The sequence below is a fragment of the Amblyomma americanum genome, chromosome 1, assembly GCF_052857255.1.
Source record: "Amblyomma americanum isolate KBUSLIRL-KWMA chromosome 1, ASM5285725v1, whole genome shotgun sequence".
Classification (NCBI taxonomy): Eukaryota; Metazoa; Arthropoda; class Arachnida; order Ixodida; family Ixodidae; genus Amblyomma; species Amblyomma americanum.
The window spans coordinates 453990423-454134601 of NC_135497.1; the positions used below are offsets into that span (position 1 = coordinate 453990423).

General features: G+C 46.8%; 2 protein-coding genes, 1 long non-coding RNA gene and 1 pseudogene across 5 annotated transcripts in view; 3 read left to right on the plus strand and 1 right to left on the minus strand.

Moving 5' to 3' along the window:
• Nucleotides 1-11393: 11393 nt before the first annotated feature.
• Nucleotides 11394-49975, plus strand: LOC144125817 (uncharacterized; annotated as a pseudogene).
• A 46978-nt stretch (nucleotides 49976-96953) lies between these two features.
• LOC144116009 (peptidyl-prolyl cis-trans isomerase NIMA-interacting 1-like) lies at nucleotides 96954-122785 on the plus strand. 3 transcript variants are annotated; one of them, XR_013311675.1, is made up of 5 exons: nucleotides 96954-97209; nucleotides 102239-102448; nucleotides 106808-107069; nucleotides 109568-109661; nucleotides 122644-122785. XR_013311675.1 is itself a non-coding variant. In XM_077650669.1 (4 exons), exons 1-3 carry the CDS (start codon nucleotides 97158-97160, stop codon nucleotides 107026-107028), a joined length of 483 nt encoding a protein of 160 aa, XP_077506795.1. In that variant the 5' UTR covers nucleotides 96954-97157; the 3' UTR covers nucleotides 107029-107069; nucleotides 122644-122785. The 3 variants fall into 3 exon arrangements, 1 of the variants encoding a protein (XP_077506795.1); XR_013311674.1 differs by lacking the exon at nucleotides 109568-109661 and having other exon boundaries at nucleotides 106808-107137; XM_077650669.1 differs by lacking the exon at nucleotides 109568-109661.
• Nucleotides 122786-130419: 7634 nt separating this feature from the next.
• Nucleotides 130420-144179, plus strand: part of LOC144116011 (uncharacterized) — a 22753-nt gene continuing 8993 nt past the window's right edge. The window contains exon 1 of the long non-coding RNA XR_013311676.1: nucleotides 130420-134326. This is a non-coding gene — a long non-coding RNA (uncharacterized LOC144116011). The remainder of the gene's footprint in view (nucleotides 134327-144179) is intronic.
• The window catches only part of Hgsnat (Heparan-alpha-glucosaminide N-acetyltransferase), a gene marked incomplete in the record, with an annotated part of 126907 nt that continues 124970 nt past the window's right edge, over nucleotides 142243-144179 (minus strand). The window contains 1 exon segment of the mRNA XM_077650670.1: nucleotides 142243-142661. Coding sequence (XP_077506796.1) covers nucleotides 142486-142661 — 176 coding nt within the window.

Sequence of the window (144179 nt, forward strand, 5' to 3'; positions counted from 1 at the left end):
CTTTAAATGAAATGTTTTCCTTTGTTTTTATGGTGATTATCTCTTTTTCTTTCTTCCAGGTCGGACACGCCCTGGAGTATGCAGCATGTTCTCCTTCACAGTTTGCACAGTGCGGGGCTGCGTCACATCCATCAGACTGGTGATCATTCGAAGCACATTTTGCGCAAGTTTTGCGACCGTGGCAACTCTGTGAGCCATGGCCGAACCTTTGACAACTGAAACATCTGCGAGGGTTGGGAATGTATGGTCTTACATTAACCTTAAAATATCCCACGTCAATTGTGTCGGGCAATGTGCTGGTGTTGAACGTAAGGATCAAGTGTTTGGTGTCTATTTCCTTATTGTCCTTCTGGATTTTGATTCGGTGGACATCTATGACGTCTTGGTCGGTGGGCCCTTCGAGCATTTCTTTTTCGGTGATGTGAACAAAATCATTTTCGGATATTACGCCTTGGGCAGTGTTAAGTGAGCGATGAGAAGTCGCGGAGACAGGGATTTCCGCTATGGACGTTAGGTTGGAGAACTTGGAGTGTTGGACATTGTCGCACATGTCAAGCAATAAATCGCCGCTGGCCATTTTTGAGAGATTATAGCCAATGCCTAATGTTTCTGTCAAGCAGATTGACACAAGGAAGGGGGATATTATTCTTGCCTGCTTATCATCTTCACTGTGGATCACGTGATATTTTGGAAAAGTTACTTTACTTTTTTGAAAGAAGCCGTCTTCCTCGTTCTGCCCTCTTTTGAGAAAGCGATCTTGTTTTTAAAGTGGGGGAGCCATAAAAAATTAAGTTTTTCGGTCATGGTGCCAGCCACCCACCATGGAGCCCAACTAAGCGACGAGACAGGAATTTGCAAGGAAGGCCTGCCCATGCCACCAATACACCTTAATAAGTCCTCTAATAAGTCCTCTACAATTCCACTGGATTCAAAAAAGGCATGTTTGTGTTTTTATATGCGTTTGATTATAGTTAACTATAATCAAATATGGTGCAACGCACGGTGGTTGGTCACACAAGGTTAACCCTCGCTGCCAGGAAAAACGAAGAAGTGAGTAGGAGGAAGGATAGTTGTGCGAAAGGGGTAGGAAAGTGAAAGATAGAGGAGAGGATAGGAAAAGGCGACTACAGATTACCCCCAGTCGGGTCAGGCCGGAGGTGCCGTCTACAGGAAGCTGGGGACAAAGTGGTGTATTGCCTTCGCCGAGGGGCCTTACAGGTCCAAACACTCGGCATCGGCTCAACCACCAGGAACCCCTTTTCCCCGGACACGGCGAAGCGCGGGTGCTCGGGTCCATGGTGAAGCACTGTTCACCATCATCCCCCTGTGAGAATGTCCCTGCGGATTCTCGGGAACCCGTGGTGTCGCCGAGCTGTGAAGGGAGACAGCGCAGCGGAGGTCGGGTGATCCAATCATGGAGGTGGCAGCCATCGGACACTAGGTCCGTGCTGTCGTGGACCTCCCCCCTTGAACCAGTGATGCAAGCCTATTGCGCCCCATTCAATCGTGGAGGTGGCAGCCGCCGATGGACATAAATTATGGTGAGGAATGAAAAAGAATAAAAATGAAAGAGCCTCTGCCTGTGGACCGATGGGCAGAGGGATCGTGCTGCCGAGAGGCTCCCTTGGATTGGCTGCATTAAAAGGTTCCTGAAAAGGGTATTTGAGCTTCCTTATAATAGCGCCTTGCATTATGTAGAGTACAGGCCACCGAGTGTTCATGCCGCGCACAGTACTTCAAAAGCGGACCAATCATTTACAATATATTTAAAATTCGCGGCAACCTGCGGTGCCGCGTGTTCGCCTGAAACCCAAGCTCGTTACGTCAGCAGCAAAGGTCTTTTATTAGTTTGCCATGACGTCACGCACCTCCCATGGCCGCGGCCGGAATCTCCGCCCCCTCTCCCACCGAGTGGGTGGGACCGAAAGAGGCGTGCCAACATTTCAGCGCGCAAAAAAGTGACGAGAGAAAGGAGAAAGGTGCAAAGATGCGTAAATTCAAATTTTGTCTACAGATAACTCAGCTTCCACAAAACGCATTAAAAAAATTCTAGCCGGAGGATATTTGTGACCAGCGCCCTTTAACATCGTAGGCATGCCAAAACTTTATTCGGAGCCCCTTTAAGCCTACGGCGTTTCAGGATGTCGTCGACGGGTCCTGGCTATGACTTTTCCTGCTGCTGCCAAGTTTCTGGGGCTATTGACAGGAGTGCACTGGTGTCTTCCTGTGGTCCTCTCTGTTCCTACTACCACTTGCCTCCCTTACACCGATTCCTTCGACAAAATGCCAGCGACACGTCGCAGTTCATCCACCCGTGTCCGCCCTGTCCCTTGGACATCCAGCAAAATGGTGGCTCTTTGTTTTCGTCCCCCCCCCCCCCGCCCAGAATTCGGAGGATAAAAAATTAGGTCGTCATCATTATTTTACCCTTAAAGGCCTCTATTGAGGCATTACGTAAGTTTGAACATGGAATGTTAAAACTTAATGTTCAAACATAGGTACAGAGCAGGCTATTCAAGTTTTGTAGCTAGGAATGTTGTGTTGTTACCAACAATGATAAATTACCTCTATCTAGTGCATGTTTTTCTTTCCTAGCAACAAACGACAGGATGCACAGGACACTGCTTGCTTTTGTTTCGTTAAACCTTTATTCAATGCCGCAGGAAATGCAGCAGCCATGGAGACCCTGCTGGCCTTTCCTCTTTCTTTGGCTCCTCCTTTGTTCCAGCTTTTGGCTCAACATGTCATTAGCATTGGTAGTGGTCATACAATGACGCTGGACACTACCTTGTCTAGGCCTCTCGCTTTGAAAATGTACTGTTCGAACTTACCTTCAGGTTACACCAAGCGCTAAAAATGCAGTTCTGTAACAAGTACAAGGCATCCACTAATACCCGTGCAGTGCTCTTGGCGTTGTGTTGTGGCAAGTTATATTTTCCAGAAGCTGCAGTTTTGGGTAGAAATGAGGCTTAACCCGATTTCTGAGAAATCTGCTAGAACAGAGTTCCAACTGAAAACACATTGTGTTGAAAGAGTACAGAACTAAATTTGAGTTGTTTTCTCACTTTCGAATGATGCGCAGCACACTGAAAAATGGCCATGCAGACGGACTGCGCCAACAAGCGGTGAATAATTTATAACTGCCTTTTTTTCGCTGTTCTGGTTTCAAGTGCTAAACGACAGCTGTGATGTACACAAGGCGCTCAGGTTGCGCAAGGCATGAAAAAAAAACTGCAGTATGGTCACTGCTTTATTCGTTTCACCTCACATCAACTGTTATGCAAGCCTACCCAATAGTTGAACGATTATTTTTTGCAAGCCTTCTGTGAACTGGACACATCATGTATGTGCGTATGTCACTGCTGCCATGCAGCGTTCACATCGAAACGGCATGAGGATAAAATCGTAAATTATCAGCAGGCTTAAGCGAACGCCATGTCCTCATATATACAATTTTATTTACATAGCATCGTTCCAAATGAAAAAAACATGCGCCCAAAAATTTGTTGCCTCTATGCCAGTGTTTTGCTAAGCGGTCACAAAGTCTGATACACTATTGACAAGGTTTCACTGCAGCTTATTTTATTTCATGCGATTTTTAATGCGGAATTGAAATTGGACCCAAGATGTTTTCATTTCTACCATAGTCTTGACAAGTTTTGCTCATTGCCGATTTTTTCATTCATGGTAAAAATTTAACTTATGGACCATTCTGGCTTTTTTGGTGATGGTTCTGCAACAGACTCATCCACTGCTGCAAAATTTGCATTTCAAAGTTTTCCCAGCCACTCTATTCAAGCTCATAATTTGCACACATATAAAGAACCCTGTTGAAAGTGAATGGCGGTGTGGTCTAATCTCAAGAAACTTTTCAAACCCTGCAGTTTACTTGCAGAAATCAGCTGGTGATAGGAACATGTGCATTTCATTTTTGGCCTTAAAAGCTTATGTTATGAGGTTGCTTTGAAAACTGCATATTAATGCAATAGCCTTAAAGGTGCAATTTCTTCAGAAAAAGTGGCACCTCTCTGTGTCATAAAAATCCCTGGTTGGTAGAGACTGATCATGTGACCTTGTGACATCGCAATCTAATTACTGATTGGTCGAGTGAGATCACGTGAATTTGTTATCACAACTTGCGTACTGCGGGGGGGGGGGGGGCGAAAATTAATTGGCCATTAGAGGTCAAATGATCATGTGGCGTCCTCATAACCTGCCTACCATGGCAGGTGGCACTACGGAACTGCTTCTGCAACACTCCTGCATGTCACACAGTAACGTAACGCCATTTGGGCTTGTGAGCAAAAACCTAGGGAAAAAAAAGCACGAGAGGGATCTCTAATGCTATGGCATTGTAAACCTAAGGGTAGAAGCGCCCCATCACCTTTTTGGAAAAGAATTTTTCAAACTTTATTGCAATCTTAATTTTTTTTGCAAATCATTCAGAAATCATGCTCCCATTACACCGTTCCAAACATGAAGGCAAAGTTGGAGCATTAAAAGTGTCTCGCGAAACCAAAGCTAACTGTTTCAGTTTGACACACAGGAAAGTAAATGGAAGATTTTTGTGACATTTACTTTTTCAGTTTACATCCTACCAACACTGAGGTTTGGTTTCTATGGTGCCATGTGTCATCTCAACAATAGCAAGGGAAGGATGCTAGAATTCTTGAACCACAATGGGATCAAGTTATATGTGTAAACATTGAAGGCTTGCCTCACATGGGACTATAACTGGAAATCTTCCTGTCAGCGTATGAATTTGGCAGATAGTAACCCTCTCGACTGCTTTATGCATTCATAGATGCTTCAAATCATTTTAGCTGCTTTTTCTTGAAAAACCTTTTTTGCTACTTATTTTTCCTATATATTTGCTTGTGCAATGAACTAGAATAAGTAACTTTTTTATGCTGCAGTTCCAAAAAGATGCCTGCTTAAAGAGTTTTTTTTTTTACAGTCATTCCAACATACTTGACATTTGGTAATTACACACCTCACCTTTATCTACATGAACAGTTATTTCCCTCTTAGTGAACTATTTTAAACTTTCACTGCTGGCCTTGCATGTATATTTAGCAAAATTAAAAATTCAATCTGTTTTAACACTTTCATTAGGGCCCACTTTCAGGGCCATCACACGGAATTCCTACTCGATGAAAAAGTAGTCCGTTCTTCAAGCAATAAAAAGCTATATTGCGAGCCGAAATTACAATGTCACGAATTTTGCTGCCTGTGGTTTGTTTGAGATAGTGAGACTTTAAAAAGCTCATTTTCTTGACTGCTGATTCGTCAGCGGAGCAATGCAAGTTGCCGCAGACCATGGCCCATTGTTACTAATGGTGACTTCCAATCGCAGAGTTGGAGCACTTCTGGAGCAACGTTTCCTGCTCTTTTCGGAGCAACTGTATTCCAAACGCAGATCTGAGGCACGGATCGCGTCTTCCAATTCCAACCGTAGACAGGGAGCGGTTGCCGAGCCGAGATTGCTCCGCCGAAATCGGCGGATCCGACCGGAGGTTTGCGTGACGTTCTTATGCAGCGGCGATAGCGGCGCCCTACATGCTCTGGCCTGCATGCTCTGGCCAGAGCAAGTGTACTCCAATCGCAATTTCAGGTCGCGCGCTCTGCGCCGGATTGAGGCGCTCTGTCACAGAGCGTGCAGACAGCTCCGGGCCTGCAATTGGAATTCACCATAAGTGCGTTTTTTTTTAAGTTTTATCGTGCTGTAATATTCTATTCTTATCTGCTGTTTTTTCTGGAAAAGTTGTCTCTTGGGATGCAGAGGAGAATTTGAAGTTGGCTAGTATTGATAGAATGCCAGGTCCTAACGACAAAAAGACCAGTCTCGCTGAAAAAACACCTCTTGGAACGTATAAAAAAGCTAGAACTGAAATATAGGTATCGTTGCTACAGGCCAACTTCGCAAGTGCAGGTGAGATGACATCGCCAAAATAACACTATCTATGAAGCTGACAAATGCCCATGAAGGTTACGCATCTGAGTATTGAAGCAAGCGTCATTTCCAAATGCTAGTGCACTTTTATCATACAACGAAGAGTGAAAAAGGCAGTCTGAATTTTGCAAGTTAAAGACAGCTTTTACTTGGTGGCGCCAGAGGCAGGCAGATCGTTTCAGTATCCTTGGTCTGGCGATTCGTGTTTGTGTGGTTTCATTTTTGATGTGCCATGATTTACAAGTAAGGAGCAGCAGTTAACCCAAACGTTTTCCAAGTGTTCCTCGGACGAAGTTTGTCAGTACAGTAAAACCTCGTTGATACATTCCCGGTTCGTACACTCAAAATCATGGACATTATAATTGTCTTTAGAGTTCAACTATATTTTTTCCGGTTAATATGTTCCCAGAAACGCGATTTCCCGGCTACTACGCTTAAATTTTTTTTACAAATTGTGGTCGTATGATACGTTTATTGACCAAGCGCACATGTGCAAACATACAAGTGGGCCGAATGAGAGGGCACATGACGTGTTTTTGCGGCAGTCACCCACTGTGATGGCTTCTTTGCGGTGTCTCAATGCAACGAGGCGAAGCACCACCGCCGCCATCAAGAACAAAAAATAAAAACTGCGTGCTAACGTTCGCAATGGCCATTTCTGCAGGGTCCCAATATGAAGAGGAGAAACGCTGAGGTTTCTTCGCGGTGCATAAGGGAAACGAGGCGAAGCTTCTATCAACTACAGCGATGAACTTGTATATGAATTGGCCGGGTCTGGGAAGGGGCGCTCACATTAGCGGGAAAACGCGCAACGCAGGACGTTTTCCGCGTGCCGCTTCCCGCGCAAGCCGGTTTTTCTCCCGCGGACAGCCTGCTCTGCCGTCCCGCAGAGCGATGGGTTCTGTACCTATTTTTCCCGTGCCGCTGACGAGAACAGCCAATGGGCGCCGACCGTGAACCGTGACGTCGGTCCCAGTTCAGTGACCCCGTCGGCGGAGGCGGAGGCTGCGCGCGTCCGGCCGGCCGGCCGGCCGGGCACTCGGCGGCTGCTTTGCCAGGGTGACGGGAGGGGAGCTAGCAGACGATCAAGACGACGACGCGAGAAAAGGGCGCGCTTTCCAATCTTCTCTGGTGTCACGTGACTATCCCCTTCTCTTTCTGCTCGTTCGGGTCCTCCCTCAGCGCCTCCTCTCTCCACATTCCAAGACAACCGCAGCGAGAAAACGCGCGCAGTCTGAGCGTCATTCTGAGGAGCTGCGAGGCAGCGTCGACGTTGACGCTGTGCCGGTGCGGGAAGCTTCCCGCTAGTGTGAGCGCGCCTGGACATGCAGCTTAAAAAGCAGTACTGCGACAATTAGCTGCCGCAGTGGCTTTCCCACAGTACTGAAAAGCGAAGGGGTGAAGCATCCGAAAATTGCAAGGCAGAGATCTTAGTTACTTTCGTCACTGCCAGTGACGGACAGCACGCGTTACGAACTTCCTTCCGCGCTAAAGAAAGCACGAACGCAGACTAAATTCAGAGAGCACTGGAATAGGATCTGTTCAGCTCTTGTGCCAAGAAATGCCAATCGGCGTTTTTATAAAGTGAAATTGTCAACAAATGTTTTTTTCGCTCAATTCAGCAGTTACATTTCTCGAAAAATGAGGTGTTTTGAATAATGTTTCTTCCCGCAAGTAAAAAAAAAACGTACAACGAGATTTTACTGTATTCCTGTCATTCAACGGTGCAGACACATCACAGCCGCCACTTAACGCACCTGCGCAGTGCTCACAAGAAGCCTTCCTTCAGATTCTTTCCACGGAGCGCATGGTTAGCGGCGCTAGGAACGGCACATGCAACGACATCCATCTATCTAGTGAGCACAAGGGTTCCAAGGTTCGAGCGACGCTGTCGAGAGAGAGACTCGGCAGTAACATACGACCGCACCCTGCAGGTCAAGGCGATAGCTCGTTTGCTGCCAACTCGTCAGTGCCCAATACTCTTGGTATCCAGCTAGTCCAGTTTCATAAGTCCTCAAAAGCATTGTGTACTCTCTGGGGCTAAGTTTGGGGAAATGCAGGACGGAGTTAACAGAGTTTATTGCGAAAACTTTGTTATTGGGAACGGGATCCATACCAGCTGCTGGTGTCAACGAAGCGACAAAAGATGCCTTCAACGTCTGGCCGGCGGTTGCTTTCACTTCGGCTGCTGCTAACTCCGCTTGCAGTCAACAATCACAGAGTCCGCATTTACATCATGGTTCACGTCACTTTTTGGAGGTGACATCATCAGAGAGTCCAGAGTTTGAATCAGAGTGGTGGGAAAATCGTTCTGAACTCAGAATCCAAATCTCTGCAATAAATTAGTCTTTTGCTGCTGGACAAACAACTCTTTGAAATGCCCACATATTGGATTTTGGTAACAATAGAGTTGTTCGCGGTGTCCCTTTAAGCTGAGTCAGGTGAAAATAGTGATTCTGTCACTAAAATGCAGCTAGCAATACAGGCCAGCTTTGAAGGATAGAGATATAAAGGGCAGATACATAACCATTGCATTCGTCTTTGCACTGTGGTTTTGCAAGGAAAGGAACCTCTCTTACAGCTAAACTAATTATGCGTGTTTGCTTGGCTCTCTCTTACATGTGCGCACCAAAGACCTGCAGCATGGCACCACCAGTGGTTCGTCTGCTGCAAGGAAGCAACTTCTTTAATATTCAGCATTCAACGTTTTGCAAGTGCAATACATGAAAGCTGCTGTCCAACTGTGGATGAAAACAGCCTAAAAATTCCTGTGGGTGAACTGCTTCATTATGAGAGTTCATGGTACAGGAGGGCACTGGTCCATAGAATAAATTGCTGTTTCCTAGTACGTTTCTTTTGTCACTTTTATTGCAGTTTTATGTGTCGACCTATACTGTTGGGGAGAGAGTGCCTTCGTGTGCTCCTTAAATGACTGCATTACAAAAGCCTGAATATTGTCAAAGTAGACCTGTGCGCCTGGAGTGTGAAAACTTACCACAGCGCTTGAGTGTGCTTAATAAACCTGCAATTGTGGTCTCGCCGTCTTATTGACTGGGGCCTTCCTGTAGCATGCAACCTTGCAAAACTGCAGTCTGCCAAAAGAAAAAAAAGCATTAGGCATAAATCTACGACTTTGGGGATGACTCCATTTATTTCCATGGACTAGATTTACACATGTACAACTGCACCATACTACATTAATAGCAAAGGCAGCACCGTGCTTGCAACGAGCAGATTTGACAGATTTGAGGAAATAGAAGCAAACATAAAAAACAAGATCAACGCAACGCATTAGCAGAAAAGTAAAAGTACTTGCAAATGCAACCAACAAGCTACTACAGCAACATAGAGCCACAGCAGCTCAGCTGGACGCTAATTCGACCCTGGCTGCAGTGGTCACATTTCAACGCAGGTGAAATGGTAGAGGCCTGTGTACTGTGAATATTAACAAACCACTCCCCCTGCTTGGTCTCCTGCCTACTTCTTGCCTGCCCTGGTATTGAAGTTGCCCATCAGCTACTCAATTAGCCTTATGTCATCCCACAGCACAGCCCATATTCTTCCTTAAAACCAATTATGGAGCAGGGCTTGGTGGAGATATGGCAATGGAACTGTAGGAACTTTGCAGAAAACGGGAGAACCTACAGCTCCACATTGAAACCCTCTCAAAAGAAAAAAGCCTACAAGAAACAAAGGTAAAAAATGATTAGGATATAACACAGTGAAACCGATCAAGACGTGCGAAAGCGGGTCGACTCAATTCTCGATTTGGGCGAAGTTAATTTTGAGGGGTGGGCCAAGCATATAACCTGCCATTCCGACATACTGCGATATCCTAGATTATTACAGGGACTGATGGAAGTGCTACTCTGCCCTGCACAAAAAACTAACCAAAAGAGTTGGTAGATTAGAGAAGGCTGCAGACAGGCACGTGCTCACACCTGCATGAGCTTCAAAAGATCTGCCCTGTACAATACACTGACAAATGCCCGTGGTGCAAGCTAACCGAAAGTCATACATGTAATATGGACCTGCCCGCATGCAGAGTTGGATCTGAAAAAAGACAACCCAAGCGTGACACAGTGGGAACACCCGCTGCCCAGCGAGTAAGGAGATGTACAGAGGTTTCTCGTACGTCAAGCCAATACGGCAGCAACCAGGTGGGGCATCCTAAACCAAGGTTCAACCACAGCACGTGGCAGCCTGTAAGGGCTACCGACGTCTCTAAAAATGTAGAAATAGAATTTGTCTAATCCTTAACTCCAAGTCAATGTACATAATGCCCTAATCCGATTTTGGGTATGGGGCAAGCAAATTTTCACCTCACGGCAACTCTGACAATAAATGGCAGTTACCAGTATCTCTCGAGGGAAATAAGTTGTGGCTTTATAGTCCCCTCGGGTTTTTTGGGATTGCTCGTGCAGCAGTGCTTCCACGCTAAAAAGTAAAAGTTCACGACCGTAAAACATGAAAATGCTAAGGAACGAAGACCACTCACGGCTGTCTTGGTCCCCAGAAATATGACGACAATACAGCACGACACAGAATGAAATGGTGCACGCTACCCCCTGATTGAGCTCATTGCACAAAAAAAAGAAGCGAGGCCCCATACTCCATTCTAGATATATAGAGCAACCCCAAAAGCGGAGTCCTATATTAATGAAAGCCATGAATGAAGCCAGAAAAATAAGCAAAACGAATCCCCTGATAGTATCAACGCAAAACGCATGGCATGGGGTTACAGAACAATTTTAAATAAAGGAATGAGCCTCTGGCAACACATTCGAGGCAATGGCTACACATGTGATGGATCTGCTAGTGCCAACTAGGATAGGAAATAGTGCGCAAGCCAACACATGCCCAGACTTGACCCTATGCTAAAACATCACACATGCACAATGCAGAAACATAAATGAGAACCTAGGAAGCGACCATTACTTAGCAGCACACTCAAGAAGGGAGACACGAGTGGTAAACTGGGATAAGAAAGAAGGCAAGGCAATGCAGATGGCGAGAAGATTGAACAAAAAGAGTGCACTGACTCTTGAAGGATGCAGAGCACACCACAAAGACTATAGGGATAGAAGCAGAAAACAAAGCCACTGATAGTATGTTATTACACGTGTCAGACACATAACAGCTTACAAAAGAGATGGCTGAAACAAACACAACAAGAACTAACGGTTAGAACAGCCAAACTAGAGAGACAAATCGAAAGCCATGCTCGAGAAACAATAATGAGAACAAATCTAAGATACATTTTAGACCCAGATAACAGTAACACAAACAGTGCATAGAAGCCCGCCCAATGACGAAGAGATGATCAAGGAAATGCAGAAACGACACCTATGCAAAATTTTAAAAAAACTCTTCGCAACTACAGCAGCAACCCCAATCCTAAAATGATAAAGACAAAACAATACCATAGGTAATAGCATCCATGCAGATAACTACAACATCCTCTGCACCAGGAGCAGATGAGCTTACCAACAAAATACTCCGAAACCTAGACAAGGACTCTATTCAGGAGATCACAGAGTACAACAACTGCTGGAAAGATGGATGGCTGCCAGACACCCGGAAAAACACCAAGGTACTTCTCTTAGTCATACCCAAGCCTGGCAAGAAACTCACTAACCAGCCTCACGCCCATATTCCTAACCTCATGCTCACGGAAGGTTTTAGAGCGTGTGGTGCTATCTAGTTTACAGGACCACATGGACAAGCACAATCTCTTCCCGCACGTGATGACAGGCTTCCAAGCCAACCTATGTATGCAAGCTATAATGCTCAAGCTTTCTGAACATGTAATACGCACACTGACTAACGCCAACACTAAAGCTATACTGGCACTCGACCTCACGAAAGACTGATAATGTCACCCACACTGCCATCACGAATGCCCTAAAGGCAAAAATCACTTCTGTAAGCATCAAGTCAGATAGACTACAGCTAAGAATCAAAGGCACACTGGAAGGGTTGGTTTCTTTTCAACACAAACCTCATACCCACGGCTAAGCTTCTTGTCGCCATACCAAACCCATCGTTGCCACTCTACGCGGCAACATTGGCCTCTGGACAGCCCGTCAGACAAATCCTAAAAGAGCAATATCTTAACACAAAACCCATTAGAAACATATGGGTTCGAGCCCACACGTTGTACCCCGGGAATGAGGTGGCCTGCAACTTAGACCGACGTTTCGCTAACCTGGCAATGCAAGAGCCGGTCCTGCGGTTGGCCAGAGAGACCCTGACCACCTACTACGGAATTACACAATATAGAAACAACAGAAGGATGCTCCCGCCGACTGAAAAAAGCCTTAGCATACATCAACAGGTGGCATGGTGGAAACTGCAAATGGACACATTTCCAAACCACCATATTCCAGGGCTTCCCCAGGAGTCTACACCCCCTATTGTAAGCTCTGCGGGGCCACAAAAGCAGATTTAAAGCACATTTCATTCGAATGAAACAATTTGAAACTGAAGAAAGGTCGGAAACTCTTAAACGAGCAAGAGTGGGAGGATGCCGCGTCCAGCCTGGACCCACCGTCTTAACTGCAGGCCGTCAACTGGGCTTTGGAACTGGGAATGGAAAGACCGCACCCCACGACTAGAGCATGCACCGGAGGGCCTGATTGAACAGCCACCTCATGTACTCTGGAAGCCCACTAGAATAAACCAAATCCGTTCTGTCGACAAAATATAGTAACCACCACGTGCAAATGACACTCTACAGACAAAAGCACAGCTATAGTTTTTTCCCCAACCAATCCAACAAGTCATGCACACAATTGTCACAATTTTTACACACAAGCAACGATAGCGCGCACAGCGACAACCGACCGCAGCACGCGAGGAACAGATAGACGGAAGACCAACGCCAAGGACAAAAGATGCGTCATCTTGCTCCATTTTAGAAGGCAGACTCCTCACTGGTGAACAGCATAGCGCAGAGGTTTTCGGAACACAGAAATACGATAAAGCCCGACCGCTATGCAGTACAAGTAAGCGGTCACGAACTCAAGGATAAGCATTGTACTTCCCTGTGCCACCTGCAAAATGCACAGTCTGCGTCACCCCTGTGCAGAGCGCTCGAGCAATGTGCACCGTGCAATAAAAACAAGTTGGAAAGCACCCCAAGGTTTCTGGGAAAGGTGCTTGTGCCCATCTTGCTTGCAGGCTGTACTATCAATACCTGGCTGGGCCTCTGGGCGATGTGGAATTGCACGTTTTTCGTGTTTTTAGTGTTCCGAAAACTTTTAAGGCTCATGCACAGGAGCGGCCGAAATAGTAAGGTCCACGCTTCAACGTGTAACTTTTCTCGTGGCGACTGTAGAGAAGATAAGCTTTTTCTTGTGCTTGTATTTAGGCGATCGCACCACAAGCAATAGCTGGTCTGTGTATAACGCGTGCTCCATATTATGACCGCACCTGTACGAAAGCATAGCCCGCCTCGGGTAAGCAATGAAAACGAACACCACACATTGAGTACCGGCATGCTAATTAAGAAGAGTTATTTGCATTCTAAACAACTCACTTCAAAAACGCCGTCGCCATCAATCACTCGCATTCGATCCTCTTGGCACCCTAACTCTCTCGAATCGGTAGCTAAATGTCATTTATCGCTCTCGCTTACTATTCTACACGTTAGCGATGGCTTTACCTGTTAAGCAGCAGGCTCGTTTTGGCTACAGGCTCGTTTTGACTTGCAATGGATACGAACTCGTGAAGTATGAACTGATGCGGAAGTGTATTTTTGCTTACAAACTGACACAGAAGCAGCCTTATATTAATTAACAACACAAATTAAGACAAACTGCGCGTTCTTTCTCGCATAGCGAGGCCTAAATTTCTTCTGCACAGCCCCTTTCCAGATAAGTCCAAGGGCGCTGCCATAGTCAACACTGGGCTGTGGTGGTAGCGCAAGAAAGAGATGAGGTTAATGAGGATTAAACTCCCCCCATGCCCACTCCGCAACTGACCCCCCCACAAAAAAAAAAACATGGAGAGGACACTTAAGCCGCGCCTTACGGGTATGACGCAATAGCATTGTGGGTTAGTCTTCCCATTCTGAGCGGTTTGACAAGTTTGCAAGCATTTTTCATTGTTTAAACTGTTTCAATTCTTTAAATGAACAACTACACATTCTACATTTTCTTAATTATCATCATCAAGCAGTGCCTTTTCATTCAGAGCAATCTGACACCTATGAACCACCTTTTCCAATTTTTCCTTCCTTTAATTAATCAATTATAATGATTTCATCAACTCATCACCTGTCACACACTGATCACTCACTAGAACCACAAATTATCATGATAAACTTTTTTTTTACGCAGGCCCCCGGTAATAGGTCGTCTGTTCGAACCCCTGCCGCAAGCTAGGGTCTAACTTATATACCTAGAAAGTTTATGCTGCACGAAACGCTGAATTGCATGACACCATCCAAAGCACTGTGTGGCAATGTTACATTTTTTTTAACTCAACCGCCGATTATTTACGGCGCACGGTGCGGACATGTAGCTTTCCGACCGAACGAACTGCATACGCTGTCACGAAGAAGGTTTTGTTGAAAGTCGTGCAAAAGGTCTACGCAGTATACGCAAGTTCCACGGGTCTTAGCCCAGCGGGTGCTGTTGTGCAGCTTTGCTTCTGCAAGTAGTACCATTAGCGCTGACTGCGAGGGGGCTTGTTGGCTGGAGCCCCCCTTCTTTTTTTTCCTGTGTCCCCCTCGGAGGTTGCATGATGTGGTTAGGGGGGAGCATATCTTGTTTCGTACGGTTCTAAACAAATTAATTAAAGAATTACATTCTGAATTATTTAGGGCGCAAGGACCGGACGAAGGTAGAAAAACACAGGACGTCCTTGCGCCCTAAATAATTATGAATGGACCAAAACCAACTAGCCCAGCAACAAATTCTCTAAAGAATTACAGTTGCCTAACCACACTGCAAGAACAGCACGGCCTTAAACTGCCATGGGTACATATAGATTTTGTTTCCCACTTACGAAGGGCGACAATAGTAAGTTATAGATGCAGTTCACCATCAAGGATCTGACTGGCAACAGGAGCTCACCGAACGTCTCCTGTTCCAAGCCTCTATGCGGAATCAAATGACTGGCCACTTGATACGTGCAGCTTGTTGTGCTTGAACATAGTCTTTTTGAAGACTTCGAACTGTCCCCAAACATTAGGATCATGTTTTGATCCGAAATATCAGCTATGAGCGCACCTTTCAAAATAACTCTTCTTTAACTGTGCTTTTTCCTTTTCACATAGAGAGCGCACCACAAAACTAGTTTTGCTATATGGGCATGGATAACCTTTCTACGCAACAAGATAACAAGCGGATGCTTCCAAGAAGTGATGGAATTCAGAGGCAACAGAAACCTGAGAGTGTGTTGTAGATTTCATTAAATCACATTCACATAGCGCTTCTCCATGGGCGCACAGAGTTGACTTGCAAAATAAATCTCAGTGGCATCACGGACAACTTTATTTGGAGATCAACTGTGCAAAGAAACAATCTTGATTTTTTTTTGTTTATTTCTCCTTTGGGCAACATACAGGTATTGCCCACGAGGCAAGACAAAAGGAGGTGCTAAACCTCCTGACTGGGTTTTTGTCCTCGCTTGGGAACAGCAGCAGGAGCGGTATTGCATTACACAACAAAAAAAGGCTGTCCTTGCCATCACTTACACAACAGACACATCATAGACAGTTCTTGTAAATATATACAGATAATAAAATAATAATACACACTAAATCATATACAAAAATGGTACAGAAATGCAATACATTAGGGTTGTTCGAACCGACATAATATTACATCAAACGGAACCAGAAGTAAGCATTTGGTCGTCTAGGACACAACGTTAAACAAAAAGAAAGACGAACAGATGCGTTTAAAACCCCTGGGCGTGGAACTGTTTTTAGCTGCATCTATTACAAACGGATGAGAATTACACATCAACATGATTTGGTGCTCAATTGATTGTGTTCCGTAGTTAGTACGAGGCCTATTTACCACAACAGAAGTCTGACGCAAGCTGTAACCAGTAGATCTATTTAGGTACGTGTTAAAAAAATTAATGAAATTTGATTTTATTTCGTTATAAATAAACACACATATTTTGAGTTCATACATGGTTTTCACAGGGATCATTCGAGACTGTGTATTTGCCGAGCAACTATTTGTGTTGTTTCCTGCAGGTAAAAGAAACCGAGCTGCACGCGACTGCAGGGCTGATATTTTTTCTAAGTCAGTTTTGTTACAACTACCCCAGATAAGAAGACAATAACTGATGCGAGAATGGATAAGAGAGAAATACAACTGTCTTTTCAGCGAGCAAGGTATAAGATCTCGAAGCCGGGAAAGCATACCAATAGCTCTCGCTATCTTGACACGGGTGTGGTCTATGTGGTCGCTCCAGCCTAGGCTGTGATGGAATTTAACTCCTAGAAAGGAATGGGAGCTGACACGCTCAAGGTAGCAAGAGCCGTAACGAAGCTTAAAATCGTAATCAATTGGCTTGTTTTTTGCACAAAAAAGCATAAATTTAGTTTTTTTCTCGTTGAGTTCAAGACTATTTAAGTTTAGCCATACACTAAGATTTAATAGCCACGTGTTAGCAGTGTTTTCAAGTTCTTTAAGATTTGTGAACTTCATCAAAGTATGCCAGCTTTCTTCAAACTGTGACAGTTCAAATTACCCCTTCCCATAAAATCAGCATTCAATTCCTCGTGTTTCCGCTTGCCCATTACAACCTTTGCTCTTTGATTCCAATTTCTGTCTTTTGTTTTCTAGAGAGTTTGGCAGTTGGTTTACAGTTTTGATAAACAAGCAGTTTTTTAATCCATGTGTATATGTTGGATCGTTGCCATACTATGGCAATGTTTGTAGAGCCTTAGACATGAAGGGTTTAAAATCTTTTTTAGTTTTTGTATTGTTAGCTTATTGTGGAAATGTTTGCATTGCCCAGTGGTTTTTACAAATGAATAATTTGTAATGAGTCTGTGATATATGAATTGTTACCATATTGTGAAAATGCTTGTGTTGTCCAGTGTTTCCTTTCACTTCGACTATGGACATTATGGACGTCTACCTAGAGGTTAGTATTTTTCAGATATTTTTGTTAATTAATTTATTTAGTATTTTAAGAACCATGGGGTCATTCTGTATAGCATATTAGCTCAACTCAAGCCAAAACTGATGTTTACTGTATAGCCGCATATATATCGCTTGCCAAGGAGCATGCATGGGGGGGGGGGGGGGAGGTAGGGAGACAGAGAGAGAGAGGGGGGGAAACAATTAAAAACTTGCCGCCTATGAGTAGTACATTGACTCCCAAGTCATCTCAGTATAACGAAGCGAAACTGAACACTAAGATACAGTAGATACATAACCCAATGCAGTACATTTTATGCGTATGAAAACATTTTGCATGTAACAATATTTCTCAGGGCGAAGTATACTTGAGCAGCTTGAATGCGGTTTATGGGGGTTAAACGTCCCAAAGCGACTCAGGCTATGAGGGACGCCGCAGTGAAGGGCTCCAGAAATATCAACCACCTGGGGTTCTTTAACATGCACTGATATCACACAGTAGACGGGCCTCCAGAATTTTGCCTCCATCGATATTCGACCGCCGCGACCGGGATTGAATCCGAGTCTTTCGGGTCAGCAGCCGAGCGTCATAACCACTGCGCCACCGCGGCGGCCTAGGACAGCTTGAATGTGTGCACTGTCAATGCCAACCTGAAAGGCTGCAGCCAGAGAGCAACTACGAAAGGAAAGGAAATGGTATTCCAGCATAAATACTGGTTTCATTACAAATGTAGATTCAGAACAAGTGTTTAAGGACGACACATTGTTTTGCAACTATGGTCGTCACACAAGAAAGTGAGCAAGATAACTATGGAGTACCAGGCTAAGCACTGTGACCACAAGAAGAGTATGAAGCACCAGCGCTTGTCAGCCACTCAGGTGGAAGCCATAGAAGCAAAGCTGAGTGTACGAGTCTCTGTTAAGAGGATCATTGCAGATGCATATCCACCTGTGGAGATGGACTGGACATGCTCTGAGTGGAAAAGACATATGCAACATAAAGTACAAATTTCTTGTTGGAAACGCACATTCCCCCTGTAGTGATGGATTGGACACTACTTGACTGGAGCAGAGATCTGCAACATGAAGTACAAGATCCATGTTGAAAATAAGGGCCCTTCCAAATGCACAGTGAGACGCTGGAGATACGTTGACTGCAAAAAAGACAGGTGCAGTCAAACCTCACTATAACAAAATGGCTTCCGATAAAATAATGCTTATAATGAAGGAGTTGGCTATTCCCCTTGGAAGCTCGCATATAACTGACATCTCGTTTTTACAAAGTAAAATTTTTGTGCAGTGGCATATAACGAACATCCAATGAACCGCATTGGTCATTTGACGCTAAGTGTAATGCTTTTTAACAATGCCCAATGCTTCTATGCCAATTTTGTGCACAAAAGTGTAATCGCCGCGCATTACCTGCCTTGCCAAGCAGTGCATAAAATATGCGGAAAATTTATCCTGCCTCAAACAAGGACCCGCATGCAGCGTTTTTATGGACAATTTGTTAGCTTTCACGTGCAGTTTGATGCTGACACACCTTTCAAATGCCATCACCCTCCATGAACTGCTTCAGGATCTCGCGGCAGCACGCACAGCTGCCAGAGGTTTTTTTGCTTCGCTTTACAAGTGGGTGAATTTTATAACTAGGTGCTATAGAAGCGATTATAGATTTCTAGTGCTGTTGGCAGACCCCACTGTGTTTGTTGTGCTTGCTGAAACTAGTATTTGTTTGTTATCAGGGATTGCAAAAAGTTTGCTCCTTCTTTCTGGTGATGTTGAGGCTAACCCTGAACCACCCTTGAACATGATGTTGAGTCGGGATCAGAAAAAAATGTTGGGTGAATTACTGGCTAGTCAAGCCCACATTAGCCAAGAACTCGCTGCCCTCACTGCTAAGATTGCCCTGTTTGACGATCGTTTCACAAAACTAGAAGCGGTTTCTGCTGCTACAAATGACGCCGTCTTGCGTGTTGAAGAATTGGAAGAAACTCACACTGGCATAAAGGGCATTATGCATAGCATTGACCGAAACAACGATAATCTTGACAATCGGTCCCGCAAGAACAACTTAATCACACACGGCTTGGCGGAACTTCCAGATGAGACCCCTGGCACGCTACTTAAATCAGCTAACCACAATGGTAGGTGTGGCATGCAATAGCATCGAGCGTCGGCAACGATTAGGCGTTAAAAGAGGTGGAAAATTAAGGACTGTGATTTTTAAGGTGTTAGACTTTCGAACTAAGTCTGCTATATGCGCAACGTTAGCAAATTAAAGGGATCCAAGGAATACATAACTGAGGATTTTTCGGCGCACGTGCATTCTGTGCGTAAATTGCTAAGGAATAATTCCATAGGAAGAACGCCACCAAATCTCATCTACAGTTTGACCACCTATTCATAGACAATGTTCGGTAATCGTGGGACGATGTCAACAGGTTTTTTGTTAAAGCGCCCGCCAGTACAATTGCACAAAACGATCCTTGCCTCCCCTGAAACACAACCTAACACTTTTGATCGTGAATGCCTGCAGTTCAGTAAATGAGTATGTTAACTTCAACTGTCTTGTAGAAAGCCATGAGCCATCAGTAATATGTGTCACTGAAACTTGGTTGAATATATCAATTTCCGATAAAGAATTCTTGCCACCAGATTAGTCAGTTATTAGGAAAGATAGCCTCTCTGGTCGGGGTGGTGGTGTAGCACTTTTTATAAAAATTATACCGAATACGTGATGCTGCCTGATCTCTCTGAAACAGAGTCTGCCTGGCGCAGGATTAAGATATGGAATTTATTTGTAGGAATTGATGCTGTATATTGACTTCCAGATGACGGTGGCAACTCCATTTTGGCTATCACTGATTATACCGTAAAGCACAAACTTCATGACAGTAAACTGGTTGTCTGTGGGGATCTGAACAGACCTCAAGTCGACTGGAATTCCTCGATAGCAACTGGCCGCGACAAGGCTCTCTGTAATACACTGACTGACTTGGCCGTCTGATTTGATAACTCAGGTTGTTGATTGCACCACTAGAGAGTGCTCCATCCTGGATTTAGTCTTCGTCACAGCGAAGACAGGATAACTGCCCCCTGATCAGCCTGCCGTTCCTGCCACGGCAGACATATTTCCCCATAGCCCACCAGCTACTCACCACTCAGCCACGTCATATACTCCCTGTTGAAGTGTGTAAATGTGAGCAACCAGCGTGCCCATGTTGGACTCGAGCAAGCATTTTCTGAGCCCTGGGGCAAACAGGCAGCTGGACAGAAGATGGAACGCCATGCCCGTCTTCAGGCTGGGCCCTCGCCTAGTAGTCAGACATAGTGCAACATTACCACCTTGCTACCCAGAGGTTACAACCACTGAATAAGTGCCTCTCATGAGAGGAGGCCATCATGTGGTGGCAGCTACCAACGAGCACATATGACCACGTCCTTACCCGAATGCACAGACGGTACTGCATTACCCAATATTCAAATAAATGTCTCTTTTGTGATGCCTACCGTACTCTCTACCATATCTACTGGGAACAGAAGACTGGTCCAGCCTTTCTGGCATTCATGTGTATGCGGATGCCACATTTGGTGCAGGACGCGTTAATAGAGCAACGCAATCAATGCCCTAATGTGCATTGAAAGCTCTGAAGCTAGCCTGATAAATGCAAAATTAAGAGCTCAGAAGTGCGAAATTGCAGTTAAAGAGGAGGAGTTTTCCTGTAATAAATTTCTGACTTCCTTACGGCACTTACTGTGAATACATCAAGTACACAATAAAAATGCTGACTCATTCTGACATGTTTTGTGATATGACAATCTGCAATGTGAGCTGCACGTTTTCCACTCTGCATAGGGCAGGCCCTCTTTCTCTTTTCCATTTCCCGGCTATGCTGTCCTAGCTACATAAGGACACACCTAACAGAGCTCGATAGATCTGTTTTCTATGATGCCAGGCCATCAATACCTCATTCACACAACACCGATACAGTTCTGCAGTCCAAAGAAATCTTCACCTATGAATATTTCAGACTACATATAGCATGTAACACAGAATTCATGTTTATGCCGTGGAGCGACAACAGATGGAATTTAAACATTGACTGTTAGTGCCACAATGGCCTCTGGACCTGTTTAGAACTCTCTTGGCAAAACAGATTCAGAGAGCAGTCTCGCAAAAAGTACCGCAATTGCACACATACAGCACGAGTTTGTTCCTCACTTAAGTGGTTTCAGAATGCATATCGCGTTATATTCGAGAGCAAGGATAAATATAACGTGATTTTCTTTTCCTCGCTGCTCCTGAAGCTAGCTACAGCAAGCTTCACCGCAAGACTACCAAGCTCCTAGAAAAAGCGAGCTTTGCGACGACCTTGGGGCCATGCTGAGCGCATAGGGTGAAAATTTGAAGGTAGAAATAAAGCTGCGCAGGCCGCCAAGAAAGAGAGGGCACTGAAATAGATGGGTGGAGTAGCGAAAAGAAAGAAGGGCAAAAGGACACAGGACTGGGCGGCATAAAACATGCTGCAATGGTGGCACGGTGCTGATGGCGGCTGCTACTGTGTGGGGGACTGCATCTAACTCATAAGAGACATTGCTGCGCTCGACAATATTGCACGCTCTTCTGGAGTGTTGCCTCTGAAATAATGTTTATGTAATATTCATGTGAAGACAATACATCGCTTTCGTATTTTTGCGTGCCGTCTCCATTTTTCCAAGCTCTCGGTTGTAGTTGGCATGAGCAGGCTGGGACCGCATTATAATTAGAATTTTTTTTCATTTTCGTTAGGTCTCAAACTCCACACTCGCATTATAATTACAGTCGCTTTATTTATGTGTAAATACGGTACCTCCAGAAAGCACGGGCAGTGCCCAGGGCCGTTCTGCTGCAGTTGCACTGACAGGCACCATGTGATTTGAAAATGACTGCAATGAGAGCATGTCAGAATGTGGGCAGGTAAAAACAAGAGCAGTCATTGCCGTGGCATAATTAGTCATGATTGCAGTATAATTGCAAAAGCAATTGCAATGCAATACCAGCCACTTAAAAGGTGATTCACTGCAAAGCTGAAAGAAGCCTGCAGAAATACATAAGTGTATGAAAGTGTGACAATGATTAGCAGATGATGCCATGCTCCAGTCCCTTGTCCCCCAGTAACCAATGGCATTTCCCAGAAGTCAGCACAACCAGAATAGAGGATGGTACAAGAGGCACACCAAAGTTAACAGCATAGAAGCTTACTAGACTGTTTACATTGTAAGCAGAATTTTGTAATCCAGAGATGCAAGGAGGTAAGGCATCAAGAAATACCTCTGTGAGTCATGCAGTTACTCTAAATGCTTACCATAAGCATGCTCAGCTCTCTCCATATGGGGGGACATGTGCCCGCTCCATCATGCCACTTGGGGGTGCATACTACCTCTTTGTGCACAGATCTGCTGCTAATGCACAGCAATTAAGTATGTAAACATTCCAATGCAGTTTCCCTTTAAGAACGCACAGGCAGAGCTAGGAATGTGACAAGACTGTCCACTGGACAAAGAATGGTTGCATGTGATAACAACCTTTCTCAGCACTATCTTGTGATGGCACTCTGCAAGGAACGGGAGCAGAACAGAGACAGAACCAATATATACAGTAACCAATTAGAGTCGCTTCTTTCCATGAACAGACACGAGCATGCAGCCACAACAGGTAGGACCGTTAAACCAACACTACCCATATTGCCATTCCGTAAGCACCGCTTGTACCCAGCTAATTTACCGTTTCTATCTCTGCACTACAAAAAAAGACACGAGCGGAGGATAGGGAAACAAATGTGCAGAGCTGAAATGTTTTGTACAAATGGTAACAGCTGCATACCACAGCACTTGTACTATTTAGGCCTTATCTAAATATACAATGCACGCACAACACTAGGAAACTGTCAAAGAGAAAATTCAATTAGCACACAAATTCACTCAGTACACATCATATCATAATATGTCACATTAGCATGTCAGAATGAGTGAAGTGATCCACCTCTCCTTTCAACAAAGTGCAATCAACAGCTGCACAACCAGCCTCCTACAAGAGCAGCTCCAGCTTCATCCAGGCAGTGACATGCGAGTCACTACAGCAGAATGTGCACGTAACAATGCTTTTGAACTTGATTCACTTTGAGCTCTAGAAATTCTCCTATCTCGTCTCTCCATCCGAAGGGGGCCCATGTTTCACAGACACAGACCCCTAATTTCCCAACACAACTGGGTACCAAGGTAACAGTACTGACTATCCGGCAGCTTGACACCTAAAATATTCTGTGCACCAATTACTGTCAATTATGTCCCCGGAGCAGGTAGTAACCACAAATCCGGACTACGAAACTGAGGTAACTAGAGGAATAAGAATGGGATGGAGGGTATTTGGCAAGCATTTTCAGATCATGAAGGGCAGTTTGCCAGTATCCCTCAAGAGAAAAATATACAATAGTTGTATTCCAGCGGTACTAACCTATGGGGCAGAAACTTGGAGGTAGATGAAAGGGGTTCAACTTAAATTGAGGGTGATGCAGAGAGATATCCAAAGGAAAGTGATAAGTGTGACATTGAGAGATAAGAAAGTGGGTCACGGAACAATGCGAGTTAATGTCATCCTAGTCAAAATGAAGAAGAAATGGGCATGGCCTGGGAATATAATAACAAAGCAAGATAACCGATGGTCATTAAGGGTAACGGAATGGATTCTAAGAGAAGGTAAGCGTTGCAGGAGGCGACAGAGAGTAAGGTGGGCAGATGAGATTAGGAAGTTTGCAGGGATAACGTGACCGCGACTAGTCCAGGACTGGGTTAATAGGGGAAATTAGGGAGAGGCCTTTGTCATAAAGTGGGTATAGTGAGGCTGATGATGATGATGTACCTGGAAGGTCCTGGGTGGAGGTTTCAGACAAAAACTGCCTCATGTGGCCATGAAGGAGGAACCAGATATGTCACATGTCATCACTTGTTTCTGCAGGACAAACGAAACGAGATCCGGGTGCAACACAGTGAATGCTACTTTCGATTTCCAGTCCACAAGCAGCTGTGCACATAAAGACCCTGTTGCGTCAAAGACTTGCCGCATATTTCACCGGTATCCGACTGAGCTAGCTGATTTTTATCAGTGACTTTCCTGAGTGTGGACTGAGGTGTTTGGACCAAATCTGCAGCAACACCATTATGCAGGAAGGCGTGATGCAGTGGTCCATTGTGGTGCAGAAATATCTTCAAACCAGCAGTAAATGCTGTACCACAGTGAGAGGCAATGAATTCAGGCAAGCCATGACTAGAGAACATGAAATAGACTCAAAATTATGGCTTCTGATGAGCAAATGTGTGCTTGAAATATTTAAACCTTTTTGCAAAACCATTCACTATGACAATGTGATATCAACCTGTAAGAAGAGCTGAAAATTCTACAAGAAGGCACAAGTGCAGCTACTAAGGAAATGGCTAAGGGAACGTCGGCCTGCGATGGTCCTAACATATTAGCCAGTGATAGACTGTGACTGTGGTATGTTCATCGACAGAAGAGCACTCAATATGCCTTTGGCTGTAAGATTAATTTTAATGACACTACATTGTCTTTTGCGACTCAACTGCAGGATGGCATGCTGTACAAACGGAGCAATTTTGACTCTAGCACAAAGCAATATGCAGTTCTCATGAACACAGCTACGTTGCCCTTGCATGCTGTTTCAAAGCTGATTCAAATGAGTCACTGCATAGGCACAAATCATCCAAAAGCTTCACTAGGGTTTGCATGTTTACAGTTCTCTCAACCAGAGCACAGGCAGGCAACACCCTTGGGTAGGACTCCTCTAGCATGAACCCTTCTGCAGGACAGACTCCAGAGTTGGAGACGACGTCACCAGTAAATGACTGAGTACATCAGCGTTCACAATGCAAGCAGCAGGAATCTACTTCAGAATGTCTTTGTATGTTCAGAGCACCCACATGGCCAACACAGTAGAACATGTTTTCCGGGACCAGTCTGTCGTTGTGCAATGTTTCACTAGGCACCAAGATGCTAGGCAACCCTCTCCATGGCACCTGATGCAAACAGTCTCAGTCAATCAAGACTGGCCTGGACAAAATGCATGTGCACCATACACTGGGAAATGGTTAAGCAGCAAGCTTACTTCATAGCACGAGGCACATTCACTGTGCTGAGGTGATTTGGTGGACTAGAGAAGTGCAGCAGAGGTACATGTCTGCTATTTGCAGGGACGCAGCTTACAGAGGAGTCCACACACTGCATGTCCTTCACAATTGTTCTTCCCACCCAAGATTTCTAACTTGCCAGTGGTAAAAATTCTGAAGGAGGACAGCACAATATCAGTCAATGTGAATAATCCTTGTAACATGGGCTGTAACGTCCCAAAGGTCCACATGGGCTACATGCGATACCGAGTGGGGAGCTCTGGATTGATTTTGGCCACAAATGCCGACAGGTTCGCCGAATGCAAAAATGCCTGTGTGCTGTGTGATGCCACTGCATGTTAAAGAGCCCTTGGCAACACAGTGATGGCACTGCTAAAAGGACTGCCTAGCTGGCGAAGGTGCGAGAATGCCTGTTATGTACACCTTTGCCAGGCCTCTGATGAGGGTCTCGGCTGGTTCCTCAATTCCTTTGCCTGCCGATAGGTCGTACCCGTCAGCAGCAAAAAATTGCCTCTTCTGCGCTTTTGCTGCACCCAAGAAACGAAACTGAAAAGAAAATAGAATTTTGCTCAGAAATAGGCCAAATTCAGGGAACATGCAAATTATGATTTGGCCTATGGTGTCGTCGTCTTTCCTGTGTGTGTTGTTTTGGCGCAAAAAATCTTTTTAGTATGTATGATCACCAACTAGCCCAGCAGTTAACTCTTCTAATGATATGGCCATCAACGTTATCAGCCTATGTCCACTTCAAGACAAGGGCTTCTCCCACACCTCTCCAATTAACCCTGTCCTGTGCCAGCTGCAGCCACCGTTTCCCCGCAGACTTCCGAATCTCATCAGCATACCTAACTTTCTGCCACTCCTTGCTGTGCTTCCCTTCCCTTGGAATCCTATCTTTTACCCTTAAGGACCAGCGGTTATCTTGCCTTCACATTACATGCCCTGCCCAAGACCATTTCTTCTTGTTTTCAACTAGTATGCTGTTACCCTGTGTTTGCTCCCTGACCCACTCTACTTTCTTCTTGTCTCTTAATGTAACATTTATCACTTTCATTTCCATAGTTCACTGCGTTGTCCTGAATTTAAGTTGAACCCTTCTTGTTAGCCTCTATGTTTCTGGCCCATAGTAGCTATGTTGCTGAGTGCTATCATGGGTTGAAGTTTCTCATGTGTGTAGACTGTGGTATACTAAAGTCCTTCCTCGTGCAGCAATTAAGCAGTTAGCATGCTTGCAAGAGTAGCCACTCTGTTATGAAATGTTGAGTGTGAGTGCCGTCATGGTGAAAACTGGCCTCGAATGGCAACTGCATTGTATTACCTGTGGACGCACACTTAAATTCGTAGGTTGTTCCGCCCTCCGAAACAAATATGACCAGACGCAGGGAAGTATGGAAGCTGAGGTGTCTGCAGAAGAAGGCGAAGACTGTATCAACGAAAACCCGTCTGGTCAGCAAAATTCATGACGGAAAAGTATCGCGCGGCGACCAGCCCTTCAAACAAAAGACGTTCGGTTCCGCTTGGCAAGGCCGAGGTGGCCGAGAGCACACCAGTTCGCGCCAACAGGCCTAATAATCTACTCTTCCTCGACTGTTAATTGATTGCCATGCACAAATGTCGATTCCCAAATGTTGTTGTAAGCCAGTGCTGTGTTCTTCTGGTCTTCCTTTTAGAAGTGCTTGCTGCTGGGCTAGTTGGGACTTGCCTTTTTGTGCTCTGTTCACTCGAAAGGCGTACACAGAAAGACAAGCATGGGTCGGGTACTTACGCCCGGATCGTAGCCGTCAGCTTGAGGTTGAACAAGCGACAGCGGCCGAGCCAGCGACGGCTCGCCTCAACGTCTGCCGTGGCAAACCACCGAGAAAGTTGGCAAGATCCTGAAGACAAGCACCGCAGGGGGGCCGCGCAGCAGATGCAAGACGGCGGCCTGTGATTAAAAATTATAAATAAGAATTCATTACAGAAATTTGCCGAGGTTCAGCGCATTGTACCCACGTACCTTGATGTTGTCACTGGTAAACTGCGCACTCGCGTTGGACCTCGACAGGTCGTTGCCCCCACATACAAAATCGCGAAATCTGCAGGGTGCAGGCTGATGCGCACGACGTCGTAGCCACCAAAGCTGAATCTGCACGTCTCCACCGACGGGAAACACCGCAGACGGCACCTGCACAGTCGCTTCAGTTGGATGTCGCTGACGCGTGCCCCGCGCAACGCCGAAGAAACGCTGGAAGCGACAGCTAGCACAGCAAGAGGAAAAGAACCGCCAATTTGGTCGCACGGTCGAAGTTCGCGGGGTTACCTCGCGTGAAAAGAAAGCGAGATGACCAGGTACTCTTTGACACGTAAATATCGCAACCTAGGGATTTCTGAAACGCCTAAAATGCCTAGGGGCCATAAGGCGCTAGGTTCCTGCGCTACAGGGCTGGTGTCCCTATCGGTTCCTGCTCCATTTAGACGTGTTTTCCAGTCTTCTCTGGTGTCACGTGACTATTCCCTTCTCTTCCTGCTCGTTCGGGTCCTCCCTCAGTGCCTCCTCTCTCTACATTCCAAGACAACCGCAGCGAGAAAACGCGCGCAGTTTGAGCGTCATTCCGTTCCCCCTCCCCACGTCCCCTTTCCCCATCCCCGCTCCAAGCTGTGCCCCCGCGATATGGGTGGCAGAAATCGAGCACATTCCCCCCAAATAGCCACAAGAAGAAGTCATTCATTGGAGCTGCGAGGCAGCGTCGACGTTGACGCTGTGCCGCTGCTGGAAGCTTCCCGCTAGTGTGAGCGCGCCTTTCCTCCGGCAGCGGAAGAGAGCAGCTGCTCGGGGAGCCAGTCTGTCTCTTCCAAGGGCCTGGGGCCCTGTTTTCTTCTTTTGGGTCAAAATCTCTTAATAAAGACCCAATTCCTAACCTTCACCGAGTCCGCAGCCCGTACCTCGCAATACAGCATTAGTATATGTTTGCTATTAAAGACACCCTGGTAATGAACATGATTTACCAACTTAGGTAGTGTTGGTTCTGGCGTAACGCACGAATAATTTATAGGCATGCCTTTGTGTATAGACCTCCTGCATGTTTGTAAACAAACGAGGTGGCGCTGCAGTCGCTAGCGAGCTCGTGGTAGGCAAAAGGTCGGTGAGTGGCGTCGCGGATAGGTGTTGTGCGCGGGTTTTCAAGGCTTGTAGGCGCGTTTACAGTTTCTGCGAATCATAGCAATGGTCGATGCTTCCAACTTAGTAATTTGTTGAAGTACACGAGCTCATGTTGGCCACGTGCGGCCTATAAAGAGAAATAGTTTGCCACTGTATTGTATATATGGTTAGTAGTAAACATGTAGAAAGCGTTCCTGCCGTTTATTTATGCGCTAGGCATTGAATAAAACAAGTTTTGACACTCTGCACTAGCCGGAATGATTTTACTTCGGGACAATAGTGAGGGGAAGTGCTGGCCTTGTTTCGTCGGAGCAGACATGCGCTCATCGTCTGCTGACATACGTACGTGTCGCGCTGTGCGAAAAGTGGGGACAGCGTCGTGTCCCTGATCTGTCTCGCTTAGCGCTGTTTTAGCCGCATGACCACGCACCAGCCAGGGCGACTTGTCCTCTTGTTAAGCTGGTCAATTTGGTGAAAATCTTTGATTTCTAGAATTATTTTCTTTCCTAGCCCTGTAGTCTAGTTTCGTGCCGAAAAATTATAGCAAAATATTGAGTACAAATTTATAAATTACGCTTTTTAGAAGTGTGGTCGTCAAAAATTGTGAGGTAACTTCTTTGATTTCAGTGCCGCATTTCTTTGACCAAAGCGAAAGCGAAGATGCATAAACGAGGGAATAAACTTTAAGGTTCGTTTTCTGACCTCTCGCATTTTCTGCGACTGGATCACTCACCTCCGTAATTCGCATGAAAATCAAATGATTCCATTTGTCGCAAACTATTCCTGAGACATTGAGGAGCGTAATAAATCTCTCGATTTTTTTCCCTACTCGATTTTTCCCTGTGTTAGTTATTTCTTGTAAGAAACGTTTTCATGTAACTATGCATGCATAAGTACTGATCATATAGAAAAAGAACTAATCGCGTCATCGTACAGAACAGGGCCTTATGTACATGCTGGCATAAAAAAACTGCGCACTATCTACTCAATTATTTGAGAAAAGCTTGGGGGGACTTGACAACGGTGTTAAGTATAATTACCCAGAACTGCACCAGGTATAGCTATAAATAAAAGGAATTACTGAAACTAGCGTAGGAATTTCATATTTGCACCAAGTTTAGTTACATATCGCATGCATGAATAACGAAAACACTTTTCATTGCCGCGTCCCCTCTCAATCTCGCCACGTGTCTGTTAGTAGCACGCCTGCGGCTGATTCTTTCCAAACAAGCTTCGCGATCATGTACTACCTCATGAAACATGACACATGCATGATGCAATGAAAAAGCATATGGCGTTTAGCACACTTAAGGTACGCTATTCTAAGCACACCAACGCGACCGCGCAAGATTGACACAACGTACCAGACTTCTTTCTACTCGAATGAAATAATTACGTCGTCATATCAAGAAACAGTTTCAAGTAAATATTAAATGTCATAAAACGCGCCATTAAAACATGGTGTGCTATTAACAAAAAAAACGCATTCCTTGGGGGCGAGTGAACCTGTCGGCGCCCCGTGCACTCCGGCTCAAGGTGATAAGTACGTGTGCAGCTGCATATGTCTTTTTTTTCCTTGAGCAATTATCAGCCTACTATCCTGAAGTTCAGGTGAATGAACGCAGTAACTTGCATGCTATTAAGTGCATTGAGTGGCAGTGCCTATCGACTCCCAGACTTCGCGCTTTACTACCATGGCCCAATGCCTGTTAGCCAGTTTCCGAATGCGGAATTCATGCGCGAGAAACCTATCGAGGCTAATTTAAAATTTTTATGCTACTACGCGGATCCAGCAGTGACGAAGCTGGTCAATACATGCTTCTTCTGCAGTGCACAAGCTTGAAGCAGCCGCCGGTAGCTGCGGCAGCTGCGGTAGGCACGGGCAAGCGGAACCTGTTTTGCCTACCATGCGAAAGTCGCTGCTAACATCAGCGCCACCGCATCTTCGTGACGTCGCGGGGTGAAGGAGGTCCATACGTCAGAAAATAAATTGTGAAACAAGCCTTGAAACTGCCTGAGCATTTCTCATAAAAAAGGAAAAAATTATCTTGCTTTCATAGCATGCGTGTCATCTATATCAGATGTGACTGCAATCTTCAGCTATAACTTGAAATGACCCGTACTAGCTGCCATCAAAAATCACTTTAATTATTCAACAAACCTCATAACTCATTTCTGTCACGAAAGGAATGAAATGCTTCACTTATATCTCAGTGCTTTGGTACAGTCATGGTTCAATATGCAATGTAAAATCTGATTCAGGAATATTTTTGTTACTTGTTGCACGGTTTGTTCCTGAAATTCAGCACATCCACCAGTGTTGCGTTCCCCCGTGGTTTTCTATTTTATTAATTGAGTACAGATGAATAGCTACCGGATTCTTGGCCGATCGCCCAGTGTGGGTATGTGCCATCTTTTGATAGGCTAACAATATCAACAACATTCGTCTTTCACTTTCAATCATATATGTGCTGCACTATACTTTCTCTTCTACTTTGTATTGATTCCATCCATAATGATGTCAGAGTTTAAAGACAAATCCTCAATGCTTGCAGATCTTTACTATGTGCCCAATTTTCGTTATTGCGACAATGATGGCACAATATGTAATGAAGAAGTTAATATATATTACACCACTTCAGTTCGCAAAACGATTATAAGAGAGAAAGGGCAAATCACTCACAGCCAAAGTACCTTTCACATACTTCTAAACTGTGCAGATAAAACGACTGAAAAGGTAATTTTCCCTAAACTCATTCCATGCTACGGCCGGCTTTCAGGCTAATTGTGAGAAATGTCTGTGTAAGCATGGAGAAAGGGTTGAGCCGGAATGCCGTTATGATACATGGGAGAAAAAGACAGTAGGCATGGGAGGCACTGGCCACGCTATCAGCTTCCGCAAGTTAGGCTGACGCAAGCTCCGCTCCAGGTTGATCTGATCTCCTTGCAACGAGTTGCTGATACGCAGACTGACCCCGTCTTCCATTACGACCATATTTGCCTGTCCCATGCGAAACATATGCCCGCAAATATCCTAAACGGTCTTCTTTCTGAACACCTACAGAATTTTCCTCGTCATACTGTTCTCTCCACTGATGCCTCCGGCATCTGTGAGTAGGCGGCGATTGGGATATATTCGCAAGATACGGCTTGGAGCTATTCCGTTCGTATCCCTGGTTATACTCCTATATTCTTCGTAGAGTTTTTGGCTATTGGTTTGGCTTTTCTCAAACTTCCCAGGCATGTAGCACGGGTTCTTATTCTTGCAGACTGCCTTTCAGTGCTAGTCTCTCTCCAAAATTCCGGAAAATCTTTATTGAATCGGTCGCATAGGTTTTTTGTTCCGTGCACAGTGCGCGAGATCCGCTTTGTCCGGGTACCTGCAGGCATGCGGGTCTCTATTTCAACGAGGTGGCTGATTTATTGGCAAGGTTAGCTCTCAGCGCTCCTGTAATCTATCCCGTCCCTCACCTCATTCTGTTGGAAACTTCATGTTTCCAGCTTTTCCAAAATATTTCAGCCAGCTTGAATGATCCGTTGTTCAATACCGTGGATTTTCACCGCCTAAAGTACCCATGGAATGTCCGGTGGTGTAAATCAAGGCGTTGTGAAGTGTCCATAACACTTCTGCGATGCAGAATCCCTCACTTAAATTTGTACTTATGCAAATGCGGGTTCGCTGCGACAAACCTTTGTGTCTCATGTGGGCAAGTTGAAACATTAGATCATTTTCTCCTCACTTGCCGGCGGTTCGCAGTTCAAGGAAAGCAGTATTTGGAGGTCCCACTTTCGAGGTTAGGACTCCCTCTGTCTCTTCCAGTTCTTCTCTCGTTCGGTGCGAGCGCCAAGGAATTCCTGTTAAGCTGTGTTTGTGGCTACCTTCATGATTACATAAGTGCAACTGATCGGTTACCTTGTTAGCTGTATAGAAAATTCTGTCTCATGTCCAAAATGCTTTATTCTATTCCTGGTAATTCATATGTCTTAAATTTAATTGTATTTCCCTATTTTTATCTTGATTCAGTCTTCTACGCCGCCACCTCAAGTCTTTTTTCCCCCGTGCAAATACTTCATTGGCAATCTCCACTGTACCTTGGCCAATCCCCCCGCGTAGGTATGTGCCATATTTGCTGAGGTTAAGAAGAAGAGTGTGGACTACAAACACTATCTGTACTTGTGCTCTGTTTTTTTGTCTGTTTGCATTGTAAGCCATTAATAGGTAGAAAGGCATGCACGTAATGGGCATACCCTGTGCACATGAATGCGGAAAGCTGGTCATGGCTGTCAAAGCATTGCCAACAAAGCAACGGTACCTTCAAGAAACAGGATGTGGTTGTGACTCCTCACATGGGATGATTTTCACACAATTTGAAAATGTGGCAAGTTACAGCAGTCCCGTGGGTATGTGCTGCAAACCAAGCTAGCCCATTTATGCGGAAACATTTTTAGAGGCTGCCATAAAGGAACATGTCAAAAAGTTACACATAGCATCCTGTTTCATTGATGATGTTTATATGCGTGGTAAACAATATGAACAAGAATCTCTTTGTTGGTTAACTGCTCTGCAATCCACGCAATGTCATGCAGTACATACACAATCACAGTCCAGTGACTGCAGAGCGGTCTGCAACCAGTAACTTGCAACTATACTATGCAGCAAGCTTCTTTGCACGGTATTTGTTACATTTATCGAACGATGACATGGAATTGGTATGGCTATTTCTACACGGTGCATTTCCTAAAGACTACTTTCTGCCATACTGTACTTTTTACCCAAAAATCTTGCTACAGAGGCATTTAAATTGCTACGTATAAAGATGTTTTTAGCAGATGTGTGAGCCCGAACAAAAAAAATGTTTTTATTTTCCTTAATTCTTTGGTATTCCTGATTATCACGACATGGGCATTTATATGTTGGTACAACTTTTTTCAGGCATCACAACTGATGCACCGATGTGTATGGTACAGATTCACGTTCAGACCTTTCATATCTGTTGGGTAAAAAAAATATACGAAATAATAGTTAACTGCATTAGTTTTGACTGAGACAACTAGCATCACACAGCATGCTCTTGAAATTCCTCTAGCTGTCTGTGATTGGCTTCATTGTATAGCTTCATACTTGTTTCATTTAAACTCTGCACACTGCTCTTTTCACCGCGCAATGGTATGGTACAGATTCACGTTCAGACATTTCATATCTGTTGGGTAAAAAAAATATACGAAATAATAGTTAACTGCATTAGTTTTGACTGAGACAACTAGCATCACACAGCATGCTCTTGAAATTCCTCTAGCTGTCTGTAATTGGCTTCATTGTATAGCTTCATACTTGTTTCATTTAAACTCTGCACACTGCTCTTTTCACCGCACATGGCGACATGGCACGCGGTGCCCCGTGGGAATGGGCGAGGAGGATTCAGAGGTCGGCTGCTACTTCCCTGGAATCCAAACACAGCTATAGGCACCTGGAAGTGACGGTTAATTTCGGAAAGGCAGCTTTGCCTGCGCTTCCTTTCGTCGTCTTGCCCATCGTGCATCGAGCCTCGCGGCGAACCCGACAATGGGGAGGCCATCAACCCCTCCCCCCTCTCCTCCTTAAGCGGGGGAAAGGTCCCGCAAATAGTTTGAATTCCAATGGCAGATCCGGATCAAGTTTTTCTGCTCTGCTGGGAGCAATCGTATTCCAATGGCAAGATGGGAGTGCGAGTTGTCTGTTCCAATAGAAGATCGGGATCAGACGTCGATCACGGATCGCTCCGTGGAGCAGCGATATTTGCTCCGCCGAAATCGGCAGATTTGACCGGAACCCTGCGCGACGTTTCACTTTCCCGCGACCGCTTCCGGTCATGACCGGCTGCATCCGTCCTGTCGCGTACGCGAACTTCCTGTCGTCGCTACGCGGTGATCCGGGCAACGTACAAGTAGTATTTTTGACTTTTTTTTAAATTGAATTCTCCCAAATGTAATTATTTTTCGTTTTGTTCGCGTCCGCACAAGTTAAAACAAATAATTTTCTTAACAGGATGTCAATTCCATCGCGGTCAATTCTTTGTGACCGCTTTTTAGACCAAAATCGTTGACTTGTTTGAACCTCCCGCGCTTTCTGACGTCACCGGACGCGTACTCTCTAAGCCTAGCAGCTCTGTGAATAAGGAAGCAATCTGAAAATTTTGCGCGTTTCATCACTAGAATTTTGTGGTGCGAGCATCATCACACAAAGCGAAAGCTTCGTGCGCCTTTTGTTTGCCATGAACGCGAGAGACAGAGTGGCGGCAAGGACGAATCGCTGTGAAGCGAGAGGCCGCGCTTCGAAGGGCGCCGCCATGTTGCTTGAACTTGGAGCTATTCTTGCGCTGAAGTGCCCCCGCGGGAGCGCATGCATTCCATTGGCAAAATGGGAGGGAGTGATCTCCGCCTGAACTACGCGCTCCGTTTGTGATCCGGCAGAGCGCTCTCGATCTGCCATTGGAATTCATGAGACGTCCTTTTTTTTCCGTGGGGTCAACGAGGGGTCAAACGACAAGCCCAAGCGGTGCGAGGCAACATTCTCTTTTCATCCTAGAGACGCAAGCTTACACTGCAAAATGAAACCTCTTTCTCTTCCAAATGCAATTTCATTTCATTTCATTTCACTTTATTTTTCCAGAATACAAGTTACATCCTAGAGAGATGCAAGGGCTAAAAGCTGCTAAAAAGCAGCTTGACTTGGCCCTAGCACCTCTGAAATGGCAGTACATGACAAACGCACTTCAAGCAAGAAAGATGCACACTCACACTATATATATATATATATATATATATATATATATATATATATATATATATATATATATATATATATATATATATATATATATATATATATATATATATATACACGAGCCCCTCATTTCATTTGCCTTGTCTGCTTATATATATATATATATATATATATATATATATATATATATATATATATATATATATATATATATATATATATATATATATATATATATATATATATATATAATCACAAACACAAAAACAACGAAGCAAGTGACATATATTCAATGCAATGAAAACAATGAGCATGTATGTTCACTAACAATAGTTTACAGACGCATGAAAACAGAGAGGATCCAAGAAAAATAGAGAGAAAAAAACACTTAATAGGCATACACGGCACCGGCAGACAACAGAGGCACATAAAATGCAACCTGGCTATATATTAATGAAATACACTTTTAACTCGCTTGGTTTAACACTAGCCAAAACAGTACTTATTAAGAGTGGTCAGTAAATTGTGTTCAAGAGTTTGTAGTTTATAATTATTTCGAAAATATGGAATATACCAGAGATCGGTGTTTCGGGTGTAGAGTCGATTCGAAGCGGTCCTTAAATGTGCAGTACGTATTACGAAAAATCTATAAGCAGAAGAACAATGGTACAAGAACCTCAATATGCGAAAAACATAAGTTCAAAACGAATTATGTTATAATTTCTAAAAGCAGTTTGCGTTGGAGAGAGATAAGGAAGGTTTGTAATGTAGCGGATCATTTTCTTCTGCAGAACCTGTATTTTTATCACGTTTGTTTTTGTAGCGGTTGCCCAAACGGTGTTACAATAATTCAAAACGGAACCGAAAAGAGAATGATAAATTTGAATTTTCGCGTGAGTGGGAAGGAGCCATAGACATCGTGATAGAACACCTGCTACTGAAGAGAGCTTTTTACAAATATTTTCCACATGCCGATCCCAGCTGAGATGCGAGGAGAAAGTAACTCCAAGGATTTTGTGGCTGTCAACAATTTGAATATCTTGACCTGCGCATTTAGGAGCGCGTTGTAGTTCGACTGGCTTGTTCCTTGCACGGAAAATTATTACCTTAGTCTTTGTAGGGTTTATTTGGACGCAATTAGAAGAGGACCAGTTCTCTAGTTTCGTAAGGATTACGTTGCACTCTTCAATTAACTTGTTTATGTCGTGACCAGAGATAAGTATACTGCTCTCATCGGCGTATGTAATTTCGCTTTGCCATAAATATGCACAATGTCATTTATATAAATGTTAAAAAGCATCGGGCCCAGAATGCTGCCATGAGGCACACCATTTCGCATCGCCGAAAAGAACACTGATGGTTGAGGGTAAAGACAGAATGTTTTCGATTTTGCAGGTATGATTTCATGAGGTCTAATGGTGTTCCACGAACTCCGTTTTGAGAAAGTTTATGAGTTAAAATTTGATGGTTTAGGGAATCTAAAACCTTACTAAAAACAAATAAGATTCCGACAGTGAGAATACCTGCTTCAATGTTTTGCAGGATACATTCCTTAAGTGATAACAAAGCTGTTTCCGTCGACTTGCCACTTCGGAAGCCAAATTGAGCCTCAGACAGGATTTGTTTTGCATTAAAAAGTTCACTAGACGGGAAAAGATTACTTTTTCCAAGGCCTTTGAAAAGACTGAAATCACAGATATTGGTCTATAATTGGACACTACATCTTTATCCCCCCCCCCCTTTAAACAGAACTGTCCCTCTTGCTTTCTTCATTTCTTCCGGGTAAACTCCTGTTTCAATTACCTAATTGAAGATGTATGCAAGCACAGGTGCAATAAAAGACAGTATATGTTTGACTGGTTTTATCTGAATATTGTCAACATCTAAGGCTTTGCTATTATTCAAATTCATAAAGGTTGTACATACTTCGGTCTCATTGGTGGGCTCAAGGAAAAGGCTTTCGAAAGGGCTACAAGATGAAGGAACTTCAGGTAGATGCACCATAGGTAAAAGTGTAGTAAAAAAAATGCTGTTTAAATGGCCAGCAAGAGCCTGACCGGATAATTAGAGCCCTTATAGATTATTCGTTGAGTTGGCGCATTTTTCGTATTGCGACGTAAAAAGTTATTCACAACTTTCCAGACAGCGTCTGAATTTCATTCTAACATCCGAGAACAGTTTTTGATGATACACAATCTTAGCACGCCTAAGCTCAGTATTTAGTTTATTTCTTGTTTTTTTTAAACAAGATTACAGTCTAGAGAGCGATTATTTAAAAAGTCATGGTACTTGTTTTTGCACTTTATCATTCTTTTGAGCTTTGGCATGATCCATGGTTTTCTTATTCGTTTAGACTGCTTAATGTTCTTGAAGGGAAGGTGGTTAGAGTATATTTCTATAAAAACCTTGATAAACGCCGAATATGCATTATTTGAGTCTTTTATATCGAATAACTAGGAGTCCAGTCCAAAACCATTTCAGCTTATCTGGGTACCTCCAACCTTTTTTATTTGCGTGTAACTCCAGCCCTTCTTCATGTTTGTAATTGTAGCCGCTATTGTTTCTCAAGTACCATACACCATCTTGATATTAGCAGTTCCTAATTCAAGCCTTTTGCAGTGTTTGAAGGACCTATTTAATTGGAAATGAGGAGAACACGTGCACAGGGTGGAAAGCGTGTGACCTGCCAGGAAACACTGAGGCGGCCCCGAGAAGGGCCTTTATTAAGGTTGACAGCCGTTTTGTGCCTCTTTACTTGGCAGCGACGACACAGCGTGTGCTGTCCCCGTGGTTTTGCCCCAGCTGTCGAAGCAATCCTCGGGCACGACCTTCGACATCTGATGTTTTTATTTAAAAAACACATGGACCAAAGTCGTGCTGTATGCAGTGCGATCGCCATGTGGTTCCACTGACGGCGAACAATCATCCACTTAGCCCGGCTCTTTGGACAGATTCAGGAAACGACTGAAAAGAACAAAAGTAAAGAGCAAACAAAGGTGTGCTGCAAACAAGTTAGAACGCAAAGAAACGAAGGCGCGCTGCGCTAATGCTGTAGCGAGGTCTAATATGTAAATTTTCTCGGCTGCCGTCGATTTCTACAAAGCGCGAGTAGTCGCTACGGAAATAAACAAAGGCGCACCGGAGCTGGGTAAGTCTGCAAGCTACAAGCACGAGTTTTTTGTCTCTACCGCCGATCTGCACACGGCGCGATCGTCGTAACTTTTCTTGAACTTGCTGTTGAAGCTGACAGCTATCATAAAAATTAAGGCCGCCGACTGTAGTGACAGAGGCTTGCCATTGAAAGAAACAAAGCCGTGCACTTTGTCAACCAGGCAACGAGGCCTAGCGCGAGTTTTAGAGCCGACTTGGACAAAGCGCGAGACGGCGCGCGCTTCTGACGCTTGCCAACGCAAAGAAACAAAGACGCGCTGCGCTGGGATAATGCTGTAGCGAGGTCTAATATGTAAATTTTCAGGGCTGCCGTCGATTTCGACAAAGCGCGAGAAGTCTCTAAGGAATTAAACAAAGCTGCACTGCACTGGGTGAATGCTGGACACTTAGGCTAGGCGCGATTTCCCCAATGCGCGAGTCGGAACTTCTGGACTTCCCGTTACAGCTGATAGCGATCCTAAAAGGCAGATTGTAGTGGCACAATTATCGTGGCCACTTTTACCCTGGGCTTGCCACTGCAAAGGAACAAAGGCGCACTGGGGTCGATGCCCCGGCTTCTCGCCACATGGTATCGGTCCGCGGCAAATAAGGACAGCATCGGCTTGCCAGAAGCATCTAGGAAATGATGGTGCAAAAAAGTTACGTTACAAGCGCCGCAATTTGGTGAGTTCTGCACGAGAAAACGTGCGAAAACGTTGTTCAACCCTTACCTCGGGGTTGAGAACGTGCACGCCCGACAAGCGCTTCATCGTGGCTGTCAGACGGCGGTTCAGCTGGCGACGCCTGCGGTCCTCAAACCGCACCTTATGTGGGTCCCCGTAATGGCGTTGCAAAATTTTGAACACCAGCACGACACTAGCCACGTGCTCCTGCAGCAGCAAAACGAGGTCCTGGAATGCGCAAGGCATGTAGTAAGCGGTACAGCACTTCATGAAGCGAAATTTGAGATAAAATGCGTACCTTTATGTCGCTGGCGATTTCTCGCGGGTCAGCGCCTTTTCGGGGTCGTCGCAATGTCGTGGAAGCAAGAACTGTACAGAAATTTCAGCTGGCTGTCGCCGACGAGCGCACCACGCAAAAAAAAGCCATACCTGGACAGCTCCCGAAACGCGCGCGTCGCCGCCTAGGCTCACGAAGAGAATACCCACGGACCACGCACGCCCGGCGGCCGGTCGGCTGGTTCTAGCGATTCCCTAGGCCCTCTAGGGACAGGCCGAGAGGGGCGCGGCGACCCCACATCCGGTTGAGAACGAGGGTGAAGCGAAAAAACGTCACGCAGACACGCATCCCACCGACCAATCGGCGTTTCCAGCCTACCGACCCGCAAACGCTTCTCATCCAGCCCCTAGTGGAGATCAGTGGTACTTAAAGGTCACGTGAGACACGAAAAGACTGCAATATGATCGCTGCTTCCTCCTTCGGCGTCATTCTGGGTATTGAGAAAGGCTGGTTTCAGCACTGCAGTAAATTAAAACGACAAAGCAGCGATTATATGGACGTTTTTTCATGCCTTACGTGACGTAAAAGTACTTTTTGACGTCACAGCCAGCGTTCAACTTTTCAAACCGAAACAGCACGGCAGAAAAAATTTGATTTTAAATTATTTAGTGGTCGCAGGCGAATATCACATGGTGATTCATGCGTAGAAGCGTCTCCTTCATCATTACAGAGAAGAAAACATGACACCAAGATTAGGTGTCTATACTCTAATCTGTATTGTATGATTAGTAGAATTATTATCAATATAACTGAGAACAAACAACTTACCACCCTTTCCATTACGTCTGTTACAATATCTGCGTTGACAGCTGTTTGCAGTGACAAGTCAACCAAGACGTGATTATCGTGACTGCATGCAACTTCGTGGCTTAAAAGCAGGGTTACCAGCAGTTTCAGCAGTTTCATCGCGCCGCTGTTTAATCTTCATCCTGCTGACTAGTCGCTGGTGAAAAGGAGCCGCAGCCGTACGTTATGGCAACCAGCCACAGCAAAAAGCGGCGCAAGGAATATTTGCACTGCAGTAATGACTGCGAACAGTTCGATGTACCGAAGACTACTTTTTACAGGCGTGAGAAAAAGGCAACGCAAGCTACGCCACAGGGTCAGCTCAGTCCGTCGTGGGCCGCTACATTGCCGCGGACCTAGCAACGCTTCAGATACTGGCGGCACTCCCGCGTATACTGCGACGGGCGATACTCTCACTGACTGCACTGACCCGGCCACTGGCGCAGCCAACGATCCGTTTGGCGATGACGACGTCGAAGCGCCCCCCTTTTCGGACTATGAGACCAACAACAACAATTATGCAGCAGGCAGCGCCGCGGATGATGGTGATGGTCCAGTTTTGGACAACTTCGATGAAGAAGGTCGGCAGGAAGCAGCGTTCGCCGCATTTAACTCTGAGAAGCTGCCCAATCTCGGCACATCAAAGGCAGGGCAGTTGCAATGGCCATGTCCTTTGCTATTGCTCATGGCCTCACCTGGATGGCACTGGGCGAACTCTGCGTGTTGATAAACAGTATTGCAGGAACAGATGTGTTGCCCCGCAACAAATACGCTTTCAGAAAGCTATGGTCAACACAGAAATCCAACCTAGTTCACACATGGTATCTTTGCGAAATATGCAAAGCCGTTTTAACCAAAATCGCTAGTGAAATGCTGTGTTCTAACTGTGGGAAAAAAGAACAGATTTACAAAGCGCAGGCGCGGGGTTCATACTTCTCGACATTAAACCAAAGAAAGCAGTTAAGTCTGCTAATTAAAAGAACGAAGCAGTCTTGAAGAAGGACTGTGTACAAGAAGAAATCAGCATGACTTTGTGAGGGATATCACAAATGGGGCCTGCTTTGAAGAGCTGTGTGATGTTAAAGACTTGTCACATGATGACTTGACACTAACTATAAACACAGATGGCCGCCCTGTGTTCAAGTATTCTAAAACATCAGTGTGGCCTGTACAATTTGTGCTCTACGAATTACCGCCAGCAGTGCGTTTTCACAACCGTGTATTAGCAGGGTTGTGGGTTGGCAGCACCCACCCTGATATGCAGCAGTTCTTTAAAAAATTTGTCAGTGAGTTTAATTCGATGAGCCCGATCACTTGTTGAAATGGAACCTCGGTGCATCACTCCAGAGCCTTTGTACTGTGCTGCACAGTGGATGCACCAGGGCGTGCTGCGGTTTTGAACATGGTTCAATTCAACGGTATCTATGGCTGCCCCTGGTGCCTTACCACTGCAACGCACCAGGAAGTCAAGTGCCAACTGTTTCACTGCAATGATATGACAGAAATACTAGTACGTATCTATTTGATTTAACCTTTATTGGAACAGTCATTATCTGAGTGTCATGTATGCATCAGATTCAGAGACCAAGCATATTCAGTAGCATGAGTCTTATGCAATTGCATGATTTATATGTATGAAGGTTGAAAACAGTGTATCCACCTCCGCCAAGACAATTTGCATGCAAAGGCACATTTACTGCGCACAAAACCTAGGAGTCTTGTAGGAAAGTGGTGAATGTAAAGGCTGTTTCACACTTAGAGGGAAGCTGGGAGCGCGTGGCCACCGCGCTTCGCGAAGCACTGCCGCCGACAGCGGGGGAGAATCGGCTGCAAAGATGCATGCGCAAAACAAGCAGGGCCGATTGCTCTTTCCGTGCATGCGCATTGAGGCACCAATTCTCGCTGCCTCTTGCCCGCAGCATTACTCGAAGCGCGGCCGCCGGCCACACTCTCCCAGTTTCCCTTTAAGTGTGAAAGAGCCTGTACACTGAAGTACCTAAAATAGGCCGCCTAGATACCTAGGAAGCACCGCCATCAACTTATGCCCATTACTTTCTTTTAATTCCACGACAGCCTCGTTGATTATTTTAACATTGGTATGGAAGTTCACTTCTAATGACATGAACCTGAAGGTGCATTGCAGTCCATTACCAATATGGACTGTCATATGTGGAGTGACACATAACCACACATGTCATGTGTATACTTTCTTTGCACAGAATTTAGTTCATTAATACGTTGTCACTGGTGGAAGTTTGGGTCTTTGGAAAACAAAATGAGGCAGTTTTCAATGCCATTCTTCTGATGGTCGGCAAGACAGCATTCTTAGCACGTGTTTTGCATGCTGACCCTTCATTACTATGTCTTTTGCAGTCTGTGTGAGAAGCTTTGCAGCCATTGTTTTCTGCTTTTTCTTTGTTCAACCCTCAGGAAGCATGCGGTACACCAGTCTGGCAGGCGAACCAAGAACGCACAATCAAGTGCTGAGGGATATGTCTCTCGCATATGGTTCTCACAACATTGTGAACGGTTTTAAAGGACCATCTGCACTGATGAACCTACGAGGTAAGTTGTGCTAAGCTGTTCTAGTAATGTAGCATTTAGTCACCTATATACTTCACTCTGCCTGTCATAGAACTCTGATAGCTTTCCTTTCTGATAATCAATTTGTTGATTCTTTTTTCTGCATTTGAAAGGGCTGTAAGCTCGTTGCTATCATAGGCACACAGCAGCCTATTAGGACCATAAATATCTACTCATTGTTAAGCTACTTTCTTAAAGTTGTTTTCATTTGCAGTATCCACCATATTAATTTAGGACTGAAGCAAGAGCTAGCTTTCAATCTTTTTACTAAGAAAAGGCAAAACAGTGGCTGCTTCCAGCATCATTAGAGATAAACACTGTGATGTTCCCTGTGAATTGATGCTGCAGATTGATGTTGATTATGTGGTTGCATTTCGTGCAGTGCTATCTGGCCAAGCCTTGTTTGCATCCTAAAACCACAGCCACTTTTTCACATATCTCTCTGTGGTATCCAGTCTTACTTCTGTGTAAATTGAACTCTTTATTTTACATTATGTCAAGGACTATAAAGTTATAAGGATGATCACGATAGTCCCTAATGCAAAATTTGTGCACAACTCTGTAGGTGTTTTGAATTCGCGATATATTGAAGTAAAGAATTTGAGAGATATGTGTACGTATGCAGTTACAAAGGACTCTTTATTTTCTATACACATTCTTTATTCGAACAACACTCCTCTCCTAGTTTTTGATTTTCACTAAGGTGGCTTTGTGTTCAGAGAAATGAATGGAGATGTGGTTCCACCTGCTGCACCAATGCCTGGTTCTCGAAGACGAAGTTGTCATAGTAGTGGGAGGAGTTATGAGGGAGAGCAACAGGATATTCTCGCGCACATGAGTGGATGTTTTATACTAGGAAGACAACGCAGTGAGTGGCTTGGTCGATGCGGACAATTTATTGCATGCAGCACATTTCACAGCACCGCCCGCCAACTCAGTGAAGCAGAGGCCGCGAGTGGGTGTGCATGGACACGTGCCGCTGCATACAGACCTCCCTTACCCTAGCTACCCTATCTATGCTCATGCAGTGATGATGCACAATGGCGCACATGGCGTGCACCACTCTGGCACTATCTATGAGTGAGCGGTGGTATCTTGTTCACTCGGTTATGCTGACAGCGACATGGCTCAACCCACGAACAGGCGCTTAAGTGCTCCGCTCTAAAACAGTGGAATTGAAAGTCTTTGTGTTTGAACCCAGAATGAGCATATACAAGTCTACGAATGACATCACCTATGGATCCTTTTAGTTGTCAGGTATATGGACATCATTTTTTAATGATAGGTTATAGAGCATTGCTTTCACTCTGCCAATAATGTGAATGTTAACTTTTGTACGAGTAAGCAATGTTGAACGTGACATCACCTTATGTTTACTTCTGTTGTAATTTACATTTCAGGTTTCAACCTGGTGGCAGGTGTGAGCGTGGAATACATGCACTGAGTGCTGCAAGGCGTCTGCAGGCAAATAACTGAGGCGTTGTTCAACACAGCAAACTGCTCTGAAAAGTTTTATGTTGGTAAGTGCTTAAATTTGGACAGTATGCATTCTGTCACTCTCCTTGGGTTATCTTCTTTCTACACCGTCTTCAAGAACTGCAGATATTAAAAACGAGTATGGGTTTTCAAGCTAAAAACAGAAATTTCAAAGAAATGCAATGACAAAAGTGATTCAGAAATGCAGGAACAGTACATAAACTCAACAGCTGCTTCTTTTAAATATTGACGGGTCTGTTGCAACATTGATTGCAGCCAGCAGATGCCTTTTTTCATTACTAATCTTCAGTTCATTTTGTTCAATCATACTTTTCTTTTCACAAAGAAGGAGACCAGGAATAAAAGCCCAAAGAACAGCTTGACAAGAGCCCTGGCGCCTAGTAAACATGGCAGTATAGAAGGTTGCAAGCAGCGGTAGTGTGTCCAAAAAGATCAATGCATGGAAATGAACCATACAAAGCAAGAAACAAACAAATATGGCAGCGCATTGTCTAAAACGGTGTGGAAGAAACTTTTTTTGGCCGTGCACAACACAACTGACATATCACAAGAGACAAAAGAGGCACGAAAATGTTTTCTCGACTGTACCTTAAGCATTGTGTTTGAAATCCCTTGGTCATGTGGCAAATCAGTTGTGAACATTAGGAAAGAGAACCTGGGAGTGTGTGGTAGACAACCCTGAACCGTGCTAGTAGTGATATGTGGTGATCACTCAGACACAAAAGGATATAGAGAGATGCGGTCGAGGCGGCAGAGCCTATTTCGTTACATTTCAAAACGAGCTAACTGTGCGCTGCTTCAAGTAGAATTCGAGGTTATGTGCCATACACTCCCGTGTTTCCTTTCATGAAGTTTTTACTCTACATTATACAGACAAGGCAATAGGTAATGAACGACTCAAGGAGCTTGCAAAAAATTTTAACAATGGTTAAATCTAAATTTTGGACTTTGAATCTAAATTGTGGAAGTTGCCTGGTAAAATGGTAGTTTTTGGCAGGACAAGTGGCTGCAGCTAACGAAGGAGGGGACTTATTAGAGATCAGAGGAGAAAGCTTTAGCCCTTCTGCTGGCACAGGCTGCTGGTGCTGCTCACAATCTTGATGAAATCATTGTTCTCTAAGAAAGATGGCCTAGAACAGTACCCTGTGGTTGTGACTTAGTGAGACAGCAAACAAATGAAACCACCCCTCATGAGATCTGCAATATTGATCTTCATGTGACATCAAAAATTACTCAAAGAAAAAGCAGGTCTCAGAAACTGGTGATCCAGAATATTTTATAAAGTGAAGTTATTTAAAAATTAACTCAGTAATTAAAAGGGTAGTGTACATCATATGATTCAAGCAGTAATGATGACTTACTTATATAGGCCTATGGGGGGAGAGCAAGAAGCAAAGACTCAGTAAAGTATTCCCGCAAAAATATGGACGAGTACAAATGATCTTACGCTTAGCTATTTCTCACGAGTGGTAATATTTCTGTTTAACAGCACTTTAGGCAGAGTAAACTCAGAAAAAGGTAAATAAGCGCATGCCCACTGTGTATGCAGCTGGGAGCATTGTCTGCTAAGCAGTTTCTTGTCCCGGATTCCATGCTCCTATACCTATTTCATGTTCATGTGAATAGTTTTGCGTGTATTTTAAGTACTGAAGGCTTTACATGAAAGGAATTGATCAAGATTTAAAATGTAAACAAGGCCAAGCACACTTACACATGAGATAACCCAACGCTTGGACCTTTCGGTTCTTCTTCACTTTATTGTTCGCCAAAAAAAAACACTGTAGAGTGGCTGCTTGGCATCCGAGATTTAACAACCACCCCTCCAGCCTCCCAGTGCCTCTGCTGCTAGGAAATAAGATTACATTGTGACATAGATTGTGTTGATAACAGCCCTTTGTACTGAAGAACAAAGCTCTTATGCCAGGAGCTAAGGAACAGACGATCAATGTCTTGGTTTATTTCATGTTTAATTGGGCTGGGCCTATTTATAAGTTTTATTCCCTTGGTTGGTTGCTATAATGTAAATCTACGGCTAATAATGTACTGGTAAAAACATCCTCCATGCACATGCTCCCAATTTGAGCACTGATAGGGGGTAATATTTGCAAGAATGATCAGCCCAGCAGGTGACATTCCCAGCTGTATGCTCTTTGGAACCATTTTCTCAGTCTTGACCTTTCCACAATTTCACTTGATCTTAAGGTGCTGGTGAACAGAAAAGTCGACTTGTGTGTAATAGCTAGAGATATGAAGAACCTGCAGGTTTTTTTAATATTTCTAAGTAATACCATTTACCTATATAAGTACTGAAGCTTTAAAATTCCTGGTTAAATGCGTCACACTAGCCCATTCCTTTGAAACCATATTCACTGGCAAAAAAATATAGCACGCACGAGCATCAGGTAAACAGTATAGGCTGTGGCCTCAGTATTAGTAGAGTTGAAATGCAGAAATGGCCCGAGTGCTGCACAGTGCCAATGCACAATAAATAACCTTAAGTAGTCAAAATTAGAATAGTCCTTTGTTGGGTTAGTTGGTAATCCATTGAAGCACTGTGTTTGTCACTTCCTTGTCTGTCCTTGTCTGTGTGTGCTACTAGTACCTGCTTCAATGGTCAAAATTAATTCAGAGTCTGCCAGGATGGCTTCTTTCATGTTGTGTAACTTTGAACATGAAACTGCCCATACCACTTCATACCATATCGTATTAAACTATTGATGTTGCTATGGTACCATTCATCCAATTCATAAGAAACTATGCATCTCATATGGAAACTGATTTATGACAGAAACTTCTGCTCTCTCTGTTTAGGAGCATCATTTGATTTCATCAACACTCAAAATTTATTGTCCAGTTCTAATTTATTTAGAATTGGTTCCTTTGAATATTGAATGGGAATAAATGTGGCAATTCATAATAAGTGTGCCTTTATTTTGTGTCAGCGTCATTCGTAGTGTGGTATCTTGGGGCCACAGTTCTGTATTTGGCAGGCCTTTGAAAGTTGTTCAAACACTGCATGCAGCTCTTCTAATCATTTTCACTCACTGCTCCAGCTGCCACAGTTTTCTGTGGTGGAAACTAAGTGCACTTAATCGGCTATACATTGGGTTGTATTCTTGCTGGAGCCGATCAGGATTGATCCTAGATGTTAACTATTAAGGAGCCATGTACTAATGCTCTGTCATTTTTGCACTTGAGTTGAAGAAGCTCTGCATCTCTATATGATAACCAGTGACATCGCTCATTACTTCATTGCTTGGCCATCTTAAAACCTCGTTTAGTGCGGAATTAAATATTTGAAAAAAGGATGCACTGTATTATAGTGGCATCTTAGAGGTATTTATTTCTTGTGTAAAGTTGTAGTAATTGTATAGTGAGGTGACTCAAACCATATTAGCACAATTAGGTGTAGTGCGGAAGAACATGTCTATCTAATTAAAACTATTGTGATCAGAATTTAGAATGCCTATTGGATTTCATTCATCATCATCATCAGCCTGACTGCAACCACTGCAGGGCAAAGGCCTCTCCCAGGTCTCTCCAATTTATCCCGTCCTTTGCCAGCTGCGGCCACTGTATCCCTGCAAACTTCCTAATCTCATCCGCCCACCTAACTTTCTGCCGCCACCTGCTACACTTGCCTTCTCGTGGAATCCACTCCGTTACCCTTAAGGACCAGCGGTTATCTTGCCTTTGCATTACATGCCCTGCCCAAGCCCATTTCTTCCTCTCGATTTCGACTAGGATGTCATTAACCCACGCTTGTTCCCTCACCCACTCTACCCGCTTCTGGTCTCTTAACGTTACACCTACCATTTTTATTTCCATAGCTCGTTGCGTTGTCCCTAACTCATGCTGAAACTTTTCGTTAGCCTCCTCGTTTGTGCCCCGTAGCTGAGTACCGGTAAGATACAGCTGCTGTACACGTTTCTCTTGAGGGATACTGGTAAACTGTCATTCAAGATCTGAGAGAAACTGCCATATGCGCTCCACCCCATTCTTATCCATCTAAATAATTCCCTTTCATGATCCAGATTTCGTTATGATTAGGTTAATCTGAGTTGTGAATACAGCTGTTTTTAAGCTATCTCGTGGAAACTATGGTGCATTTTTATGTATGCAGGCAGCCTATCATGCATGAGGGAGGTTAACAAGCGGTTACTGAGCATCCAGCCACCCCATTGCATTACTCGCCTACCTCACCAGATTGAGGACCGGCTGCATTGGAAAGCATCGGAATGGAAGCACTGGATTCTGTTCTATGCCCTTCCTTGCCTTGAGGGCCTCATTCCGCAGGAGTACTGGAGACTTCTTGTTAAGCTGTCGGAGGGTGTACATATTCTCCTCAGAGAGGTGCTCTCTGCTCAACAGATAGACCATGCAGGTAATATACTGGGTCGCTCTGCCTTTCTGGGTCTGTGTTCCTGTCTTTTTTGCGCTACGTTTTCTACCCTTGAAATGAACCAACAAGCCCAAATGTCTACCCTTCCATACTGGGTATGTTGTCAACATCTTAATCATCATAAACATGAATTATTAGTTTGTAATTTTTTTACTTATGCCTCGCTGCTCACATCTTGTTGCAGCCATTTTAGTGCTATGCACCAACAGGTGCACCAAAACAAGCAGTTTGTGTCACTTTATTTATAGACTGACAGAAGTCTTTGAAACAAAAAAGGCAAGGCAATCTGGTCGACACAGTGCATCAATGTTTCATGCTCTGTTACACACAGTAGGACAAAACACAGAGTTTTCATGGCTTCCTTCCTTCAAAAACCTCTGGGAAGTAACTCCTGTGGCCCACACAAATGTGAGCAGTATGACTGGTTTCATTAAAATGTTCCACAAGCTCTGTCGGTAGTTCTGTTTGCTCAGGAAGGACCCAGATAGATACCACATAACGTTGTTTGGCCTCCATCTTAACAGTAATCTGCTGTGTTGTGACATGTGCGCACCAGAGTGTGCGCACGACCCTATTTGTTAGGTAGAAGCCGGAACTGTGTAAATGCAGTGTAAAAATAATGATATGCTAACAGCTACTTACACAAACTATTTTCTTAGCAAGGGTTTTTTTTAGACACTACAGCATTAATAAGTGTTGCATTCAAACTTTTGGCGTTTCAAAGTTGTGGCTTAGTCTCATACAGTGCACGTTTCTTGAAAATAAAGCCGTGAAAATGGCTGGTTTTCTAGCTGTGAAAAAGGCGAGAAAAACTTGACTGAAACTGCCTTCAACCACTCAAATAGGTCGCCAATTTCAGGTGGTCTTTTCTGTAAAACAAGCTTTACTTGTATGCAGCAATACACATTACAGTGGTTCTTCTAAGAGTGCATTGAAGATGATAATGCTTTGGAAACCGATAAGGCATAAGCCTGCAGAAACCAGACTCACACCTCAACAGTCTTTCTTGGTACTAGTAATCAGTTACTGCTGCAGACTTGCTTGTGTTTGTGTGTGTCGCAGTGAAACTCATTTCTATATTGCATTTATTTTTATTTCAGAGTCCCTCTTGTCTACATTTGTGGCACGTTGCCAGCCATTGTATGGCATAACGGCTGCAACATTTAATGTGCATTAGCTCCTGCATTTGGCTAACAGCGTTCGAAGCTTGGGACCTTTATAGGCCCATTCTGCCTTTGTATTTGAAGGTGGCAACGGTAAACTGGTAAAATCCGTGACAGCTGCACGGGGCCTTCCTCGTCAAATCATGGAGCGTGTGGTGATGGCGCAGCAGCTGGAAAACTGTTGTCATTGGAGGCATCACCGAAGAAGAAAAAGCAATCTGTAATCAGTTTCTTGGTCATCCCCATGTTACAAATGCAGCACAGGAGGATGGGGCAACACTTCTCAAGTATGCAACCTTGACTGAGTATGAAAAAGCAGCTCCGAATCAGGTTGTCTGTGACCCCACACAAGCAGAGTGCTATGAAAGGTTAATTCATGCTAAGCAACTTTCTCACAGCACTTTGTACCAAAAACCAACAAAAAGCGACAGTACCTTTCTGAACACATCCGATGGCTACTTTAGAATTGAAAAGGTGGTTCATGCACCATTTGGGCTAGGGCATGGTTGCTTCTTGTTGTGCCGAGAAGTAGTTGTTTTAGACTGCACGTACTACCCTGACCACATTAAACCATGTTTTTTATCTGGAAGGCCTGAACTGAAAGTGTTAAAACCATAGGAAATCAAAAGCAGCTGCATATACATAGAGTTGTGTAGATTGCAGAAAGCGTTTGTGTGCTGCCTGCCTAATATGATCGAGAAAGATTAGACCAATAATATAACGCTGTCATATAGGCATTTTTGATCATAATCTAACTAAACAGAGATTTAGCATTGCTGCAAAACCATTTCAATCACGATTTAGCCTGATTCTGCATGGCACAGGTCCAGTTCCTGAAGCATCCCAAGGCTTCCAATTGTAATCATGGGCTGCTGCCCTCGTGGTCGGAAAACATCCTAAGTAAACTGAAAAGAAAACTGGCAGGAATATATCATATAGCAGTAGCTATATTTAAATTTCTAGAATAACTTAGTACTTAATTTAGTGCAACTTGATTTCCAAAATTACATTAACACTAAACAAAACGGGCCTGATTGGGTATTAGGGAACTAATGCAACACAAGAGTGCACAGGCCAGTATTGCAGCATTTTTCATGTGTTTGTGATGAAACGGTACATATTATTCATGGGCTATTTGAGCTGAAGTGTATTTATCTTTGTACTGCTTCAACATAATGGAATCATTTTGTCTTGGTCCTATGCAATTTCGTGCTTCTCGTGATATTTATAAGTTTTCCCTGACTTTTACCGTTTTAAGTTTTTGATGCAAGTTTTGAATTCCCTTTTGGCACGTAATCATGTTGACAATGTTTTAAGGCAAAGCGAGGGATGAAAGTGATTATGTCATACTGTATTGCCCTCACTGATTACCCATGCACTAGGTGACCTTCAGCTGTTTGCTCAAAATGGCTCTTGCCATGTGAAGCTCTGTGAGCCGACTTTGTCACCTATGCCTAATTGGGTACTCCTGTTTTCACTTGATGGAACGAAACAAACATTCAATGCACAGTTTTTAGGCATGGCACTTTCTCATTATGACTGCAACCTCTCATGAACTATTTTACAGTTTGCATGTTGTGAGTCATATGAAATCGCAATATATTTCCATTGTTAGAGGGCATCAGCAGTGAGACCACGATTTTATGTGTAGCCTATATGTTGTCCCATTGTACATCTTGGTGACTGTGTTCTGTGAAGACTTATATGCTTCTTTTTCCATAAGGAATGTAGTTCTTGTGAAACTGTATATATCTGCCATGTTGTTCTCTGAATATACTTTTACCTTCATAACAAAACTGACATGTTCTGCTTTACTACTTAAGTTCGAATAGTTCATGCTAGCACCAGTGACCAATTTCCATGGCAGTTTGTGTAAGCTTATGTGCTACAGCACAATATTGTAGTGGAAATTCATTTTAGTGTTTAGGTATTGCTTCTGAAGCACATAAGCAGATTAGGGCAAATAACAAGAATGAAGGGATCTTAACAGTGTCCTGATCTGTCCTCCTACCCCACAGATACATAAGATCTGTACAAATTAAAAGTGATTTTACTAGCTGGTCGTGGAAGGTAACCTTGTGACTTTGGACTGCTTCCGTTCATTGAGTGAGCTTGGTAGCCGTGGCTGGCTAGCTGCTGGAACGTTTGGGTCTGCACATATGTTGACTTTATCCTCTTCATTGGTGCCAATGGGTGCGCTGCTACAGATGCTCCCCGCCGTAGTGTTTTTGTGTGGTGAAAAATTATTTACAAGCTTTGCAAAGAACGTAGGTAAGCTGGTCGAGAGAGATGTTGAAAGGTCCATGCAATGCCATACAGTGTGTGTGAGAAACTCAAGTGGCCTGGCTTAGCTGCTATACGCAGCATGATTGGCTTGCGCAGAGCAAGACACAGCAGCAGGGTGAGAAGGCACATCAATGTCTTAAAGCCACGCGTGGTGCGGGCATGAACGTTGTGGGGTTGAATGGGGAGATAAGTACGTTCTCGCCACTCAATCGCGGCTGACACGGTTCAAAGCCGCCCGGACCCCACCCCGTGATCGCGTACGCTACCGAGCGCTCGCCGACCACGGCGGGCCTTGCTCTGAGGGAACAAAGGAACGACACATTGTCTGACACAAACAGGCATTTATTGCTACAGAAACAATTACGCCAGCTAGCGACAAGGTACGCTAATGAATCGAGGTCGTCCGACTCACCAGCAAGGTTCCGAGCGAATGTTCACCCGCGCTAGGGCAAGGGATGCTCCGAAGGCCGGACGGGACGAGTACGGGAGCCTGTCTCCCCGTCGCTTCCTCGCCCCTCCGGCGAAGAGCGGAGCCGCGAGCGACACGTCCGCCCGCGCCGACGATCCCAGCCGAAACCCCCCGTGCCCCCTCTCCCGCGCGCGGGCTTTGGCAGTCTCCCGCGCAGCGATGCTGGCGCCCTCTCTTACCAGTTAATGTAACTGACAAGGGAATGCGCTCAGCCTCGAGGTGAGACTGCCGGCTGGACGGTGCCTCGCGGGAAAGCAAACTCAGGGGGCTGCAGGGCGGGTCCCCACAACGTGATAGAAATCAGAAGCAAAAACAAAGCAGATAACTGCAAAGGAGGAGGCGGTGAGATGACTCGCCTGCCACGTCAGACTCTCTCAACTTCAAGGAGGGTAGCGCAACGGCACTGATGGGCTGAATGTTTAAGCTGTGTGTTGAGGTCTGTGGCAGTTGAATTTCCTGCGGTGGAGGTGGTTGGAGAGCATGCCATGTCAAAGCTGTTGCTGGCATATGTACCTTGTTGCTATGTGCAGGAAAGCATGCGCAACGCTTTTTTCGTCAAAAGCTCCATTCTAACAGTGGGGCTGTTGCATCTGTCTCGTGTGAAAGCTGATTGGCATCCATAGGAATCCATCAAAAAGAAAAAAACGCTCAGCTAATTACAATAATGATGACTACAAAAGAAAAGATCTTTCTACCCTATTTGAGACAAGATCGTAAAAATTCTTTAATGAAGCAAGCACGAAGTACAAAAATGAGTAAACTGAAAATTGCAAGAAAAGCCAAATACAGTGTTCCATTACTGTGTGACATAGTATTCACCATATTTACTACATATATTCTAGTAACACAGATGTTGATACAAAGCATGTGCAAGGAGAATACTACACACACTGCTTACAGCTGAAACAACATAAAAAAATATTATGCAGCAGCTCAGCAGTCTATACGCTGCTATAAATAAGCATTATTAGCATCAGCACTACATTTTTATGTGAGTGGCATATTATAAATCATAAGAATAGAGCTATACGTGACGGTGACTTTCTTTTTGGCCGCTTGTACTTTTGGTGTGAGCTGGAATAGCTTTTTTTTAAGCTGCGACCACAATTCGCTGTGGTTTTGTCATAAATATCGAAGTAATTTCGTTGACGCTAAGTGGCGCCCGATGAACCAAGATGAGGGCTAACCGGTTACGGCGCTCTTGAGCTGTTTGCTTTCGAAAGTGCGTATTAACCCTCTTCAATGTCGAGGAACTGCGTTCTGTAGCAGCGGTTGTCACTGGAGCAACATGAGGGCTAACCCGTTATGGCGCTCTAGAGCTGTTTGTTTTCGAAAGTGTCTTAACCCTCTCCAATGTCGAGAAACTGCGTTCTGCAGCAGCGGTTGTCACTGGAGCAACATGAGGGCTAACTCGTTACGGTGCTCTTCAGCTGTTTGCTTTCGAAAGTGCGTCTTAACCCTCTTCAGTGTTGAGAAACTGCGTTCTGCAGCAGCGGTTGTCACTGGAGCAATATGAGGGCCAACCCGTTATGGCGCTCTTGAGCTGTTTGTTTTCGAAAGTGTCTTAACCCTCTTAAATGTCGAGAAACTGCGTTCTGCAGCAGCGGTTGTCATTGGAGCAACATGAGGGCTAACTCGTTACGGTGCTCTTCAGCTGTTTGCTTTCGAAAGTGCGGCTTAACCCTCTTAAATGTTGAGAAACTGCGTTCTGCTGCAGCGGTTGTCACTGGCAGCATTTCTAAAACCTTGAGGAGTGTGTGAACGTTCTTAAACAGGCTCTCGTCGCATTCCAGTAATGCACCAGTGGCATAGCGCGGCGTTTGCTCTATTTCTATAGCCTCCCATTTCGCTTTCCATGCTTCCCACTCTCCCCTGACTCCTTTGCTTTAAAGAACCATGTTTCTGTCTCTACTTCAGCATGCGGCTCTGACCTCTGCTTAAGAAATACTGCTGGCCCGATTAGTGATCACAATATCATAACAGCAGCCCAGCGTTCACCAGCGAATATCTGTCAAGTCTCAGGATTAATGTGGCGGCGCTTAATAAGTGTGTGCGTGGGGCGAGCGGACCCTCGCCTATGTGCCTGCTCATCAACATCTGTGCATAGCTTCGGCTAATAACACCATCTGTGGAGGTGTTAACTCGTGATGTGCCCCAGTGGTTTTCAGGGAGTCAGACTGACCGGATTACCCCTAGTGCCTTTAGTTTCAGCTCATAACAGTGCAGCAGTGACCAATATCATGTTCCTGCAACATTTCAGTTCATTTGGGCACAACAAAATTGCTGCTACCCAGCCAACCTATAAACAATTAAGGGATTGAGGGAATGTTTCAAGATATATATGCTTCAGATGAAGTTTGCACTGGATAGCTAGGGTCAGAAAGAAGTTGACGACCCTCTTTAGAATCATTAAGTATACCTGTGCGAATTTTGCCAGATTTTTGGCGACTGGCGCATGGTGTCGACAGAAAGTCGGTCACTTAACTTCCCCAAAGGTTCTGAAGAAGCTCAAGTCGGCTACAAAACGCTGGTCGTGTGCTCTGAATTCTGAAGATCGTCTGTCAGCGTTTTTCCTTTCTTTCCAACCCTCATAAGGGAGGCAGACGCTTTCGTGATATGCGATATTGTTATTCTGCAATGTGCGACCATTCCAAACAGCAAGCATGCTGTTTCTTCCAACACGCAGAGAGTTCAAAAAGCAGTGATTAAGTTCATTCTGCTGGTTGGTAACGAGTTTCAGCCCAATGACCCGTCTTTTAATCAGCGACGTACTCTGTAGTTGACGCCACGTCACCGTGTCGTCAATGCATTCCTATTCGGAGTTTTGTTCATGCTACCAACGTAGCCTATTACAGCTGCATGAAAGCAGTGCAGTGCTTAAATACTTAGCTGATATGAAGTATATTGGTTATATTTTAAGACAAGCGTTTGCAGCAAACATTTTTCATCACGTTTCAGTTCAATCTGGTTTAGATTAAGCACGGCTTTCTGGCCACGACATGATTGCTAAAGAGCGATATGAATGGCAAGAACTTCGCAATTGTACCTTCATTCCTCGGATATAATGCGCGCAGTGGATGAATAATTGCAAACGCTTCTTGGCAACTGTCGTCTGCTTACTCGATCACAGCGTTTTCCTCGCTAGTCAAAAACATTTCTAGCGCTAATTTCGACTGTATTATAAAGCCCGAATGAACCCCTGGCTGCCGCTTCAAACGATAGCTACGCTGCCTCTTCAATTCAGGAGTGCATGTTGCTGGGCGAGTCGGTCGTACATCGTTGAGTAAAGGTACTGCGCAAAAATAATACAAACATGGACGAGAAAGGCACAAGGAGGGGCGCAGACTCGCGACTGGATTTATTCAGAACACCACATGCTTATAACTTCCACACCACCATGTCAGTCACTGAGCGCAAGCCAGAAATCTGCATTCTATTTGATAAAGTCTTATCGAGGTATCACTCACGCAATCATCTCTTTTGTTCCTAATGAAAAAAGCCTCAGCAAGTTCACGCGTCATCTGGTCACGGCTACGCCTCAAAATCCTCGTTTTCGGCAGCAAAGGCAAGCATGGGTTATCACGCGTAGCCGAAGGGCATGCGCTACAGTGTAAGTGCAGATTAGATCCTTTTCCGGTCTTAATTGAAAGCTGGTGTTCCCTCAGCCGGTCGTTTACACATCGGCCCGTTTGACCGATGTAAGCTTTTCCACATGCATGTCAGGGGGATCTCGTAAACAACCCCCTCCGAGCACTTGACGAACTCAGTGGCGTGACGCTTCTTGCAACCTCGCACGCTCCTTTCTCGGGCAGCAATCCGAGGGCAGAGTGAGGCCAATTTCCGCGGGGCAGAAAATACCAGTGCCGGCACGCCGTAGCGATTAGCTACGTTCTTCAAGTTGTGTGATACCCTGTGTATGTAGGGAACAACCGTCGGCCTGATTTTTTCTCGGACGGGATCTTCCTGGGGTGCTCTCACTTTCAATCTCCGTAGTAGCTTTTCCGCCACAGCGACGACAACTGGAAAAGGGAACCCAGCCCTCAGCAATCTACCAACCTGATTGTTGAGGCTGTCATGCACCAGATGAACACACGACCTCTCCAAGGCTCCCTTCAGGCAGAATGTAGCAATGGCCCGTTTTACGGTCTTGGAATGTGCGGATTCGTATGGCAACAGGTCTTTTCGGGCTCGTGGCGAGTACATCCAGCAAGTGTGATCTGGCTTTAAAAACAGGTTGATATTTAAAAACTGCAATCTATTATCGTCAGGTAATTCGTAGGTGAAGGTTAGACCCCTCCCGTGTCGTTTAAAAACCGATAAAATCTCTTGCACGGAGTTCGTGTGTGTCAAACCAGGTTGCTCTTTAAGAAAAAAACAGATAGTCGTCCATGTATCTAAAAACCTTAAAAACATACTTGTGCAAATAACAAGCCAGATCACAATCAATACCGCCCAAGAAAATGTCAGCCAACACAGGTGCCACACAAGAGCCAATACAAATACCCTCGCGTTGAACCAGGACCTGGTTCTCAAAGGTTGCAAAGGTTGACTCGAGATAGAATTCAAGTAGTGACACGAAGTTGCCCTGGGACAAACCACTGGCGTTTTGAAAACCCACGACCCCATTATCTTCAATGCAAGAACTAACAGCACGAAACAGAGCATCATGTGGTATAGAAAAAAAACAGGTTTTCTACGTCAAACGAAACAGCGTATAGACCTCCTTCACCCCGCGACGTCACGAAGATGCGGTGGCGCTGATGTCAGCAGCGACTTTCGCATGGTAGGCAAAACAGCTACGGCCAGCCGGTGCCTACCGCAGCTGCTGCAGCTACCGGCGGCTGCATATCATGCCTGCTTACTGCAGACGCAGCATGTATTGATTAGCTGCGTCACTGTTCGATCCACGTAGTAGCATAAAAGGAAATTTAAATTAGCCCCGATAGGCTTCTCGCGATAAATACCGCATTAGTAAACTGGCTAACGGGGAATGGGCCGCGGTACTAAAGCGCGAAGTCGTCGAAGGCACTGCCACTCAATGTACATAATAGCATGTAAGTTACTGCGTTCATTCACCTGAAAATTAGCATAGTACGCTTATAACTGCGCAAGGAAAAAAAGCACGTATGTAGCTGCGCACGCATTTATCACCTTGAGCCGGTGTGCACGGGGCCCTCGCCGACAGGTTCACTCGCCCCCAAGGAATGCGTTCTTTTGTTAAAAGCACAGCATGTTTTAATGGCACGTTTTATGGCATTTGATATTTACTAGAAAGTGTTTGTTAATATGACAGACGTAATTATTTGATTCCAGTAGAAAGAAGTCTGGTAAGTTCATGCGCGGTCACGTTGGCGTGCTTAGAATAGCGTACCTTAAGTGTGCTAAAAGCCACATCCTTTTTCATTGCATCATGCACGTGTCATCTTTCATGATGCAGTCCATGACCGCGAAGCTTGTTTGGAAAGAAGCAGCCGCAGGCGTGCTGCGAGATTGAGAGGGGGCGCGGCAATGAAAAGTATTTTCGTTATTTATGCACGCGATATCAAACTAAATTTGGTGCAAATATGAAATTTCTACGCTAGTTTCAGTAATGCCTTTTATTTTTAGCTATACCTGGTGCAGTTCTTGGGTAATTGTAATTAACACCCTCGTAAAGTCACCTCAAGGTCTTAACTAATTGAGTAGAAAGTGCGCAAACTTTTTATTCCAGCATGTTCACAAAGCCCTGTTCTGTATATGACGCTATTACTTCTTTTTTTAGATGATCATGTACTTATGCATGCATAGTTACGTGAAAACGTTTCTTACAAAAATAACGAACATAATACTGCGCGTGTAGGAAAAAAAAATCGAGAGATAAATTACACTCCTCAACGTCTCAGGAATCGTTTTCGACAAATAGAATCATTCCATTTTCATGCGTTACGAAATTACGAAGGTGTGAGTGATGCCAATCGCAGAAAATGCGAGAGGTCAGAAAACGAACCGTATAATTAACGTTCATTTCCTCGTTTTAGGCCTCTTCGCTTGCGCTTTGGTCCAAGAAATGCGGCCCTGAACTCAAAGAAAGCCTCAAAGGCATTACCTCACAATTTTCGACGACACCGCATCTCGAAAGCGTACTTTATAAATTTATACTGAATATTTTGCTATAATTTTTCGTCACGAAACAACACCCAAGGGCTAAGAAAGAAAATAATTCCAGAAATCAAAAACGTTCACCAAATCGACCAGTTTAACAAGGGGAGAAGTCGGTCTGGCTGGTGCGTGATCCTGCGGATAAAAACAGCGCTTAAGTGGGACAGCTAGAGGAGAGTAAGGACATGACGCTGTCCCCACTTTTCGCACAGCACGACACCTACGTATGTCAGCAGACGGTGAACGCACGTCTGCTCCGCCGAAAGATCGCCAGCACATATATACTGTCCCGGAGCAAGATCATTCTGGCTAGAGCAGAGTGTCAAAAACTTCCTATTTTATTCAATGCCTAGCTCATAATTCAACGGCAGAAACGCTTTCTGTTTACTACTAACCATATATACAATACACAGTGGCGAACTATTTCTCTGAATACGCCGCACGTGGCCAACCCGAGCTCGTGTACTTCAAGAAATTACTAAGCTGTAAACATCAACCACTGCTGTGATTCGCAGAAACTCAAAACGCGCCTACAAGCCTTGAAAACCCGCGCTCAACACCTCTCCGCGACGCCACTCCCTGGCCTCTTGCCTACCACGAGCCCGCTAGCGACTGCAGCGCCACTTCGTTTGTTTACAAACATGCAGGAGGTCCATACCCCACTGATGGTGAACCCTGTAAGAAAGATACTACATCACCCGAGTTCTTTACCATGAAAGGGTCTTGAACCTTTAAATACTTCAAACGCTTCAGGAGAAAAGAGCATATGTTATTACCGCATATGTTACCAACGTACGCTACATACAGACTATATAGTCGGATACAATTAAATCTGCCGTAAAGCTCCGCCCACATTCAGGACCACCGAACAGAATTCCTCCGTGAGAAAATGTAGACCACTTGCGAAGCTTTTCTGTTTACCTAAACAAGCAGTGAATCACGCGTCGAAATTTTAGGCTCAAGGATTTTGATGTTTCTGGATTGTTTGATGCAGTCCAACATCAAAAAAGTTCATTTTGATCACTGTTGTAATTAGTAAGTGTATTACGCTGCAGACCATGACCAGTGTTACCAACTGCTGATATTTTTTTTTCAATTGCGTCCTTATAAGATCAGCACGCCGTAAATACACATACCGTATTTACGCGGGCAAAGGCCGAACCCGTGTAGGCACGAAATATAGCGTCAGACTGGCTGGGTTATTAAAGTAGTTTATTCCTGCTTTCGGGTGAGTGCCGAGAGAACAAGAAAGTGAACGCGCAAAAAATTAGTTTAAAGTGTTCGTCGCACTTCACCATGCTGAGTTCGCGAATTCAACGCCGTTGGGGTTTTTGCGCGCGCGGCACTTGCGAACTGGCGATTCCATGCTCATATCGGTAAAAATTTATTTCGAGCCTGTAATGCAGCCAAAATCAAGCATAGGATCTTATTAATAACCAAGAATCATTCACTGCTGCTTATTTATAGACTAAAAATCACACCAAAGGTGCAAAAACGTCAAGAAGCCGCTTTGCTTCTATAGAGACGCACGCTATGGCATCGGCGCCCTCACCACCTCGTCCGCCATGTCGCACTGCCGCCACGCCAACTACGGAAGGTGGAATGACCGAATATATGTCGTGCGGGGTGGGCTCGAGCGCCGATGTCTCGATCGATCGTCAGTGTTGCACTTAATTCTGTGCTCGGCCTATGCAGAATCACTCGCGGTGCTCCTCTTCTGCATATAACACAAACGTTTACAAAGCCTAGTGCAGGCGCCGAACGAAGCGCGATGGCCTGCATTCGTACGTTTGCTCACATCAGCAACGGAGCGATCGAACGACGGCAGTCCTCGCCGCGGTAGCATAACAACAACAAAAAAAGCTGACTTCAAACACCTATTCTTTATGCTGTTTATAACTGAAGGAAATCTTCGAGCTCAGATATGATCTGGATCGATGCATTCATATGAAACAAAAGATGATTTCAAATGTGCGCCTACCCGTGTTTTTAGCAACACATACATACATACATACATACATACATACATACATACATACATACATACATACATACATACATACATACATACATACATACATACATACATACATACATACATACATACATACATACATACATACATACATACATACATACATACATACATACATACATACATACATACATACATACATACATACATACATACATACATACATACATACATACATACATACATACATACATACATACATACATACATACGCAGTGCTACATACCTAGCGCTTTAACGACCCAAGAATTCTAGCAATCCATTTTGCTGTATACGCTCTGTGTCAGTGTGGAGCGCGATATTCAACGCGAACAGTTCAGCACCTAGTCCCAGCGTTTCGGAGCACACGCAGAAAAAGGGATGGCACAATTGGCACTGGTCACTGCCCATGCAATCGCCAGTGAGCCAGCGCCAGCCCCCTCGGTAGAGATTTCCCAGCGCTCCTAGTGCTGTGCGAGTGAACTACCCAGTGCGACTCTGCGGCGTCGGCTACGCCGCAAAGCTGCCAGCATGCTTTCCTAGCGCGCAGCACTGATTTCGTACTGGGACAAGTGAAATCCGAACGTTGTCAGTGCCAGCACAGTGAGACCAAGTAGGCCCAGTGGGCTCCCAGCTCTACTGGCAGCTGCACCAGCGTTGCTGAGCGCACTACCAGCGTCACAAGTGTGAAAAACACGCTGGAAATAAACCGCTAATCACTCGGAAACGCTGGTTTTTGAAATAGGGATATATATTGGGCACCCTTCCTTCTAATTTTCTCATTAATCAAATAGGATGCATTCCCTTCTACACTTTTTGAAGGTATCCCATTTTCTGTCTACTTCAGCTTCTGGTTCCCCCCTCTTCTGGGAATATCTGTTCTCAGGACGCTTCCTGACGTTTCTCTATGGCCTTCTTGACTTCTTCGTCCCACCAACTCTTGGGTTTGCGTCTTTTTTTTCCTTTTGGCTTGACTTGCACCTTAGCCTGCTCTAGCTCAAGTAATCGAGGTTATTTGGCAAAAGTCCATTGTATTTCATTATCCTCAAAGATTACTTTCTCAATTTGTTTGGCTGCTGCTTCCAATTGCTTCTTTGAGTAAAAATTCCTCTCTGATTGTTCATCTTGTCTTGGTCCTACATTGGTTTCTCTTCTGAAACTCAACTTGATACCTTTGTGGTCACTACGTAGAATTCTGGAACCATGTCCATCTATGCTGATTACGGCTAATCTATAATACATCATATGTGACATAAGTGGATAATCTATCGTCGAGTGCAGACTCCCTGCCTCCCATGTTATGAGCCCATCACACTTCTCGGTACTGCTGCACACAACTAAATCATGCCTGTCACACATATCATGCAGCATCCTTCCTGTCGAATCTGTGTACCCATCCAGGTCTTCTATATGTGTGTTCATACTGCCTAATATAATTATCTCGCCCTGTCCTCCTAGCTCATCAATGTCGCTTACAATACATTCTAACATTTTCCTGTTTTCCTCTTTGGCATTAGCTCCTGTCTCCAGGCATACAAAGCCGAGGGGCGTGTATTCCCCTGCCACTTTTCCTTTTAGCCATAAATGTTCCCTGCATCCCAGTTTAACCCTTTGAAAATTCATACTTTTATGAATGAATGCCCCAATTCCACCTCCCTTTCTGCTTCACTCTGTTCTATTGCAATATTCCGATGCGTAGCCTGGGTTACAGGGTGGTTGCTCCATGTCTCTAAGATATGCTTCCACTAAACCATACACCATCAATTCCTCCTCCCTTAACTGATCTTCCATTTCCTCCCATTTCAGTCTATTCCTGGCACCTTGCATGTTAATGTTAGCTATATCTGAATTAACTTCGCCCTGGCGCTTGTGTCTATTTCTTCTCCCATGGTTCCATCGTTTCTTTGACCTTGGTTCTTCCTTGTCTACACTAGTTCCCGCAGAGCTCTGGGTCCCCCCAAAAAAGCTGTTGCGCACACATTGCGCAGCACACGAGCGCCATCTTCGTTTCGCCGCCATCAAAATGGGGCCGCCGCGGCTGGTTTCGACTCCGGGTATTCCGGGCAGTATGAAAAACGCAAAAGGCGCTCGTCTGCTGCGTGACTTCAGTGCATTCGAAAGATACCCACGTGATCGAAATTATTCTGGAGACCTCCACTATGGCACTTCTTTCTCATTTAATTCATCCACTCCCACCTTCATCCCTTCGCGACGGGCTCATTTGCATGCTCCCCTCTAGGCACAGTTGAAGTTTCCGCCGGGAGTGGGACTTTAGGGTAGTTTCCCTTTCTTCTCAACTTGCTTCCACGTTCAATGAGCTAAGTACAGTTGGCCTCACGTGCTCGGCGACAAAGTCCGAGTATATCATCATTCCTTCCCCGGGACGACGCCCTTCAAAGATACTTCCGGACATCAACCTCCAGGTGCAAGGAAACCCGATTCCTCGAACAGACAACATCAGGATCCTGGGCTTGCATCTACAGGCCAACGGCAGCAACAACATCACGATCCAACGCATCGACCAGTCGGTTGTGCAGATCGGACGCCTCCTTAAGCGAATCTCCAACAAGCATCATGGCATGCGAGAGTCCAACCTCCTGCGCCTCGTTCAAGCTTTCGTCTGCTCCCGCATCACCTACTCTGGACCCTACTTACGTCTCACTCGTGCCGAAAGCGAACGGCTAGACGCGTCCCTTCGAAAGGCATACAAGACGGCCCTAGGTCTTCCCATGTCCACAGCTACCCATAAGCTCATGGCTCTCGGAATCTCCAATACCGTGAGCGAACTGATCGAAGCAACCCTCACCGCCCAGTATGAGCGGCTCTCACTCACACACGCTGGCCGAGCGGTACTGCAGCAAGTTGGGATCTCCCCGCCGAGATCGGCCCCAAGTTACGCTGAACTTACATCGGAATATCGCCTAAATCTCCGCATTCCTCCCATTCCCAAACGGATGCACCCGGAACACCACGCCGAGAGACGGGCCGACCGGGCTCGTCAGTTCGAGAAACGCTTCAGCGGACGTCCGGACGTCACGTATACGGACGCCTCTTACCATCCATCGAGGCCAGCGATGGTGGCGGTAGCTCTCGCCCCTCACCGCAGCTGGTACACAGCCTGCAGCATTCGCAATGCAGAAACAGTCACCGCAGCTGAGGAGGTTGCCATTGCGCTCGCGCTAGCCGACCCTAATACCAAAGTCGTCATCAGTGACTCTCAACAGGCTATTCGCAATTACGATGCTGGCCGTATCTCTTGCCAGGCGTTACACATTCTACGTTCTACAGCACCCTCTTCCACATCTCGCTTACTTCTTTGGGCTCCAGCCCACGAGTCGCTCAGCGGAAACGCCCAGGCACACACTCTCGCTCGAGATCTCAGCTGCCGAGCCGAGAGTATGATCAGCCACCCTGCTTCCGCTGACACTAATATCCCACGCGCTTCACTATCTCTACTCACCACTTACACGGACATACTCCAGCACTACAGACTCCAAAGGTGCACATATCCTCCCGCACACCGCGATCTAACAAGGCGCGAGGCCGTCCAATGGCGCAAACTACAAACTGGCAGCTTCCCACACCCCCTCTTATACAGCAGGATCTTTCCGGAACAGATAGCCCCCATGTGTAAACACTGCTCAACTCCGGCCACACTCATACACATGGTGTGGACTTGTCCACATTACAACAGAGACAACGCAAACACCCCAGAGACGTGGGAGTCTCTCCTGTGTACTTCCAAGCCAGCAGACCAACGCTGGCTTATCCAGCGCGCGGTGGAGGCCGCGGCATCCCAAAGGATCCCCGCCGACCTCCTCTAAGTCAGCGCAACCGGTCCTTTGACTGGTCCCCTGTTTTTGGGCGCAATAAAAGAGTTTACCTACCTACCTGCACGAGGCGACGGGTTTTCAGCAGTGTGTGGTTGCATCGATATCGCCTTCGAAGAGGACAGATGTGGAAACAGGTTTTGCGTGGCTATAGGTCCAGAGCGCTCGTGGTCGAGACCGGGAGCCGCAACTGCGGCTACGCAATGCAGATTCTCGTGTGGGCGACACTTTCACGCCAGCTCTCTGCGCCGACTTGGTTCCAGAAGACCGGTAGTCTCGCCAATCCTACAAGAAATGCGTGACATTCGTATCGCCGGTTGCGGGTTCTCACGTCCGTGATATCCCAGCGCAAAGAAGAAAAAAAAACGTTTCTGTGCTTTCAAACGTGTTCATTCAGCACAAATTCAAAGAATGCATGAGGCATTACATATTCATACATGAAGAACACACCATGCCTAAAAAATTTATGGGGGCACTTTGCTGACCTTTAGAGTGTGGTGAGGCGAAAGCCTTTAGAGCGGTAGTTGAGTTTTCCCCTTCAGGTGGTGATGAGAGGAAACACCTTGTTGATGATGAAATCTGGGTTTCTTGATGACACAGTGGTTCTAACTCGCAAACATTCACGTTACTCGAAGAAAGGAGAAGGTTAACTATTTATTTACAACATAAATAAAACAAGAAGAAACAAAGCAAGGAGAAAACTATTTACATGACTAAACCGTTGATCAGACCAATTCAGCCCCCGTTCAACCCAGAGCGCTTGTTTTTAAACCCTCTGTCTCCGCCCTTAGCGGGGACAGCAACCAATAAGCTTACAAGAGACTCACCTCACCAATCAGTGGTTAGGGAAGGAAAATAAGGTTTCCACCAACTAATCACAGATAGGGGAAAGAGTTCTGATTAAACATTTGGGAAAGGAGATGTTACAATCAAATACACAAACAGCACATACGCGACCACCCTCTCCCACGGCACCCACTGTCCAGCCGTTACCACTTTCCTATCTCTTTCGCACACGCGACAAACATATGCCGACGAGACGATCCCTAAAGTTGTTTACAGAACACACCGCAAGAGAAGGAGACAGTCGTCATGGGAATAATAGGTTTCCGGTCACTCGGCTCATACTCAGCCCTATCTCGTGCGCCCCCGAAACCTCGTCAACTCCTTGACAACGAACACATGTCGACACCTGTACATGGTTAGGCTTTTTAAGACGGGCTATGTCCGTGACGGCGCGGAATAAACATGGACGTCCACCGCACGAAGGGGAGGCCAGGACGGGACGGGTATCTTTGTCGGCGACTTCCGACCCCACTGGAGTGGCCTTCCATGCGAACACAAGACCAACGAGTTCGCGGAAAGGTCAGCGAACTCTACAGCGGTGTTGCTTCTTGTCTCGCTGCTGATGTGTGGTTAAGATGTTAATTAGGTGCACAATTGTTTGTGCAACTTAAATGCTAGAGACACTGGAGGGTGGTCGCCATTTGATTGAAAGCGACAGTGCGACAGATTTCGCGGATAGACGGACGGTCAATGATGAGCCATTGTTTAAGAGAATTTTATTTTTCCGAAAATATGTATTTTATTTTTCCGAAAATATGTACCCCGAAAATATGTATTTTATTTTTCCGAAAATATGTACCCCGCCGCGGTGGCTCAGTGGTTAGGGCGCTCGACTACTGATCCGGAGTTCCCGGGTTCGAACCCGACCGCGGCGGCTGCGTTTTTATGGAGGAAAAACGCTAAGGCGCCCGTGTGCTGTGCGATGTCAGTGCACGTTAAAGATCCCCAGGTGGTCGAAATTATTCCGGAGCCCTCCACTACGGCACCTCTTCTTCCTTTCTTCTTTCACTCCCTCCTTTATCCCTTCCCTTACGGCGCGGTTCAGGTGTCCAAAGACATATGAGACAGATACTGCGCCATTTCCTTTCCCCAAAAACCAATTATTATTATTATTAAATATGTACAGTGCTAACGACTCTTTACAGAAGTGGTCTGGTTTGCCAAGGACATCACAATGAGCCATCATTGTACAGGTATCACATATATGCAAATGGAATTTCAGTGAACAATTCTTGGTTTCTACACGAGCTGGCTTAAAGCAGCTTCATTATGCGCCTAAGTGGAATACAAGGATGGAAAAAAATAAGCAACACTCGCCAAACTTCATAATACGGAAGGATGGGCATGGACACACCTCTATCGCTAACAACAATGAACCATGTTGACCAGCGGAGGAGGAAGGCCTCCTCACCCAACACGACGAGTTCTTCATTCAAGTGTTTCAGCGTCAAAGTTCTAAGGCGGTACAGTAAAGGGAACATTGCTTTCTGCAGTCGTCCCCGCAAGATAGCAAGTCCCCTCCTTTTCCAGAGTACATATATAAGCACCCACACACATTATTAATTCAACAAAGAAATCGCGACTGCGACCCTGCCACCGCATGCGCACCTGGAACATGCGCGCTACAATGCGTCAGAAATTGCGCGTGACTGGGCATTCAAAAACGGCATGGTTCATAGATTTAGTTCGACCGCGTTGCGGACATGAGGCGGAGGGCGCCACGTCCCACGCCGCAAGGCGGTCAGCCGTGGGTAACGCTTCGCATTCGCGAAGCCAGGTAAAAGTGGATACATCAGCGAGGAGAGAGGCAAATATTCTGTGCTTCCACCTTTTGCGCACTTTCCTGCGCTGGTCTACATTCAGGGTGCGAAAAGCAACATATTCGCAAGTTTCACTCACGGACAATTCTTTCAAATCACAATCAGGAAGTGTACCTCCCAGAAAATGTAAGGACCTCTCGACATATGTATAGAAAGCTGGCGACTTTTCAGCCGCAGGGCCTTTCCAATTTGATAACTAAAAGAAGCGACGCGATGTTCCTATCAAATATGCGGTGAGTGCTCTTCCTCGGTACGCTGTGTCTGAGACAAGGTCCCACATAGCCCTTAAGGCCAATACGCGACACATAACTTTAAGATCCGGGATGTTGAAGCCACCCATGTCGGTGGGCAAGCGGACAAAAACTCTTGAACGCACTCTGCGTGTCCACCACAGAAGAAAGATCCACACGCTGTGGCCAGTCTCTGGAGGACGCGGCGAGGTAGTAGTAGTAGAAAACATTTATTCAAAAAAGATAGGGTAGAGAGGCGAAAATACAGATATTGGGTGGAGTCCTTATTTCAGGACCCCAATGTCCACCGCAGTTGCTCTTGCTTGGGATATCAGCTTTCGCTGTGTCGCCAAGTCAGAGCTGAGCAGGGCAGACTCCCACTGTTCCTCGGAGTGATGTTTGTGTAGTTCGGGGCTTGGGACCGGAGCAGCCCCATTTTACATGATATGTTGTTGAATTCCGCCATACCAGGGGCAGATTCTGTCATATCTGTCGGGGAAGATGATGTGGTACTTGTTAAGGTTAGCAAAGGTGTTCGTCTGTTGTTGTCGCCATTCCCTCGCCTCTGCCGCCGTTTGCTTACGGTGTGGAAGGGGATAGACTTGTCTTTGTGTTCGGAGAAGGAGGAGCGGCTCGCCGTACGTAGAGGGGAGAGGGGTGAGGTCGGGGAGGTTAGTCGCTGGGTTAGTATATCCTCGAACTAGACTGTCCGCGGCCTCGTTTCCCTCGAGCCCCTCGTGCCCAGGAGTCCAAGTGATTTGGTGCTTGCACGTGGAATTTTGAACTTGTGGGGTAGTCAGAATGGGAGCGACGGAGTGTGGAAGTCTGCCAGAGAGGAAGAGGCGACACGCGGACTGGGAGTCGGTAATAATTTTTAGCTCATTTCCCGTAGCATCGCCGTGCTGGATTGCGAGGGCAATTGCAGCAGTTTCTGCTACTGTGGGAGAGCAGTTTCGTAGGGAGGCGCTGGCGATTTCCTTGAAATTGGTGTCCAAGACGACCGCCACCGCGTTTGTTGAATCGGGGTACATGGCTACGTCGACGTATACAGCATTTTCTGCCTGTCGATGTGCGCGGTGCAGATAGACAACTCGCGCCTTTCGTCGTCCCTTTTGTGAGTACGAGTGCATGTTCTTCGGGGGTGGAGCTGCATACACGCGAGTTCGCAGAGTTGAGGATAGGTCTCGGTTGTCCTGGACGGCGCGTATGCCAGCCGGGGAACCCACTCTTTCCAAGATTGCGCGTCCAGCTTTGGTGGTCAGGAGGCGTTCTTTTTGCGATGCTAGGACGGCTTCTCGAATTTCTTGTATTGTGTTGGTCAGTCCCAGGTCCTCGAGGTGGCAGCTGGCCGTGTACATCGGGAAGCCTAACGCATGTTTGTAGGCGGTACGTATGATGGCGTCTGCTTTGTCTCGCTCATTCCCCAGAAGTGGCAGGAATGGGAGACCGTATGACAGGCGGCTCATAACTAGAGCCTGTATCAGTCGAATTGTATCCTCCTCTCTCATGCCTTTTCGGTTGCGGGAGATCTGGAGGGCAGTTGTCCGGGAGGCGCTGTAAAGGCGCGCTCACATTAGCGGGAAAACGCGCAGCGCAGGACGTTTTCCGCGCGCCGCTTCCCGCACAAGCCGGTTTTTCTCCCGCAGACAGCCTCCTGTGCCGTCCCGCAGAGCGATGGGTCCTATTTTTCCCGTGCCGCTGACTAGAACAGCCAATGGGCGCCGACCGTGAACCGTGACGTCGGTCCCACTTCAGTGACCCCGTCGGCAGAGGCGGAGGCTGCGCGCGTCCGGCCGGCCGGCCGGGCACTCGGCGGCTGCTTTGCCAGCATGGACATGCGACTTGAGACGGTGCAGAAGCGACGGTGCAGAAGCAGCGAACAAACAAGTATAAGTACGGTTACCGTAGCCAACAGCTCATCGTTCGAACCAGTCATCCTCGAGACAAAAAGGGCGACGGGAGGAGAGCTAGCAGACGATCAAGACGACGACGCGAGAAAGGGGCGCGCTTTCCAGTCTTCTCTGGTGTCACGTGACTATCCCCTTCTCTTTCTGTTCGTTCGGGTCCTCCCTCAGCGCCTCTTCTCTCTACATTCCAAGACAACCGCAGCGAGAAAACGCGAGGAGCTGCGAGGCAGCGTTCCGAGGAGCTGCGAGACACCGTCGACGTTGACGCTGTGCCGCTGCGGGAAGCTTCTCGCTAGTGTGAGCGTGCCTTAACGTGTGGTTGGCTTTCCTTTCGCTCTGAAGCCAAAGGCCCAGGATGCGGATAAGAGGGACTTCCTTTATTCTCGTGCCTTCGAGGTAAACCTCGATATCGCCGGGAGATTTCTAGGCATATCCCTGAATGCTGATAATTTCGAACGCGGCAAGAGGGCGCGCTATTTTTTCAACGTAAAATAAAGAAGTATTACGCTTGTTCTGATAAGGTAAGCTCATTCGGAGCAAGGTAGGTCGAAGGGTTTTGCGACTTCGATACCCTTATCAGCCTTGTGTTTTATAAAGCCATTAAAGCATTTCGTCTTAACTGCTGAGTGACAGAATAGCCTCCGCGAAGCGTGAGAATTGAACGCCATTGCGCTGAACCACCAAAGAAGCTCAAGTTACTTCGCCTAAGCAGTTCAAATGGCCTTCTAGCTTTTCCTCCGCAAAACCGTTTTCTCCACTCATTCGGTGCTTCCTTCCTTCTTACATAATATTGAAAGTAAAAAAATGGCAGCCAGCACGGACAAGGATAGGTAGGAGCACAGACGGGGCCGAAATGAACATGCTGCCTTGTCACGATAGGAGGAGGATTCTGGAAAGAAAGGAAAGGCAGGTTACTGTCTCTCCCTGCGTGGACACCTCTTAAAAGAAGGGAAAAAAAGCTGAGACAAGTTCACGTGCTCAGGAACGTGGCCTCCAAACCTCTCGCGGCGCTGAAGTTTCGCATGCGGCATTGTTCAGAAATGCAGAATGCTTCACCTCATAGCGTTATACTATACAAGAAACATGCCCGCTACTAAGCTTTTATATATATGCTTTCCGGGACAAAAAGATGACTTTTGCGGAAAAGTAATACAGTGAATCCTTCCTATAACGAAATGAATTACAACGAAATAATGGATATAAGAAAGAAATAGCTATTCACCTTCCCAGCTCCCGTGGAAGACCATGCATCTGATGTCTTGTTTTTACGAAGTAAAACGTACCTGTGGAGATATATAACGAACCGCAAATAAACTTCACTAGTCATTTCGGGCTGAGCAGATCGATTTGTAACGGTACACAACAGTTACGTTGCATTCGAAACGGCAAAATTAAATTACCGCGCATAACAAGCTACGTCGACCGCCGCGCAAAAGCACATTCAAGACTTCTCAAGCCTCAAGCGCGGCCTCCTCGGAGCATTTCTCCGCAAGACTAGTCGCCTTGGGTGGGAAAAATTAACTGCGGTTAAACTACTCCTTAACCTGGTTAGAGAGCGAAAGCTGTGGTGTATCGGGCAAGTAAACGCGGCTGGGCCTCTGTAACGTTAATTGAGTGCGTTGCGCACACTGGAAAGGCAACGCGTCCACCTTACCAGGTGGCGGTTAAATTAATTGTTGATTGTGAGAGGTTGGTAACCCAATGAACGCTGCGGCCTATTTCTGCTGTGCCGCTTGAAAATGAAAATTAGTAGTAGTGGTGGTTTATTAAAATAATAATAAAAAGGAAGGAAAAGATTTTTGCTAGCCCCGGCATCTGCCATCGATACTGAAGCACCGGAGCTGGGGCAGCGGAAATAAAGGATAGCAGGCAGAATGGAGAAATGAAATGAAAGAGGTAAGGGGATAGGAAGAGCGGATAGAGGGAGAGGTAATATACAGAAATTATTTACACAATAGGAAATGTAAATTTGTTTTTTTTTTGGGGGGGGGGGGATGAAAAGGCGCCGTATCTGTCTCCCATATCGGCGGACACCTGAGCCGCGCCGTAAGGGAAGAGAGAAAGGAGGGAGTGAAAGAAGAAAGAAAGAGGTACCGTAGTGGAGGGCTCCGGAATAATTTCGACAACCTAGGGATCTTTAACGTGCACTGATATCACACAGCACACGGGCGTCTTTGCGATTCACCTCTATCGGAACGCGGAAAAAAAAATAATAATAATTGGTTTTTTGGGGAAAGGAAATGGCGCTGTATGTGTCTCATATATCGTTAGGACACCTGAACTGCGCCGTAAGGGAAGGGATAAAGGAGGGAGTGAAAGAAGAAAGGAAGAAAGAGGTACTGTAGTGGAGGGCTCCGGAATAATTTCGAAAACCTGGGGATCTTTAACGTGCACTGATATCACACAACACACGGCCGCCTTAGCGTTTTGCCTCCATAAAAACGCAGCTGCCGCTGTCGAGTTCGAACCCGTGAACTCCGGACCAGTAGCCTAGCACCCTAACCACTGAGCTACCGCGGCGGGTAAAGCGCGGAAAAAATGAAAATTGTTTTTTGGGGAATGGAAACGGCGCAGTGTCTGTTTCACATTTCGGCGGGTGGATGCCAATGAGTAATCACTCTCTTATTACAAATTTATTTCACCTTGGGGGCTTCCCCTAAACATTTGACAAACACTGTTCCCACTTCGAGTTGTTGATCAATTCGCCCTCGCCCTACCATAAGCTTGCTGTCCCGGTTATCTCAGTTGGTAGAGCGACTGCTCCGTTGAAGCGGTGGTCCCGGGTTCGAACCCCGGACCAGGACAAGTTTTTTTTAATTGCGAAGTTTCTGAGAAACCTGTATAGATTTCCTTTGTCGCCATATGGCTGCACTTGGGTGGATGCCAGTGAGTAATTACTCTCTTATTAAAAATTACTTTCTCAATTTGTTTGGCTACTGCTTCCAATTGCTTTTCTGAGTAAAAATTCCCTACTGATTGTTCATCTCGTTTCAGTCCTACACTGGTTTCTCTTCTGACACTCAGCTTGATACGTTTGTGGTCACTACCTAGACTTCTGGAACCATGCTCATCTACACTCACTACTGCTAATTTATTATACATTCTATGAGGCACAAGTGCATAATCTATCGTCGAGTGCAGACTCTCTGCCTCCCATGCTATGAACCCTTCACACTTCTCGGTACTGTTGCATACAGCTAAATCATGCCTGTCACACATGTCCTGCAGCATGCTTCCTGTCGAATTTGTGTACCGATCCAGGTCTTCTATATGTGTGTTCATACTGCCTAATATAATTATCTCGCCCTGTCCTCAGAGCTCATCAATGTCGCTTGCAATACATCCTACCATTTTCCTGTTTTCCTCTTTGGCATTAGCTCCTGCCCACAGGTATACAAAGCCAAGGAGTGTTTGCTCCCCTGACATTTTCCTTTTAGCCACAAATGTTCCTTGCATCCCAATTTAACCCTTTTAAATTTCATATTTTTATGAATGAATGCCCCAATTCCACCCCCCTTTCTGCTGCCCTCTGTTCTATTGCAATATTCCCATGCGTAGTCTGGGTTACAGGGTGGTTGCTCCATGCCTCTAAGATGTGTTTCCACTAAACCATATACCATTAATTAAAATTAATTAATTAATAATGATTATACCATATACGATCAATGCGGTGAGCGATGCGGAGCCGAGGTATAGTGAGCACCGCTCGTACACGTCTGCTGTCTGTAAAGGCTGAGGCGCAGAGGTGGGCAACCTCATGAGGTTTCGACCTCAACCTCAAAATGACCTGAACCTCACGTCGTGAGGTGAGGTTGAGGTGAGGTCAGCGACGGGTGGCAATTTTGTGAGGTCAGAAACTCAGAACTAAACCTCACGCGTGACTTTGAGGTTGAGTGAGGTCGTCATTCAGTGAGGTCGAGACTTTTTGGAGTTGCCGCGGCTTACTCCGACGAGTGCCGCTTCCGAAGCGGAGTCGGAGCGCACCACCGCAGTGTTCATGCAATGACGCTTCGTGTTCGGTTTCCCTTATTTGGACAAACAGATGCCGCAGTCCGCTCTTAGCTTTTGGTGCTGCGCCGTAATGTCCGTTCAGCCCGAGCCTACAGGAAGACGCATCCCTCTGGTCTTCTTGGAAGGAGTGCTGCTGTCACGGCATGCCACTCTCCCTCCCCCTTCCCCCATTGGCGTAGCAGCCGTAGCTGCCTGCCGGTTGGCTCAAACTCCCCAGAGCATGCAAAGCACATAGCTCACGTTGACCAGTGGCAGCTTTGTCTGATGCCGCAAACAAATAAGTTCAGTCCAACAAGCACGCTATAAATTCGTCGCAGTGCAGATGGCCCAAAGCAAGACTACTTCGTGTTAATGCTCGTTGCCGGCGCTGGCGTCACGGATCTTGCCTTGCAGTCGAATAAAGGGGACCCTGCTGTGCAATGTACAGTGACTTAACAGAAACTGGAGCAGTCGGCACAGACGAGAGAATGGGATTCAGGCGGTTACTAACAAGGACACCTCCTGATTTGATGAAAAATCACGAAGCCAGAAAAACGTGCATAACATCGTCGAAGCTTTTGATCGGTGTCTTCCTCTTTCGAATCTCGCACTACTTCTGTATATTCCCGTTTCGTAATGCAAGCAGATGAAAATATAAGCTCATCTTATGTCCTTCCGAATAACTTCTCTTTGGCCTCCTGTACCTTGTTCCTTCTCGAAAATTCACATATTATGCCGACAACCCCAGCACGGAATGAACGTACCAGCATAGCGGTGTCATAGCGGTAAAAAAAAAATGGAAAACTACACTGAATGTATGATGATGTGGTATCTGATTCCTTTTACATTCTTTTTTTAATGAAGATGTGTGGATATAACTGATTACGTGCTGACGCTGTGCTGCCCAGTCGATGTTTCAAACCTTCTAATATGACGTTTAATGGGGCACTGTTGTTCGCTTGTTTTAGTGCGCGATTTGTTTGTGTGTTTGTAACCATTCCTTTGTTTTTTCTCGTATGGGATCAGTTATGTTGGCGGTCTGCCTTGCAGACGACCGGGCGCTGCTCGCACCATTATCTTTCACTTAATTATTTTGCAGAGACCCATCGTTGACCTTAAACGGCTTCGCGGAATGCTCGCGCTGTGCTCGCGGGTAAAAAACGACGAAAATTCCGGTGTACAATTGATTATTTCAGTTTTGAAGAAAAACAAGTGATTGACTCAAAACAGCTTATCTCAAACTGGCCGACGAAACGGTGCCCAGAATTCCAGTTCAGACGTGTGAGTATTTAGGCGTTTTTTTTTTGTCCAGTTGGGGGGGGGGGGGGGGGGGGCTCGGAAAAGATTGCGCTACGGCGAAATTTGACGGAGAGAAGTGGCGTGGTGCTGTTGACCGAGAGAGCGGTTCACGCTGCCCACTCTAGGCCAGTTGATTGGTCCGTGTCACTTCAACAGTTGGCACAGTGTTCGAAGATGTAATCTAGCCCGTTCTTGCAAAGTGCCACAAGATCACTGAGTCACCGGAGAATTCCCAGGACTTCCAAACCATTACCATCGCCACCTGAAGGGAAGTGGCGGAAACGGAGCAGGGTCTTGACCTCCCAAGGTCATCAACATCATCATACTTAATTATTAGCTGCAGGCATTCCTGTTTTCCCGCAGAATTATTGTCTTTGGTTGCTGGGTAATGTACAATATTTAATCAATATTCTGACAACGTTTAATCTGGTAGCGGTATATCAGATTTCCCTGGGCTCCTAAAGATGTACTATTATCATCATTGTCATCACCGCCATCATCTCGAGGGTCAACGTCACGTGTCGTTGCATGCCCGTCGCAGAATGCCATAATTGGAACTGCCACGTTTACCTGCTTGGCAATCCGAATGTCATTTATGTGGACCGGGTTGTGGGCACTCTTTGTAATGCGTCATGCACGCATGTGTAGTAATGTGGGTGAAGGGGGTGGTTGGGAACCTGGTATGACGTGACATTACATCGTTGTCACATGGCTAGGTGTGACGTGCCATTACATCGTTATCACGTGATCTGGTATGACGTCACACTCATATGACGTCATCAACAAATACGTTAATTAGTCAGCGTTACCAAATTCCATTGCGCACTGTCAATTATACTTGTTAATTAGTGTATGTTAATCATTATTAATTATTGATGTGACATCATCAACTTCGTGGCGTGACTCTCGGCTCGTGACGTCAAATGGTGCCGTTTCTTGCGGACACTTTTTTGCGGATATGCCCTTGGAACTGAGCCATCTAATGCTTTCGCATTAATAAAAGAAGCCGCTCGCTTCTATTACATAGACATAAATGCAACGCGCCTCTGTTGTACTGCAGTCGCAGCTTGTTAAGTGCTTTCGAAGGCAGCATACAAAGGACTGGAAAGAGCGTTTTCTGCATGGGTGGCAAAATTTTCAATTGCGCTGAGTCCTCTCGCTATGCCGGATAGAGTTAGAAAATCTAAATACACTGATATGCGTCTGCGTAGCCGTCAATTTGCAAAGTATACCAGCGACCAGTTTTTTTACATTCGCCACCATGTGTGTGAATACCTCCCCTTCCTCCCAATTTCTCGTAGATGGCGTAGAAGGTATGCGTTTGTCAATTGCCGGTTGGTGCGTGAATGAGAGAGAGGCTTCCAATACGAACAAGTATATGGGAAGCAGGCTGCCGAATATTGGCACTCAAGTGCCTAAAAACAGCTTGTGCAGCAGACTTAATGAAAAAGTACCCTCGGACGGTCTGGTGGTAAACGCGTAAGGGACACCGCTGTCCGCAGGCCGTAATCTCTCCGATGGTTGATCCCAGATTATAAGCTTCTCCTATTGCGTGCACATCAATAGTGTCTGTACACACCCTATAAAATAATTACAGACTGCTTAGTGCCGCTAGTTTATACCATCATCATTTTGGCTTTCCTGTCTCACAGGATTCTCAGAATTGAATCTTAACTGGAAAACTTCATAATCGTTTTTTGTTTTTTGTTTTTTTTTTCTGAGGTCGAGCAGCCGACCTCCAAATATGAGGTTGAGGTGAGGTTGAGTGAGGTCGCCAGTGGCCTCAGGAAAAGTGAGGTGAGGGCGTCTCAGGAGACCTTTGAGGTTGACTGAGGTCGGCAAATTTTTTTTGAGGTTGAGGTGAGGTCGAGATTTTGAGGTCAAATTCCCACCTCTGCTGAGGAGTGACAGAGGCCGAAGTTGAGGGCGCGCGAGCGACAGTACGGAGTAACACGCGCTGGTACAACACTGCCCGGTGACGGCCGCAACGGACCTCTCCCTGTTTGCAAACAATGTGACGTCAAGGGATCAGGTGGCAAGGGGGCGCGTCGAAAAAACAGGCTTGGTTGGCAAAAGCAGCATTTCCGGACCGGTCTGCTAGCTGTGCTGAGCGTCGCGAGCTGTTGGCGTGTATTTTCTGCCTGAAATTGTGCATTAACTATATTTAAATGAGGCCTAGCTAAGTACGCGAAACTTCAGTACTCTAACCTATGAGCGGCTGACAACTGGAAAAATGATTCAAGTGTACGGCAGTCGTGCACTTCAGAGGTATTTATGTGCGTCAAGTAATTAGAACAAGCCCGGCCTTTGCAGTGCATGCGCAGACACTGAAAACCTACCAAGCGCCCAAAAAGTATATACGGCCTCGCAAAAGAAACGCCATGTTGGCGACGGGGTTACTTCAGGCACCAGTTAGTGCATCCTAAGCGCCCTTCACACAGCCCTACGGAGCGCAGGTGGGTGCTCGTGAGCGAAGACCGCAGCGTACGCACGAGCACCGGCAGGCCGATTTTTCTCTCTAGTATGTGAGTTCCTAATTTGTCTCGCTTAGATTACGTTCCGACTGATGACCACACGACGTCACTGCTACAACGTATACCATCTAGGCTAAGTGCTTGTCGGAGCCAATGCGTCGCCATAACCAGCTGCACGCTTACTAGCGGGGTAATTAAGCGCGTTTTTCACAACAACGCATAATATTCATGTAGAATGCACTAATATTCAAAATCGCACTGCGCACTTAAATATGTGCAAGGGTGGTCGAACGCGTTAGTTGGTAATTCATATCTGGAAAAAAAGAGCGCACCCTTATGACACGGATTGAGAAAAATGTGTCGTCGCGTTTCTCGTCCGTATCTTAAATATGCGCTGCTTTTTCCAAATATGAAGCACTGAAATACGCAAGTGAAACCCCTTTTCGACTCGGACACAACGCTTGTTCGAGCGCCGTGCTTACGATTCCTGGTTGAAATGCGGCTGTACCTAACGGCAGAGGTGCTGGAATTCCAATGCGAGCAGTCTCGTGATAGGAGCTATAGTTTCTTGAACACGATCTGTCGCACTATTGTAATAAACTAGAAATGCTTATCCAGATGTTCTTAGAGTAGACCCAGCGGTCACATGCCATCCGGGCCTTTGAGCACTCGATTGGTCATTATTTCAGTACAATGCGTTCGGGACGGCAATAAATTAAACTAAGTGCTTGCTTCTTCACACAAAAATACAATTCGATGGGCGGTGCTCACACTGTGGGGAGGTGTCTGACACTTACCACATGGTGTGGTCCTGCCCGCAGAACACATCCCTACCCCCTATCCCAAACTCCACCCGAGAGGACTGGGAGGCGACCCTGTCCGGCTGCTGCCCCCTCGAGGCCCAAAGGGCCTTAACGCAGCGCGCCCGGGCTGCAGCAACCGCCAATGGGGTGCCTGACTAGGCATCCCACCTAGTTGTTATAAGGGCGTGACCCTGCAGGTCACGACCCCCAACACCTCTCTCTATAATTAATGTTTTCACCACCACCATCAGCGCACGAGTGCCTCTGCTTACAATCAAATGCTCGGCGCAAATCCTGACAGCGCTTGACGTCGGTCACTTTTGCACTTTGCACGGTTACAAAACACATTTTGAAGCGAAAAGCTTCACTACGCTAGGTAAAGTAGTCGTCGCGTAGGCCGGAGAATGACCTTGGGCGACCTTCAGCCCAACCACGTTAGCCGTGTATGACCATATGTGGTACAGTTATGGTGTCGAACCCCTGATCCCTGACCTTGACCCATGACCATTAGTTGACCTTCGGCTCCTAATTATTGACCTCTGACTTTAGACATTGGGTGACCTTTTGGTTGACATTTAAGAATATCCGATGGGGTGATGTGAAGCCACGTGATGACATCCGATAGGGGTGCCTTAAGACCACGTGATACCACGTCATAGCCACGTGGTCGTGCGGGTATATAAAAACGGCTGCCGCGAGCGTGTAGCGGAGCTGCCATGGACGGGCCTTATACACTTAGCAAGCGTGCTTTCTTTTTGCTGATTCCAGGGTTAGCCAAGTCTCCGAACTGCCATATTCGGAGAAAATTTGGTTTTTGGGGAAAGGAAATGGCGCAGTGTCTGTCTCACATCTCGGCGGACACCTGAACCGAACACCTGAATTCGTTTTTTTTCGCGTTTTAAAATTGTGGTTGCTTTTAGTGGCTATTTATCAATAAAGTAACAACGGAAAGAAAAGATGTTGCTAGCCGCGGCACCTGCTATCGAAACCTGAAGCACCTGAGCTGCGACTAGCGGGAATAAAAGGACAGGGAGAGGGAAAGAAAGGGGGAGCGATAGTAAAAAAGGATATGGGGTAATATACACTATGTACAAATACAGAATAAGAAAAATAAATGGAGGGTGCTGCGCCGCGCATGGTAGAAAAAGCTTTCGAAGCAGCAGTGAGGCCGTTTGGTCAAGAAATGGCCGGAACACTCCGAAGTGCCACCTGCCGCGGTGGCTCAGTGGTTAGCGTGCTCGGCTACTGGTCCGGAGTATCTGGGTTCGAACCAGACCGCGGCGGCCGCGTTTCGATGGAGGCGAAACGCTAAGGCGCCCGTGCGCTGTGCGATGTCAGTGCACGTTAAAGATCACCAGGAGGTCGAAATTATTCATGAGCCCTCCACTACGGCACCTCTTTCTTCTTTCACGCCCTCCTTTATACCTTCCCTTACGGTGCGATTCAGGTGACCGCCGATATATGAGACAGATATTGCGCCATTTCCTTTCCCCAAAAACCAATTTTCATTTTTCAAACGCAAAGGCGCCCGTGTGCTGTGCGATGTCAATGCACGTTAAAGATGCCGTGGTCGAAATTATTCCGGAGCCCTTTACTACGGCATCTCTTCCTTTCTTCTATCAGTCCATTCTTTATTCCTTCCCTTTTCCGGCTCTGCCTTTCGTTTTGCTGGCTTCCTGGAAGGAGCAATGCCTCTGACCTTTAGGGTCCTGCGTGTTTCCTACGCACTGGGTGCTTGGTAAGAAGGATACCCTTCGAATACAGTTGGAACCACACCGGGAACCAGTTTTCCTATTTTAGAATCACTTAAGTAGTCACTCGTCAAGAAATGCTTGCTGCATACTGTAGTCGATGGTCATTTGTTATTAAGGACGACATTGTCCTGAGAAATGTCTTTTTTTGTCATATGGTGCACAGTTCCTGGTCAACTGGAAACTTGTGAGACGGCACACCTGTAGTCTTTCCGGACCGCGATTGACAAAACGGCACACAAAAGTATACCATGGCCACAATATAGCGAAGCTTCACTTCACAAGTTTGTGAGACGAGTATCCATGAGAGGTCCGACGCAGAAACTTACTGGGGAAGGTGACCTTTTCAGCATGGCGGGCGAAGCATAAGGCAGGCGTATTGATGACTTCACGTGGCAAGACTTTCGTTCACACGTTTAAGCACCGGGACAAAACCAGCGCGTGAAAAAAATGTGCCCGCGCGCGTGGCGACTTGCTGCTCAAAACCGGCTCCGGTGCCCCCGCAACAAGGGTTGGCTCGCTGCTCCCTCACGCGGAGATCAGCGGTGGAGCAGCGCAGAAAAAAATGCATTGTCCCCTTGGTGCCTGCTCAGGCCATAAGGAGAGAGCGAAAGCGCGCGTCAAGACCGGCCGTGGTTTACAGCGCGCTGTTAGCTATATCTGAATGTTAGCCATATCTGAATTAACTTCGCCCTGGCGCTTGCGTCTATTTCTTCCCCTATGCTTCCATCGTTTCTTTGACCTTGGTTCTTCCTTCTCTACACTTGTTCCCTCAGAGCTCTGGGTCCCCCAAAAAAAGCTGTTGCCTGGCGACCTATCCTATACTACCCACTCTCTTGCCAGTGGCACCACCGTAGTGAATGCCATCCTGTGCAAAAAGGGTGGGGCCTGACCTCGTACACGTCGCTGTTAACTTCCACTACCCCGTATCCTAGTGGTCGACTCATTAACCTAGTTGCACGGTTAGCCTCAACGACCCTCCTTTCCGTACCGCTAGACTGCCTCTGGACCTCTGGAATTGTGCATATGGTCACATGCACACTCTCAGAGGCCTCTCTAAGCCTACGCATCCCTAGTTCTAACTGCTTCTCGAGATTCTGGTTCCTCCCCTGCAGCACATCGTTGAGACCAGCATGGATAACGACAAGGTGTTCGCCATCCATGCTGACCCCCACCACCACCCGGGCTTTGGCCATTGCATACACCATGCACTTCCCCGACTGGGCCTCTACCTGCACCTGCCTGTTCGGCTTCACTGTCGTAAAAACGCCTCCCTCAACCATCGCTACGTTCGAGTCACGGACTACCAGAACCCTCCTACGCTCTAACCGTTCGCTTCCTGACCGCGACTGTTGCCCTCCGAATCCACCGACTGGCGCGCCGCGATGCGGGCGTTTCAATGGGGACTGCGGCAGCTCCGCGGCCGTGCCTCATACAGCCTTGAATTACTGTCTTGCGGGCGCTAAAGGAACGTTGTCCAGCATACTTACACAGCGTGGTCGTAATGCAGGAAGTCTTTGCGTTATCAAAATGACGAAATTGAAGTGTTAATCGTGACATATAGTTCGGCATTCACGTTAATTTTGCCGGCGCTTAGCAGGCACTCGCGCTTATATCACTACCGCCTTGGTGCTCTGTGGAGTTCGCTGACCTTTCCGCGAACTCGTTGATCTTGTGTTCGCAAGGAAAGCCGCTTCAGCGGGGTCGGAAGTCCCCAACAAAGGGGCCCGTCCCGCCCCTGCCTCCCCTTTGTGCAGTGGACGTCCTCGTTTACGCCGCGCCGTCACGGGGATGACCCGCCGGGAAAAACGCGAACCAAGTACAGCTGACGACATGTGGTTGTTAAGGGGTTGACGAGGTTTCGGGGGCGCACGAGATATTAGCCGAGTGACCGGAAGCCCACTATTCCTGTAACGACTGTCTACTTCCCTTAACGACTGTGTTCTCTTTGTTGCTGTCAACAACCTGAGTCATCGCCTCGTCGGCACATGTTTCTAGCGTCTGTGGTGCCGTGGGTGGCGTGGGAACGGAAGTCGCATTTGTGTTGTTTGTGTAGTTATTTGAAACCTCCTTCCCAAATGTTTTAATCAGACCTTTTTCCCCAATCTCTGATCAGTGGGCGGACCTTATTTTCCTTTCCCTAACCACTGATTGGCGAGATGGGTCGTTGGTTATCTTATTGGTTGCTGTCCCCGCTAAGGGCGGAGACAGAGTGTTTAAAACCAAGCGCTCTGGGTTGAGCGGGGGCTGGATTCGTCTGATCCACGATTTAGTCATGTAAATAGTTTTCTCCTTGCTTTGTTTCTTCTCGTTTTTTTACCTATGTTGTAAATAAATAGTTAACCTTCTCCTTTCCTTGAGTAATGTGAATGTTTGCGAGTAGAACCACCGGGTCATCAAGAAACTCCGATTTCATCTTCAAGTAGTTTCCTCACATCGCCACCGGAAGGGGAAACTCAACTGGCGCAGTCGACAGGATCTCAACTGGCGCAGCACATAGGAAACTCAACTTGCTCCATCACAGAGAAAACTTTTTTGGTCAGTATCAAGCATTATGTGCACATATAGCATGCAATTTTAATTCCCGTGCGCTCTTAATCCTTCCTGCCGGCCATAAAACACCCATCACAATCAGGGCTTTCTTGTCGACAGCTACGTGGTCTTGGTTGATGCTATCTGGCGCATAAAAACGTATTTTCGCTTAATTTGCCAAAGATAAAATCAATATATCAGCAGAGAGGCCACCTTTCACGAATTCTGCAGCCCGAAGTCGCGTTTATTTTATTCGGACTCTCTCGATGCGTGTGGCAACGTCGCGTAGCCGCTTGGCCAAGTGTCATAGAATGCAATGAAATCGTGCATATATTGCTGTGATTCAGGCAGGTACCAACAACAGAGAGATACTACGGTCAGCCCTTTGCACTGCCAATCCCTCTGAGATACATGCGGAATAGCAACTTCAATTGGTAGCGGTCGTGCTTACATCCCCGTGCACGAAATGTGTTTAACAGGAACAATAGCAAGCTCAGCGCACGTACTTCGAAGACATACTGGTGATTGAAAACACGCGCTTCGCCTGGACAACTTTCGGTCGGCAGCTGGCCGATCCGGTTACCGCTTGCACATAACTGCTCCATCGAGTCAAATCAATAAATATACATTCTGATGCATAAAATTATTATAGATGGTATCGTACGTAAAAGACGGCAACAAACGTCACGCCAGAGCAGAAATGTGCTTGTAAGTACCTGTTTCCAGTCCCCACCGTCCCTGGTCGGATATGTGTGTAACAATATGTGTCAGGTAATTGTAGAACGGCCTGAGGAAATGTGAGCAGTGATGCACAGCACACACCCACATATGCTAGGCGATAGAGCGCATCAGCGACGGAAGCAAAGAAACGTAAATACGCATTCTACGCGCCGACGGCGCTACCCGCCTGCAGTCAAATTAACGTGCCGCGCGTCGTCGACAGATGGCGGCTGGTGTAGAGTCTAAGTAGGAGCGCTCCGGCAGCCTTCGTGCGAGGGTAAAAGAATGTGATATATATATATATATATATATATATATATATATATATATATATATATATATAGTGTCAAGGCGTTTATTTGAAGCACAGGTCGGTTGGTCTTGGTTGACCGGCGACACGACGGGCACACTCACAGGCGTCGTTCGAAAAACCCAGCTGCACTTCGTCTGCTTCTTCGTTGTCCCGCTTGAACCCGTCCGCTTCTTCGCTGCGCTGCGCCTGTCGGTCCCATTACAATTACTCTCCCTCCGAAAAAGGAGCCATCCTGGCGACTTACGGAGAGGAGAGGATGGGCGGGTCATAGTAAGGCTTGAGGCGCTCAACGTGCACAGTTTCGCGCCCCCGGCGACGGTGGTCCGAAGAGGGAACGAGCGGCTCAACGATATAAGTCACCGGAGAAGTTTGGTGGACAACCCGGAAAGGTCCGTGAAAGCGAGACAGTAGTTTCGTGGCGAGGCCGGGAGTGGAGGAAGGCACCCAGAGCCAAACGAGGGCGCCAGATGGGTATGACGCTGGAGGGTCCGGGGAATCCCGACGGTGCTTCTGATCCCATTGTTGCTGTGTGGTGAAAGAGCGGGCAAGTTGCCGGCATTCTTCGGCATACAGGTGAGCTTCGGAGAGTAAGGTGGTCTCGGAAGGGTCAGGGTGATAAGGAAGGATGGTGTCCATGGTGGATGTAGGCTCCCGGCCATATAAGAGGAAGAAAGGAGAAAACCCCGTTGTTGTCTGAGTAGCTGTGTTATACGCGTACGTGACGAACGGGAGCACTTGATCCCAGTTGGAGTGGGCGGTGTCAACGTACATGGCGAGCATGTCACTCAGAGTGCGGTTGAACCGCTCAGTCATGCCGTTGGTCTGGGGGTGATAGGCGCTGGTGTAGCGATGAACGATTTGGCATTGCTTGAGCAGGGCCTCGACGGCGTCCGAGAGAAAAACACGGCCGCGGTCACTTAGAAGTTCTTTCGGGGCGCCGTGACGAAGAACAAGACTGTGTAGGATGAAGTGAGCGACATCGTTTGCGGTAGCAGATTTGAGAGCCGACGTTTCGACGTAACGGGTGAGATGGTCAACGGCAACGATGATCCACCGATTATTAGCCGAAGTAGTTGGAAGCGGGCCATAAAGATCAATGCCCACGCGGTCAAAGGGACGGCCAGGGCAAGGTAACGGCTGCAAAGGAGCGGCGGCGGAGTGGGGAGGTTTCTTGCGACGTTGGCAGGCGGTGCATGACCGAATGTATTGACGTATGTAGCGGTACATACCTCGCCAGTAGAATCGCTGACGAAGGCGAGCATATGTTTTCAGTACACCGGCGTGGCCGCATTGTGGAGCGGCGTGAAAAGATGCACAGATTGTAGCACGGAGGTGTCGAGGTATGACCAACAGCCACTTCCGGCCGTCGGGGAGGTAATTACGGCGGTATAAGAGGCCATCACGAACGGCGAAGTGGTGGGCTTGGCGGCGAAGGGCCCGGGTCGAATGATGCCGCGAGGGAGTGTTCAGGAAGTTTAGCAGCGAGGTGATCCAAGGATCCTTCAGTTGTTCGGAGAGCATATCAGGGATGTTGAACGAAGAGAATTCGTAGGCACAGACGAGGGCAGAGGTTGACTCGCATGGGAGTGGTGAACGAGAAAGGGCGTCGGCGTCCGAGTGCTTGCGGCCGGAGCGATAAATGACGTGTATATCAAACTCCTGGAGACGTAAAGCCCAGCGGGCGAGTCGGCCAGAAGGATCTTTGAGGGAGGATAGCCAGCATAGGGCGTGGTGGTCTGTGACTACATAGAAGGGCCGGCCGTAAAGGTAAGGGCGGAACTTGGCAATTGCCCAAATGATGGCGAGACATTCTTTTTCTGTGACAGAATAGTTTGATTCCGCCTTGGTGAGGGCGCGGCTGGCGTAAGCGACGACGTATTCCGGATACCCAGGCTTTCGCTGGGCAAGAACTGCGCCCAAGACCACACCGCTCGCGTCAGTGTGAACTTCTGTCGGACAGGCGGGATCAAAATGGCGAAGGATGGGGGGAGAGACCAGTAGGCGGCGTAAAGTTCTGAACGCGGTTTCGCAGGCTGGGGACCAAGACGAAAGGTTCGGGCTGCCGGCAAGAAGCTGCGTTAAAGGGGCGATGATACTGGCGAAATTTCGGATGAAGCGGCGAAAATATGAGCATAAGCCTATAAAACTGCGAAGTTCTTTTAAGGTGGTTGGTTTGGGGAAGTCAGCGACGGCGCGAAGTTTGGCAGGGTCAGGAAGAACGCCGTCTTTGGAGATGACATGGCCTAATATTGTGAGCTGCGTTGCACCGAAGTAACATTTTTTCAAGTTTAGTTGGAGGCCGGCGTCAGTAAGGCTAGTGAGTACGCGCTGAAGGCGGTGCAGATGGGAAGGAAAATCTTTGGAAAAAACGACAATGTCATCTAGGTAACACAGACAAGTTTCCCATTTGAGGCCACTGAGAATAGTGTCCATCATCCTTTCGAATGTGGCTGGAGCATTGCAGAGGCCGAATGGCATCACATTGAACTCATACAAGCCGTCTGGGGTGACGAAAGCGGTTTTCGGCCTGTCGTTCGCTGCCATCGGGACCTGCCAGTAGCCGGAGCGTAAGTCGAGGGATGAAAAATACTCCGCTCCCTGCAAGCAATCCAGTGCGTCGTCGATTCGGGGTAGAGGATAAACATCCTTGCGTGTGATCTTGTTGAGACGGCGGTAGTCCACACAGAACCTGATGGAGCCATCTTTTTTCGTGACCAAGACAACAGGAGAGGCCCAAGGGCTGTGAGAAGGCTGTATTATGCCGCGTCGAAGCATGTCAACATTGTCACGGATGACGCGGCGCTCGCTCGGCGAGACTCGGTACGGTCGCTGACGCAAGGGAACGTGGGTACCAGTGTCAATTGTGTGAGAGACGGCCAATGCGCGCCCCAAGGAGGGCTGGGAAAGGTCGAAAGAGTTGCGGAAGCGGCAGAGAAGTTCCAAGATTTGGTCACGGTAAGCGGACGGAAGGTCGGGAGCGATGTTACGACGAAAGACGTCGATGGAAATCGGATCGGGCGCTGTCGCACAACAGGCTAAGGCAGTAACTGGGGAGCAGGCACGGGTATCGGAGAACTCGGAAGCAAGAGCAGGGTCCAGTTCTTCAATAGAGCCGAGGCATTCGCCGCGAAGAACAAACGACGGGGAAGAAAATGGGTTGGTGACATAGATGGCGCAGTGGCCATCGGAAATCGAGACAACGGCGAATGGAATGAGGAGGCGCTGATGGCGAGTGGCTGCTGCGGTAGGTGTGAAAAGAACAGGGCCGCTGAGGAAAAAGTCGGGGCGGAGCGGAACGAGGGCTGAAGAGGAGGGAGGTATGTCGGTGTCGGCAGCTACAAGAAGCTTAGCGGAGCGCACAGGTAGGTCACACAACGAAACATCACACAGGGGAGAAAGCTCAAGTTCCGCACGGGCACAATCAGTCACTGCACGGTGGGTCGAGAGGAAATCGCAGCCGAGGATGACATCGTGAGAGCAGGCGGTCAGCACAACAAACTCGATGGTATAGGCGACGTCGTTGATAGAAACGCGGACCGTGCAGGCTGCGATGGGGTGGATGCGCTGAGAGGTGGCCGTACGTAGTGAAAAGTCAGACAGCGGCGTTGTAACCTTACGAAGTTTGCGGCGAAGAGCATCACTAATTACTGACACTGCAGCACCCGTGTCGACGAGCGCGAGAACGGGGACGCCTTCAACAGACACCTAAATCACGTTAGCAGGAGAACACGGAGGACTTAAAAAGTTGGCAAAACACGCAGTTCTTGCCTCCTGAACTGCGGCAGTCAGTTTTCCTCTGGGAGAGGGTCCGGGCGGCGGAGCATCGGAGAAATGGAACGTCGACGAGGGGAAGGCGAGCGGCGAGTAGGGTACTGGGAGCGATGTGTAGAGGAGGCAGAAGAGACATTAGGCAAGGGCGGCCCGGAATCGTAGCGGAAATTGCGCATGAAATCGCCAGAACGAGGAGATCGCTGACGGCAAAAGCGTGCGACATGGCCCGGAAGACCGCAGGAATAGCATATCGGTCGATTGTCCTCGGTACGCCAGGGGTTCGTAGGGTTTCGGCGGGGTCGACGAACCGGGATCTGCGGCGGGGGTATAGACGGCGGTGGAGCATAAAAGGCCGGGCTGCTAGGGTAGGCGGCAGAGGTGGGCGAGCGCCGTGTACCGGTGACTGCTTCAGCATAGGTGAGCGGCGCTGCCACAGGAGGAGGTGGGGGACTGGATGGCAGAACTGCAGCGACCTGCTCCTGAATAGCACGACGGATAGTGGGCGTGAGAGATGGCGCCAGGTCGTGCGGAGGGCAGACGGGGTCGGGAATGTGTTGCAGCAGAGAAAGCTGGCGAGCGATCTCTTCGCGGATGAAGTCTTTAACCTGCTGCATGAACAGGGACTGCTCAGCAGAGGAGCCACCAAGGGCCAAGCCAGCAAGACCCCCCGCAGGCGCGCCGGACTGCCGCGTAGATGCGCGTTGCTTGCGGAGTTCGTCGAAGCTTTTGCACAGCTGGATGACGGTAGCGACGGAGGTGGGGTTCTTCGCCAGCAGCATCTGGAAAGCGTCATCGGCTATGCCTTTAACTATGTGGTTGACTTTATCCCCTTCGGACATAGAGGGGTTGACACGTTTGCACAGGTCAACGATGTCCTCGATGTAGCTTGTGAACGTCTCGGAAGGGAGCTGAGATCGAGCACGAAGACGTTGCTCGGCGCGAAGCTTCCGGACGGCGGGGCGGCCGAAAACGTCGGCGAAGCTCGTTTTAAAGGACGACCAGGTGGGAAGATCGGCCTCATGGTTGCGAAACCATAGGTTGGCAACGTCCGTTAGATAGAAGAGGACGTTGCTAAGTTTCACGGAATCGTCCCACCGATTGTAAGTGCTGATGCGCTCATAGGAGGCCAGCCAATCGTCGACATCTTGGTCATCGGTGCCACTAAATGGAGAAGGGTCACGCTGGCGCTGCACCCTGTTACGTTTCGCCTACGACGCGCGGTATAGCCGGCGCGGATGCAACGGACGCCGCGGCTTCGTTCATCGCGGCCGCAACGCCTCCCGCCAAGCGCGTCCAGGCAGGTTTCAGTGCCACGTGTCGTCGTGCGTGCGTGTGTGTGTGTGTGCATGTTGGTGCTCACGCTTGTCAAAGCGCGGCAGCCGGGGAGAGGAGCTCCCCAACTGGGAGGCGAGGAGGTCTGACCGGCGCCGGCCTGGCGGACGCGCCCGTCACGTCTGGACATGTTCAAGCGTCGCCGTATCGGACGCCTCTCCCCAAGCCGTTCCCTCTTGCCCTCGACTCCGAGGGTATAAAAACGCCGCTGCCCCGGACGCCGAGGGAGAGACTTCGATTCCTTCCTTCGAGTAACGTGGTCGCCCTGACCGGCTGCTCTTTTGCGATGCCAGAATAAACAAGTTGTTCTGTTGCCAGTCGACTCATCCTTTGCCGGGACCTTCGGATGTTTCCAGCTTTGCCCCAGGCCGCCAGGCCAACGCTACCCTTGGGGCTTGCAACCCATTTGCAACAACTGGTTGCCAGCGGTGAGATCCCGACAACGGAGGCCAGCAGCGAAGATATGCGGTCAACTGTATGCTTAGCAGCACAACGACCATCCGGGAGCAGTGCAACGAGCCCTGTGTGATGACTGGTTGCCTGCAGCGGAACGACTGCGCTGAATTCTTGGCTGCAAGGTTTGGTGAGTGCGGGACTTTCTTCTTCTGAGTTTTGCCAGGCTTTTGTTAGTGTCAGAAACAGAGCTGGTAATTGTGGTTGTCGTTGCTGCCGGGTTAGTTTGCGGCAAGACAATAGTAGGCAGTAGAGAAAGCAGCATTCGGAGCAGCCATGGATTTGAAGTCGTTGCGCAAACCGAAATTGCTGGAGCTTGCAAGAGAGTTGGGTCTGGATGTCTCAGACAAACTCAGAAAACCAGAACTGCTAAGGGCTATTCTTGAGTTGGAGGCTGAGGATGACGAGCTGTCGGAATGCCTTGAGACCATTGAGGAGAGGGAGCAAAAAGAGAAAGACGAGCGCGAACGTAAAGAACAAAAAGAGAAAGACGAGCGCGAACGTAAAGAACAAAAAGAAAAAGAGGAGCGCGAACGTAAAGAGCAAAAAGAGAAAGACGAGCGCGAACGTAAAGAACAAAAAGAGAAAGAGGAGCGCGAACGTAAAGAGCAAAAAGAGAAAGAAGAGCGCGACCGTCAACACGCTTTGGAAATGAAGCGTCTCGAGGTAGAGATGGAACGCGCTCGTAATGGAAGTCAGGCACACGGTGCAGGAGAACGGGTATCGTTCAAAATGACTGACCTGATGCGGCCGTTTAAGCTTGGAGAGGACATTGGTTTGTTCCTGGTTAACTTTGAGCGAACGTGCGAGAAGCAGGGGTTCTCTCGGGAAACGTGGCCACAGCGCTTGCTCACTTTGTTACCCGGCGAAGCGGCCGACGTAGTCGCTCGCTTGAAGAGAGAGGAGGCAGAGGATTTCGACCAAGTGAAATCGAGTCTGCTAAAAAAGTACAGGCTGTCAGCGGAGGCGTTCCGTCGGAAGTTTCGGGAAAATGAAAAAGGCAGAAGTGAGTCATATACAGAGTTTGCCTACAGGCTTATGTCAAACATGCAGGAGTGGCTCAAAGAAGAGAAAGCGTTTGGTGACCACGAGAAAATTATGCAGTGTTTCGGGCTGGAACAGTTTTATAGTCGGTTACCTGAGAACGTGCGGTACTGGGTCTTGGATAGGCCAGACGTTAGTACAGTGGCTAAAGCCGCCGAGCTAGCCGAGGAGTTTGTGACGCGTCGGGCTCGCGGAGCTAAGGACGGTCAAAAGGGTGAATTTGGCTCCAAGTCTGAGAGGCCGAAGTTCACACCCATGAGAGCAAGGGGGGACACACGTAGTGCGGATGCGAGTGAAAGCAGTCCGACCGAATGTAAGGAGACGGCGGCAGCCGAAGCCGAACGCAGAAAGCGGTTCGAGAGGAGGCAAGCGCGCGTGTGTTATACGTGCCAGAAGCCGGGTCACTTTTCGGCGCAGTGTCCAGAAACAAAAAGAGAAGTCGTGTGTTTGTCATTATGTAGCACTGACGAGAACATGAAGCTTCTCGAGCCTTACATGCGAGACTTCCTCGTGAACGGGAAAGAGTGCCGAGTGCTTCGTGATTCCGCAGCTACAATGGATGTAGTTCACCCCTCTTACGTAGAACCCGATATGTTCACGGGCGAGTGCGCATGGATCAAGCAAGCCGTGGAAGCTCATAGCGTGTGTCTGCCCGTAGCAAAAGTGCTTATTGAAGGACCTTTCGGAGCACTTGAGACGGAGGCCGTAGTGTCATCTATGCTGCCCCCCCAGTACCCGTACCTATTTTCGAACAGGTCCGATCACCTCCTGCGCGAGAAGGGGCTTTTGTTTGGTGAGGCTAGCGTTCAGGCCTTAACCGGATCGAGAGTTCGGGAGCTCGCTGCAAAGGCGGTAGTTGCGGGGCCGACATTGTCGAACAATGAAAAAGGGTCGGAGGCGCAGCAAGCTGATACTCAGAGCACGTCCGAACTGAATAAAATTGAGCCTGTAGCGTTGAAGGCACCAGGTACTGGAGAGGAAATGCCCGACACGGGAAAGTTAGAAGAGCTTCCGGTCGAGCTTCCGGGACTAAGCTCAGTGACGAACAGGGAAGACACTGATCAGGTCATTAGTGACTTAATCATTAAAGCACCGCTGTCGCCTGAGCAGAAAACCGAACTACACCAACTCTTACAAGAGTTTCAAGGTCAGTTCTCTGAGAGGCCTGGTAGGACTTCTGTCCTTACTCATGATATAGAACTTACCTCCCCAGAGCCAGTACAATCCAAGGCGTACCGGGTGTCACCCCGCCAGCGCGATATTATGGAGGCCGAGGTAAAGAAAATGCTACAGCTCGGAGTTATTGAGGCGGGTGAGAGTGATTATACCTCCCCTTTGATTTTAGTTGAGGTACCGGGCAAGGAACCTCGTCCTTGCGTCGACTACCGCAGGCTTAATTCCATCACTAAGGATCAAATTTATCCGATCCCTAACATCGAGGAGCGCCTTGAGAAAGTTAGTAGCGCTCAGTTTATTTCCACCCTAGATCTTGTCAGGGGTTATTGGCAGGTTCCCCTTACAGAAGAGGCTAGTAGGTATGCGGCGTTCATTTCACCAATGGGAACATTCCGTCCTAAAGTTTTGAGTTTTGGTTTGAAGAACGCGCCATACTGCTTTTCAAGCCTCATGGACAAAGTGTTGCGGGGACAGGAAGAATTCGCTTTACCGTATTTAGACGACGTAGCGATATTCTCCGCATCCTGGTCTGAGCATATGGCACACTTGCGGGCAGTGCTAACCCGCCTGCGCGAAGCGGGCTTGACAGTCAAGGCTCCCAAGTGCCAATTAGCACAGGCCGAGGTTGTCTACCTCGGTCACGTGATTGGACAGGGTCGTCGCCGCCCATCTGAAATAAAGGTGGCCGCTGTGCGAGACTTCCCGCAACCGCGCACGAAGACCGATATTCGGTCGTTCTTAGGTGTCGCCGGCTACTATCAGAGGTACATCCCCAGGTACTCCGATATCGCGGCTCCCCTGACGGATGCTCTAAGAAAAACAGAGCCCCAAACAGTCGTCTGGAGCGAGACAAAGGAAAGAGCTTTTAGCGCCCTAAAGAGCGCCCTAACAAGCCAGCCTGTGCTACGATCGCCAGACTACACAAAAGGGTTCGTTGTTCAGTGCGATGCTAGTGAGCGAGGCATGGGCGTTGTACTGTGCCAAAGGGACAATGGAGAAGTGGAACACCCCGTCCTGTATGCTAGTCGTAAGCTGACCTGTCGTGAGCAGGCGTACAGCGCCACCGAGAAAGAGTGTGCGTGTCTCGTGTGGGCCGTTCAGAAATTGTCATGCTACCTAGCCGGCTCGAGGTTTATCATTGAGACGGATCACTGCCCTCTCCAATGGCTGCAGACCATCTCTCCCAAAAATGGCCGCCTCCTGCGCTGGAGCCTCGCTTTGCAACAATATTCCTTTGAGGTGCGTTACAAAAAGGGGAGTCTCAACGGTAACGCCGATGGCTTAAGTCGAAGCCCCTAACGTAGGAATCCGCCTCAAAGTTGTTTGTTACTGATGTTTTCTTCCTGAGGCAGGATTTTTAACATATTGCTTTTGTTTAGTGTTTCAAAGTGATTATGTGCTTTCTAGTGCAATTTTCCAATTTGTGGACGCGTTCTGAGTGCTGCTTGACTACTGTAAGGAACTAGGCAGTAGTATAAAAGGGGAAAGAGCCTGGCAGAGCTTAGTGAGGGTTGTCTCGTGCTTGCTGACTGAGCGGTTGCGTTTCGGCGTAGTTCTAACGCTTGCTGGGAACGAGCACAAAAATGACAACTCTCCCGAAGTGACTTTGCAGTGTCCTATGTGATCCTGAACCCGAGAACGAGGCCTTCTCTGTGCGCTGCGCTCAAGCAACGTCGAGGGACGATCGGTTTCGATTACGAGCATCATCGAGCGACATCCCTCTGGACAGCGGATGCAGTCCCCTGACCATCGGGATCTCCTTCTCCCGGCGGGGCGGTCTGTTACGTTTCGCCTACGACGCGCGGTATAGCCGGCGCGGATGCAACGGACGCCGCGGCTTCGTTCATCGCGGCCGCAACGCCTCCCGCCAAGCGCGTCCAGGCAGGTTTCAGTGCCACGTGTCGTCGTGCGTGCGTGTGTGTGTGTGTGCATGTTGGTGCTCACGCTTGTCAAAGCGCGGCAGCCGGGGAGAGGAGCTCCCCAACTGGGAGGCGAGGAGGTCTGACCGGCGCCGGCCTGGCGGACGCGCCCGTCACGTCTGGACATGTTCAAGCGTCGCCGTATCGGACGCCTCTCCCCAAGCCGTTCCCTCTTGCCCTCGACTCCGAGGGTATAAAAACGCCGCTGCCCCGGACGCCGAGGGAGAGACTTCGATTCCTTCCTTCGAGTAACGTGGTCGCCCTGACCGGCTGCTCTTTTGCGATGCCAGAATAAACAAGTTGTTCTGTTGCCAGTCGACTCATCCTTTGCCGGGACCTTCGGATGTTTCCAGCTTTGCCCCAGGCCGCCAGGCCAACGCTACCCTTGGGGCTTGCAACCCATTTGCAACAACCCCGTGACAGAGTACGGTGGCAGGGATGGGCTGCGATGGTTCACTCGGACCTTCCGGCATGGTGGCGGAGACGAGGAGCGTTCCACTTCGAAGTTCCAGGATGAGGACCGGGACGGGAACCGAGGCACCTCCACCAAGTGTCAAGGCGTTTATTTGAAGCACAGGTCGGTTGGTCTTGGTTGACCGGCGACACGACGGGCACACTCACAGGCGTCGTTCGAAAAACCCAGCTGCACTTCGTCTGCTTCTTCGTTGTCCCGCTTGAACCCGTCCGCTTCTTCGCTGCGCTGCGCCTGTCGGTCCCATTACAATATATATATATATATATATATATATATATATATATATATATATATATATATATATATATATATATATATATATATATATATATATATACCAAAAGTGATTTCTGGCAGCTGATTTGGTCAATATAATATAAAATCACCAAAAAATGAACACTCGAAAAAGGCTGGTCCTCCAGCCGAAACGTCGTGATTTAAATCCTGTTATGTTTCTTAAATTTTTGGTGATTATATATATATATATATATATATATATATATATATATATATATATATATATATATATATATATATATATATATATATATACTTATGAAGGGAGCGAACAGTCACCGAAACCAAGGTGCATAGGGGAACGTTATTTTTTTTAATGTGTTGTGCTTATCAGTGGGATAATATTACTTAGATTAATAAACCGCTTAAACCGCTTAAAGAAAATTACTTATAAAGCAGCAGAAAAAACAACCACGCCGCCGGTGGGATCCGAACCCACGACCTCCGAATATCGCGTCCGGTGCTCTTACCAACTGAGCTACGGCGACGGCTGTCCAATCTGCTGCTCTCGTGGGTAACGTTCCCCTATGCACCTTGGTTTCGGTGACTGTTGGCTCCCTTCATAAGCTTGTCAAACGGGCCCCTCATTTACTTTACCCTGTCACGGGGAAGCGAGCAAGGGGAAGCGAGCGTGGCTCGGCTTGAGCCAGTAGGCAGGCCCGTGCTCTTTCCTTTTCCCACTTCCTCTCAGCAACATCAGTCAGTCAGTGTATTGTAGTCGTTATGGAGAGCGCGATAGAGACGCAACAACGGCGGAACGAAGCGAGGAAGACACAACGCGCTCAAGAGACGCCAGAAGAACGCGCCGCACTACTCGAGAAGCGTCGTAACGAAGATGCGGCTAGAAGTGCCACGTCCCGGAGTGACGCTTCAACTGCGGAAGAGACCGGTTTGAGCTCGAGAGCGTCGGAATGAGACGCTGCGTACACAACGTGCCGAGGAAACGAAACTTTCGCAATTCAACTAGGGTCAACCAGAGCTAAACCACAGCCATCTTTTTTTCGCCGGCCATTTGCCGGTCTCGACGCTGACATGCGGTGTCGACTCCGCCATCTTTGCAGCCTCCATGGTGCGCGCTTTCTTCGGAATTCCTGCACCAAGCCGGATTGATATAATCTGAAGGTTACTCATCGTGGTGCTAACTTTGGTGGCATCTGTGTTCGCACGTAACACTTACCGAAACTATGCCCTGTTTCAGCAGCGGATCCCACTATCGCTCATCCGGCTTCTACCCTGCTCGGCGGCCGTTGCTTGTGCCGTCGTGGGCTCGCCCTGCTCTTCGCGCCACCGCTATGCGTGAGTACCCTGTGGGCCTCCCATCGTCGCACGGTGTGGTCTTCGTACGTGAGAACCTTCGCCTGTCTGCAGCCCTATCCGCGTCGCTGCTTGGTTACACCGGTGGTTCCTTTGTCCTTCGTGCAAGTGGTGCGGGAGAGGCTTGTTTCTCTTATTCGTTTTTTATGCCTCTACCTATAATATGTCCTCCGTGCAGTTTCTTCGCTGCACGGTGGATATCGCGCGTTCTTCCTTTCGCGCCACCGCTGCGCGGTGGTATCCAACGGACTCTTTCTCGCTGTTCGATTTCGCCGGCGTGCAGCGACCACCGAGTGCGCGCACCTCTTCGCACCATCGCTGTGTAGTGGTTCCTCGCGGTGATCTTCCCCTGCTCGCGCGCGCGGCGTTTCCACCGTATTGCGTAAGCTTGCCTCTGAGTGTATACCATTTACCAGTGCTTCCGTCCGACCTCAGGAAACTGGTCACCTCTACGTGTGCTTCGTCGCTCACATCTTCTGTGGAGCTGCTGCGGCGTACGTACTACGTCTCATCTGGGCTTAGAATGTCTCCGTGCTCTGCTGCTACCTGGGCGAAGTTGGTGGCGGTGTGTGGTGGATTGTGCTGCCTGGATTGGTGATGTCGCTGCAGCAGATGAGGTCGCCAGCCAACTGCAGCACACACCACTCTTTGTGGTGCGTGGTCCTGGACACCCCCTTGCTCTTGCGGGACTTGCCTGCCACCGCCGCCCGTTGTCATTGTCCTGTACCAGCGACGGTAAGTGCGTCATTCGACCCATATCTCCCACGTGTCCTGGATTAGAACTCGGGAACCACATTCCATGCTACTCGCTCCGCATACCCCTCTGCGTCTGTTCCCCCACAATCCCGTTCTCCAGTCTCGAGTTCTGAGCAGTGCTCGTTTTTAAGGGCAGACCCATTATTGTCGCAGTACACCGCCTATCTTGTTTGCATGCATCGGTATGGCTTGATTCGCTTCTTTTATCAAGTCAGTATACAGAATCTGCTTTCGCTCATGATAATTTATTCACAGTGCTTACGTAGGCAGATGAATCAATATCCGGACAGGCGAAGAATGCGCGCACTTATTTACGGTGGACTGGAGCTGTACTAAAAGCACAAAAGCACTTTTTTTTTTGCCAAAGTCAAAGCCGCCATACGCTAGCTGGCCAAGTAGAGGGCACATTTAACATCTGAGTCAAAACAATATCGACGCATTTCCTTGCGCTCTTTTCGCCTAACTGGTCTGTTCATTTACGCGTAATAACAGATATATATGGACGCCAGCATCAAGCTTGCAGGGTTGTGCTGTGCACGGTGCAAGCTTGATGTGGGCCCACAGTGCTCTAGCACCTCTTTTTCCTGAGCAAAACACGCAAAATCCGCGGGAACAAAAATGGAGGCTGCAAATTTCGTGCTGCAAGCACCTTTTAAACTACCTGCATTCGCATAGAAAATATCTTCCTCTTGCTCACTTCTAGACGTTTTTTTTTTTGCGATGTCTGGAAGAGGTATTCCGTAGACTACTTTTAGAAGCTTATTGACTACGTCTAGAAGACGGACTCTGAAACGTCGTTTCACCCGGGCTGATTTGATGTGACTGATTTAAGACGTTGACCAGCTGAAAACGGATTTTCCACACATGTTTCGTTTGGATAGTTGCTTTCAAGACGCCTTATATCTCAGTTTGTGCTGCCTGGGGCTCGGGTCATGGCGATCTTCTCACACCGCGGGCATGTAAAAACGGTGCCGCCTCAGCTACTGGGCCAATTCATTCGTCGAGCCATACATGCACCCACGCGTCGACGGGGTCGGTCCCTGCATGTTGTCATTTCACCGTCCGTCTACTTGGCGCCCTTCGTTCGCCCCGACAGGCACGCGCGAGAGAGAGATCAAGTACGTTCCGGAAAACAACGCATTACAAAAGTACATTCAAAACATCGGGAGCAGTCGCACGGTCCATAGCACTCAAAAAGCGCGCCCTCCCACCAGGCACACGCGCGCAATCATCGCAGCTGTGCCCGTCCGCCCGGCCGTTGCAGTACAGCAGCATGTGATCACACAGAAGAAAATGCACGAAATAAGTCGAGTTACGACGCGATCACAGACCGACAGCAACCGTCGCCGAAAGTGAAATTATACGCACGGCTCTGTCCCGTGTCGGTTTGCCTCAGCAGACATCGAGCCAACAGGAACCAGTTATCCAGACGAGTCGGATTATCACGATGGCGGCTGATTTACCGCCCGGATGGGAAAAACGAGTGAGCCGTTCGACAGGTGCGCGTGGTTTGCATCTCACTTCGTTTTTTTCTTTCAGCGCTTTGCGGTTTATGGAATCAAATGTGATGACGCGAGGTGGCGAATAGACTGCTAGAAGGCTCGATTCGGAAAAGCTAGGCCTCGATCAGATGGCGATTGTTTTGCCCGCATTTGTTGGCTCAGACAAGCTCGATTTGTGGCTCGCCGTGGTGGAGGCGTGTCATTTGACATCGCGAAATCACGGAGTAGTAGTATGAAACGTTGGCGCTTTGTAAGCTTGGGTACCGAGCCGTGTCGTGCCATATTACTAATTGCATGTGCGCTTTCAGGCCTCTTTGAGTGTCCCCCTGGCCGACGTAACGACGTCGAAGTTTACAGGATGCCAGGTGTACGAAAAGTCGGAAGCGCCGCGCACCACACCGAAGCTGCCTGTAATTGAATGGTGCTGTCTGCGCACGTAGGAACCGCTGACGCTACGCGGCTGTTGGCGCTTAGCGGATCCCGCAAAGCGATCCTATTGCGCGCAGTACGGAATACAGCTGCCATCCGTGTCGAACGCATTGCATTCTACGCTGTTACATTTGAAGACGCTATAACGGCGTAAGCAGGCGGTCTCGTCGCCACAGCGAAACCGATCGTTGAGAGAGGGGACGTGGCTTCTTGTTTTCACGGACACATTGTGAACACGGGAGGTGCACGGAAAGGCGCCAGTTAAGGGAGTCCGGTTGAGCGTGTGCGTACTGAAAAAGAGCTGCGTGTGTGTGTGAGAGCACGAGGCTTTGGTATCTGTATGGCGTTGACACTATAATTCTGTGGGTAGATTCTGCATTTCGCCTCGTTCAAGGCCATCGTTGATCCTGCGCCCTCGTACTGTGCGTTTTGACGCCGCCGCAGCAGCTTGGGCCCCGGCTGTGCTCAGGCCATGTGTTAGGCTCCTGATGCCTCATTGTCGGGTCTAGTCTATCACACTGGGGACATTGGTGTCAATTCTTGTGACGGATGAAATGGATACACTGATCTCGGTGAGCAGAGGAAAAGTAGACAGTGCTTACATCTTTTCTTTTTTGCGTGGTGTGTGCTGGTTGCCTTGTTGCTGTGCGGGGAAAGTTACAAACAAAATACATGGTTTCTCGGATACTGTTCTGCAAAGTAAAAGTAATCTCGGGGCTGAAAGTGGTCATGTGGGGGTGCGGGGCATCGGTGAAGGAAGAGGAAGGCATTGATTCGGCACTTCACACACAATTACCGGCAGTGTAAAGACCAAATAGCCTGGAATGTGTGCTCTCATCCATGTAACTTGGTGAAAGAAAAAAAAGTTGAAATATTACTTTGGAGTGGTTGAAAAGTAGCACAGAAAAATTGCATTCTCAACTTAAGTCCGGAGACCTGTCTAGCATCATGAAAACTCCTGGCAAACTGCATTACGCATCTTGACTGCTAATTTTGCACTCCTCTTCTCCTGTAGTTATGTGCCCTGTTTCTTTCACTTAACGCCTGTATTTTTTCATGCCATTTCAACAAACTGCATTCATGTAATCAAAAATGGCGTTTTTTCCATCTACATTGCTCTTATTGATTTTTGCTACCAGATTCATTTTTATTTTTATTCCTTTGATTTTTTGCCTAGCTAACTTTGCTACTCTCTGGGACTTGCTTATGCGTGTTTTTTTATTTTTTTACAGGTTTAACCCAACAATAACGCCCTGATGTCACTTGGGCTATGAGGAACCCTCCACTGAGGCATCCCTCATAGCAAGTTACTTCAGGACATTAAATCCCACATACCACTACCAGCCACATGTAAAAAAAGGAAGATAATTTTAAGCCATCTCCCACACATGAAAGCTTTATTGTGGAGGTTGGGCTTTTCAGTGTAAATCGAAAACCAGCTATACAAGTACGCCCTGTTCATTTTTCAAAATTTGGTTTTAATTGGAAAAGGTCAATATTTACAGCATGGATGTCACAATGAGCTGACTATTTAGTACCAGTTGGTGTAGGTCACAGGAAAAAAAGAAAAAAATGCTGGAACCAGGAACGCTGTAAAACAGTGGTATCTTTGGAATTTAGTATCATCGTTGTGAGTTAGGGGCAGTGGTCCGTGAACTCCTGACATGCAGTTGTAGATGGGAGGCTTTACCTGCTAGCTAAGTGCTGTCGGCTAGTGCACAGTGCTATTTGCTCAGACTTATCACCGGCCTAGCAGTGTCACTTGGATAAGTAGGTTTTTCTACTGTTTGTAAGGACATACAACTTTTGGAATCGTAAAAAGCAAGTCAACGCAAAACTGTGTATAAACTGAATGAAAGAGTCCTGTTCTGGCCTCTGGGACGGTGGAGCGGCAGTATCGCTGCTGTCACCACGCGGACCATATGATGCATGGTGCTCTCGTTCAGCGCCGAGTGCAACCAGAATATGACAACCAGGTTTCCAGAACTAAATGTCTGTGTATACGTTTGTCTGACGACCAGGACATTTAACTTAAGCATGTTTACTTCTTGTTACGACTGTATGACTTCATTTTGCTAGAGTGGCTCTTAACACATCGTTTGTGTGTTAACTACTGCTACATGAGTTGCATGTTCCAAAAAAAAAAACAGGCAAAGATAAACTCTACATCACTTTTGACCACACACAGACATCACATACTTCACTGCGAAAAATAAATTCATGCATAGGAAATATTCTCTGGGAAAAAAACGAAAGTTGTGTTCTAAAATAAACAAAGAAATAAGACTGCTGAATTTCTGAGAAATAGAAACTGAAAAGTCCAACCCCTATTTAGATAAGATAAAATACTTGTGGCCACTGGGGTCCACATAAAAAAATCAGATTTTGCACTAATCACTTGTTATTTTCATAAAACTGAAATTATTTTTATAAAGTGGCCTTCAGAGTGTAAGAAACGTTTCGGGCCTGCAGTGCATTTTCTTGGCTTGGGTCATTTTTCATTGGTTTCCCACTGAAAATTACCGCTGAAATTCTAGTGTGCTCTTGATAGGATGCCTTTCTCTTGGTTAAGTACAGCAACAAGAGTGTTTGTCACATCGGTACTCCTCCTTCTGTTGCACACAAAAATGCATGCAGCGTTTTATTGGTGACATTTATATGAGACATGCGTAAAATCGTTTCACTTTATTTACTTTGTTTTATTTCTTGGGACTAGAATAGAATAAAAAATTTTTTTTTCTTCGCATTTCATTTCGGTATCTGGCGCTACACTCCTGCAAAGTGAACAATGCCTTGCAGCAGCCTTTTGGTGCAAGGTGTCTTGAATTCTTCAATGAATAGGATCACGGATTCGTGACGTACCATTTGCATGCCACTTACACATTACTGCATGGAGCTTGCATGCGATGTTTGATGTCAATATGTTCTTAGTAACTAGTGCTTTGTGATCAAAATGTTTGGTGCCACTGTAAGGACGCTGTATGAAGGAAATGAGGGTGCTGATGTGCATCTTGCAGCCAGTGTTCAACAATCCTTATTATTTTTTTTTTTCTGACAAGTTTTGCGGGAAAAGTAGGAAGAAGTTCATAGGGTAAAAAATTGTACACTCTCCCTGGACTTTAAAGGGACCCAGAAAGGGGGTCTCAATAAAGGTGCAATATGTCAGGGATGTTAAAAGATGACAGTTCATAATTATCCCCCAGCAAGAATTATTTTAATGCGTTTTGTGGAAGCTGAGTTATATGCAGACAAAATTTGAACCTCCGCGTCTTCGCACCTTTCCCTCTTGCACGCCAAAACAGCGGCGCTCCTACACCGGCCCCACTCACTCGGCCCCTCCCCTACCTCCGCTAGCTGCGGCGCGCGCGGAGTGGCCGCGGCTGCTGTAGCGCGTGACGTCTGAAAGAGTTTGGCGCTGTGAACCAATGATAACCCCCAGCTGCTGACGTCATTTGCAAGACGTGATGTCGTCTGCCAGGTTTTTGTGCGAAAGCCCAGCACCGTGCGTCGCCGCGAGGTGCGAAAGGGGGAATTTTTAAAAATGTATCGTAAATTTCCCGCCCGCTTCTGAGGTCTCTTACGCGGCATGGATGCTCGGTGGCCTGCGCTCTACGTAGTGCAAGCATTTTAAAGCCAAGCTCAAACGCCCCTTTCTGTGGCCCTTTAAGAGTTATTGAAGGACTTTGAGTTGGTGCTTTTTTGCACGAATTAGATTAGCTGCACAAAATGGACCAGGTGCTAATTGTTGCTTAATGGTAATGCACTTATTTGTCAAATTTCAGCAACTGTAACAAAATTTTGGTATTGGCTTTTGAATGTGGGTACCTTAGCTAGCATAAAGTAGAGATAATGACTTTTTTTCCGCGATTCCTTCACAATCTGGTCATTAAAGGGTTAATTATGTCACCATTTTGTCGCTTGTGGAGAATATATCTATATTTGTGCAGTTTGTCATTCACCTTGTGCATGGAAAAAACTTCACTGTAGTGCTGTTATACATGCTTAAAGGCATGATAGCCTGTTCTTGACACAAGCAGCCTTGTTCTGTGACCTGGTTGCATGCAGTGTACACACGGCGATGGAAAAACTGTTATTTGAGGTTTGCAAGACCACCTCGAATGCAGTGTGACAAGTATTGGCTTTATTTTTGCTTTTCATAATGGAAATTTCAATTTAAAGCGTGCGGCATGCTGGCAGTACATGGAGAATGTACTTGGAGCCACTCAGCTCCCAAAACAAGAAACAAGCCAGCAGTAATTTACCCGATGGGGGCAGCATGTGCTGATCCCCATGATCGCGTTGAGACCTGGGTGAACTGCAAAATGGTAGCTCACATGCTGTACCCCAAAAGAGATCCTCCAGTGTTTTGTGCACAGCTACATAAGCTTTACTCTATATTCATGCAAAAACTATGGCAAGATGAAATGGCTCACTTTGCGAAGATATCTAAGAAGCCAACCATTTTTGTGAATCTTTTCTTTGATGCAAAAGATGTAATGCCCCTGGTGGGGAACAAACCTCCTGCGGTGGTCTACCACTCCGGTTGTGGAGAGTGGCAATGCTGACCATCAAGCCTGTGCTGCATGGGGCACTGCAGGTGAGCCGTACTACCTCAACGTGCTCACCAAGGAGAGCCAATGGGAGCTGCCCAAGGAGCCAGCCAAGGCTCGGTCCACAACCAGCGCACCAAAGGGCCACATATGGTGCTCACACCTGCTCGTTAAGCATCGCGAGTCACGCCGGCCATCCTCCTGGCGCGAGGAAAAGATCACCCGAACAAAAGAGGAGGCACTAGCTCTCATCAAGGGTGAGTCTGCGCAGTTACTCTGTATGGCTCTCAGTGGTGGGGTTTTTCACGGGTGTCCCAGTTTTATTGGCTCTTGAGTGGTGTTTATTGGAGCTTGCACTTGGGGCAAAGGTTAGTTTCCCCTTTGATTTGTGGTCCTCCCCTGCTGTTGTTTTCTGGATGGGAGCAGTAGATTTTGAAGACCATCAAACACATTTGAGTTTTTTTGGGTTGGGAACAGTGCACTTGTATACTTGTGCTGCTCTATACAGAAGGACTTTTACATGGCAGTATCGCAGGCTTTTTGATGGCTCTTGTGCTGCACCTTAGCCTTTACCACTGTAAGGAAGGACCACTGGTGTCTTTTATGTGGTTCTTCTATGGTTCTCCCGTATTGCTTGTGCCATGCCATGCGTAATTTTAGACGAGTTTGTTCCAGGTATTGCTAGCATGCTTTGTAAACAGAGGCTCACTGGTTAGGGTGCTCGGCTACTGAGCCAGAGGTCCTGGGATCAATCCCGGCCACAGAACAGTGTTTCAATGGAGGCAAAGTGCAAAAGTTGCCCATGTGCTGCACATTGTCAGTGCTCATTAAAGATCCCCAAGCGGTTGAAATTTATCCGGAGCCCACCACTAAGCTGTTCCTCGTAGCCACTGTGTTGCTTCGGGACGTTAAGGGGGACACTGGTCTTTGGGACCAAAAAAAATGGCTAAGAAATTGAATTTCTCAGAATGGTATTTTTTAAATCTACGGCTCAAACTCTCAAACTCAACCTCAAACTCTCAAATCTCAAACTCAACAAAGTTTGCGAAGTTTTTCCTTTCCAGAATCGGTATTTTGACCGTAATATCTAATTCAGAACATTTTGTGGGCTGTATTTAAGAAGGAGCAGACGATAAAATGGCATGCAAATCTTGGACACCTGGCTGTTATGGTACGTCGATACGTCTGCATCTAGGACAGATAGAGATGTTTTTTTTTGCTAAGGCAAGCTGAAGGCAGTGGTGGGAATGCTGCGCTAACATGTGCCAGCACATTGCACGTGCTACGTGCTGCTACAAATTGATTTATTTTATAAAATTGCGCCAAGGCTGTGCCAAAATACTATTCCGGCAACCTAGAGCTGTGGCGAATGCGAAGAGGCTGAGGCTACCATCTAATGTGCAGAAACATCACTGGACGAGAAAGATGACCGATGGAATCGAGCCGTCCTGTTTTGCTTTAGAGGCTACCATCTAATGTGCAGAAACATGACTCTGGACGAGAAAGATGACCTATGGAATCGAGCCGTCCTGTTTCGCTTTATAGCCCTTCACCACTCACTATCAGTAGACAGTGTGCACCAAATTTCACATCTGTTTCGGAGGTGCTGCCAACATTGTCCCATACATACATGGCGAATGGGCATGCAAAGAAAAAATTGCTGTTAAAAGCCTCAAGTAGTGCAAAATTTGGGTCCTGCTAGCTTTATCGGGTTTTTGTGCAGCACTGTCGTTTGTCCCATAAGGTCAGTGTAAGACATCAAGAAAGGTTTCAGGTGTGCTCCAGTCTATAACTCGATTCCATGGACCTCATTAGCGCTCGCTATAACAGCACAGCCAACATCCGAGCTTTCGGTTTATTTGTACAGCAGAACGACATTTATTCGAATTTTCGGCATGAAAAGTTGGTTTGTATGAATAGGATTTCTGGCTAAACTGAACCACTTCTGATGATGGGGTGGGATTGGGAGAAACTTTGTTGCGATAAAACAAGAAATATGTACATTACTGAACTGCTATCACATTGTACACGCATGATCTTGAGCTAGCTTGTTTTGTTGCTGGACGTCGTCCACCACACAAGCTTGAATTATAGTTATGGTGTGAAGTCTCAACTGAGCCTTTTCGGTGCGCACACTTAAGAGGAGGCAGTGAAGGATGTGAGGAGCTCATGGCAACACCAAACTTGTCAGCAAAAGAAAACATTGGTGCTCTTTGAGGTGTGGCGGGGGCTGCACATGCTTGACGAAATGCTTCATTGCAAGGGGTGTGGCAATGTTGGACTGCAACCGTGAAACGGTGACGGTGTGGACATGCTCCTGCTGCAGCATTATAACTCTAATGAAGCAAAGTGGATGCACTCATCTCTGTGACCAGTGGCCTGGTTGTTCACCCTAGGTTTTCCTGAGTTCATTCAATTGGAGCACATTTGAAGGTGCTAACATCGTGACACAGGAGGGCGTTCACGGGGCAGTTTTTAAATCTCGCGGGCTGCAAGTTTCAAACAAAGAAACCAGGCTAAAACGATATTGACATAAAACAACTAAAATGGGGGTTTCTCAACATTCTCTGCAACTTTTGTGCAGAGAAATAATGGAAATAAACTTCAAGCTTCAAAAGTTTACCATAATGTTAACAGTACGAAATTTTGCTCATTTTTCTTTGTTAAATAATAAATCAATTTGGGCGCATTTAACTCATATGTGCCTAGCGTCATACTTGTAGGACACCACTTTTTTGTGCAGTGCATCTGAAAGTTTATTAAAGGAGTATAGACAGCTAATTTTGGTGGCATGTTTTCTTCTGTACAATGATGTGGAAGACACTACTTCGCACGAATCACCATGTGATATTCGCCTACGACCGCTAGATAATTTATAATCGAATTTGTTCCGTCATGCTGTTTTGGTTTCGGTTTCAACAGCGGAACAATGGCTGTGACATCAAAGAGTGTTTTTGTTTCACATGCGGCATAGAAAAACATCCATATAATCGCTGGTTCATCGTTTTAATTTACTGCAGTGCTGAAGCCAGCCTTCCTCAAGAGCTGGAATGACAACGAATGTTGAAGCAACGATTATATTGCAGTTTTTTCATGTCTCAGGTGACCTGTAAGCAGCACACAATGACATCAAAGTCCTCATTTGGCTGTTGAAACTGAAACAGCACGAGAAAGAAATGGTATTATAAATTATTTAGCGGTTTAGCGGTTGTAGGAGAATACCAGGTGGTGATCCATGTATAATAGAGCCTTATGCATTATTACAGCCAAGAAAACACACACCCAAAAGTTAGGTGTCTATACTCTTTTAAAAGCTTGCGCCTGCTATCGTAGGTTCAAGAGGCTATAAATTTTGTGTTCAAGGGTTTCATTGTGTGCATTCAGAAAGATCCGCCAGTCTTTTCTGGACGCCATTTTCAGATTCGACCTCATCTCCTGCATTTTGATTCTGCAAGAAAAAACAAATTTTTTTTGCACATTTTCGTAAGAACCCTACTGCACATAATGACAGATGTGATTTTAAAGTTGATGTGAAATTTCTGAAGCTTTACCACACGTAGCAGGTAGCGAATTTGCCTGATATCCTACATTAAGGATGGCTCAAAAGTTGGTGTCGCGAAAAATGTTTCCACCAATAAAAGGACGACTCTTATTTTGAAGTTCAATAAATATTTTATATAAAAAATATATGAATTTGTTCTAATTTCTGAAGGTTCGGCATGTATTGGTTAAAAACACAGAGATCTGGCCAGGACAACTACCCACAACCCTGCACCATTAAAGACTTGATGCAGCGTGTTGTCATTTTTTGATCCGTGGTGTCAGTGAGTTGAAACACCCTCATTCTTCGCATTTTTACCTTTCTCATGAATCATACTTCTGCTACAAAACACGATAAAGCAAGTCCAAATTGAGTTTTCACCTGCTACAAAGCCTGCTCCAAAATGATCTTGGCTATTCCCACCACTGTGAAGGTGCAGTGTTTGCAAAATATGATTTTGTAAACTCCAGCAGTGCTTAATAGGTACACGCTAAATGTTGATATTCAAAGTGCTGTAATATCACTACTAAGTCTAAAATAGAAAAACTGCTTTGAACATTGCACTCTTTACTAATTAGACCATGTCGCCGTGCATTAAAAATGATTGTTTATTGGGCCTTTCTTTGCACCAAGGTGATAATCATTTATAGAAAAAGCAATGGCATTTCTGAAATCAGTATAAGAAACTGAGAAAGGTGGTTTAGTTTCATTGATCCACTTAAAAGCTAGGGAAATAGCACTGAATCAGTGGCCCCTCCTTAAATCCAACAATTTGCCATTAATTTCTTCTTACACACAACTTGCTTGCTTCAGGCTGATAGTGATGACTGGTTTTCCTTTACTTACTGGTGGAGGCAGAAGAATATCTAAATTGTTTTGAGCAACTTGGGCGCACAAAGGCCTACTTGGATTTAGGCCCACAAACTATAAGGTTGCTGCTGATGGAGATTAAGCAATGGTGCAGGTTGTTTCTCCTTCTGAAGACTAGCCATTGCGCCTTGGGAGGTTAAGTACTAACACTGCATCTGCATTAGGTCTACTTTGCCTGAGTGAGTTATTCTCGGTGATGTTGCAGGCTACCGTGAGCAGATTGTGTCAGGCAAGGCAACCTTTGGGGAGCTTGCTTGCCAGTTCAGTGACTGCAGCTCAGCCCAGAGGAAAGGTGACCTCGGCACATTTGGCCATGGTGCCATGCAGAAGCCCTTTGAGGAGGCGGCGTTTGCGCTGAATGTTGGCGAGCTTTCGGAGCCCGTCTTCACGGAATCTGGTGTCCATCTCATCTTGCGGGCTGCCTAGGTCTACCACCTGCCCTCACCTTCGACCGGGCTCATCACCAGGTATCGTCACACTTCAATCTGCTTCGAGCACAAAAGCAGTGCAGAGACTACCAGGACAGGTTACTAAGGCAAGTCACTAGTGCTGAATTACCTGCAGGTTTATTCTTAGAATGACACACAGAGTATCTACTCTGTAGCTGGTCAAGATAAACTAAAGAAACACACGTGCACATTCTTGTGCACATTTAATTTAAGTGGCAGGTTCATTCACAGGCTATGCACAGGCTGTGCTCAGGGAGCCAAAGAGAAAAAAAGAGCCCACAGCATTCGCAAAGCAGTGTGTGTGCATGGAAAGTAAAGCCAGAGAAGGGGAGCAGCCACTGTTTGTTGCCAGAAACAAATTCAGTGACGAGCTCAGCGAGGGCAGTCAACAATTTTAAAACTAAAGAAAGGCATAGCAGTCAACATTGTGGCAAAACAGTAACAAATAAAAACCATACGTGCCTGTGAAGGGCAGTGTAGTAACAATCAAAATAGTATGCGGTCTGCTATAGGCTGCAGGAACAATTCACAAAGATTCACAGGAAAGCTGTTTTCTTGCCCGACAGTAGAATAGAAGCTGTGCTCATGCACTGTTTCTTGGCTCAGGACATATGCATAGCCTCAAAGATTTCGCATAGAGTCCTGTTAGTTTCACATGCTGGAATCTGTTCTGTTGAACTGGGGTGTGCAACTGCACCGCATGGTGATTTCAAAGGTGGATGCAAGAATTGCTGCTGCGAACATAGTTTGTGCTCTTGGAGTCACAGCCAGTGTAAGTGTGACCACAGGACAAAGGAAGCTCACAGATGCAGTGAAGCCCAGATATTATGAATTAGTGGCTGTATCGAACGCACAGATTATACCCTTGAAAACCCTGTGTAAAAATATAGGAAAGTTGCACTGTATATTGAACCTGAATTGTGCAGGTTATTCAATATACATGGTGTTTCAAAAATAGGCTTTTTGGTTAAAAATGTAGCTTCTGCAGCATAGTATTACCAGTGTTGGTGGACACCGGAAAGCCATTGAACTGTCTTAACGGTGCACCGAAGAGGAGTCTTAACTTATCTTTTTACCGTGGGAACTCGATCTACACATTCTGAGCATTCTTGGAAACTTCGTATTATTGTCCTGTGCGGCCTATTTCCCTAATTTAAATCGGATTAAACGTCCCAGCTCCCACATTTTAACTCAACGCTGAAGGTAGGAGGAATCAACCAACACGTGGAGTGCCTTTCAGCCAGTCCAGTGGCGGCTCGCCACTCCATGCGTATTTTTATTTCCACGGGCCTAATTTGTGGCTACATTGACTGTGACTGAAACTATCCATTCACAGAATTCTAAAAAAAAAAAAACAAAATAAAAGCGAAAGCAAAGCCATCACGGGACTGGCTGAAAGGCACTTCACGCGTTGGTTGACTCCTCCTACCTTCAGCTTCGATGTCAAAAAAAGGCGGGAGCCGGGACGTTTAATTTGATTTAAATTAAGGAAACCAGCCGCACAGGACAATTTGAAGTTTCTAAGAAAGCTCGAAACGTGTAGATCGAGTTCCCATGGTAAAAAGACGAGTTCAGATTCCTCTTCAGTGCACCTTTAAGTAGTAAGCTGGCTAACTAATTTATTACAACTAACTTTTTAACTATCACAGCTAGGCAACTGGTTGCAATCAGATTTGTAGCCGGTCGTTAGTAATAGCCATATCAGTTTTTAGAATTTCGAAAACGCAGTTATCCTCGGCACTGTGACTCAACAAAATTTGCCTACATCATGCCAAAATACATGCGCTTTCGAAAAGCATGGAGGCAAAGCAACCTTTCAAGTGCATGTAACCAGTCAAAAAAGCCAAATTTCGTCGAGCCACAGTGCCAAAGGTGATCGCATTTTCAAAATTCTAAAAACTGATCTGGCTATTACTAACGACCAGCTATAAATCTAATTGAACTAGGTGCCTAACTCTACTAGTTCAAAAGTTAATTACTAAAAATTAGTTAACCAGCATTTTACTTAAGACGATCCACTGGTTTTCTGATGTCTGCCAACAATGGTAATACTATGCTGAAAAAGCCATATTTTTGCTTCAAAAAACCTATTTTTGAGAATTACTAATAGTCTTCCCTGAAACCCTCTGCATAGAACGGCGCCTCACCTCTGCTGGTGGCATTTCTCCTAACAGCACTCTTCGATCACTTATCGTGTGTGGAGGCAGGTTGGCTGCACGGCCTTGGGCACCTGCCGACAGCGCTAGCACTGTGAAACGCCGTGATTATGTGACATGGGATGTGCTTGAGGGTGTCCTTTAGTCTCTTTTTTTCCAAGCCCTATCACTGTCATGCAGTGAAGCCAACCTAAGTAAAGTGTAGCAGTGGCCACCACTTCTCTGCCAAAGGCGTTGCAGAAACCGACTGTACCTTAATTTACTGACCTTATTTTTTTTTACTGGTGCAGCATTAGACATCTTATGATAGCCAGTGGCTTGTCCTAATGCACGGTCTGCTGTGGCTTTGAATCAAAGCAGGCTAGGCCTAACAACGTCTAGCGAGGGGTGCGCTGCCAGGATGCTGCGGATCTGCCGGGCGGCACATCACTGCAAGAAGCACGTCACTAGCAATGTGGGTGCAATGTATTCTTGTTTCTAGGTTACAGATAAGCTCATTTATTGCGATTTTTCTACACATCGAATTATTTTGTGAAGTTGGTTATATCCAGATCTTCATGCAGTGCTGGCAGAGGGCAGGCCTTTGTTTGTGTATAGTGCCAGGGGTAGGACTGCTGCGTCAATTGCACCATTTTGATGCAAATTCTATTTTTTTTTTTTGCCTCTTGCTGCACCAAAGGCATTGATTTGGCTGAAATTGTGCCAAGTTATGCCAGAGGCCTTGTGCACCCGACATCGGTCTTTGCGAAGTATGTTATGGTTTTCCGGTTCTCGCCCTTAAAGAAAGCAGCTAAGCTACGTGCGGTCACTGGTGATTGTACCACCACAGAAAGTTTTGAACTGCATTCTTGGCAGCGTCGCCTGCCCCCTCCTTCCATCCATCCTCCTTTCGATGCATCTCCTTTATGCCCTCCTTTAGCTTCTTTCAACCAACAGTTGCTTAAACTGCCTAAACCTGGAACTTTGCTTTATGCCAGCAGCCCATCCCCATCTCTGTCTTTGGGCGCTGGTGCCTTTAGCAACGCTTTTGGGCTTTACAAGCGCATCTGTAAAGCTTGCTTGCTGGCAATCTGGTCTAAATGTCGCACAGCCTGGATATAACGAAATTGAGAAAAGTATGTCAATTTTTTTTGTCATGTACAGTTTCTGCGTGAAGGCTGGAAAGGTCACTGCAGAACGGAAACTAAAATGAGAAATAAATGTAGCTGAAATCCCCTTGATAATGTTCATGTAAACCCCTGTTACTTGAAGTTATAAACGTTGCGATCGCAAACTTAACCACATGCTGCCGGTGGGATCCGAACCCACGACCTCCGAGCCATTTTGTTGGTTGTTGGAGCAACTGAGCCGTCACCGTAGCTCAGTTGGTAAAGCACCGGACACTTAATTCTGAGGTCGTGGGTTTGGATCCCACTGGTGGCATGTGGTTGTTTTTTCTTCTGCTTTCTAATCAATTAACTTTAAGCGATAAAATAATCTCCACTGATCAACACCACGAATTAAAAAAAAAGTTTCCCTATGCTTCTTGGTGTCCGTGGCTGTTGGCTTCTTTCATATGTATAACGAGCGCCTCATTTACTTTCCCTTGCCTGTTTAATGGTCTGCATTAAGCATTTAACTGTATAGTTTAAAACAATATAATGCTACACTTTATTGTTGCTCTAGGAGTACCAGACAATAAAGGTCTTTCAGGCAAATTTTGAAGAAAATCAGCTATAATAATTTTTTAAAAATCGAGTTAAAGTTGCCCATTTTTCACAATTTCAAGTTCCAGAAAATTTCATCACGCAGCTAAGAAAATGTTACCCATTTAGAAGTACGCATTTTCCCTGACAGTAGTAGGAAGGAGTGATGAATAATGAAGAAAAATAGCCTGAAGTTCTTGCTCCTTCTTGTCCCATTTTCATCCTGAGAAGTGTCCTTCTTGAAATGCACTATATTATGAACAGTGTTAGTGATTTTTTTTTTCTTTTTGCTGCGAAATTCCAAGAGCCAAAGAAGTTTGCACAGAATTACTGAAAGAAGATTCAGGTTCCACAAAATATTTTGTTCTGGAAGGATCCAAATTTGCTATTTTTCTACCTTTAGTAATATATGATTTTTTTTCCAAAGAAATACAGCGCTTCTTGCAAAACTAAGGTCCATTACTCTGTGTTGACACATTTGGTGATCACATATAAAAATTTTATTGCAAACAAAAAATGTTCATGGGACCTTGATTATTTCTCTTATCTGAACACACCCAGCTGAATTTCGAGCTATATGATGCCCATTTATATGTGTGCACAACTGTAACCTAAAAAGAAATGCCATAAATGCAAAAGCAGTGAACCTAAACAAGACACTGAGGTGGTCAACTTGTGTCAAGGAATGCCAGCTTCCTACCTGTCTACGTGCTTATACTGAAGTGCACAGTATAGGCAATAAAAATTAGTTGAGGGCTCAGCGCCTAGCCATTGACTTTTGTATTGGTTTTCCACCAACTTTTGTGCATTGATTTCCCCCCTTGTTAAGTGAGGGAAACAGCGCTGAAATCAAGGTTGAGACATGTCGCCGCCATCGGTGTAACAGAGCCAAATCATAAATAAATAAACAAATAAGAATAAACGCTGCCACGACTGGGATTCGAACCTGCGGTGCCATGAACAGATCAGCTTCAATGGCCACTGCACGAGAGTACTAGGCTATGGCCACAACCAATCACACCTCGTGTTAAGGGGGGACACGGGTCTTTCGGGCCGAAAAATCTCGAAAAAATCAGTTTTTAGAAAATGTTATTTTCGAAATCAGCAATCATTTATCTACCTCTCTGTTAAATTTCTCGCCTCTAAGGTCAGTATTTTACTCACAATACCAATTTATATAATCCATGTCGCCCGAATTTGAGCTGAAATCGGCGCCGAAACAGCAGTATTTCGCAAAGCGTAGCTCCCGTTTCATGCGCGGCACCGCAGCCATCTTGGTCTCATTTGAAAAAGCCGCCTTTCGCCTTCAATTTCCCGCCACTACGACTTCCGTTCGCCCATTGGTTGCCGAGAAAATAGCAAAAAAGAAAAGGTAGTATTCAAAATTCTATTGGCTGCCGCGGATCACGTGACAGCAGGTCGTCATCCGATTGGTGGAGCGGGCTGGCAGCGTCTGCTTGACGCGCCCGAGCCGCGGGGAGACGCGACTCTTTGTGCCGGACCGTGCAGTGCAAGAAACGCGCAGCGATGCCTGGTTCAGCGCGCAAGGTGCACTCAAGGCATAAATTCGGCAAGAAAAGGAAGAAGTCGCTGGTCGATAACCTCAAGAGACGCCCTGCTGTGCGCCCCGACAATGATGAAACTCCTGCGCTGAACGATCGTGTCGGCGAGGCCGCGCAGGTAGGCCTAACGCGCTCCGCAGCACGGGAAGCTGTAAGCGGCAGCGCCCGCATCCGCCGTGATACAGTGATGCTGGAGCCCTCAGATGTGCTCCAAAATAAGATGAAGACTGAACAAAAACTGCGAGAACTCGCCTCAACTCCAGCAACGGAGCGGAAGTCTCGTTGTTTACGTGACGGCAGCACGTCGGACTGTCTGCTCGACGAGGCAAGCTTCACGATCGTTTGTTTGGAATCGCTCAACAGTTTGTTGAAACTTGTGAAGTGTAAAATGTGTGGCGGCAATGACTTGAGCTTCGTAAAAGATGAGCGAGAATACGGCCTTGCCGTTAAACTTTCTCTTCAATGTGCGAGCTGTGGAGACGCATCGTCTACATGGAGTTCGCCGCGGGTACGTGGCGATCAGAAGATCAACCCTTTTGTGGTGAATGTGCTCGCTGCTCGTGCAATGCAGAGCACTGGCAACCAGCAGACAGCTCTAAATGACATTTTTTCATCGCTGAACGTTTCGCACCACGGTCTCCACAATAAAACGTGGCAAGACTATGTGAAAAAAAAGTTGACACCTGCAGCAGCTAGTGCAGCCGAAGAAGTTGCACAAGAGTGTGCACGGTCGGTTCGAGAACTTTATAATGAATTGGACCTTGGGAACCCCGGCAATATTGCAGTATCATACGACGGCACTTGGATGACACGCGGCCACACATCCCACATTGGTGTGGGAGCCGTCATCGAACTGTTTACCGGGCTTGTGCTGGACTATGTTGTATTGTGCAACTTCTGTGCCGGCTGCGAGCGAGGCCCAAAAGGTGACCCATCATACCAGTCCTGGAGGGCTGGGCACCTATGCCAAAAAAACTCAGAAAAAAAGGCTGGAGAGATGGAAGTTGAGGCAGCCCTTATTCTTTTTGAAAGGTCGTTGAAGAAGTGTGGCCTTCGCTATACCACAATGCTTTCGGACGGTGATAGTCGGGCTTTTCTAGCTGTGCAAGAGGCAGATGTGTATGGATACATCAAAGTAAAAAAAGAAGACTGCATAAACCACGTGCAGAAACGTATGGGAACAGCATTGCGGACTTTGTTGTTCAAACACAAAGGTGCCGAAAACCTTGGAGGAAAAGGCAAACTGACAGGCAGCCTCATAACAAAGTTAAGCTCCTATTATGCCTGGGCTTTAAAATCCCATAATGGGGATGTAGAGGCTACGCAGAAGGCTGTGATGGCCACCTACCACCACATTACCTCTACTGATGAGGCATCAAACCATCGGGACTGGACTCTTGGTGCCAGCAAAATGCGGCAGCAGCCCGAGGCGAATCTGCTCCAAAGCATCGGTACAACATTCCACCCCATGTTGCTAAAGCATTGCTCCCTGTCTATGAGCGACTGTCGGATAGGAAGCTCTTAGAGCGGTGCCATAGCGGTAAAACCCAAACAGTAATGAAAGCCTACACTCTTTGATATGGGCCTTGGCACCCAAAGAGCGCCACGCATCATTGTTTACTGTTGAGGCTGCCGTGGCTGAGGCAGTAATGCGGTTCAACGCAGGCAGCAAAAGAACTTCTGCAGCAATATTACAGGAACTGGGCCTCAATACGAATTCTATGAGCGCAAAAAGAATGCGAGAGAAGGATGAGCGCCGAGAGCAAAAGTGCGCTCGAAAGCATTCCATTGCGGAAAATATTCAAGGAGTGCTCAAGAAGCGGCACCTGGATACTACTGGCAATCAAAAGGACTACATTCCTGGTGGCTACTAGCCATTTCCTATTGTAAATATATTACTGCACTTGTAAATATTTATTAAACTGTCCCCTGCTTGTTTTTGGGGCTTTTCTCAAAATGCATATGGTTGACTGCTAGCAGTCTTGAGGCCTTGATATCTCAGCAACCAAGTCACATAGAGCTGAAATTTTGGTTGCAATGGAAAGCCTAATGTATGCTGTGTGAAATGTTGGGAGCAGATTTTTTCATTTTACCTTAAAAAAATAATTATTTTCGTTAATTTACCATTACTTGGTACACACATTTTTTATACTGAAATTCAGAAGGTTGTAAAATGAGTAATAATTGACATATCAAAAATCTGCTCTCAACATTTCATAATTCACTATTCTGGCTATCTAACCATGCCTTAAAATTAATTTTAGATGAAATCATTATTTTGCTATTTGGGCCTCAAACAATGGGCATTAATTGTTAATTATCTTGAAAACTAATTGGCCTACACCTAAAATAAATGCATATTTGAAATCAGCATAAAAATTTGAATAAGTCTATGCATTTTTATTAAGATTGGTCAAAAAACAACAAAAATAGCTTTAAGACCAGTGTCCCCCCTTAAACTGCAACACATTCTCACGTGTGCATTGCACATCTTTGTCTTCTTTAACTAATACTGCTATCGGACTATGTCACGGATCCCTGGAGGACACTCGGACCGAAAGAATGGACTAGGCGACAGGTGTACCCACACAGACGCACATTTAATGCACCCTGCGTGACACAAACACTAGCACACAAAACTAAAAAACCTAGCACAAAACGCCCGACCCGGGAACACTACTACTAGCGTCTACTACTAGCGTTCTACTATTAGCGGTCGGCGTTCGTGCTCGCGGTTCGGTGCTGATGTAGCGTTGCGTGGGTCCAGTCCGTGGCATCCAGGTAGCCGGCGTCGAGGTGGCGTTCGAAGTGCTCAGGCTGGCGTTGCTGGCGGTGTCATTGGCTGCGTCGTACGAACTCCCGGTCCAAGTGCCCTTGGAGGTGATGCTGGTGATGTTGGCGTTGTGGGCACCACCTGGATGGGTGGCAACAGCGCTGGAGGCACCCCTGGTCGTAGCAGGTGGTTGCGTCAGTTGTTGACTTTTCGGAACGGGCTCAGGAACGGCAGGAAGTCGACGGTGCGACGCCGTAGAACTCGAGAAAACTGGAGCAGTAGCCGGCGTTGCTCTCTTCCATCCGAGGTGTTCCTGACCCGCCGGAATCTCCGCTTCTCTGTTCTTCCCCCCGTCCCACGCTATCCCTTGCGCTTTTATAACCTTTGCGTCGGTACACGTCATCCTTGTTGTCATCTTCGTCTTCTCTTCTCCACCAATCATCTCTTCCAACCTCAGTGAATACTTCTTCATCTTCTTTATTCTTGGGTTAATACACGTCATGCTTATCGTCATTCTCGTTGTCTTCTCCGAACTTCTTTAGTTTATACTTATATTTCAAACTTCCTATTATATGTGACAAGGGCCCCCTCTCTCAAGAGTTTTTCCATAAAGAACTGCTCACATCATCCCCATCTTCAAGCCTTCCAGCCAACCGACTACCTTCTCTGGCGATTCTGGACCCAGCACACAGCACACCGCAGATGTCAAGCACACACCGAAAGCACACCAAATTGCATTTACGGAACATTAACACACCACTGCCGTTGTCCGTATGGTGTCCTTAATAAACATGTTAATGTCCACAACACACTCCGTTGTATAAGCACACAACAACAACAACAAAGAGATACATCCCAGAGATAGCTAAAGCTGTTTAGTTGGCTCTTATCTGTATAGAGATTAATTCGCAACAAATGACCTCTGTTTTGCCTGGCACATCCAAAAACACATCTCCTCTGATTTGGAGTAGAGCTGTGATCGTCTGTCTTCATTCAAATGGGGGTTTATTAGTACTTTATCCCATCCTAAACTTTTCTTCCCACTGCATGTGGGCACCTTGGCAACATCATCTGTCTCCTCGGCCACTACCGAGCATGCTATCTTGGGGGCGCACCGCACGTGAACTCTTTCTTCGTACTTTTTCAACATGTTTACATGGAAAACCTTTTTAGTGCTATTTATCAGTAATTCATAATTCATGTCATTTTTCTTCTGCGTCACAAGGTAGGGGCCCTTCCATTGCATCAGTAACATATTATGATCCGTGGGTAGCAGGATGAGAACCCTGTCGCCCGGGTTCAGATTCCTGTGAGTGGCTTTCTTGTCATAGTAGCCCTTATAGCATTCACACGCCTTTCCAAGCCTTGATGTGCAAGCCTGCATGTTTCCTCCAACTTGTTCCGCAACTTAAGAACATATGTGTATGTTGTCTTGAGATCTGACGCAATCTCTTTATTAGCCCACAGCTCCTTGAGTATTGTAAGTGGACCTCTAGCGGTTCTCTCATACAACATCTCGAAGGGCGAGAAACCATGACTCATTTGCGGTACTTAGCGGTAAGCGAACAAAAGAGCTGGGAGGTATCTATCCCAATCAGTAGGTCTCTCCTGGCACATTTGCCTGATAATATTTTTGAGGGTGCCGTTGAACCGCTCTACAAGCCCATTACACATGGGATGGTATGGCGTTGTTAGTAACTGCCTTACTGACAAAAGGCAGTTGACCTCCTTCATTAGTTCCGACGTGAAGTTCGAGCCCCGGTAACACAAAATTTCCCTCGGGAATCCATAATGCGAGAACATCTCTGCAAGACCTTCCGCCACTTGGATACTGTCAACAGTCTTCAATGGAATAGCGTCAGGATAACGAGTGGCCATGTCAACCAGGGTAAGCACATATCCAGTGCCTCTGGCGGATACTGGAGAGATTGGCCGCACAATGTCAATAGCCACCCTTTGAAACGGTAGGTCGATGGCTGGAATCTTGCCCAGTGGTACGGGACCAACTCTTCCCTTTGAAACTGTGTGCTGGCACACGTCACATGAGCGAACAAAGCGTTTAACGACACTCTGGACACCTGGCCAGAAGAACTCTTCGGTGATTCTAGACACCGTTTTTTGAACACCCTGGTGTCCGACCATAATGGCGTCATGTCCTAAGAGTAACGCTGTCTCTCTCATATCTTTCGGTAACGCCAGCTGTTGGACCCGCCTTCCCGAGCTAAATATGCATTCTCTGTGCAGAAGTCCGTTTACCAATTGATATTCGAATGACGTACGACTCCTCTTTCTTTTCACCTTTTCCCTAACTCTTTCAAAGCAGGCTTCCAAGCTCGGGTCTTCTCTTTGCCTAATTGCAATTTCGCCCGATGTTACGCTCAGACACATCGTAACGGGAACAGAGAGCGGACACTGCGTTGCTCGGGCTGTCGCTTGAGCTCTTGTCTCCACTGCCGACGAGAAACTGACTGCCCCATCACCCGCCTGAGCTGTCGTGGGCCTTTCCTCCTTTGGGTGTTCCTCAATGTCTAGCATCCTCCACTCGGGATTGTGGTCCTCGACACATCTTGCACCCGTAATGTTTCCCGAGATGAGATCGCAGATTGGTTGTTCTACGCATTTTGCCACTACCTGTCCAGTATAATAGGGCATAGACACTAGAATCCTAGCTTCAGGAAGGTACCTGACTGTGCTATCTACAAGGCGCTTCCCCTGTAAGATCCTCGTCCTTCGCCAGGCTTCTCCAAACCAAAACTGTGTTGGCTCCATTGTGTCTAAGCACCAATATAGGACGGTTCCCTATTTGCCCAACCACCACCGGCATTGCTCCTTTCGACTTGGGTGTTCCACTCACCGCCTCATGTTCCAGCGGCATTTGCTCTCCTTTCAGTTGTGGAACTTCAGGTGGTGTGACAAGTTCTACCCGAGAGTCGACAACGCATGCAGCTCGGTCCTGCGTTTTGTACCGGCACTCATCCACAGTATGCCCTCGCCTCTTACAACCTTGACACATAGCCTGTCCCACCTTGCCACAGAGGAAACACCTTACTGGCTGCTTAGATGCACCGTCATAGGATCTTGGTTTTGTCGTATCTGTCTCTAGGACCTTTTGAGTTTCCTGCTTTGCCTTACTCGTATTTCTCAGCCCCTGAGCCTTGAGGAATAATTGGTCTGCAGTGTCAGCAAACTCATCCAATGAACACAACTTTCTTTCAGGAATAGCGCTAGCTTTGAACTGTGACATGCTAAAAATTGCTCTGTCACCAGCTTGTCACGCACCCCTTCAAAACTCCTTTCTGTGTTTGACATATCAAGCCACCTGTCGAAGTAGTTGGTCAGCCCGCAGGAAACTGCTTAGCGGTTTCAGAATTCTCAGATTTCGCCGGTGCGAAATCTCTCGTGAAAACCCTCTGCCTTAAGCCCGAATCTTTGGAGGAGTGCCTTCTTGACTTTCTCGTAGTCCATGGAATCAGCAGCAGGTATCCTTCCAAGCACATTCAGGGCCTCCCCGACTAAACACATGCTCATTGCCGTGGCCCATTCACTGCGCTCCCAGCCTTGTCGCAAAGCTATCCGTTCAAATCGTTGCAGATACAGTCGACGACCGAAAATTCGGACACCTGATTATTCGGTCATGCTTGATTATTCGGACTTTTTCGCGGCACCGCGACATTGACCATAGAGCCAATGTAAAAGAGCGCCTGAAATTTCGGACGCACCGGAACTGACTGCTCGATTTTTTGGACCTTGTTCGCACTCGTCTCCAATACCGTACCTGCCATGTACCATATTTACTCATGTATTGAACCCCCTTTTCTTCCAGAGAAGTTGACATCAGTTTGGGGGGAGGGTTCATTACGCAGGAAAAAAAGTTTTAATCATGTCATACCTCCGTCTGTCCGTCCGTCCTTCCGTCATCAACAAACGCGCCGCGCCGTCAGACAGGTTTGTGTTGGTGCTGCTGCTGTTAAGCATTGTTCACTTTGACACGATCCCGCAATTTAGTGGTAGCCTGCTGGCCATTCGCGTCGGATAACTGCGGAACACCGGCCCTGAAAGGCGCGTTTTTTACATTTTTACGGGAGGTTAAAAAAACACACAGGACGGTGATGACGAGTGCGTAAACGAGAATGACTATGCCTTGGCGCTCTGCCAAGTTCGCGGCGCGCCCTGCTCTCCCCCTCCCCTCCACCAGCCCTCCAGCAGGAGCTCTCCTCAAAAAATAAACAAGTGGTGGTGTTATCGGCGGCGGGCAGCATCTTGGCGCCTTGCGCTCCCCCCCTCCATTTCCTTCTGGCAGGAGCTCTCCTGAAAAGATAAACAAGTGACATTATCGAGGCCGGAAGCATCATGGCAGTGGTCTGCACTGCAAACAGCACGAAAACTGAGAAACCAGCTATAAAAATCTAAAGGCTGAAAAAAAAAGTAAATTCTGACCGACAAAAGTGGGGGCGGCTTCATTATGTGAATGGGTTCATAATGCGAGAAAATATAGTAATGGGTACTGTGGAACCTCATTAATTCAAGCTGCAGGAGAGATCGAAAACTTGATCAAACAAAACTAAATTCAAGCTTAAAGGAAGCTTTTAACTTCAGATGCTGAAATTCTGTGCGAGTCGGTACATTACGCCCGCATGGTTTTGAATTCGTGCTGTTCTTGATTGTAGTCAGAGTTCGCGGGACTCATCTATGCAGAGTCTTTCGTCCTGGATACGGAAAGAGGTAGCAGCGAAGCGCGTAGGAGGCGTACAGCTCCACGGAAATGGCGAGCGCAGGATGAAATGGTGGTGCATTTCAAAGCGAGGCCAGCGTACCCGCGGCAAAACGCACCGCAACCCTGACTTTTCTATTGTAAAACCGTAAACAACTGGCGTTTCAATGACAGGCAAGATGCCACCGTGGCACAGTGCAGTTCCCGCAGTCGCGTGTTTGCTTCCCAATTTAGACTTTATCCCAACCCGTGTGTCCATCGGCGACATGTCGCGGGCAGCACAGCCAGGCCGCGCTCATGAAAGCGGTCGCCGTCCTCATCCGTGCTCATATCGCGGGGCGAAATTTAGTCATGAGGAGCTTTAGAATATGAGCAATACAACTGACGCCTTCCTCCTGCATATTGATAATAAGTTAGTGATTTTTTCGGTGAAATTTGATTTTCCGGACTGCCTGATTTTTCGGTCGTTTTCGCGGTCCCTAGCGAGTCCGAAAAATCGGTTGTCGACTGTATGTATCCAAATCATCTCTTTTGTCATCAAAAGGAGCGAGTCCGAAAAATTGGTCGTCGACTGTATATATCCAAACCATCTCTTTTGTCATCAAAAGGAGCCATTAGCTTTCTTGGACAAACTCTGGCTGGTCTAGGGAATTCTGTAGCCGCTAAGGAACGCTGATCGGCGTCCGTGATCTCATATTTTCCCGCGACATGCACTTGTTTCCACAAAAGAAACTCCTCCCGTTCTATCCCTCTTTTCTCCCGTTCTGCTCTTTTAGCCTCCCACTCTTCTGCCTCGCGAGCGTCTGCGTGTGCTTGCGCCCTTTCCTCTCTGTGCCTCTTTACCTCCTCTTCATAGAGACCATCGCCTCTTGCTTAACCCTAGCTTAAAAGCCAGTTCTAACGTTTTTGCCAAATCTATACTTTCTGCCGTCGAGCGATCGCAAAGATCCGAGACGAAACAAAAAGAAACAAGGAAATGAATCCTGGCACAGGCCCACCACTTATCTTTGTCACGGATCTCTCCGGAGAACACTCGGACCGAAAGAATGGACTAGGCGACAGGTGTACCCACATAGAAGTACATTTAATACACCTTAGGTGACACAAACACTAACACACAAAACTAACGAACTGAACACAAAACGCAAAGACTACCAATACACACTACCTGGGAACAGCCAGTCTACTAGCGTTTGTGCTCACGGTTTGGTGCTGATACAACGTTGCATGGGTCCAGTCCATGTCATCCAGGTAACCAGCGTCGAGGTGGCGTTCAAAGTGCTCAGGCTGGTGTTGCTGGCGGCGTCGTTGGCTGTGTCGTACGAGCTCCCGGTTCAAGTGCCGTGGAGGCGATGCTGGTGATGTTGGCGGTGTGGGCACCACCCGGCCGTAGCAGGTGGTTGCGTCAGCCGTTGACTCCTCGGAATGGGCTCAGGAACGGCAGGAAGTCCACGGTGCGACGCCGTAGAACTCGAGATCACCGGAGAAGTAGCCAGCTTTGCTCTCTTCCATCCGAGGTGTTCCTGACCCGCCGGGACTTCCGCTTCTTTGTCCCCCCCCCTATGTCGCGGCGCTATCCCTTGACGTTGGTACACATCATCCTTGTTGTTGTTGTCGCCTTCTCTTCTCCACCAGTCATCTCTTCCCACCTCACCGAATACTTATTCTTCATCTCCTTTATTCTTGGGTTAATACACGTCATGCTCATCGTCATCCTGGTCTTCTCCAAACTTTAGTTTATACTTCTGTTTCAAATTTCCTGTTATATGTGACAGACTAATATACACATTCTCGTGCGCTGTGCATTGAACATCGTCTTCTTCATCAAATAATACTACTATCGAACTAATATCATCGCCAGACGTGCCGATGACCCAGCAGAGCAAAACAATGAGCCTAGAGAGACTGAGACCCCTAGGCTTACGCCGCAGCCAATCACGCCTCATGTTAAAGTGCACCACACTCTCGCGCTGTACACTGCACATCGTTGCCTTCTTCTACTAATACTGCTATCAGACTAACACATCGTTCTCTTGATCAACTAATGCTACTGTCGAACTAATATTGTCAACAGATGTGCCAACGACCCAGAAAACCAGAACAATGAGCCTACAGAGCCTGAGGCACCAACAGAGCTTCACTCAAATTTCGCATTAGCGAGAATCGTAATCATCCTTTGAATTTTTTTACCAGTGTTTTTCCTCACTTATCATGCACCAGCTAGCCTGCCAAAATGCAATCTTGGAATATATTTCCTGCCTTGTCTTGTGAGCAATGAAAGTGTGTGCCATGGCAGGGGGATGACTGCAAGCCTGAGCAGTCTGTTTTCTTATTTGGGCAGGCTTACAAAAATGAACAAGGTATCAATGATATTTTGCATGGTAGACGAAGGCTTTTATGTTTTTTACTCTTCAAGCAGTAAAGCTGAATAATCTGATTTTTTTTTTGTGTACTTCTGTAGTCAATTGTTGAACTCCATCATACATCAGGCCAGTTAATTGGCAGAGTTTTGTTGTTTGGGAAACAAGGCAGAGCAAATAGTGTTAAGCCTACCTCTTAAGAGCAGCTTCTGCCCATCTCTTTGCACCAAAGTTAAACTCACCCCCTAACGTAACCTGTTTGTGGGATGTCAGGTGCTGTATGCAGTTGACCAGAGGTTGCACACGAGTTGCAATTGCTCATTGACTGGTCTCATTTCACAACAGGGTCCTTAAAGCCTGGCAGACAAGATCATCGCATAGCTGATCGAGAGTGGAGCCTGCTGCTGGACCAGAGGCAGTGCTTAACGTGTGCTAAGCTGGTTGTTGGGTTATGTAACATACAAATTAAAACAAGGCGTGGACCTGACTTGTGTCACGAGGCTGTGGCTGTCTTCTGTCCCCCTCTCATTTCACCTTGTCGTGGGCATTTCTTGTTAATATGACCACTTTTTTCCATTAAGTTAGAAACAGCAGTATGGCTAATGAAACAGTGCGCATACTTATACATAAGTGTCTGTGCATGATACCAGCCAGTGTGATTCCAGTTAATTGCTTCATACATTGCACACACTATTTTTAGATAGTGTGAAATGCATTATCAGAATAAGACAAGCAGACACCTAAATATCTATAAGTGGTTGAACCTTAACAGCTAGTTCGATTTCAGAAAAGCCCAAATACATGGACAATGCAACAACAGTCAGCAAACAAAACCAGATGAAGGAGCTACAGCACATTAAAGGGGCTTGCGACTTCCAACTTGCACGATGTACAGCTGGGGTCCCCTCCCGAGCTCCGAACCATGCCGTGCTGCCTGCGGGCACCACTTGACGATGCAGTTCTGGTGTCAAGAATGGTGCACTGCACTGGTCTTGACGTCAGGAGTGCATTGTCGGGTGGCATCCGCAGGCAGCACAGCAGGTTTGGAACTTGGAGAGGTGCATTGACCCAGACTGTACATTTGTAGAACTTGTGTTTGCACGCATCTCAATTTTTTTTTTTGTCAGTGCAAAAGTAAAAGGAAGCTAGTTTGGGATCTGACTTAAAAACAGCAGAAGCATTGGTGCGGAGTAGATGGAGTCTAATAACCAAAAGACCATAGTTAACTTTGAGGATCAAAAATTGTTTTGGAAGGAGCAGGTGAGTATTGACCTTGGACTCTGGCACACTGAAGGTAGCACTGTTCCACAGTGGAAGTCTGGTGTAATAATGTATATGCTGTGCAAAAAAACTTTTCTTGGAGCGTGTGTTACTGCCCGTATGTCTGAGGCCTCCAGCTGCATTGGCACACAATGGCGAAGTGGCTGCTTAGCAAGTGCATTGTGTTTGGTGAGCTGCTATGGGAGGAACTGTGGTCAAATAAAGATGTGCTGCATGATGTGCTTTCCACGAGTATAGCACATAGGTGTCATGATGTGGCTGCTGGGCAAAGCAGTAACAGATTACATTGGGCTGAAATCCTGTTGCCTCTGGTTTATGGGCACAGCAAAACCTCGTGAATGTGGACTGCCGCTGGAGTCCCGCCAAATGCCCATGCAAGTCTGTTCATTTATTTGGACGCCGTGGGGCTCTCATCTGTTAATTTGTACGGGTCTCCGAAGGGGCGCCATGTTGAGACATGACGTGCTCAACAGACATTCGTCCACAGGCTGAACTGCATATTACATTTACTCCCACGCCCCTCAGTTGTGCGCGCGAAAGTAGGCGCGTTGACGGTTGGCAGGTTCCCGTCGGTAAGCCTAGAGAGTCCGGCCGCATAGTTTCCTTGAAGTTCAAATTAAAGTTTTAGTGTAGCTGGCCACCGAGATTACCATGTCACTCTGGTAAAGCATCATAGAAAGAACTGCTTTGTTGTTTAATGTTATCAGCTGAAATGAGGTGTAGTATAACAGTACTATAACAGTGAAATTTATTTCAGAGCACAAATCAAGTGCTCAAAATGTACTTTGCCGGCCACACCAGTCCGAGCTGACCCTCTTCACGGAAGAAGCCAGCCAGCTACGCCAGGAGAGGACTGGGGATGAGGGTAGAAATGGGCTAGTCGAGACAGTGCAAGATCAGCATGGAGTTTGGGCAGGAGAGGGTCAGAGTGGAAGCAGAATAAAAAAAATCTTGCTGGTGTAAAATGAGTGTGTGTGAATTCTACAAAGGGTCTGAGAAATGCAGAGTGGCAAGCTCCTGCCTGAACTGGAGGAGGAATTGCGAGGTGGCTTTCTTGAACAGAAGGCCCTCGTCACACGATGGGCTACACCAGTAAATCGCTGGAGCCCAGTTGAGAATAGTCTTGCAGGTGAGCAGATTACACAGCCCGTTTCCAGCAATCGCTGCATACCCAGGGATTCACTTAAATGTGACTTAAGGTTTCGGATCCAGAAGCACCACGTCTAGGTTGAAGTATATCCAAGGGTATGGTTCAGTTTTGACGAGCATGAAGGACATCGTCACACACGACATGCTGCTGAGTCAGGGGAAGATGAATTCGTGTACAGCACGCACAATCGAGAGGATCTCCAAGCTGGTGCTCTGGTGTTAATCTAGGGACCACTTGAAGGGAGAGGGTTAGGAAAAAAAGAGTATGAGCTCAGGTGCAGCACCCGAAGTATAGTAAAACCTTCAAGGTCTGAAGTTCTCGGGACCCCAGGAAATGTTCATATCAAAGTAGCAGTAAGTGGTTTTATTAAAGTAATAAAAAGGAAGGAAATATTTTTGCTCGCCCCAGCATCTTGCCATCAATACTGAAGCACCTGAGCTGGGGCAGCGGAAATAAAGGATAGCAGGCAGAAGGGAGAAATGAAAGGTGAGGGGACAGGAATTAACAGAGGATAGGGGGAGAGGTAATATACACAAACTATTTACACAATAAGAAATGTGTACAGGTTGTGAGCGTGATTAGTTCATGGTGGAGCAGCATATCAAACCAACTCCAGATTATCCAAACAACCTGAGCACAACTGCTATGGGTGTGCAACTATTTGAGGTTTTCAATGCACATTGTGTTTCTTGGACATTTGGTTTGACGAGTAGGAGAGATGATCGACATGCTTGGGATAGGGAGCTGTTATCTTTCTGTGCTCTTGGAGAAAAATAAAATTTGAGGTAGGAGATACCTTGATAAAGATATGCTTCCTGTGGGAGCTGAAGCCACAACCTCCATGTTGTCCAGCGAGTGGTCTACCAACTGAGCTGCAGCTCTGGTTTTCTCTCCTTATCTGTCAAAGCTTTCAAAAGGAGCCTCAGCTAATGTGGGCCAAAGATTAAAAATGTACCGAGGAGCAATAAGTAATGTTAACATTACCCATGCTGTATGTAGTAAGAGTGTTCTTGTATTTTTTGAATGGAATAAAAAATTTGAAAAAAATTTAGCATATGCATTTCTGGAAATTCCAGGGCGAAATTGTAAAGCGTGAGGGAAGGGAATGAAATAAAAGGTGCAGTGACTCTTCTCGAGGGGGACCTCAACCGCGCTCGACTACTGATCCGGAGTTCCCGGGTTCGAACACGACCGCGGCGGCTGCGTTTTTATGGAGGAAAAACGCAAAGGCGCCCGTGTGCTGTGCGATGCCGGTGCACGTTAAAGATCCCCAGGTGGTCGAAATTATTCTGAAGGCCTCCACTATGGCACCCCTTCTTTCACTCCCTCCTTTATCCCTTCCTTACGGCGCAGTTCAGGTGCTCAACGATATACAAGACAGATACTGCGCCATTTCCTTCCCCCCAAAACCAATTATTATTATTAAGGAGGCAATGAAAAAAGAAAGGTGCAGTGACACAATTTGTGGACACCTCAATTGCGCCATGAGGGAAGGTGGGAGTGTAAGAAGAGGTGCTGTATTGGAGGGCTCCGGAATAATTTAGACCGCCTAGGGATCTTTAGTGTGCACCGACATCGCACACCAAACGTTCTCACTCAACAACACAGAGCTCTCGAGGGGATGAAGGAGGAAATGAAAAAAAATTGGCAGTGGCTTAGCTCGGCTATGCCAGTTTCTACGTACGTAGCGAGAAATTGATCTTCTCCTGTCGATACATCCGCCGCGGTGGCTCAGTGGTTAGCGTGCTTGTCTACTGATCCGGAGTTCCCGGGTTCGGACCCGACCACGGCGGATGCGTTTCGATGGAGGCGAAACGCTAATGCGGCCGTGTGCTGTAGGGATGTCAGTGCACGTTAAAGATCGCCAGGTGGTCGAAATTATTCCCGAACCCTCCACTACGGCACCTCTTTCGTCCTTTCTTCTTTCACTCCCTCCTTTATCCCTTCCCTTACGGGTGCATTCAGGTGTCAGCCGATGTGTGAGACAGATAGTGCGCCATTTCCTTTCCCCCCAAAAAAACATTTTTCTTTCAGCCCTCGTTCACAGCTCCTCACTGACTGGGATAGATTGCGCTCATACTTGGCAGCTGATTCTACAGCACACGGGCGCCTTTGCGTTTCGCCTCCATCGAAACGCGGCCGCCGCGGTCGGGTAATCCGGCTCAGTAGACGAGCGCCTCAACCACTGTGTGACGTTCCTTGTGTGTGCTACGAGGTTCCGCGTTCGACGGCGCGGCGTAGACGGAGCCCCCAGTGGCGGCGAAAGCACAACCGGACCCCTTTCATGTTTCTACTGTATATGGCTGCAAGCAACTTGAGTGAGATTGCTTTTGGGCCTGCCGCCGTGGACCGCACGGAGACGACCCAGATGACAGCGGCATCATCAATTACCGAGCCATACTCGTTGAGAGTGACGACCAGAACGAAGGGGTTTAAGCCCAACCGGACCCCCTTTCCATAGTGTCGGCACGAGTCGAACGCCGCCGCCGCCGCTGGGAGACGGGCGTTATCTTCCCCAATTGGCGTGGCCGTTCCAGGGCGGCCTCGTTTCGGCAGGCCTGGCCCCGTGGCAAGACGGCGGGCCTCATCAATCAACCCTCCCGAGCACATCCCAGGACAAGGGACCACTTTCCCGGCCTTTTAGTGACCTCGCGTTCCGGCCTTGAGGGGCGAGTGTCATTTGATGGAGAACGGAGGCCGGTGACCCGCGCGAAGTGTCAGCGGGCCAGAGCGCGCCTTACCACAGCCGACGCTATGCGCTACCTCGAAGACAACCTTCTTTCCCCCGGACTCAACACGTGAGGGGGGCGAGACCATAAGTGCGGTGGTGTGTTTGTGCGCCCAAGTGAAAGCCCTAGCCCCCCCCCCCCTCTGGCGTGGGCGTCCTCACCCTAGGGAGTGTGGGGAGAAGAGGATATAAAAATCGACAAGCAGTACGGAAGAGGGACGCTCAGGGACGACATCGTTCGCCAAGAGGGCCTTCAGCGCCGAAGCCCGACGGCGTGCAGCTTCTGCCAGCAACCGCTCGAGCTCAACTCCGGAGCCCCTCCATCGTCCCCATGAAGTCGTCGGCACGTAAGCTCGGACGCCCCAGACTCTGAATCTTAATCATGTATAATTATTGAATATATCTGTTTGTTTAAACTGAGCCATACGGTGTCTCTTTGCCTCTCCGTCCCGTGTGGACCTGCGCATTATGGGGGGGTCGTCACACTGGTGTCAGAAGTGGGGTCTCAAAAGCAAATGTCCTCTGAATGCTGCGACCTTCATGACTTCAAAATTGTAATCAAAAGGGAATCACGGGACTGATTGTGGGAATTTTACCCCCATTTAAGAGGCTTGAGGCACCGGAGGGCTTGAAAAAAAAAATGTGTGTATCTGAGGGAGCTCCCACTCCACAGCCGTCGCTCGGAGCAAGCATGCTGGCATTAGGAAGCGTCATTCCGACGTTTACGGGAGATAAGACAGGGGTTCCAATCTGCGATTTCTTTTCCATGCTAGAAGAGATTGGGAAAATGGGGGGTGGTCCGATGCTCAAATGCTGGGAATGGCGAGGTGTAAGATGGCAGGAGCTGCTCATGATTTTGCATGGCGAGACGAAAAAGTAAAATCCACAAAATCATTTGCGGAATTTAAGAAGCTCGCGTTTGAGCATTTCGACACTGAACCACGTCACGTGCGGGTACAGAGGTTCCGTGACGCCGGACAGATGGTAGGGGAGGACGTGCGAACGTTTGCGTCGCGGCTTCAGCGCTTAGCGCGCGATACGTTAAGCAGGGAGGAGGAAGGAGACCAGCTAAAGAAGAAATACGCGGAGGATATACTTAAAGAGGAAATGACCGCTTTGTTCGTGGCTGGTCTGCAAGACCCCGTGCGCCGGTTCGTGCTCTCGCGCAAGCCGAGCAATTTCGACCAAGCCGTGGAGGCCGCATTGGATGAGGAACGAAATGAGGCGTTAACGACAGCCGCAGCGAGAGTACGCGTCATAGAGAGAGCGGTGCTCAACCCTGAGGTTGCTCTCTTGACAGAGCGGTTAGATCGCTTAGAACAGCTGCTATCTCAGCAGGTGGAACGCCAGGTTGAAGCGCGCGCTCAACAGCGCCCATTCGCTGGAAACCGGAGACCGCCACAAAGCTACAGGCGCGGTATGCGAGATTTTGAAGAAATCGTATGCTTCGCTTGCCAGGGTCGCGGACACATCGCCAGGTTCTGCCAAAACGTGCGCCGTGGGGAGCCACAAAGAGAAGCAGGCGAGACACGCCCTAAGCAAGCCTACAGCGGGGCTCCAGATACCGAGACAAAAAACTAGATAGTCCTCCCCATCCTGAGGAGCGTGGGGAGGGAGCAGTGGATGATGAGGTGGTGGTAGTTTGTGTGGCCGACGAGGCATGCCCTGTTGTGCGTTGCAAGTTAAATGGTTGTTGCATGGAATTGTTGATAGATACGGGGTCAAAGGTGACATTGCTTAAGGAGAGCAGTTTTAACACGCTTCGAAGGAAGGGGGACCGCGAGGTGTTGGAAGCGTCTGGTGGTATGGCAACCAAATTTGTAGGCATAACGGGGGATCCTCTTGGCATAAGTGGACTCTACCGGTTACACTTCCCTCTCGGCGGAATTGCATTGGAGCACCCCTGCTACGTATGCCCGGACACGGTGTCTCTGCCAAACGGAGTGTCAGGTATATTAGGGCAGGATTTTTTGAGAAAAGGGAAGGTAGTAGTCTCATTCTCTGAGGAAGAGGTTAATGCGGGCGGCTCAAAAGTTCCGTTTTTGAACAGGAGAGGGGCTGAGATTCGCATTACCGATATTGACACCCGTCAAACAGTGGGATCATTGGAGAAGGTATTATCGCGGGTTGCCGTCAGGCTGATCGATGAGGCGGTCGTCCTTCCTTGGTCGGAGCACATTTTGTACGCGTTTGTGCCTTCAGATGTAGAGAGCGGCGCCGTGGGAGTGCTTGAGCCGGTCGACTCTCTCAGCAATGGCCTGAAGGCAGCCGCGTGCCTCGTGACAGTTAATGACGCCCACAGAGTGCCCCTACGGGTGGTTAACTGTAGCCAGCAGCCACTGAGCCTTCCCAAGAACAAAACATTGGCTTTCTTCACCTCTGCGATAGAGAAACATGAGCCCACCGATACGGTACTCGCAACTGTAGAGCATGCTAGTCCTTCGGCTGCTCCAAAGGTGTCGTTCGATCTTTCTCACGTAAAATCCAGGGAGAGGGAGGCTCTGGCTGGTTTGCTGAACGACTACTCGGAGGTATTCGCCGCGTCCAACCTGGATTTGGGCTGCTGTGGCGTTATAAAGCACAGGATAGAAACCGGCACTTCATCGCCCGTTTACCAGCGTGCGTACAGGATTCCTTACTCCCAACGTAAGGAGATGGAGCGGCAGGTGCAGGACCTGATTGATCGCGGCATTGTCGAACACTCAAAGTCACCCTGGGGAGCACCAGCACTATTGGTGGAAAAGCCAGATGGCTCGTATCGATTGGTAGTGGACTACCGCAAACTAAATGCCCTAACTCGCATCGATCCATACCCCATCCCCAATATACAGGAGACGCTTTCTCAGCTGGGCTCTGCCAGGTACTTCACGGTAGTGGACATGGCGGTGGGATTCTGGCAGATAGCAATGGATCCGGCAGATGCCGAGAAAACGGCATTCAACACGTCCTGATGGTTGAGGACCCGCCGCGGTGGCTCAGTGGTTAGGGCGCTCGACTACTGATCCGGAGTTCCCGGGTTCGAACCCGACCGCGGCGGCTGCGTTTTTATGGAGGAAAAACGCTAAGGCGCCCGTGTGCTGTGCGATGTCAGCGCACGTTAAAGATCCCCAGGTGGTCGAAATTATTCCGGAGCCCTCCACTACGGACCTATTTGTTCCTCTCTTCTTTCACTCCCTCCTTTATCCCTTCCCTTACGGCGCGGTTCAGGTGTCCAACGATATATGAGACAGATACTGCGCCATTTCCTTTCCACCAAAAACCAATTATTATTATGCAAACGGCTTTATTACTTGGCGACCTGTCCACCGGCGCCGCCTCCGTAGCCCCCGATTTGTTAGTTCGCTAGACCGCCGCTGCTCTCCGTGGCGCCACAACTTACCCCCACGCCGAGTGCGGGCTGGCGTAGCGGTAGCAGTCGCTGCTTCTTGGCCGTGTTTTTGTGCGCGTCTGCGCACTGTGTTTTCGGCTGTTCTGCTTGCTTCCAGCATACGTGCTAAGAATTTAATTATATCTGACAGCCTTTATTTTTCGTAGGCCGTGAAAATCATCGCCCGCGATGGTGTATTGCTGCGTTCCGCCCTGTAAGTCAAGCGGGCGCACAGCAAGACTGCATTGCATGTGAAGGCTGTCTGGTTAATTTGCGGGCACCAGCCTCTCAATCTACTAGGGTAGAGCGGGGTAAAATGAGACATGGGGCAAAATGAGACATGTCTCGTCTAGCGACATCTAGCGTAAAACCTTTTAGATTAAGTAGGTTTCTTAAACCAAGATTAAGTGTCCAATGTATGTTAAAAACGGCGGGAATCTTGAGTTGCCCACTTCCGGAAAAAATTTTGGAGCGACATTCGTGGAGTGGCTGTCCCGCCAAAAAGGTGCGAAATTCGGACGTCCCGTTTCTTTGGACATGAGCAGGAGCGTAGCCGTGAACTACAGCGACAAGGTACGTATGTGTGTTGTTACTGCATCTTTTTGGATAGCTGTGGAAACAATTACAGTTCTCTTATGTGGTAATCTTCATAAATATAAAATTTATTGAGTAGGAGCCTATGGAAGGGGCAAAACGCGACAGTTCGTCGCTCGCAGCAAGCAATTGCAGCCTCTGCTCGCGCAAAGTGCATTCTTTAGCTCGCATTTTTTTGTCTCGTTTTCTAGAATGGTCCGCACGTACAAATGAAAGACGACGAGGGCTGCATGGAGCGAGGCGAGAAACTAGTTTCCCATGTCGTGGTTATGACAGACTCTCTGTCCATTTGCTCCTCATTATCCTCACTCACTGAGTCTCGGGCATTACGCCTCTTTTTTCAAGTTCCTGATTCCGCTCCATCTAAATTTGGTAAGGTTGCTTGGGGTACCAGGTCACATGGCTTTCACTTAAATGAGGTTGCAGATTCCTTAGCAAGAGCCTCTCTGCGGCCCAATTGTTGCTGTCCTGCCAACGTGTGCATATACAGCTGCGGTGAGGTTTCGCAGCTACACAATATTTCAGGAATTTGCTGCTCGGCTCTTACATCATCTCCCAAATATCAGGATCTTCTGCATCCTTGCAGTAGCAAAGACTGGCTCTCACGCAGACTAGAGGTCTCTTTCACGCGCTTGCGTTGCCGGGTTGCCCTTCTAAATTTTTACCTTCACAGATCTGGCCTGCCGGCTTCCCCACTGTGCCCTTTTTGTGCCGAACCTGGTACAATAGATCACTTCCTGCTGTTCTGCCGCCGCTTCTCTCATTTGAGGAAGCGTCTTTTGCTAATTCCGTTTCATCAACGGGGCTTGCCTGTGTCCTCCGCGGTTGTTCTTTCCATTGGCGCTTCATTTCTTGGACGAAGCAAAAGAAGTGTGCGCTCTGCTGTGCACAATTTTCTTCAAGAAACGCAGCGACTCCCATTCTAATTTCTTTTTCCCGCTCTCAGTCAGTGCGACATTGAAGCATTACAGGCATTGTATACTATTCTGCACATTAAACCATTGTCCCGTTTTCGATCTCCAAGTTAACAGGATCCTTGTCCTTGCGTCTTCCAATCTATCAGCTTACATACTATTATCACTCATTTTCGCGTCCAAAGTTTCGTGTATCCAGCAATTAAACGCCTGTGTCTTGGCCACTCCCTCGTAATGGGTATGTGCCAGCAACGTTTGAGGCCTTCCTTCCAATATTAAGAAGCTCTAGAAAGCGTGCGCCAGCAAAAACATTCTATTCGCGCTGCACCGAAAGCCTTCTCTGTGACTAAGAATGCCATTCAACGGCGAGCAGAACGACCGGAGACGCATGGTCGATACGTGCTTTGGAAGAAGCAGCTTGGATCAAACACACAAGCTACACTTGACGTAAGCTTTTTCAAAGCCTTCAAAGCTGCCTACAACAACGCATGTCGGGAGTGGCTGCTGAGCAACATTGGGAGTCGCATCACGATGGAGAATGTAGGTGAGCTGGTAAGCAAAGCCTTTGAACGATCCGGAACATCCGTAACATCAGTAATATAACCAATGGATTTCGGAAGTGTGGTGTTTGGCCATTTTCTCGTGCGCCGCTGGATGATCCTGTGTTCGATGAAGCGCCATTGGCAAGCACAGCGGAACATCAAACTTGCGGTCAACGCCAAGAATCCCGCGCTAACTGCTCCTCGCCTACTTCTACCGATGACAATGATGAGCCCGCTCATAGTGACACGACCTTTCGAGTTCTCTCTCCTGTTCCTGCTATAGAAAAAGCAAAAAGAGGGAAGTCGGAGACAAGCATAGGTTTGACCTCATCGCCATACAAGGCGAAGATAGTTGCAGCAAAACCTCCCAAGGAGTCAGGTATGGCCTCAAGAAAACGAAGCGGGAAATCGAACGAAAGGGCTGTTGGTGGCAGTGTTCAATCGCAGGATATCGCACTGAAAGGAAAACGTTCTGCGAAGCGATTAACAAGCAACAAATGTGTCTGGGAGTGCCTCGTGTGCAAAGAATTATGCAGCAACACAGCGCCTCGTTCTTTGTGCATCCAATGCATGATGTGTCACGAGTGGGCTCACGAAGAATGCGCAGGGCCCCATGGATTGTACTTCAAGTGCTCCGAGTGCAAGAACTGATTTTGTTTGGTTTCGACAAAGTGTCTCGTTTTGCCCCACCTTCTGTCTCGTTTTGCCCCGTGGGTCGGGGCAAAATGAGACAAATGGGACTTTTTTTATATAATTGATGAATATTCATAGTTGTGATGTTGCAAGCTTTCTGAGTTTTGCTGATGACCACTTAGATAAGATGCCAAGGAAGGCTCCTGTACAATTCTTCTGGTTTTTGAAATAAAAGTGTAAAAACAGTATGAGTTTGCAAATTATTGTCTCGTTTTACCCCGCCCAACCCTACTATCATAGCAGGCATGGACCGGGGAGGGCTGTCGTACCCTACCTTGGCTTTCGTAGAGTTCGTCAGCCGCCTGGAAGGTGCGGCATCAAGTGTGGATCCTGTGCTTGTTAGGGGGCCAAGGCTGCTTAAGAAGTTTGCAGACCTAGTGCTGCCATCACTTGCAAAAAATCCGCTGTTTGTGTGCTCGAAGGACACCACAGAGCCTCACAGAAGGGCCTTGCTAAAGGTGATTGTCCACAAGTTTATGAATCCATTTTTGTCCAACTTTGCGTCTGATCTCACAGAAAAGCACGACAAACGAAAAATGATAAATGCCAAACCAAAATCACGTGATTTTGGTTTGGCATTCATCATTTTTCGTTTGGAAGGTCCTGAAAGTTTAAGGATCTGGCTGGCGTCAAATAAAGGTCTGGCCACGACCGGCTATTGTGTCTGGCAAACGAGCTTTTCGAGTCTCGTTTTATTTATTTTTCATGCAGAGTGCGTCTTGAAATGATTAACAATCAGGTTAACGCTCCTGAAAACAAGTGAGTGAGAAGTGTCCGTGGCGCGCTTTTTATCATAAATCGGCGGAAAGTAGCGCGACTTCGCCCTGGAGTGCTGCTAGGTACAGAGCAGAAGCAATCGTGTTGAAATTGTGCAGCTGCGCGCGCAAGAAAAAAAAACGCCGCTCGAGTACCACCAGAGCCGCGCTCGCCAGTACAACCGCTCTTTGAGCTTGTTTTAACTGCAAAACTGCTGCTTTGAGAAGAAAAAAATATTACCACTAGCAGCCTCTAGTCGGGTACAGCTTTTTGTGGCTATGCAGGGGAAGCTACGAGCGCGAGACGCCGGCTTCTGCGCTGTTCTCGCGCGCTCATGAGCCAAAGACGCAGGCCTGTTTGCTGACAGCTCGCGCTCGTAACAACCACTGCATATAGAAAGCTGTCCACGATTATTGCATCTGATGAATATTAACACGTCTCTGCGGTGCGTGCTTAAAAAACGATGCGGTTTAACTCGGCCTACCGGCCACATTCCAGCGCAAGCATCAGAAGCGTACGGCGGGCGCTGCCGATATGAGGGTAACTTGTGGCGCCACCTGTTGCGGCGCGCTGTCCCTCCTGAAGAGTCACGTGATATTTACCCGGACACGCGCCGCCGTAGGAGCCGGCGTATGCAAACAGACTCGCAACGAAACGCCCAGCCTAGTGGCGCCATCTGCTAGTCAGGACGGGAACTAGTACTGTCAACAATACCAGTGCTCCTCTTAAGCCTAGTAGTGACAGAATCGTCACTCTAAATAAAAAATAAAGCAAATTTATCACTCATACTTTTGCTTATAGGTGAGGTGAGACGAAGCGATGTACCAGTGTTCGATTTATGGCCAGTGAATGCGCTGAAAAAGGCCGCAACAGCGACGAATTCATTCCGAGGCGAGGAGTCCTGCGTCGAAGGGCGCCGCCACGTTTTTCGCGGCGGCGGTGGCGAACGCGAAAAATTTGGGTCCAGCCCGATCGCCATCGCCGCGCCTTTTTCCGCCTCGCTCGGCGTCAAAAGCGGTGGAATCCGCTTCGCTCGCCGGATTTTTCGACAAGTGAGAACGGGCCCTAAGACTGACAAGATTTATTTTGAAATAACAGTCTTGTCTGGGCGAGTTGGCTCATTTCTAACAAAGAATGTACTTGCGCAAAGAACACCGGAAACAACAAAGTAACACATACGACAAGAACAGAGCACTCTGTTCTTGTCGTATGTGTTACTTTGTTGTGTCCTGTGTTCTTTGCGCAAGTACATTCTTTGTTAGAAGATTTATTTTGAGGCTACACAGCCACCGCTCATGACTTGAGGCGCCACGACTGCGGCAATCAAGGCATTAGTGATGTGCGAGCCATGCGCCGCCGCTCAGTACTTGTGGTGCATAATGCGTGACTACAGATCACCGTGTTTGCAGTGTGATGGCAGAGTTAGTGCTCACTGGTTCGGTTGAAACTGCCATGTTCGTATCATCTGTAGTGGTGCGGAAAGTTGTTCAGAACATCCGAAATTCTGCCCATTGCACACATTGCACTTCGGCCAGAGAATTTTACAATTTCATATCATGCCGAAATTCACATCAGCCACGATTGTATCACCAAGATTCTGTGTACGTTTTACAGCGTTTCATTGCTCCCACCAGGTATACTCATTCTCGCCTTATGCTGCGCTTGATCTAAACAACATGTCCTCATGAACTAGCCTGTCAACTGGCTATTATGCTCGAAACACTGCTTATTAGACTGCTTAGTGTACAGCCTCTGACCTGCACGCCAGAGTTCAGTTACTATGGTGTGACACTGCTTACTTTGTTTTACTACCAACAATACAAACAAAAAATTGGCACATTACATAAAGAAAAACACACCAAAATACGGCGTTCCTAAAACCACGGGAGGCTTTTCAAACAGGATGCTTGCCCTGGTCAGTCATAACGAAGCTTTGTCATGATGGCAATCTGGCATTGAAATTGGTGTCCATTACAGCTAAACAGTAGACTGGCACATTCACTTGTGGCAGTGTTAGGCACCATAAAAATGGTGGCAATAAAGTTCATGTAAAATTCTGTACGTTGGCTGCCTAACACATCTTGATGCTGCACTACAAAGGCCTAAGTTCTCTTGGACGTGCTATGGAAACTCAGGTTTGTACCAGGAGGGGAGAGGGCAGCACGAGCCTGTGCACTCGTCACTCACATCTGCCTGGAGCACGAGGGTGGGTCTGAGATGAGCACATCACAATCTGTGGGCAGACTGGGCAACGCGTGCTGCTGTTCCAGTTTTGTTTTCAGCAACCAAATGATGGCTTTGATTTCAAAGGTGGGTTTAGGTAACATGAGGCATAAAAAACTATAATATAATTTTAGATGGGCCATTTGTTGTCATTCCGGAGTGTAAAGCAGACTGGCATAAGCGTTGTAGTGAATTAAATTGACATGTCAGTGAATATATCAGTTACATAAACTTCAGTTATATAACACATTATTTGCCCCGCACATGAGCTACTGCAGTTTGGTGTGGGCAAGCACCACAAGAGCAAATAATGAATAATAATAGTTCTGCAACAAAGGTACCTTCGCTACTTAGCCAATATTGATCATCACTCTACGACAAGACATCTCTTTGCAAAATACAATATTATTAGTTTTGACTATTACTATGAACACCGACTGCTACATGCTTTCTATTTTTCTCAGCATGACAGCCAGAGTTTCCTTCGTTCGATGGCATTGCTGCAACCTAGAGCTACTCCTTCTTTAACTCGAATTTCTGAACCCTGGTTAGTACCATACTTTCGCACTCAGTACAAATTGCAATAATTAATTAAAACACAATCTGCCGGTCTTATTAAATCAACACAAACAGGTAGCCTTCAAATCCCCAAAAGAGCTACGAGTACACTTTTCTCAATTAAGAATCTATTGTTGTGATAAATCTTGTAGCAGGCCTGTATTTTCTGATGCCTTCTACTACTCAGTGTTTGTAATTAATGTTAGCGTACTCTGCCACCAATGTCTGCTGCCGCTTTGTAAACGGCTCCAGGGCCCCAGTCAAGTTGAAGGCAGCAACTTTTAGCCCTGGAGACCGTCCAGTTTTCTGGTGAATAAAGAATTGAATTGAATTGAATATTCCATGCCTACGTGACCTAAACCCAATTTGATGTAGCAGCCATCGCTTGGTTGTTGAAGCTGAAACCAGAACAGCATGACAGAAGAAATTCAATTATAAATTATACAGTGATCATAGGGGGAATACTACAGGGTCGGTCCATATACAATAATGTCTAATGCATCATTACAAAGAAGAAAACAAGCAAAGAAATGTGGTGTCTATATACACCTTTAACTCAAAAAACCTATTTTTGAAAATTACTAACAGTCTTGGTGAAACACCCTGGGTCCATATATACACACAAGCATATTCAGCAGACTCCCTGTAAGATGAACTTGAAGAGATAGTGAAAATTTGTTCATCTTATGTTCATCTTATCAGAAACGCCCCGAAAAGGATATTTGAGCACGCTAGGTGCGTCCATCAAATACACGCTCTAAAAAAAAAAAACAATGAATAAAATGGCCTTGCTTTGCAAAAGAAATATTTATTGCACTATGCATGGAGTGAGCTGGAGAGTAGGGGCATGAAACAAGCTCACGGCATTCCATTTGAAAAAGGCACTGGTCAGTATTCTTTCTTCTACCTCTAGTTCAGAGTGACTACCATCTGTGTACTTTTTTGTTTGTTTTTTTCTTAGCTCCGAATCCGAGCACTTCAAAGGTGTCGGCAGCTGGCTAACTGTGCTCTGCAGTCTAACACGATTTGAAGGTCATCACTTTAGGCTTAACCTACTCAGATTAAACTACTCCGACACGCACAGTTTATTTTTGCAAGAATGCTTCAACGAATACGTGAGCTTAGCTAGCTGAAAGATTCCTCTGTCCTGCGTAGTCATCTCTGTTCCGGAATAAGTGACAGTCACACCCGAAAAAATTTCATGGTCCATTTCAGCTGGAACAAATGTGATAACTTTCAAATCACACTAGACTCTGCAAATGTCTTCTCTCTCTTTTATCCCCCTCCATCCGTAGTATGGCTGTTGCCAGCTCCAAGAGCTGAAGCACCACGCACATTTCCATCAGCTACAGGCGACGCACGCGCGATGCTGATATCTGACCATGCCAGATCTCTGCTCTGCGAAAGCATGAGTTACAACATAGCATCAGCGTGAGAGCTTCCAAATCATTTTCCGAGATTCTACCATTGTGCTCGCTAAGTGCAACCACATGTATGGATTGCACAGTTTCACCCCCGACTGTTATTCTTTTTAATGGGCAATATCCAGTACAGTAGAACCCCGCTATAGTAAACTTGGATATAGTAAAAAGATGCTGCCATTCCATTTCGTTTTCCATAGAGGACAGTGCATTTTTTTTCCGTTTAGAGTGAGAACACCTTTAATAAAGATTCTGTTACAGTACAGAGTGTCTGACCATGGCGACGTACTTTCCGCGAAATGATGACATCGTGGCACGCACACTGTCTAGGACATCTTAGAGCCACAGACATGTAACGGCATAATCACGAAGCCAACATATGGAGGCCGATGGATACCAAAGATGATAAAATGGCGGTTTTTGAAATGGCTTAACCGGCAGACTCGTGAGCTGTGAGGAGAAACCAACTTTACGAGGGCCTTAAAGACGTGAGGTGAAGCGCATAGCACGCACAGAAAAAAAAGAAGGATGGAAAGCTGGCTATGAATATGAGAGAAGGCGGTGAGCGGGCACTGAGAAAGTAAAGACAGTAAAAGTGCAGTAAGGAGTAGGAAAGGGAAGAAAAGGGCAGACGTGAAGCACGAGGCAGCTGTGGCAAGAAGCAGAGGTGCGGCGGCACTGCGTGGGTGGGGTTTCGCTGTACTCGATTGTGTAGAGCGCATTTGTTAACTATTGCCTCCACAACGCTCTGGTTTTCACAATGAATGAAACTCCCGTTGGATTCGTTAAAATGCAGAACTTCTGAGACTTAGACGAAATTGAAAATGTGGTAACATAAAATGTGATAATGGAAAACAAAATATTTACCACATAAAGGGACGATAAGAACAGAATGTAAGGTATTTCTGACTGCTTATTAGATAAACCAACACTACGTGTGTAGTAAGTGGACAATTGCCAGACAGCATCCTCGGAGCTATGCCACCACCAACAACCGATATACAGGGTGATTTTTTTAAACCTTCACAGATGTTTATTTTAAAAACTGAGAGATACATCATTGTGGCCTGTTGAATTGGACTGTACTGCAAGGCGGACATTATGTACCTGATATGGATCAATAATTTAACGATCAATTAGCCTAAAGCAACTAAAAGTTTTTTACTTTTGATTTTAGGGGCAAGGTATATTGCGAAATTGATGGCCGTCATTCAACATCGAAGGTGAGCCCTGTTTTTAAATTTGCTCAGTCGGCAATGTAGTTTGAATTACCGAACGTCAAAAATACACATTTGAAAGCTTGTTGAGTTGACTTCCCCGCATTACGTAATTATAAAATGGCCTTGCTACCCATGGCATCGTCGCTGAAATCAAGTCAACTTCTTCTACATCAGCAATACACCAACTGCACCTGTATTTCATGCATAAGAACTGCGAGAGATGCCACTTTATAAATATGCAATGTGGGAACACCAACTCAACAACAAGCTTTTAAATTTGCAATTTTGATGTTTGCTATATTGAAACACATTGCCGATAAAGAAAATAAAAACGCAGCTTTCCTTCGATGTTGACGGTCATAAATTTTGCATTTGCAATATAACTTTGCCCCCCCACCCAAAATAAAAAGTTTATTCGTTAACTTTAGTTAATTAATAATTTAATTATTGATCCACATGAGGTACATAATGTCCGCGTTGTTGTACAATCCAGCTCCGCAGACTGCACCGACGAATTCCTCACAGCAGTTTTTAAAATGAAAATCTATAAAAGTTAAAGAAAACCATCCTGTACGATAGTAAAGTGACTTTACTATAGAGGTGTTCTACTGTAATGGTAACTAAACAAAATATGGTCTGCATTATGCATTTAATTTTACAGTATAAAAGAAAATAGTGCAACTCTTTATTGCTGTATAGAATTAATTAAGAGCTACTGAAAATCTTTCTAGGAAATATTAAAGAAATTCGGCAATGACACATTTTTAAAAATCTGAATCAAAGTTGCCAATTTTTTTTAATTTCTGAAGTCCAGAAGATTTAAACATGCAACTAAAACAAAACTTACCTGCCTAAAAGTGCCAATTTTTCCTGACAGTGGCAGCAAGAACTGGATAACAGAGGGGAAATGTTTATGGTATTTTTTTTCTGGCATTTTACAAATGCCCGTGAAAGAAGAAAAAGAAAACATGACCGGGCCCCAACCATGTTTTGAACAGATGAAGCATGCGTGCTGACCATGCTGAAGTGAACAGATTCTGCTCTGAACACTGGCCAGAAAGTGCACTGAAGTTAGCGGCCTTCGCTGGCTTCAATGGGCTGCACAATAAAAGAAAGAAAAAACGTGGAGGCTGCCATTAGCACAGCCACTTCATCACTTTCCCTTCCCCTTTTGTTCTGCCTGTTCGAATTGGTTTTCGGTGGACTGCCTATCCCCTAATGGAGACAGTGACGTGTGCTTTCCATGACAAAGTTGCTGATGAACTTTCAGGATGATGCTGCAAGCAGAGTCTCTTCACTTTGACATGGTCAGTGCACACGATTTGTTCATTTAAAAGATGGTTGGAGTGCTATAATACGGCAATGCAAAAGTGAAGTCATGAAATTTTATCCATATTTCATGGGCTTTCTTCAAATGCCAGAAAAAAAACACCACGCAGAGGGTGTGTTGCTACAATAAATTGAACCTCTTGTTTCTAAACTCCATCAACAAATTTGCTAAAAGCACATGGGCCTAAAATGAACACCACAGATTTTGCATATTTCATCTTACCTAATGAACCAATTAGGAAAAATATAAAAAATACTCTTCAGTTGTGGAACACAATGCCAAACAACATGCCATTGGTTTCACCCATCTGCAATGTACCATTTTATGTTATGTGAAACACCGTGCATGTGTATGGGGCAATTTAAGTAATGCTAAGCTTACTACGAGTAAAAATGGCACATAATGCTGCCATAAAAAATTAGTGTAACAATGAGCAGTCATCTTTTGTCAAAAAATGAGCACAACACAACTTGCAGTAATCACTGCAGCTCTGTAGTTAATGAGATTTCAGTGCCAACAGCCATCATGCACTGCTTCTGGCTTCTAAGCTTGCAGGATTCACAGTGGAGACAGCCCTAGCAGCAGTCTCTCAACACCGACACCTAAACAAAGGAACGATGGTTGCTTTCAGGAGGAACAACATTCGCAACATTGCAGAAGTCTAGCACTGATCACAGCTTATACAGTATGAATTCAATGCAGCCAATGTTAGAAGCACAGCCTTTGTCAGAAGTACACAGCCCCGGGGGTTTGGTTCCAAGCTGTGCAGTTGGGCTTTTGTAGCTTTCATGGAAGTCTCAACTTTCAGAGGGGTCAGGATGAGAGTTCTTCCCACCTTCAAAAAAATTTGCAGTGCACAACGAGCCATAAAGCATGGCCCAGAAGGAAACTCCCTGGGCTCTACTTTTGACAAAGGCTGCAACCAATTCCAAGGCTCGAAGTTGTACCTGCTTGATGAAGCACAACTTGCTGCACGTGGAGTTAAGTATGGGTTTCAGTCTGCACACATCCGCAGAAGTCCACGTCTGCACCTGAACCAGGCACTGAACCATGAGAGCCATGCAAATCCAAGAGCCAGGGCCAATCCCACCAAGGGCACACGGCCATGGCAAAGCACTGCACATGCTGTCATTTAACATGTGGCATGTGTGTAACATCCAGTGCCTGTTGAGCAAACATTTCCGTTTATTGCACTTACAGATAAAAGCCCCACAGGCAGTTTCAAGTCCACCTCACACCTGAACTGCACTCTCAGCTATAACCACTCTAATATCCATATATCAAAGTGCGCCACAGTCCTCCAGTTACAAATCACGACCACCTTGGCAACACATTTCAGGCTGCCCACCTGAAAAGTCTACACTTGAATATATGCACTCTCTGCAGTGTGAGCATCAAGAAGAGTCCTCTTCAGGCTGAGATGAATAGCCTCCTGCGGAACATGAGCCAGGCGAAGACCACCCACAGTGCAGTGCCCCACAGGTTCATGAAGAGGTAGCACCAATGAGACTCCGGGCACTGCCATGCCCATGGGAATGTGCCGTGCATAACCTCGTGCCCCACATACACCACCAGGGAGTTCATGCCTGCATGCCAAAGCGCCACATGTTCAGTTGTCAGCCTAAACTAATTACTTATTGGCAATGGGAGTGTCCACAGAATGAGCTAACGCAACGAGATAACAAGATACAAGTGGCTATTGCCTCCTGATGGAAACTTGGTCAGATTCCTCGATTTTGAGCACAAGATATTCTTTTTAAATCCCAAAAGCTTGCTTTCCTGTATAGCAGAAGATCGCAACATTGACATGAGCTGTATCAGTCCAGCACAGCGACAGCTGTCAACATTGCTTCAGGTCACGGGCTTCCAAAACGTTATCAACTGCCCTATGCACGTTACTGTCGAACTCTATTATACTGAACCCAGTTAGATCGAATTATCCTTTACACCGAATAAATTCTGAGCACCATAAAGCTACAACGTGAATGTATAGAAAAATGTACGGCTAGATCTGATAAAACTTAGCCATTACATCCGATAGATTGAACTTCTGGAAACAGTGGGCGACTCAAGAACCTGCCTTTCCCTCAACACATCTGCGGGGGCAAGCTTCCCTGGATGAACCTGCAGGTGCTATGGTGCTCCACAGCATGTGCATACCTTGCAACATAAGTGCCAGCCAATCAGTATACGGTTTTTTTTATGCACTGCACATGTTGTGCCCGTGTTGTATTGCAGTAGGCACTTACAGTGCATTGTGCTCCCATCGGAAAATTCGCGTGGTTTTCATTGTCTCTGTGTGCGCGCGATGATAGCTGCGAAACGGCAGAACCTCCTCTTTTCCACGAAACTGAAAATTATTAAGAGAGTTGAAAGAGGTGGGAAGAAATACGAAGTCGCCGCAGCATACAAGATTCCAAGAAGCACACTGAGCACCATTTTGAAGAACAAGGCTGGCATTCGGGCTAAATCAGAAAAGAGACCCGGCATACGCCGCGCCAGACATGTAAGCACAGCTGCATACAAATGGTTCCTCGATGTCTGCCTCACCGTGGACAATGGCTGTGCACATTGCTGCAGTGCAAGTTTCACCAACAATGCACTTCACTTCCTGGTGATGAACCCTACATCGGTGCAGCCGTTGGACCAGGGGATAATCCGTGCAGAAAAGGATAGCTGTAGGAGACATCTGATTCAACGGCTTCTGCAGAGCTGAGAACTGGAAGACACCTAAATATCGACCTTTTAGGTGCCCTGCTGAGTAGGTCATAGAAAGATGTCAAAAACACCACTATACAGAACTCTTTCAGACATTCTGGTCTCTGCTGGTCTAAGACATTACCAGATATGGATCACCACATGGCATTCACAATTTATAATCAAATTTTTCTCACGCTGTTTCGGTTTCAACAGCTCTGTGATGCCGAAGTTGCGTTTAGGTCATGTGAGGCATGCAAAAACTGCAATATAATCACTGCTTCTTCATTCATTGTCATTCTGGCTCTTGAGGCAGGCTGGATTTAGCGCTGTAGTGAATTAAAATGATGAGGTAGCAATTATACCGCAATTTTTTTCACACCTCACATGACCTATCCGCAACTTTG

Bases quoted from the DNA above. Each gene is read 5' to 3' on its own strand.
- LOC144116009 (XM_077650669.1), top strand. From the start codon at position 97,158: ATGGCGGCTGATTTACCGCCCGGATGGGAAAAACGAGTGAGCCGTTCG. The intron at 97,210-102,238 runs GTGCGCGTGGTT...GGGGCACTGCAG, and splicing joins ACGAGTGAGCCGTTCGACAG to GTGAGCCGTACTACCTCAAC. The intron at 102,449-106,807 runs GTGAGTCTGCGC...GTGATGTTGCAG, and splicing joins GGCACTAGCTCTCATCAAGG to GCTACCGTGAGCAGATTGTG.